General features: G+C 54.2%; 11 protein-coding genes and 3 long non-coding RNA genes across 26 annotated transcripts; 9 read left to right on the top strand and 5 right to left on the bottom strand.

The window, feature by feature from the left end:
* Positions 1-1,576: 1,576 nt before the first annotated feature.
* Positions 1,577-7,116, top strand: LOC148672050 (uncharacterized). The gene is made up of 5 exons (XM_088627369.1): positions 1,577-1,749; positions 3,157-3,349; positions 3,828-4,609; positions 4,861-5,047; positions 6,053-7,116. The coding sequence occupies exons 1-5, from the start codon at positions 1,670-1,672 to the stop codon at positions 6,197-6,199; spliced, it is 1,389 nt and encodes a 462-aa protein (XP_088483495.1). The 5' UTR covers positions 1,577-1,669; the 3' UTR covers positions 6,200-7,116.
* A 1,247-nt stretch (positions 7,117-8,363) lies between these two features.
* wdr62 (WD repeat domain 62) lies at positions 8,364-22,773 on the top strand. Of its 3 annotated transcripts, none has more exons than XM_088627355.1 (32): positions 8,364-8,908; positions 10,412-10,503; positions 10,594-10,656; positions 10,825-10,882; positions 11,268-11,438; positions 11,535-11,672; positions 11,941-12,123; positions 12,316-12,476; positions 12,608-12,797; positions 13,252-13,404; positions 13,751-13,914; positions 14,006-14,097; positions 14,185-14,310; positions 14,399-14,469; positions 14,803-14,924; positions 15,437-15,512; positions 15,979-16,090; positions 16,232-16,295; positions 16,484-16,609; positions 16,702-16,826; positions 17,176-17,237; positions 17,338-17,586; positions 17,784-17,941; positions 18,023-18,153; positions 18,237-18,392; positions 18,510-18,621; positions 18,715-18,817; positions 19,196-19,262; positions 20,480-20,569; positions 20,805-21,521; positions 21,603-21,697; positions 21,780-22,773. In XM_088627355.1, the coding sequence occupies exons 1-32, from the start codon at positions 8,780-8,782 to the stop codon at positions 22,008-22,010; spliced, it is 4,587 nt and encodes a 1,528-aa protein (XP_088483481.1). In that variant the 5' UTR covers positions 8,364-8,779; the 3' UTR covers positions 22,011-22,773. The 3 variants fall into 3 exon arrangements, with proteins under 3 accessions (XP_088483481.1, XP_088483482.1, XP_088483483.1); XM_088627356.1 differs by having other exon boundaries at positions 8,365-8,908; positions 21,801-22,773; XM_088627357.1 differs by lacking the exon at positions 20,480-20,569 and having other exon boundaries at positions 8,365-8,908.
* A 154-nt stretch (positions 22,774-22,927) lies between these two features.
* LOC148672048 (uncharacterized) lies at positions 22,928-25,417 on the bottom strand. The gene is made up of 4 exons (XM_088627362.1): positions 25,258-25,417; positions 23,895-24,001; positions 23,612-23,806; positions 22,928-23,072 (listed from the first exon to the last, which is right to left on the bottom strand). Exons 1-4 carry the CDS (start codon positions 25,277-25,279, stop codon positions 23,028-23,030), a joined length of 369 nt encoding a protein of 122 aa, XP_088483488.1. The 5' UTR covers positions 25,280-25,417; the 3' UTR covers positions 22,928-23,027.
* Positions 24,001-28,472, top strand: LOC148672047 (uncharacterized). 2 transcript variants are annotated; one of them, XR_015935639.1, is made up of 2 exons: positions 24,001-24,289; positions 27,413-28,472. It is a non-coding gene; the product is annotated as an uncharacterized LOC148672047 (long non-coding RNA). The 2 variants fall into 2 exon arrangements; XR_015935638.1 differs by lacking the exon at positions 24,001-24,289 and adding an exon at positions 25,281-25,398.
* Positions 28,473-29,695: 1,223 nt separating this feature from the next.
* meiosin (meiosis initiator) lies at positions 29,696-40,268 on the bottom strand. Of its 3 annotated transcripts, XM_088627360.1 has the most exons (13): positions 39,224-40,268; positions 36,643-36,743; positions 35,804-35,885; positions 35,604-35,703; positions 34,854-34,982; positions 33,584-33,823; positions 32,039-32,159; positions 31,818-31,921; positions 31,204-31,344; positions 30,662-30,729; positions 30,210-30,448; positions 29,919-30,008; positions 29,696-29,836 (listed from the first exon to the last, which is right to left on the bottom strand). In XM_088627360.1, exons 1-13 carry the CDS (start codon positions 39,425-39,427, stop codon positions 29,743-29,745), a joined length of 1,713 nt encoding a protein of 570 aa, XP_088483486.1. In that variant the 5' UTR covers positions 39,428-40,268; the 3' UTR covers positions 29,696-29,742. The 3 variants fall into 3 exon arrangements, with proteins under 3 accessions (XP_088483486.1, XP_088483484.1, XP_088483485.1); XM_088627358.1 differs by having other exon boundaries at positions 30,210-30,729; XM_088627359.1 differs by lacking the exon at positions 39,224-40,268 and adding an exon at positions 38,966-39,216 and having other exon boundaries at positions 30,210-30,729.
* On the top strand, positions 30,632-36,297 carry LOC148672046 (uncharacterized). Its single transcript, XR_015935640.1, has 2 exons — positions 30,632-30,761; positions 31,756-36,297. It is a non-coding gene; the product is annotated as an uncharacterized LOC148672046 (long non-coding RNA).
* A 7-nt stretch (positions 40,269-40,275) lies between the features above and the next one.
* LOC148672044 (zinc finger and BTB domain-containing protein 42-like) lies at positions 40,276-44,029 on the top strand. Its single transcript, XM_088627361.1, has 3 exons — positions 40,276-40,421; positions 41,781-42,468; positions 42,623-44,029. The coding sequence occupies exons 2-3, from the start codon at positions 41,793-41,795 to the stop codon at positions 43,429-43,431; spliced, it is 1,485 nt and encodes a 494-aa protein (XP_088483487.1). The 5' UTR covers positions 40,276-40,421; positions 41,781-41,792; the 3' UTR covers positions 43,432-44,029.
* A 962-nt stretch (positions 44,030-44,991) lies between these two features.
* Positions 44,992-49,748, top strand: LOC148672043 (glutaminyl-peptide cyclotransferase-like). Of its 5 annotated transcripts, none has more exons than XR_015935636.1 (8): positions 44,992-45,859; positions 46,144-46,290; positions 46,661-46,948; positions 47,256-47,417; positions 47,690-47,789; positions 47,936-48,052; positions 48,136-48,347; positions 49,431-49,748. XR_015935636.1 is itself a non-coding variant. In XM_088627347.1 (7 exons), exons 1-7 carry the CDS (start codon positions 45,653-45,655, stop codon positions 49,535-49,537), a joined length of 1,128 nt encoding a protein of 375 aa, XP_088483473.1. In that variant the 5' UTR covers positions 44,992-45,652; the 3' UTR covers positions 49,538-49,748. The 5 variants fall into 5 exon arrangements, 3 of the variants coding, with proteins under 3 accessions (XP_088483473.1, XP_088483474.1, XP_088483472.1); XR_015935635.1 differs by having other exon boundaries at positions 49,336-49,748; XM_088627347.1 differs by lacking the exon at positions 48,136-48,347.
* A 645-nt stretch (positions 49,749-50,393) lies between these two features.
* On the bottom strand, positions 50,394-54,986 carry LOC148672042 (homeobox protein SIX1-like). 3 transcript variants are annotated; one of them, XM_088627350.1, is made up of 4 exons: positions 54,649-54,975; positions 53,524-54,133; positions 51,435-51,598; positions 50,394-50,816 (listed from the first exon to the last, which is right to left on the bottom strand). In XM_088627350.1, exons 2-4 carry the CDS (start codon positions 53,905-53,907, stop codon positions 50,606-50,608), a joined length of 759 nt encoding a protein of 252 aa, XP_088483476.1. In that variant the 5' UTR covers positions 53,908-54,133; positions 54,649-54,975; the 3' UTR covers positions 50,394-50,605. The 3 variants fall into 3 exon arrangements, with proteins under 3 accessions (XP_088483476.1, XP_088483478.1, XP_088483475.1); XM_088627352.1 differs by having other exon boundaries at positions 50,394-50,713; positions 53,524-54,986; XM_088627349.1 differs by having other exon boundaries at positions 53,524-54,975.
* A 4,281-nt stretch (positions 54,987-59,267) lies between these two features.
* Positions 59,268-67,311, bottom strand: six5 (SIX homeobox 5). Of its 2 annotated transcripts, XR_015935634.1 has the most exons (4): positions 66,342-67,311; positions 62,974-64,346; positions 61,105-62,502; positions 59,268-60,538 (listed from the first exon to the last, which is right to left on the bottom strand). XR_015935634.1 is itself a non-coding variant. In XM_088627339.1 (3 exons), exons 1-3 carry the CDS (start codon positions 67,034-67,036, stop codon positions 61,802-61,804), a joined length of 2,769 nt encoding a protein of 922 aa, XP_088483465.1. In that variant the 5' UTR covers positions 67,037-67,311; the 3' UTR covers positions 59,268-61,801. The 2 variants fall into 2 exon arrangements, 1 of the variants encoding a protein (XP_088483465.1); XM_088627339.1 differs by having other exon boundaries at positions 59,268-62,502.
* Positions 67,312-72,366: 5,055 nt separating this feature from the next.
* Positions 72,367-81,098, bottom strand: LOC148672039 (uncharacterized). Its single transcript, XR_015935637.1, has 3 exons — positions 80,922-81,098; positions 75,773-77,556; positions 72,367-74,130 (listed from the first exon to the last, which is right to left on the bottom strand). It is a non-coding gene; the product is annotated as an uncharacterized LOC148672039 (long non-coding RNA).
* tbcb (tubulin folding cofactor B) lies at positions 73,901-79,567 on the top strand. The gene is made up of 6 exons (XM_088627353.1): positions 73,901-74,035; positions 75,805-75,948; positions 76,332-76,428; positions 76,913-77,104; positions 77,213-77,285; positions 77,911-79,567. Exons 1-6 carry the CDS (start codon positions 73,919-73,921, stop codon positions 78,026-78,028), a joined length of 741 nt encoding a protein of 246 aa, XP_088483479.1. The 5' UTR covers positions 73,901-73,918; the 3' UTR covers positions 78,029-79,567.
* Positions 81,099-81,123: 25 nt separating the features above from the next.
* On the top strand, positions 81,124-81,727 carry sdhaf1 (succinate dehydrogenase complex assembly factor 1). Its single transcript, XM_088627354.1, has one exon. The coding sequence runs from the start codon at positions 81,124-81,126 to the stop codon at positions 81,370-81,372; it is 249 nt and encodes an 82-aa protein (XP_088483480.1). The 3' UTR covers positions 81,373-81,727.
* A 2,348-nt stretch (positions 81,728-84,075) lies between these two features.
* On the top strand, positions 84,076-103,023 carry clptm1 (CLPTM1 regulator of GABA type A receptor forward trafficking). Its single transcript, XM_088627345.1, has 14 exons — positions 84,076-84,229; positions 88,655-88,791; positions 92,531-92,654; positions 94,224-94,382; positions 94,981-95,098; positions 96,393-96,478; positions 96,939-97,059; positions 97,674-97,918; positions 98,491-98,584; positions 98,941-99,131; positions 99,533-99,628; positions 99,914-100,049; positions 100,674-100,841; positions 101,380-103,023. The coding sequence occupies exons 1-14, from the start codon at positions 84,176-84,178 to the stop codon at positions 101,553-101,555; spliced, it is 1,905 nt and encodes a 634-aa protein (XP_088483471.1). The 5' UTR covers positions 84,076-84,175; the 3' UTR covers positions 101,556-103,023.
* Positions 103,024-103,466: the final 443 nt, after the last annotated feature.

The raw sequence follows: 103,466 nt of genomic DNA, 5'->3' as shown, positions 1-103,466 counted from the left end.
TAATAATAATAATAATAATAATAATAATAGTTCCTAATACTTGTATGGCGCTTGTGTGGTGGATTTAGGTGCTCTTGTGTTAATCGCATGAGCCCAGCGGCAGCAGTTGTCACAGACTGGGGTGACACCCTGGTGCTGAGGTCCTCCCAGTCTGGGTCACACCCTGGTGCTGAGGTCCCCCCAGTCTGTACAGTCAGGGCCGAGCACGGGGCTGGAGGAGCACGTCAGGAGGAGGACAGGCGAGTCGGGAAAGAGGAGATCTGATCCTGAAGCTCGCCAGCCAGCGATGCAGCCGCTCTCGTCGCAGTCCTGATCTCAGCGGTTTTCCTGTCCCTGTTTGATTGTTTGAGACTACGCTTTCTCATTTTACAGCAAATACATTGATAGACTTGTGCTTTCGACTTAATGGATTTTGTTTTGTTTTAGACGGCTAAGTTTTCCTTGACCGTCTTTATTTTAAAATCGCCACAGATATTATTCGCAACAACCCCTCTTAATGAAAATACATCTTTATCTTGAAATTCTTTGTCTTGCTTCTATTAGCTTGTATTATAGAAAACACTGGTGGTTTTAGGAATTGGCTTCTCTCGATAATCTGTGTGTGTTCTGTCTTAGGACAATTCATCTAATGCGCCGCCAAACGTGGGTCTCAGAATCACTCCGATTTCGGCGGATTCCCTCAGTTTCATGCTTGTCTGGGGGACAACTACTGGGGGATGTGTCGGCGAAATGTCTCTGTAGCACTGCGAGCTCAGGCTAATGCCTCTGTATCTTTAGAATTGATAATAATATTAATAATAATCATTAACACCTGGTTGATGTGACGGCAGCCCGAGTGTGCCAGTACGCTCCCCACACACCAGCTCTCAGTGGGAGAGCAGAGCGATGAAGCCAGTTCAGAGAGGGGGATTATTAGGAGGCCATGATTGGTAAAGGCCAGGGGGAAATGTGGCCAGGATGCTGAGGTGACACCCCTACTCTTTTCAAGAAACGCCCTGGTATTTTTAATGACCACAGAGGGTCAGGACCTCGGTTTTTATGTCTCATCTGAACGACGGCAGTCCCCGTCCCACTATACTGGGACGTTGGGACCCACATAGGCTGCAGGGTGAGCGCCCCCTACTGGCAACACTAACACTTCTTCCAGCAGCTACCTTACCTTTCCCAGGAGTCTCCCATCCGGGTCCCGCAAAAGAAGAGGTCTTATTCCGCGCTGAAAGGAAAAGCAAAGTGACAACAGCAGCTGCAACAGTTGTCACAGACTGAGGGTGACACACTGGTGCTGAGGTCTCAACAGTAAGTACAGTCAGGGCTGAGGAGTTCGGCAGGTGTAAAGGTGACACCATCAGGTGATTTGGATTTGCATTGTTCCATTCGCTAAAGAAGAAGGTAAAACGCGTGAAAGTGGGGATGCAGAAATCACGTCCGTCGGGTCGATGCAGAATGGAGCCGCTAGGTGGCAGCGGCGGGGAGAGCGGGGAAGTGTGTGCCACTCACAAAGATGGCGCCTCTGCACCAACCCGTGACCTTTAGCCTTTAACCCCCAGTGTACGGAAGCCACCGGGAAAAGCGGAGGGGCGTGTGACGTAGTGAGCATGTGCTGCGGATTTTATAAACATTTCTGGTTGTGTCCGGTCACTCTGAGCTCGTTCCTCTCTGTCTCAGCACGATGCCGAAGTATTGTACGGCCCCAAACTGCGGCAATAGCGCCGGACATCCAAATCCCGACAAGAAAATTAGTTTTTACAAGTAAGCGCTTTCATGTTGTTGTTATTATTTCTGTTAAAACCGCGGTCGTTGCACACTCCACCGTCGGAGTCGGTCTGTGCGCGCAGACTCGCGTGTGTTGCCCTTGTACCTGGAGTCGACCTGCAGCGAAACCCTCACTGCCCTCGAGTGGGGTCACCTCCGAGTGTCCCCCGATCTCACCGCCTCTCAGCCGGGTCCCTGCGGGGAGACCGGGGCTTTTTAAAGAGAGACTTCTAAAGCAGAACACGAGGACTTCGTGCGGTTAATCGATTTGCCCCCGTAAAACGCCGAAGTAGTATTGTATGTATGTGAAGATATCAGTGCCATGGGGTTATCGTTAGAGAGATATGTCTGTTAACAATGTCTGTGTGTGTTAAGTTATCGATGACTGCCGCCCCGTGTCGTGGTCAGAAGGGCATTTAGTAACTAACACCTGTCCAGCAGGACTTCGATCGACTTGTTTACGTTGCGTAAGAAAACGAACGGCCTTGTTTTCTGTTGTCGAGAATGTGTGAGAAACTTCATGCCGCGGTTGGGTTGCGTCAGCTACCGTCCTGGTTAGGAAAGCAATCGTTTCATATTCAACTTAAATGAATCGAAAATTAAATTTCACAGCCTTGAAAATAAGCGACGTGCTCTGAAATGCTGGGGTGCGGTTGTATTGGCCGTTCATGACGGACCATTTTTAAGGCTCTTCCTGGAGTTCGAGTCTGACAGGCTCTGTCCGTGAAGTCTGAAAATATTTCAGTTTTCTTCCGAGCAGTAAAAACGAGAACAGCAGCGCTTCGCGGAACATGGCCGGTTCATCTTCATGCGTTCTTGAGGGGAGTGTTGTCCTGAGGACATTGCAGGAGACGTGACAGCTTTGTAGCAGAGCAACAGTTGCTTGGCATTTGCACGGTACACTCTGTTCCTGCTTTTTTCCCCCAAATCAAATGTTTTTGCCTCTGTAAACGGGCTTCAGCCCCGGAGTGCAGTGTTGAATTATGCTTTTCGCCTGGCAAAGCCTTTATTGAACAGACCAGACCGAGTGCGCCGTTCTGCTCAGGAGTTCAGGACTCAAACCCAGGATCCTCTTCTTATCCAGAGACCCGAGTCCACGGGGACGGTGTTGATCTGTTTGGTCAGGGCAGGGTGGAGGCGGTCAGCTGGCCTGTAGACTTTAAGAGGTCAGCACTGATATAAAAGCAGATGACTCCCACCCGCCTCTCCCCGCTGCCATGGCAACAGCCTTCCCAGAACCCCCCAGCCCCGATGGCGTCACCCCGCCAGGCTCCGGCCTTGTGTACCATCTGCCAGCACAGTGCCGCTCGGTGAGCGAGGTGGTGTTGTGCCCCGATCTGTGCTTGGCGTCCGCGTGGCTCGGCGTCTCGGGGTGCGATGCTCTTGTCCGCTCGTCGCCCGCAGGTTCCCCCTGCACGACCCCCTGCGGCTGCGCCAGTGGCTGGCCAACATGCGCAGGGAGGAGTGGACGCCCTCGCGGTACCAGCACCTGTGCAGCGAGCATTTCACCCCCTCCTGCTTCCACCTGCGCTGGGGCATCCGCTACCTGGCCAGCGACGCCGTGCCCACCATCTTCCAGCACGGAGACAGCCCAGGGGTAAGCCAGGCCAGCGACTGGGGATTATTAGGAGGCCATGATTGGTAAGGGCCAATTGGAAATTTGGCCAGGACACCGGGGTAACACCCAACTCTTCTCTAAAAGCACTCTGGGGGTTTTTAATGACAGAGAATAGCACCCCACTCAGGCATGTCCAGCACCGAACAGAATACAAGAACAGCGTGGTGGTAGTCTCCAACACAGACAGGTGCTCCAGGGTCCGGATAAAAGCTTTTAAAATCCTCAAAGCCACTGAGCAAGTCAACCCCGCAAAAGACAAGCCCAAGGATACAAGCAGCGAAGTGCAGATCAGGAGGCACTTCTTTCCACAAATAGTTGTGGGAGCGTGGAGCAGCTGCCCAGCTGGGTTGTGATCATCTGGCCAGGCTCCTTGTGAGAAGCAGACACATGTGATCCCCCTCCTCTCAGTATCCGCTTCTCATTCTGATCTTCCTGCGTCTGTATTTTGTCCTGGCAGAAGCGGAAGGGCACGGAGAAATCGGAGAGGAAAGCCAAGCGGCCGCGGGTCGGGGCGCCCAAGGCGGCGGTGTCCGCGATGGCGGGCGAGGCGGCGTGCCAGCCGGACGGGGAGGCCGGTGGCGTCCAGCTTTACGCCATCGCCGTGGACCCCTCCCGGCCCCTGCTGCTGGACGCCGGGCAGCTCGGGCAGGTGGTGCAGACGGTGCTGCCCGTGCCCCTGCTGGAAGGCCAGGGCGACGCGGGTGGCAGCTTCCCCGTCACGCTTTTCCAGAGAGCTGGCGAGGGGCCGGGCGAGCGAGCCGAGGTCGCTGCGCCGTCCGAGGGAGAGGAGGAGGACCCGCGCTCGGCGATTCCGGGGGAGAGCCGGGACGCCAGCGCGGGCGACGCCCTCGGCCAAGCCGGGACGCCCCCGAGCTCGTGCCCGGGTCTGGTGGTGGAGAACGTGGCCTTCGAAACGCTTGTTGACGCCTCTCCCGTGCTGGAGGACGAGCCAGGCCTCCAGATAATTGCCTACTTCGAGACCATCCCCAACGCCACGGTGGTGCCAGCCCCCTCCCAGCCCAGCCCCCCGGCGCCCCCCGACACCGTGCTGTCCAGCGCGCTCTGCCCGCCCATCGTGTCCACGGTGCCCATCGTCTCCAAGCACACGCCCTCGCCCGGCTCCCTGGTGCTCACCCTGGAGAAGCTGGAGAGCGCGGCGCGAGAGGAGGAGGGGCCGGAGGAGGGGCCGCGGGCCGGAGACAGCGCGGACTCGCAGGGCAAGCAGCTGGAGGAGCACCGGTGAGGCCGCGCCCCGCTCTCGTCGGGTGGTCGACAGTGACCTGGGCTCAGACAGATTCGCTTCCAGGTCATTTGGGGCAAATCTTTTGAGGGCGAGAGCACCTTTAGCTGCAAGGCAATAAAGAGGTGCTCCTGCGTCTTGGACTGGGGCGATTTGGGGTGAACTGAAGTGGCAGGTGGACTGGTGCTCTCTGGGGGGGCGCTCCCATTGCCCCGCTCACCCTCTCCCTCTCTGCGCCCCCCCCCCCCAGGTACCACAGGAACGGCCTGAGCAAGGAGCAGCTGGAGGCCATCGTGGTGGAGCTGCAGAAGAAGGTGAAGGTGCTGCAGCAGAGGCACCGGCGGCACCTGGAGAAGCTGATGGGGCTGGAGAGCACGGTGGCCCAGCTGACGCACAGCAACCTGCTGAGCGAGGAGCGACTGCAGCTGCTGGAGAGGGTGAGCCCCCGCCCGGCCCGGCCGCCTGCTGCTCCTCTCTCTCTCGCAGGCGTACACGTGCTGCTCCTCTCGGCGCTGTGCCTCCTCTCTCTCGCAGGCGTACACGTGCTGCTCCTCTCTCTCAATTCAGTTCAATTCAAGGTGCTTTACTAGCATGACCGATGGGTACAATCAGTGTTGCCAAAGCAAATAAAATAATGAAATTCACATGAAACAAAACAAAAAATAAAAGTAAAATAAAATCTATAGACATATTACAGACATTTAAACAAAGACAAATTATAAAATATTGACATACTGTAGGCGGCTGGAGCATTATTGGGAGACAGACTCACTGTTCCTCAGGCTGGGACAGGAGAGCACATACTGGGCTGCCAGTTCCACTGAGTTCCCTCCTTCCTCTCCCAGTAGGATTGGGTCCCGTTGTGATTCTGGCAGGTGTGGGAACTCTGGGACTAGATTTCTGAATATAGGGAAGAATGCTTCTCTAATCCCAGAGTATCTGTCACAGTGCAGTAGGAAGTGCACCTCTGTCTCTACTTCTCCCCGCTGGCAGTGGGAGCACAGCCTGTCCTCTCTGGGCAGCCAGGTCTGCCTGTGTCGCCCAGTTTCTATGGACAGGCTGTGGTCACTGAGCCTGTACTTCGTCAGGGTCTGTCTCTGTGTCTCTGTCTCTGTGTCTCTGTCTCTGTGTCTCTGTCTCTGTGTCTCTGTCTCTGTGTCTCTGTCTCTGTGTCTCTGTGTCTCTGTCTCTGTCTCTGTCTCTGTCTCTGTCTCTCTGTCTCTGTCTCTCTGTCTCTCTGTCTCTCTGTCTCTCTGTCTCTCTGTCTCTCTGTCTCTCTGTCTCTGTGTCTCTGTGTCTCTGTGTCTCTGTGTCTCTGTGTCTCTGTGTCTCTGTGTCTCTGTCTCTGTCTCTGTGTCTCTGTCTCTCACAGGCGTACATGTCCTGCTCTTGCCCCGCCCGCCTCTCCTCTCAGCACTGTGCCTCCTCTCTCTCTCTTGCAGGCGTATCTGCAGACGAGCGCCGTGGTGTCGGAGGCCGGCGAGACCGTGGCCATCATCTGTGAGCAGGAGAACACGGCCTTCCTCTACGCCGTGCCGGGCGTGGAGGAAGAGGAGGAAGAGGAGGGGAAACCCAGAGGGCAGGAGTGAAGGTGGAGAGGAGTCTGGGACTGGGACCGAGCCCACCGGCCCCCTCTTCCTGGCGTGCGGGTGGGGGGGGGGTGGGGGATAGAGTCGACTCGGGCGGTCTCGCTCCTGGCTTGTCTTTAGAAGTGCAGCTGTACAGCAGGACCCGTTGAGGACCGGTGCGGTTCTGGCCCCTTGCCCTCGGCCCGCTGGCCTCTGCAGGTGTGAGCTGCTGCTGCTGGGGGTGTCTGTACCTCGCCTTGCTGCTGTGCTGAAGGACGCGCTTGTTCCCCTGCTGGAGGGAAGGCGTTTCCCAAGGCCCGCGGGAAGTGAGCGGAGGTGTCGGGTCGGGATTGCGATGTCTCCGTCTGTGTTCTGGGGGAGGTGCGAATTACTGTCTTTCTCTCCTGCTGCTCTACTGCTGGCTGCAAGTTTTCACAGGCTGCCATCGGCCCAGAGCAAACTCTACCCTGTTTTTCTTTAAGAGGGCTTCAAACTTTCACTGAACTTTGTTGCAGTGGCAAAAAAAAAAAAACATCCTTTTGATGTGTTTATTCCATTCCGTTGCTAGTTCTGAGCTTTAACTCTCCTTACAAGTACAAAAAGGATTTCCGATACTCTTTCAAAAATGTTTTAATTTCTGTTTAGGGTACTTCAGTGGTTACGGGGCAGCGTGAGATGACCGCGTAGTGCCCCGGTGGTGTAGTTTGGTGCACAGGGGGCATCTGGGAGTTGTTTTGTACCTCTGCTTGTCAGACAAGTACAACACTGGAAGACCCTCTGTCGCCACAGCCTCCCTCTGTGTGGCGCACTTCAAAGGGAAGTTTCTGAAGGAACAAGTGCTGTGTCACAAATGCAAGCGACTCGAATGTCCTGTGAATATTGTTCGAAGAGTCAGTTTGGTGTTTGAAAGAACATTAAAACGCTCTGATTTATTTGCACTCTTGTCTGTCTTAGTTAAAACCAGTGATAGCATGAAGCCCCAGGGCTGCGTTTCCCAATCCTAGCCTTCTGTGAGTTATCAATTAAGCTTATTGAACCGAGTGTTTAGCTTCTGGGCCCTCAAGATGTAGATTCAGAAATCCTTTCCCAGTGAAGAGAATTGTCTGGGAGAAGGTACAAGGTCCAGGTGGGGGTGACACTGGGTCAGATGTACAGGGTCCCCAGCCCTGGTCCTGGAGACCCCCACTGCAGCTGGTTTTGGACGAAGCTTGAAATCCACACACCTACCAGCACGGCTTTGGACTGTGGGAGGAAATGGACATGAACGTGAGGAAAACATGCAAATTTCACACAGACAGCACCCCAGGAATTGATCGCAGGGTCCCGGTACTGCAAGGCAGCAATACTAATCCCCCAACTGTTTTTTAAAGGCCTAAACAAGTTTTACTGTGATCAGTTAAATAAGTGTGTTCAATTAAGTCATTTAAAGATCATTTGCACCCAAATCAGAACATCGTTCTGTCCTCAAGGACCGGTTTTACTTCTGCTGGAGTATTACTTGTTCAGTTGATTCATGGTTTGAATTAAAGTGCTTCTTTAATATAAAAAGGTAACTCGAATTTTTCATATTCAGTCATGAAGGAGAAATTAGTGATGCCCAAGGCACTGAATCTGCCCACATGCTTTACTGTTCTGAAATCAAACGGACATAGCATATATATATATTCGTATGAGCTTAACATGCAGAAGTTACAGGGCATAGCATGATATATTATTGCAATTCTCCCTAATATCCCGCATATAACCACTGCGCGGCAAACTTTCAGAGTTCATTAATGTGATTTCAGCTTCAACACACACGTCAATGAACGCGCGCACACCCGTAATCTGACACGTGCGATAACCCCTGAATTCAGATGCGAGTCTGATCTGATTGTTTAACGTGGGTCTTTGTTTTGAGATGTTTTTTTTTCTTCGGTTGAACCTCCAACCAAAACGTCAGGGCCGGCCGGGGTTTCTCCTCTCCTCCCACCCGCCCCCACTCCCCTTTTCTACAACACCCATTGGATATCCCCGATGTCAGTTCGGGCCGCGACCCAATCACAAAGCCCGTGGGGGGGCGGGGGCAGGACAGATAGCGGGGCGGGGGGACTACTGGGGAGAGAGGTTCCTATTGGCTACGATCCCCGTCCATCGTTTGGGCGTGCTCCAATCACCGGAGACGCCGTCTGTTTGAAAATGTTTACCGCGCCGTCTCCCGGGGTAACTGGATCCGCGTCAGCGTGCCGTTAGCCTTCCTGGGCTGCGCGAACTCCGCCTGAGTGGCTGCGAAGTGATTTTCCGAGAGACGGCGGCCGGGAGAGACAGGTCCCCCCCGAAACCAGCCCCTCGACTGACGGGCAGGGCGGAAATACAGCCCGAGGCGTCTGCGGAGCGGGAAGGACCGACAGCGGAGAGCTGTGGACGCGGAGCTCAAGTTCGGCTTCACAAACTTTTGTCCCGTCGGCAGAGCTGACCTCCGCCAGGAAGCGCAGAGCGAACCGACAGACTCGTTTATTTATTTATTTTTGTTTTGTTTTAAAAAGTCCCGTTTCGAGAGTTTGGTTTCAGGTTTATTTATTTATCTTTTTTTTTTAAATAGCTTTTATTTTTTAAGAGACGATGGCGGAGGGGGCGGCTCGGGGCGGCGGCCTGGGCTCCCGGGTGAGGAAGCTGTTGGGATCCCCGCCGGCGCTCAGCCTGCGCCGCAGGAGCCGCCAGCCGCCGGCCCGGCGCAGCGTGCTCGGCCGGGTGAGTGAGGCCGAGTCCCCGGGGCGGCCGCTGGACACAGCAGCGTGCCCCGTTCCGTGCTTCGCGCTGTCTTGTCTTGTTAGTTTCTGAATCGCAGTGAGTGTGAGCCCAGCTCCTAGGGGTGGAGGGGCTGTCCCGGGGCGCGCAGCTCAAGAGCCCAAACTCCCGGTCACCCTGTCCGGCGGGGGTCGGGGGTCCGTCTCCCCCCCCGGGCCGCGTCCAGGGGTCCTGCCCAGTGCAGCCCCCGCGAGGTCTGTCTGGCCAGCAGGTACAGCCGGGGGGGGGAGGCCCGTGTAACCCGCCGGGAGCGAGTAGTGAACTCGGTCCAGCTGCTTCTTGGGAGAAGCCTGACTGCATGTCGGCTGGGCTGCTTGTTCCCGTCTCCCACAACCCTTCGGATGTAGTGCCTCCTGTTCTTGGTTTTAACTGCACTTTGACAGAGCAGCTGATGTGGGGAGCAGTGATTAGTCCCTCCTCTGGGGTCCTCGGGCTACTAATAACAACAACCTTACACCTATACAGTGCTTTTCTGGACACTCCACTCAGAGCACTTTAAATGCAGCAGGAACTCCCTGTGCAGCCCCCACCTGGATGATACCAGAGTGCACCAGTCCACTCCCCACACACCAGCTCTCAGTGGGGAGGAGAGCAGAGTGATGGAGTGGGGAGGAGAGCAGTTCAGAGATGGGGATTATTAGGAGGCCATGACTGGTAAAGGCCGGGGGGAATGTGACCAGGACACTGGGGTTACAAGTGTACTGGGGGACACTGGGGTCTCGAGAAATGCCCTGGGATTTTTAATGACCACCGAGAGTCAGGACCTCGGTTTTATGTCTCATCCGAAGGACATCGCCTTTTTACAGTCTAGTGTCTTTGTCACTATACTGGGACATTGGGATGCACACAGACTGCAGGATGAGCGCCCTCTGCTGGCCTCACTCACACCTATTCCAGCAGCAACCTTAGCTTTCCCAGGAGTCTGTCATCCAGGTACTGACCCGGCTCACACCTGCTGGGCTTCAGTGGGCTGCCAGCTGGGAGCTGCAGGGTGATATGGCTGCTGGCAACAAGAACCAACACTTATGTTTTTACTGTTTATAGATTGCTTGGTCTAATTGTAATGAAGAAAACAACTGTTACAAAGAAATTCTGCATAGGAATTATTAAATTAAAATTTAACCTTTCCTTTTAATAAAGGAAAAGAAAGATCTCCTTGCAGGAGTATATCAGTGAGGTTGCTCTGTGCTGTACGGTCATCCCTCTTGCTGGCGGCAGGGAGGGGGTTAACTAACACGCGTGTCTTTGGGATGCGAGAGGAAACCGTGTGAATGTTCGGAGAACATGCAAACTCCACACAGGTGTGTTCCGAGCGAGGATGCGAGCGTCCGTCTGGCGTCGGCTGCTTTGAAAGCCTGCAGCTTGCAGACCCTGTGCAGCTGGAGCCCTTTGCCTCGGTCTGGCAGGAGGAGCTCTTCCACTGACTGTGCTGTGTGTGTCTTCCAGGTGACCCTTGAGAAGGTGCTGGGTATCACCACCTCGGGCGCCAGCGGCTTGGCCTGCGACCCCTCGAGCGGGCTGGTGGCCTATCCTGCCGGGTAGGAGCCCCCTCCCCCCCACGTCTTCTGAGCGTGCTCGCAGTGGGCTTGCCCCTCGCTGACTGGCCTGCTTTTTCCCCTCTGTTCCAGCTGCGTTGTGGTGCTCTTACACCCCAAGAGGAACAAGCAGAGCCACATCCTGAACACATCCAGGTGAGGAGCAGAGCAGAGCTGGGGGCTGGATTTGTCTCTGCAAGCGTCCCCCTACCCCACCCCTCCAGACCCTGTCGCCCCTGGGCAGACAAATGTGTCTTTCCCTGCTGATGGGGACAGGCGTCCGTCTCTTCTGCTGCTGGTGTGAGTCTCCTGTCTGTCTTCCAGAAAAACCTTCACAGCCCTGGCCTTCTCGCGGGACGGGAAGTACTTGGTCACCGGTGAGGTAAGTGCCCGAAGTAGGAAAGAAAAAAACATTTTCAGCACTTTTGACCAGAATCGCGTAGAGCAGTTTAAATACCCCTTTGTAACTTAAGCTTGCTGCCTCACTACAAAGCGAATATACACGCCGAACACAGTCATACCTTTTCATAGGCAGCATCTTCCAGCTTCCTCTCTCGCCCCCCTGAGTCTTTGGGAGCCGTAGAGCTTCTTGTTGAGATTGGTTTGAAACTGGCACAGCAGTTTGTAGCCTGGGAGAGCGGGGGGGGGTCCTGTTTTTTGGGGAGACTTGCTTGAGCTGCAGCCGCTGAGAAACGGAGGATTGTCCTTATCTCCGGAGCTGCTGTTGCAGAGACCCACAGCGCTTTTCTCCCCCTCCTGCCCTCCAGTGTGGGCACGTGCCCTGCGTGCGAGTCTGGGACGTGGCGGAGAGGACTCAGGTGGCGGAGGTGCAGCACCACAAGTATGGTGTGGCCTGCGTGGCCTTCTCCACCAACGGCAGCTACATTGTGTCCGTGGGCTACGAGCACGACATGACCGTCAACGTGTGGGAGTGGAGGGTGAGTGTCCATGGGCATGGGGCCCGGGCTCCGAGCATCCGTGAGGTCTGGGTTCCTGGGAAGTGATCTCCTTCCCTCTTTGTCCCACGAGTGCAGAAAGGCAGCGTCATCGCCTCCAACAAGGTGTCCAGTCGGGTGACCTCGGTGTCCTTCTCGGAGGACAGCAGCTACTTCGTGACGGCAGGGAACCGACACGTCAAGTTCTGGTACCTGGACGCCTCCAAGGAGCGGCGGGTGAGAGGACCTGCGCTGACAGGGGGGCGATTGGCGGGCAGTACTTTGGCTTCGTACAGTGTGACGTTGTTCTTGTGTGTCCGGGCTTCAGGGAGTAAGGTGTGGTCTGTGTGTCGCCCAGTGTCTGTGGCTGGGCTGTGCCCCCTGAGGCTGTCCTTTGTCATCGCATGAGCTGCTGGTCCTCCAGCGCTCCTGGTCCAGCTGACGGCACCGCAGACACAGGGCGTGGCAGCTGAGCGATCTGATCCCGACTCGTGCCCCTCTGCAGGTGAACGGCACCGTGCCGCTGATCGGGCGCTCGGGGCTGCTGGGGGAGCAGCGCAACCGGCTGTTCTGCGACGTGGCGTGCGGCCGGGGCCAGATGGCGGCCAGCACCTTCTGCCTGACCAGCTCCGGCCTGCTCTGCCAGTTCAACGAGAAGAGGCTGCTGGACTCCTGGATCGACCTGAAGGTCAGAGTGGGCTCTCGCGTGCCTGTTCCCCTACTCTGCCTGCTGGAGGCGAAGCGCAGCCACTGCCCAGTGCGACTGTCACAATTTGCTCATCTTCGTCTTGTGTTAACTCTTGAGTGACGTTGTGCGGCACTTCACTGTAAGGGGTCCCGTTGCTGTGGCCTCTGACCCTTCCCCTCTCTCTCCTGCCAGACCTCCGCGGGCAGCTGCCTGGCGGTCAGCGAGCAGCTCGTGTTCTGCGGCTGCACGGACGGCACGGTACGCGTGTTCAACCCGTGCACGCTGGACTACATCACCACCCTGCCCCGGCCACACTGCCTGGGCGTGGACGTCGCCAAGGGCATCGCGCCAGGGTACGGCGGCCCCGCGCCAGTTCTTCCTCCCGGCTCCGTGGTCTGTCTTTCGGACTGAAGTGTTTGCTGTAGGCAGAGTGCGGTTTGGAGAGCTGCCCTGACTCCCCCTCCTCCTGCACTCCCTCCGCCAGACACCTGTTTTCCTGGCACCCCGAGGCTGTGTACCCGGACACCGTGGCTCTGACCTATGACCCCGTGACCTGCTGGCTGACCTGTGTGTACAGCGACCACAGCGTGTACGTCTGGGACGTGCGGGATGTGAGGAAGGTCGGCAAGGTCAGCTCCGCCCTCTACCACAGCGCCTGCGTCTGGAGCGTGGAGGTAACTGCACTTCGCCGGTTTCCCTTCGGCCCGTCTGCCCGTCTCGCGCCAGGGTCTTGAATGATCGCACAGCTCAGCACCCTTCCCGTCAAACAAGCGATTGTCCCGGGCTGTTATTGACCGCTTGCGGCGATGAAAGTGCATTCTGGAAGCTGGGAACGGGCGCTGCTGGGAGACAAGCGTGTCCAAGGAGGAGGAGCTGTGCGGTGCAGGAGGGGGTACCCTGACGAGTCTCGGACAGCTGCCTGCCCCGAGCTGGGTTCACACGCATGGACGCCGATATCCTCTTTTAATCAATCTGGTGTTTTCTGAACCACGTGGCTTTCTACAGTTGACTAAATTTAAAGGGTTCATGGACATTGACACACTAGAGTCTAGGCTCTGCAGTCTTTGCTCAGTGCTGTATTCCTGGAAGCTTTGAAATGCTGCTTGTTTTTCTCCCCACGCCCTGCAGACCTATCCCGAGCTGGAGGATTCCTCGTCGGGCTGCCTGCCGCCCGGCTCCTTCCTGACCTGCTCCTCGGACAACACCATCCGGCTGTGGCACTGCGACACCGGGCCGCCCCGGCCCCATCTCACCGGCTACCGCCGGAACCTGTACAGCCACGTAAGGCACTGGGGGGTCGCCGTGTGGGGGGCCGAGTTTCTCTCTGTGCCTCCGGGGTTCCCCCTTGTTGGGGGAGCAGTTTTATTCCCGACTGCGGCCTCGTGCATGTGCTCCCCCTCCCTCGGCGTCGGCTCTGCGGTTCAGACGGGTGGCAGTGCTGGGCAGTGCAAGGCTCTGCTTGTGAGCGGTCCCTGACGGCCGCCCTCCTCCGGCTGGTCGGGTGGCAAAGGTCGCAGACCGGCTGGGGCGCGCTGTTCGGACGAGACCGATCGTCCTCCTGCGGTGTTTGTGGCGTCTCCGGTCTCTTGTTCCCGCGTAATGCTGTCCGTGCGCGGCGGTCTCGCAGGACCTGCTGAAGATCGTGTACGCGGGGAACAGCGTCCAGCACTTGAAGGACGGGCCGGAGCGGGGGGAGGTCAACGGGGCCGACAGCAAGGCTGGCATTCGGGTTCTGGGCATCAGTCCTGACGGGCAGCACCTGGCGTCCGGGGACCGTGGCGGCAACCTGAGGTGAGACGGCACCGTGCCACGCTCCGCCGGACCGCACCTCGGCCGTCCACGCCTGCCTGAGCGCTCGTCTCTCTCGCTCTGTGCCCGGCAGCATCTACAGCCTGCAGTTCCTGGACGAGGTGGTGAAGGTGGAGGCCCACGACTCGGAGGTGCTGTGTCTGGAGTACTACAGCCCGGAGCCAGGTGAGGGGCCGGCCCCACTGCCCCACTCGCACGATAGGGGCCCCGCGAGGTGTTTTCGTATTCCCACTGCTCGCTGGTGTCCCTCAGGAACGACCCTGCTGGCGTCCGCGAGCCGGGACCGCCTCATTCACGTCCTGAGCGCGGAGAGCGACTACAGCCTGGAGCAGACCCTGGACGACCACTCCGCCTCCATCACCGCCGTCAAGTTCACAGGTAGCGGGGATGGGCGCTGGGCGCCGCGCTGTGCCGGGCGTCGTGGCGATCAGGTCGTGTAACAGGGTGCGTGCGGGTGTGTACGCAGGAGCCCTTCCGGAGCTGCGCGTGGTGAGCTGTGGTGCCGACAAGAGCATCTACTTCCGGACTGCGGAGAAGGTGGGCCGACATTACTCCCCCGAACCCACCGCAGCACCGAGGCGAACGCAGACGAGGGAAAGCTCCGATACACACTGCTGCGATCATGTTTATTCTCTTTCATCTGTCCGACAAGTATCTTCCGTCTGTGTAGTTGCAGAAGGGATTAGCTGCTTCCTGTGTTCCATTATCAGTGTTTGGTTCGCTAGGAAATCTCAGCTACCTTTGGCCAGGACTAAGTAGCTTTAAGATATTAAGAACCTTGGCTCGATTTGCTGTAACAGTGGAGCTGCATATCGTCCTCCGCTCGGGGTGGTTTTAAAGACGTTCTCCTGATTTCTCTCCCTCCTCCAGACGTCCGAAGGCCTCAGTTTCTCGCGCTCCCACCACGTGGTGGAGAAGGCCACGCTGTACGACATGGCCCTGGACGCCACGCGCACCCACGCCGCCATCGGCTGCCAGGACCGGAACGTCCGGTACGGTACCGAGCCGCTGCCAGTCGGAGAGGGATGTGCCGCCATGTAGTGCAAAGACGGTTTGAGGACTTGCACACCCTTCCTCTCTCGGCCTCTTGCCGAAAGGTGTTGGGAGGATGCGCTTGCTTTGTGGCGAGGTCCGGTGAAGCAGGGGTTCCCCACTCCTGAACTTGGGGACCCACGCACCTGTCCTGTCTTTGCGGTGAAGGGCTCAAGCTGCTTGCTTGGAAACCTTGCAAACTTTTTTTTGGCTCCTCAAAGGTTGGAGATCTTAAGCTGCTTATGAAACGCAAGCAGGCTGCATTGAAAGGCAGTTTGTCCTGTTTATGAAAGGACAAAAAGAGACCAAAGTAACTTGGTGTGTGAGCCTCTGGGCAGAGTGAGAGGTGAGTTGGGGTCCTGGGACCGGCCCGGGGTGCTCACAGCGGATCGACCGCGCGTCTCCTTCAGGTCAGCTGCACCTTCTCTTCCCGGCCTGCGTCGGCCTGCTCACGGCTGTCTGATCCCCGCAGGGTGTACGACGTGAGAAGTGGAAAGCTGAGCAGGTGCTTCAAGGGCTCCCTGAGCGACGAGGGGACAGTGCTCAAGGTGAGGGCAGGGGTGGGGCAGAGGAGGGGTGTGATTGGGTGGGTGGGGGCGGGGCCCAAGAGCAGCATGCCCATGGGTTTGCAGGTTCCACCTAGCTTCTCTGCAACAGTGCCGTCACAAGCCTCATTGGGGTCTTGTCACTGAGAGTTTGGAAAAGATGAAAACGTGATCCTCATCTGTTTGCGTAGGTAGAAATGTTTTGTTGTGTTGTCCTAGCACATTGTGTGCTACTGCAGAGTACATAGTTGTTGCCGGAGCCAATACAAGATCCCACATGCCCTCTGGCCTCTTATTTCAGTGCTGCTGGTCTGCGCAGAAACGTTCCCTGATCTCACCGTTCACCCTCCAGGCAGTAAATTCTAAACTCGGCAGCTTCTGATTCTTATTGGAGCTCCTCTTTCTGGAATCGAGGAATCGCTAAGCCTGTGTACGGTGCCTGAAGCGCCCCCCGGTCTTGTCTCTGCAGGTGCAGATGGACCCCTCAGGAATGTTCCTGGCCACCAGCTGCTCCGACAAGAACATCTGCATCTTTGACTTTTACTCCGGAGAGTGCGTGGCGACGGTGTTTGGACACTCAGGTACTGGCTCTCGGCCTTAACTCGCCCTCTCTTTCATTTTTGGATTTGTTTCCATTTTGTTTCGGATTTTTGTTGCTACCATGTATCTGCAAGGGTGAGAAGTCGAAATGATTTCTTTCCTCCGTTTCTCTGTCTCCTCAGAGATTGTGACAGGAATGAGGTTCAGCCAGGACTGCAGGCACCTGATCACTGTGGCGGGGGACAGGTGAGTGTCGTGCCGCTAGGTGAGGTATTATATTAAACGGAGAACACAGACCCCTCGATAGATAAAACGTCCCACACACGAGCCTCGGGGAGCTGTGTGAAACGCTAACAGTTTTAAGAAGAGGTGGGAGTTATTCTTTCAGGTCTGTTAACGCGTCTGTAACAATCTCCGTCTCCATGCGTCCCCAGCTGTGTGTTTGTGTGGAGGCTGGACTCCCAGATGACCAACTCCATGAGGAAGAGGCTGGCCGAGGTCAGGCGGGCCGGCCGCCGTGAGGGGGCGCCCAAGACTTCTGCCGAGGCCAACTTTATCAGGTAGCACTCGGGGCATCTGTGGGTGTGGCCTAGCCTGGGGAGCAGCCAGATCCACATGGGCCACCCTGACAGCTCTCTGGCGACACCCTCAGGCGACAGACCTACATCACCGTGCCCAGCAGCCAGCCCGCCCAGACAGGCGAGGAGGGGGAGACGGAGGAGGACGAGCAGGAGGAGGAGTGCCTCCAGACCCCGGCCCGGGACACCTCCGACCCTGGTGAGTGGGGGAGTGGGGGGGTGGGAGGGCAGGAGAGTGAGCAAGAGGGGTTTCACTTCAGTATCCGCAGAACAGAGTGACTGGGTCTCCTGCACCAGCTGAAAGGGTTGAGGATTATAGGGCACCGTTCTGCACGCTGCTAGGGTTCTAGTAAACTCTTCTCTAGTGTTAAGTGTAAAAGCTGAAGGCATCATGATGACAAAACAAAGGGTATAACTGATTTACCTCGGTTTTACTTTAAGGAGAAGCTGTTTGAAGTTTCAAAACAGGTTTGTCTGATCCGTCTGGCTGATTTCTGTCTTGTCTTTCTTTCTTTTATTTCCCTTCTTGCCTCGTTCTTCTCTCTCAGGCTTTGTGGACCCTGCGTTCCTGCAGACGAATGGGAGGTTGCCGCTGTGGGCCAAGCGACTGGTAGGTCTGGCCCTCTGCATGTGCGTCTGCGGTGCTCTCTGGCTCCGTTCCTGTACCGATATCCCTTTCTCCGTCTCTGTGCCTCCGCTGTTCCTGCCAGGGCGCCGCGGAGAGCTGTGCGGAGGAGCCCCCGGAGCGCCTCCCCGGAAGCCCCTACCAGCCGCGGGGCCGCTGGGCGGAGCAGTCGGACCCCCAGGCTCTCCGCAGTGTCCTGGCCACGCGGCTGCAGCTGCCCCTGTCGCCCAGCCCCCCGCGAGAGCAGGGCCCGGCCAGCGGCGGGCCCGACCCGGAGGACACCGACTTCCAGCCCCAGAGCTTGGACAGCCTGATCGGCGAGGAGGAGGAGGAGGTCGGTGCCGGCTGATTGGTTATCGTCTCTCTCTGGAGTTTGTTGTGCTCTCTCGCTCGCTGCGCCTCGCTCCTTTCGTGACCCGTCGGTGTGTTTCATTGCTGTCCGCTCGTGTTTTCACGCAAGTCGCGCGTTCGTTGCACTTGTGTGGACCGGAATAATTACGGGTAGTGGACCCTTCTCTTTCTGCTCTGCAGGTGTCGGAGGGCCAGTTTGTGGCCGGTTTCCGGCGCCCGGGATTCCCGCAGCTGTCGGAGAGCGAGGAGACGTTCCCCGCGGACCCCGACCTGCCGGAGACCAGCGACGACATCCTGTACCCGGCCAACAGCACGGCGCTCTCGACTGTCGCCGACGGGTAAGGCCCTTGCCCGGCCCGGGGGCTGGTTCCGTTGGGGAGATGAGACGACTCGCCGTGACGCGTCTCCTGTGTCCGCAGCGACTTCGACGTGAAGGAGCTGTGCAGGGGCGGAGGTGTGCGGCGCCGGCCCGTGGAGCACAGCCCGGACAGCGCCTGCTGCGTGGGCTCCGCCGAGAGCCAGGCCTCCAGCCAGGACCGGCCCGGGGACGGTGAGCCACGTGGATCACGCCGCCGCCGCCCGTGAGCACGCGCACCACTGTACCTCCCCTCTCACTGCCCCTCCTCCCCCCAGACGCCGACTCCCTCAGCCAGGCCAGCTCGACGGGCAGCTCCGGCGTGGACGAGGAAGAGGAGGAGGAAGAGACCAGCCCCTCTCTGGCCATGACCCCCGAACAGGAGACACTTCTGCACCGCCACTTCGGCACCCTGGCTGACGACCTGGCCAACGGTATGCTGGGCTCCCCGGGCACGGCTGTCTGCTCCCCAGGTGGCTTCACTGTGGCTCGAGTGGGACGCGTCCTACCCCTGCTCGGATTAACGCCCCGTCTGTCCTCCCTCTGCGCAGAGAAGTTTGACACGGACCTGCGGGACCTGAGGCCGTCGGCAGAAAGCATCTTCCTGAACCCTCGGCTCAGCATCTCGGCCCGGTTCCTGTCGCGCTGCCAGGCCCGCTCCAGGTCAGCCCGCGGGAGGGGTTTCACGCTAGCGGGGGCAGAGGGCAGGGCGCTCGTCTGTCGGGGTCCCTGCCGTGACGCCACGTGTCGTTTCAGGCTGGGAGCCACTCTCCCCCCTCGGCCCTTCGCACCCCACGCCGGGATCTCTGAAGAGGAGCCGAGCGACGGCACCCTCAGCCAGGAGAGGATCGCTCCGGAGGTTCGGCTCGTCTGTGCCTCTGCCCAGCGCTGAGAGTCCGCACGCTTGAAGATTTTAAAGAACGGTTGTGTGCCTTATGAGCACCCCGCCCCTGTGTGGGATTATTTTCTCTCAGAAGAGGTAGTGCCCAGGTGCCCCTCGAACCCGGTGCTCGGCCTGTGCTGCTCTGTGTCTGTGCCGTCCGGGAGAGAAGATGGTCACTGGCGTTTCTGAGCCGCCTTGGTCTTTGCAGCCCCATGCTTTGCTCTCGGTTCGGTTCTCTGACCAGGGTCAGAGTCTTCCAGGGGCCCGGAGGTCGTGATTCTGGGTCTCTCAAAATGGAGAGGAACACCCAGAAGCGCTGGACGAAGGGAAATAATTGTCTGCGTTTCCTTTCAGGTCGGTTGTGAGTGCCATCCGGACCAGTCCGAGGCCTCATCTCGGGGGGGAAGTTCTAGTCGCGCAGGTGAGCCCTGGTGTTTCTCTTTGTACATCAAGTGTAGGACTGGGCAGATACCTGGCAGAAAGCTTCTGGTAGGCAAGTGCAGTGTTTTGCATAGAGATTGCAAAAACAAACTATCGACGCCGAAAGGGAAGCGCTGAGCTTGTGGAGGATACATTTGGAAAAGATCTGAATGCTGAAACGTTTACATGTGTGTGTTTTTTTTTTAAAAGAAGGCACAAAAAAATCTAGGCGATTTTGTCAGAAATGGAGTAATCTTGTTAAAATTGTGAAATGGGGTACATAGTAATGTTGCATTTAAATTGTGTGCAGTTCTGGTCACCGTATCGCAGACTAGGTTCTGCTTTTCTGGAATCAGTGGAGACAAGCAACCAGACTCTTTTTAGGCTGTGAGGTTTATCCTACACGGACAGCTTAAAGGAAGTGGCTCTCTTTAGTCTTGATCAGCAAAGATGACAGAGACCTGATACTTTCACCCAGCAGATTTACACAGAAACAAAAGTACATCTAAAATGAAGATTCAGAGGCACTTCTTGACACAAAGGGTTGTGGGAGTGAGGACCGAACTGTCTAGCTGTGTCCTAGAGAAGGTCCTTGGCTTCTTTAAGGAAACGGGTGGAGGTGGATGAGATTATTTAATTACCCAGTAGCAAAAGGGCTGGACAATCAGTTGACTACTGATTAGTTTATCTCGTTTTGTAACCTTTGTTCCACGTTCTTATTTAGTCTCGGGGAGAACTGAGAAACTAACTGATGCAGCTCTTGAGTTTTGGCTGGTGTCTTTTTGGCCTCCCCCCGTCAAGATAGAAATGCGTTTTGTGGCTCTAGACCAGGGTCTGCAGAGCACAGACCCAACCAGCTCTGCGTAGACTGAACTGCAAGGGCCCCAAGTTGGGAGCCTGTCTGTACTATCACCCTGCCTTTTCAAGACCGATAAATGCAATCATGGTCACAGTTTTGAGGAATAATGTAGAAACTAAGTGTTTCCTCACGCCAAGGTGGTGGTTTTGTAAACTACCTAGTCTCCCCTCCTGCCTTTTTTATGGAAAGAAGGGGCCTGTGTTTTCACAGGAAAGTGACTTGCTGTTTAAATGTGAGGGTTAATATATCTGTAAAGCGCGTACGCGGGAGCCCTGATCCATGAGGGCAGCGATTGGCGCAGAGCTAGGCTTTGGCAAGGCTGACTCTTGCCGCGTGTCTGACGGGCCCCTTATCCTCAGTCCAAAGGAAAAGCTCCGACCGGAGACGACAGCGCCCCCCCCAGTGCCGACGGACGATCTCGGGGCCCCTGCTGGGAGTCGGGCCGGGAGGTGTGTGTGGCCTGCCCGAGTGGGACACTAGACACCTGTGGCTGTGCTGCCTGGGCACTGGGTTCTCTGCAGCGGGCTGCTGGGGGAGGAGCACCGGTCACACTTGGCCACTTTCCCCTCTTCCTCTCTGCGTCCTCTTGCTCTGCTCCTTGTGCGCTCCGGTTGATAGGGGGGTTACTTGGCCATTGAACTCAGTTGGTGTTTCACCTTCGACACCTCTTTGGATCTGTTCCAGATGACGGGCCGGCCCGCGGCCCCCAGGCCGGGGCACAGCCGTGCTCCCGCGAGGACGCCGAGCCTGGCGTGGCTACGGCGGCTCCCCGCCGACAGTCCCTGCCTGGGCCCTGCAAGGAGGCCGCGCCTGCCGTCGCCGCCAGGGCGCCCTGGCAGAGCTACATGGGCGCCACCGCCAGTTCTCGCGCCAAGATGTCGCGCTGCAGCTCCTTGGGAGAGAACCTCAACTTCAAAGCTGCGGAGGACCAGGGCGTCCCGTGCAAGGGCGCTGGCACGCGGGCCTCCTCTGCTCTGGACCTGGCCAAGGAGAACCTCCCGCCGGCAGGACTCCCCCCCGCGGGCGCCAGGCCGCCTCCGGGGAATCACCGCGCCAGGGCCGGCCTGCGCCTCGACCTGGCCCCGGCGGCCCCGGCCCCCCCGCCCCGGCGGCACTCCCTGGACACCCCTCGGCCCGCGGCGCTGGTCACGCCCACCGAGATGAGGTCGCTGGGCAAGGAAGGGAAGAGCTACCTGGACAGCGTGGAGGAGAGCCTGCAGTCGCAGGCCTGCAGCCCGGCCCGCTCCTGGGCGAGTCTCGGGCCCGTCGCCAGGCTCCAGAGCCACGCTGACCCGCACGCCGGCGGGTCGAGGGCTCCCACGCCGGTACCTGAGCCGCTGCGGACCGAGCCCGAGACGGAGACGCCCACCGAGGGCAGCCGGGCCCCCGACACCGACACCGGTAAGCCAGTCGCCCGACGGCGGTGCCCGGACGGCCCCCTGCGCCTCCCGCTGGCGCCGCTCTGACTCTGTCTGTGTCCAGGTGCGTGCCAGGAGCCCGTCAGCCTGCAGGCCTGCCAGCGCGTGGTGAAGGAGCTGCAGCAGGCGCTGAAGAAAGCCGTGTCTCTGTACTGCCAGGTGAGCGCGCGGGCTCAGTCCTGCCCCTCCATACGTTGATCACACAAGCACATCAAGGGCGTTGGCCTACAGCGCTCAGCAGCCCTCCCTCTCCCCTCCCCAGCTGGCGGCGGGCGGCGCGGAGCAGCAGATGAAGTCCGTCCTGGCCGACGCCTTCTCGGCGGTGCAGACGGAGCTGGAGGCCGTGCGCGGCCCCGCCCAGGCCACGCCCTCGCCCTCCCGTCAGCTGCAGGACGCGCGCACGCAGGCCCTGCTGGAGCGCTACTCCGAGCAGCTGCTGAGGATGACCGCCAGGAAGCTGGACTGCAGCTGAGGGCCGTCCGCGGCTCTAAACCAGTCATCCGCCCCAGGGCGGCCTTCTCGTACCCCTGTCCTCCAGCAGTGTCCCTGGGCTTTTGCCTGCAGAGCCTGCTTGTCAATGAGTTATTTTTGTCGGCGCTTTGCGTTTTAGATATTGCGGTAACTTTTTAAAAATCCCGCGGCGTGTGGCCAGAGCGCGTTCCGTCCTGATGAGACCGCCGCGGGTGCCGTCTCTCGCTCGTGATGGCGGCTGCCCTGGGAGTGGACTTCGAGTTCCACGCTGGCTGTCTGCGCCGGCACCTTCACCTGCAGCGCCTTTCTTTTGTTTCTTCGGTACCTGCTGCTTCTAAGGAACGACGATACATCATTTTTATTCATTATACAGTCTTATATCTATATATGCGGTTAGCGTTGACACCGGACAGTTTTCATGTGAATTGCGCCGTGCACTTTCCTCCCGGGTTCTTAAGGTCACAAGCGTGTGTGATATTGATATGTACAGCATTGTTATTTTATTGTTTTGCGTTTGAATGTGGGGTGGGGAGCAGTATTTATTACGAAACCAAAGAAAGGGAGCGAAGCAGATAGACTGCGGTGGTTATGGGAGATTGTGAAGCTGTGATGTAAATATTTTGCTGTTTTTATATTCATACCAGTCTGTGCCTTGAGGAACGCTGGTAAAGAGTGAAAATCTGTCTTTTTGTGTCCTTGTCCTTGTTTTATATTGCACCTTTTAATCGGTCTTTAAAGAAAATAAAAGTTTGTTTTATGCTTTCTTCCTTTGTTTGTGGTGGTATTTAATTCCCGCCCCCCAGAGTAGACGCTATGGAAAAACCGCCCCCACTTTCCAGAGCCCGTCACAGCCGCCACCTGTCAGGGCGAATTCCTGAGCAAACAGGCCCGTGGGCAGAAAAGAAACGGACCAAGAAGAAGGTGTAAAGTCACGTAGTTTTATTCATGCAGCTTTCGGAAGCGGCCATCACTGTAAGGATGCAGGTCGGAGAGACGCTGCGGGCTGGCCAGAGGGCCGTCAGTGCTTCTTGTCCTTGTGCTTCTTCTCCTTTTTGCCTTTCCCCTGGAAAACAGAGCGGAGACGGTGAGACCGGAGCAGCAGCCCGAGTGGCTCCTGCAGCCGCCTGGAGCTGCTCAGTCCCGGGTGGCTGAATCAGCCGAAACCCCCCCCCCTCCCCGTTACTCGAGGTCCCCGATGAACCGACGCGAGTAGTACGGGGGGGGGCACGCCGTCGGGCGGTCGAATCGCATCGTTTACCAACAGGGAGCCGGTGGGCACGGTCTTCCGCTCCGAGCGCTGCCTTCGTCCTACAGCGCTTTGCTGCGCCGGGTGCGAGCCTGGGGCTGTCGCTGGGCAGCGCCTCTGTGCGCAGCGGGCTGACCGGAAGCGAGCCGGACACGGAAGCGACCCCTGCTTTCCCGAGGACGCGAACATTCGCGAGACACCTGCTGGTCTTCAGAGCCGCAGGTCTAGACGGGTTGCGGTGCACTTTTCACTTTGTCACAGGAGTGCGCGCTTACGTTGGAGGCTTGGGGGGGGGGGCTACTGAAATGTCTTTTTCAGAGTGAAGGTGACGCGAGGGGTTCATCTCGGCGCCCTACCTTCCCGTCGTCCCCGCCGCTGGAGGAAGAGGAGCTGTCCGAATCGCCCCCCTCGCCGTGTTTGTGGTGCTTTTTCTCGCCGTGTTTGTGGTGCTTTTTCTCGCCCTCCTTGTGCTTTTTCTCGCCGTGTTTGTGGTGGTCCTTGTCGCCCTCCTTGTGCTTTTTCTCGCCGTGTTTGTGGTGGTCCTTCTTGTCCTGAAAGAGAGAGGAGCGGTGCGGTGGGTCGGCAGCGGTGCCGCTTGGTTCACCGAACCCGCCTTTCGTGCTCGGGCCGCCGGCTCACCTTCTCCTGGTGTTTGTCTTTGCTCCAGAAGGCGTTGACCTCCTGGCTGGACTTGCCCTCGATCTTGGGCTCCACGGCTCCCGCTGGTTTGTCGTGACATTCGGCCGCTGGAGAGAAGCAGAGGGTCGGGCTGGGTCAGGGTCACACCGGGAGCTCCCGGAGCAGGGGGTCAGGGTCACACCGGGAGCTCCCGGAGCAGGGGGTCAGGGTCACACCGGGAGCTCCCGGAGCCGGGGGTCAGGGTCACACCGGGAGCTCCCGGAGCAGGGGAGTCCGGGGCTGCCCGGGGGGCTGGAGTCCTGTGGCCAGCGAAGACTACCGTATCGCCATTCGCGCGGCCAGCCAGGGTGGACGACAGATCAGTCCACGGTTTTGTCAAGCGAGCGAATATTAAGGTGTGAACCGGAGTTACCCTCTCCCACTACCCTCAATCCCACCTTTCCTGGAAGGTTTGAGCGCCTCAGTCGAGAAAAATGAGGATTTTCCCATTTTCGGGGTCGACGCGGGGAGCACAATGAAGAACGTGCTGACGTGGGCTTGTGGGTGTGGGATTTTGGTTGTAGAAAACGATTGGCTGCTCAGGTTGAAGGAACTGAGTCTCTTTAGTCTGCAGCCGGGAAGGGGACCTGAGCTCAGTCAGCTAGACGACTGCACCTACAAGTGCAAACACCGTGTAAATTCTGTTCAGGGTCTTGGTCGCCTGCACAAGCGCGGTTTGAGGCAGAACCGAGCTCTCTGGCCCGAATGCCCCCCCCCGCGCCACACTGAGAAGCTCCAGTCAGGCCGGAAGCCACCTCGCGCGCGAGACGGGTCCCGTGCCCCCGCGCCGCGGCCAGGTGCCACGAGCGGCGCGCGCACGCCGCCGCCTGCGCGCTCAGCGCCGAGGTTGCTGTTGTTTTTGCCAAGAAAAGCCTGTCTGGCGAGAACGGGCTGGGCAGCGGGTGTCAGAACCGGTCCCAGGGGAGGTATGCGGAGGAGAAACGCCCTGCTAGCGCAACAGGCGACAGCGCCCTGCTGCAGGTTTCTCCCTGTGCCCGCAGCCCGAGCCACATTAAACAGACCGCGGAGGTTTACTGAGGATTAGAGGGATTACGAATCGCGTTTCTCTCCGCAATGCGAGGTGGCGACAGTTGTTCTGGAGGTCTGAGATGGAGACTCCTGCATCTCGCACGAGTTTCGCGGTCTGCTCGGACACGGAAGCTGGTGTCGCACGAGCAGTCGCTCCACTCCGGCTGCGGAGGCCGTGGCGACTCGTGGCGTGACCGTCCGGTGCCACGGGCTCGCGTACCCGCCGAGGAAGTCTGCGGTCCGGCACGGGTGGGGAAAAGACGCAGCGAGAAAAAGACGCAGCGACGCGCCGTACCTGCGGCCAAATCGAAGTCCATGTCTGGGCGGTTGTCTGTCCCTCTGGCGATGGAGACGCGTCCTGTGGCTCAGTCGGGCGGCAGCAGACTGTCGAGGCGTCTCTGCGACCTGCGTTTCCCCAGCTGTGGGCGGCGGTCAGGTAGAGATGTGATAAACACACCCACACACACGCGTGATACGTGTGGCGCACCCACGAAATTCTATTCACGAATGATCGTAGAATAATAATAAAATGATGATGATGATGATTAATACTATTACTACTACGACTTATAATAATATGATGATGATGATTACTAATAACAATAATAAAAAAATGTTTTGATTCTTGGTTGGAAAGAGCTCAGGGAAGGTGACTCTCTGATATCCTTAGGGATAGAGCTCCAGAGTTTTGGGGCGCAGCAGGAGAAGGCCCTGTCACCCCCAGAGTGTAGGCGGGCTTGGGGGACAGACAGGAGAGCAGGGTCAGACGAGCGAAGGCTGTGAGGGGGAGCAGGGCGGGAGCTGGGCAGACTGAGCCATGTGCAGCCTTATGGACGAGCAGGAGGGAGGCGCGTACGGGGCTCCTGCACCAGGAGGACCTTGGACGGGTCCGGCTGGCCGGTGTTTGCTGTGGAAATCGGACTCTGCTGACCTGTCGAGCCGTAGCTGAACTGCAGCCTTTCGTTGTAGGAATTTAAGCATCTCGCAGCCGCCTGCAGCTGCTCCCGTGGTAAAGGGACCATGCAGACCCCACACAGAAGGTGCCCCAGTCCAGAGTTGGCGAAACCGGGCCTCTGATGTCAGTTCGGCTCGGAGAGCCGTTGTCTGGGTTTCATACAGGCATGTGACACGATGACGATCGCCTGCCAGCTCTGCAGCGCGATACGGCGTAAACACGAGACTAGACTGAAGCAGGGAAATGAGGAGGGCCCCAGTAATTGCAGAACGTGTAGGGGTACGTCTGAAGGGCCGCAGCAGACGGTGGTTTCGGAAGAGGCGAGTCCTGAGCTCAGCGAGCGCGCAGTGTCCCTGCGGGCGTCAGGAGCCACCTGCGGCCGCGCCTCCACGCACAATTGTGTAAGAAGAGAGAGACAGAGACAACAGGCAGTGTGCAAAACAACATCCGATGTGCACAATCATACATCAACAGAATGAAATAAAGGATAGAAAATTATGGGGAGTGAACTTCTTGACATGAGGCAGGGGTAGATTTCAATGTGTTTGAGTTTTTGGTAAGAAAGAAGGCGCTGTGAGGTTCAGATCGTAGGTGAGAGAGACTGGGCGTTTGCTAGTGCGGGGGTAATCAATATTGTCAATCTTGGGAGCCGTAATATCCGGTGGAGGGTTTGTCTGCGATGCGGCAACGGCGATTCGGGATTGAAAGGACAGGACCTGCATGAGCGAACTTCACCAGCCCACAACAGCGCTTCAGACAACCCGAATCGCTGAAGAGTCACGGGGCGTCTAGAAGCGTTTGGGGTTCGGCTGTTTTTTTTTTTGGGGGGGGGGGGGGCTTGTCTGCGACAAGACTGAGCCTCTAGTGGCCGAAAGGGAGGAGCGTGAGGAAACTTCTCGCGCTTATCTTAGGCAAAGGGTAAAGATGGGATTTCTGGTTTAGCTCGTATTCAATTTGCCTCTTTTCTGGGGAGACCTCGTGGAAGTACTGTCCGTTTACCACTGGCAGCTGGTCGACTGTAACTACAGTTGTGCAGAGTGGAAGGTTGGTGTCTTATTGTATTTTGCACTAGCCTGTCACTATTAGAAATTGCTGTTGGTGAAAGGTGCAGTTCTTCGACTCGAGTCCCCCATTCCCTGCAGCGCCAGTGCTGGACCAGCAGGCGGCAGCAGAGAGACCCGGAGCCTCGCCTGGTCAGTACAGGGCCTGTTCCTCCCAGCACCTGCTTGGACAAGTAGTCGTAAATCCGAGCTTGAGAGCAGCTTGTACGCGTGAGGAGCAAGCTGTGCAGTCTGGCACAAAGGCCATACAGGCCTTCAGGGCTGAGAGGTGGTCTTCGAGGAAGTGATTCTTGTACACAGCAGTTTATTAAAAGCCTTGAAGTCTTGCTTTTTTGCAGCAGCCTGATTAGTAGGAGGAGTGAGGGCTTTAACAGTCTGGCAAAGAAGGTGACCTCTTTGTCCAGGTCAAAATGTTTAGGACTTTTTCCCCCCAGTCTTTGCTGCACACCAGTGACCTGGAGTGTGGGATCAATGGCCTGCAGTGCGGTGGTGCTGCTGAAGTGTGACGGTCCGGTTTTCTTAAGGCCCCCCCAGCCATCTACTTGACAGCGACGACTGGGACAGTTTATTGCAGAAATCATTAGGGAAACGTGACCCTAGCAGACGTGCCGCTGTGCTCAAGCGTGGGGTCTTTGTGGCGAGCCGGGCTCTGTGTGCTGTCCGCGCTGGAACATAAGAGCCCCCTTTTCCCGATAAAGGAAGGAAAGGATTTTTTTGGTCTTTCTGTTCTAGGCAGGAGGGGCCCCCCTGAACTACCATCAGTACCGAAATAGTTTCAAGAGGAATTGTTTGACAAAGAAGGACCTTAATTCCTGGCGGATCTTTTTCATGTCCGTAGAGTGATGGCAAACTCAAGGAGGCTCTGAATTTCCAGCAGCAGGTCGTACCTTGTGTGGGGGAGGAGACTGCCAATGTCTGCACCACTCGTTCATGAAGGAGACCCTGTCGTAGCAGTGAGAGGCCAGGTACTCCTGTGATTTGGGGGTCATTGTTCAAGTACATGCAGAGAATTTGTTCTTTGTCTCAAACCTCATCTTATCCCCTTTTAAAGAGGAATAACTTTCTAGCTGTTTGAGTCCTTATCAAGAGGAACATTTAACTGACTGTGGACTACCGGCCCGGGGCCTGACGTCTGTGACTCAGCTGGAGAGTCCAGAGGTGTGTGAGGGTGGAGTTGGGCGAGGAGGGGCAGGTCAATTTTTGTTGTGGGGTGGGTGGGTACGTGGTGTGGCTTTATTGATTTATAGCATGGTTTCCATGGAACGTTCCCCTCTGCTCAGCCTTCCTGATCTCAGCCCCTCCCGTTATGGTGCTCTTTTACTTCTTAATTTCATATTTATTTCTACAATTCCTTTCTCCAAAGGTTTCAGTGCAGTCATTTGTGACTTGTGGCTTGCTTACAGTTTGAACAGAGATTGTGTTTATTGTTATTCTGTTGTTATTAATGTTCCTATTACTTTCAATGTAAAATACATGTCATCTTTGTAAAAAGTGCGCTGCTTGTTCTTGTTTGTAAGGACTGTATGCATTATGAGTTCTTCGGAGGAGTTAATACGTTTTCTAGTTATTAATTTGTCATAAACAATACAATAAGGTTGGAGTGGGTACTGTACTGTGTGCTGTATGGGAGAACCACAAGTTTGGGGAGCCCCTTTCCAGGATCTTGCACTGGGACCCCACAACAGCACTGGGCGGCCCTGCTCCTCCCCCGTCTCACCAGATCACAGCTCTGTCCTGCCGGGACATATGAGCAACACAGGAAGCCCGCTCCTCCTGGGACGTCCCGGACCAGCGGGCCTGCAGGGGTCCCAGGCTGCTCGAAACCAGGCGACACCAAGATCCCTCTGCTGTCCTCTTCCTCCTCTAGTTGGGGACCCCTGGCGAAGGGAGCCCCATTCAGGACTCCTGCTGTGCCTCCCGGTGGACTTGACCCCGAGTTCCCCCCCTCCCCCCCAGGCCAGAGGTACTGAGGTGCTCCGGCCTCCAGTCACCACAACAGAGCACCCTGACAGCCCCCTGAGAGAGAACCTTTATTTCATCTCCTCTCCTGAACACTCGGCCTTAACGGGAACACAGAACTGTGAGCGACCCAGCCCCCCAACCCACACACACACACACACACACACACACACACACACACACACCCCTCTGAGCACAACAGCCCCACACACACCCCTCTGAGCACAACAGCCCCACACACACCCCCCTCTGAGCACAACAGCCCCACACACACCCCTCTGAGCACAACAGCCCCCCAACCCACACACACCCCCCTCTGAGCACAACAGCCCCACACACACACACACACCCACCCCTCTGAGCACAACAGCCCCACACACACACACCCACCCCTCTGAGCACAACAGCCCCACACACACACACACCCTCTGAGCACAACAGCCTCACACACACACCCCTCTGAGTGCAACAGCCCCACACACACCCCTCTGAGCACAACAGCCCCACACACACACACCCACCCCTCTGAGCACAACAGCCCCACACACACACACACCCTCTGAGCACAACAGCCCCACACACACACACACACCCCTCTGAGCACAACAGCCTCACACACACACACCCTCTGAGCACAACAGCCCCCCAACCCACACACACACACCCCTCTGAGCACAACAGCCTCACACACACCCCCCTCTGAGCACAACAGCCCCACACACACTCCCCTCTGAGCACAACAGCCCCACACACACTCGTGTGTCTGAGTGGGGGCACAGGAGGGGTCCAGTGGGCCGGACAGGGTCTAGGTCTCCTCCCTGTCCTCCTCCTCCTCCTCCTCCCCCCACTGGCTCCGCACGTTGCGGTTCTGCTGGCAGCTGAACTTCTGGGCCTTGCGGCTGTGGGGCGGAGAGAGAGCCGGGGTGAGCGAGGGGCCGGGCCGCCAGCACCGGCCCGCCGGACAGACGCGCGCAGACTGACCAGTAGAGGCGCCTCTCCGCCTTGGCCATGCCGTGCCACATGCGCGCCAGCTCCTTGGTGGCCACGGTGGAGGGGGTCCCGGGGTGAGCTCTGGGGGTACACACGCAGGCCGGGTCAGCAAGGCGGCAGGCGGGAAGGAGCCGGAGGGCTGGCCCACCTGCGCACACTCACGCACACCTGCGCACAATCACACACACACCCGTGCACACCCGCGCACACACTCACGTGCACAATCACATGCACAATCACGCACAATCACGCACACACCCTTGCACACCCGTGCACACTCACCGCATGTAGGACTTCCTGTTGAGGCGGCAGAACATGATAAAGCCGTTGACGCACTTCCTCTTCAGGTGGCGCAGCTCGCCCGGCGCCCCCCTGTGCCTGTGCTGGCCCCGGGCTCCGCGGCCGCCCTGCGCCGGGCCTCTCTGGGACGGGGTCCAGGTCAGATCTGCGCCTTCCTCCTCCTCCTCGCTCTGGGAGGACAGCCAGCCACCGGCCCCCGTCGCCTCGCCGCTGTCCTGCACCTGGGACACAGGGCCAGGGAGAAGGCCTGGAATCACACGGTAGCAGCTCGGGCTGGGCTTCCTGCTGCTGCCCCTGTCCGGAGTCCAGGGCGTCACGTCTGCAGCTCTCTGGACCCTGGACACTGTCCACGGCTCGAGCCCCAGACGCCCACCAGCCCTGTGCTCCTGCCCAGGGAACAGACTCCCCCTCCCCCCCAGACCGGGGGGCCGTACCAAGTCCCTGCTGGGGTCTCCAGTTCGCATGGGCGGCTCCGAGCTGATCCACACGTCTTCGAACAGAGCTGTGGACAAGATGAACACAGACAGGAGACGAGTGATTGAGCCTGTCTGTCCGTGTGTCTCTATGTGTGTCTGCATGTCAGTTTGTGTGCTTCTGTGCATCTGTGTGTGTCTGTCCGTGCGTGTCCATGTGTCTCTGCGTGTATCTGTGTATGTCCGTTTATGTCTCTGCGTTTGTGTGTGTCTATGTGTGTGTGTCTGCGTGTCTGTGCATGTCTGTTTGTGTGTCTCTGTCTATCTGCGTGTGTCCGTGTGTCTGTGTGTGTGTGTCTGTGTGTCTGTGTGTGTCTGCTTGTATCTGTCTCTCTGCGTGTGTCTGTGCGTCTGTGTGTGTCTGCTTGTATCTGTCTCTCTGCGTGTGTCCGTGTGTCTCTGTGTCTGTCTGTCCGTGTGTCTCTGTGTGTCTGCGTGTGTCTGTGTCAGTCACAGGTCAGTCACAGCTCAGCTGGGCAAGGGGATGGGCAGGGTGGACACACCTTCCAGCTCCTCGTGTCCCTTGTGCAGAAGGCTGGCCGGGACGTCCCGTGCCGGGGAGGTGAAGAGTGAGGGGCTGAGGTTGAGATCGTCCAGGACATCCAGAGCTCCCAGCTGGCTGCCGGGGGTGGACGGGGTGGGCGCTGTGGGGGCAGAGACAGACAGCGAGAGGCGTGACCTCACCCTCCTGAGGCTCAGGCACGAGGGTGCAGGCGCCAAAAACACCCACTCAGAACACAGAACGAGAGACGCTGAGCTTTACAGGGTCACAGGTGGAAACTATGGTGAAGTGCTTTCTACGCCAAGGGTTGTGGGAGTATGGAACAAGCTCCCCTCGTTGTGACCTGTCCTGTGACCTCTGTACCGAGGACGGGTCTCCTCCTGTTCTGCCTGTGCTGCAGACAAGGAGGCAAAAATGGGGTCGCAACACAAGTGCACTGCTGTTGAAAGAAGCCTTTCCAAGAGTCGAGACAGACGTCTGCCATCTGAGAAAGACCCGACAGCTCTGCTCCGTGCTGCCGTGTTTGCTGACTTCACTGTAACACACTTTCTAGAAACCCTCTGACACGCGACGAGCCCCCCTCAGACCGCCAGCCAGCGTCGGGGGACGGCGTACCTGGGGCCTGGCCAGCCGCCGATCCAGGGGTCAGCGGGAATTCACCGTCCTCGGAGGAGGGGTACCCCCCCAGCAAATGGTCTTTCGCAAGCAGGCCCCACGCCCTACAGACACGAGAGGGGACAGCAGATCTCAGACACGACGGAAGGCTTTCAGACTCCCCGGTTTCTGAGCCACTCCGGCGGCCTGCGCTCCTGAGCCCGGCGGACTCGTGTGCTCACTCGGGCTGCAGCACGTCCAGGACCCCGCAGGAGCCGTCCTCCTCGCTGCCTGTCCTCTCCCCGCAGGCGGAGCACCAGCTGCTGTCCCCAGGGGTCCTCGGCTCTTGCCCTCCTGGGGTCTCTGTAAGAGGGCAGCGCAGGACAGTGGTGACGGACGCCCCGCAGACACAGCCCAACGCAGGCGGCCGCACCAACTGCGCACTGGGAAGAGTGAACCAGCCCGGAGGACACAGGTGGACAGAACCTGGACGGGCACCCGGAACTGAGCACAGAGGTGTGGAGCGAGCTGCCCAGCCATGGAGCTGAAGCCCTCAGGAAAAGGCTGGACGAGACCCTGGACAAGATTAGCTACCAGACGGGCCAGTCGGACTGAACAGCTCCTCTCGTTTCGAATCTTCCGCAGGTTCTCACGTTCGTAAGAAGGGAGAATTTGCCTGGAACAGCTGGATCGGGACACCATGCCCTGGGCACAGCCAACACACTTGATACTATCAGCAGAACAAACTGCTCCAACAGCTGGACCAAGGGACAGATGACCACACTCCTTCCACGCTCAGGGTCCAGTCCCGAGCCCAGGGAACAGGGGTGATCCTGGACTAGCGCGGGGTGTGTCTGGTGAGGGCTCAGCCCTGCTTAACTGACTCCTGACGGGTTTGTGAACAAGGGAGAGCGGTAATGAATACAGACACTAATTGAATGAATAATTTAGATTATTCTAGCCTGTTGATCATGTTGCTCTTTGACAGATTCAGCCTCAGCGCAGGCTGTTGGCATCGAAGGTATATATTGTCTCTGATGTGAGAAGTGGAGAACAGCAGGAAACAGTACAGATTAGGCAGGGCTGTCATCAGTGAAGAATAACAGAGGTCAGCACTGGGATCTCCACTCTTCAAACCCGAGCTCCAGACTCTAGGATAGTCAGCCAGTCAGGTTTGCAGACAAACCCAAAAGAGGAAACACTACTGAGGCAAAAAACAAAATTTAAATCCCCTTACATTACATTCGGGATTGTGTTCCATGCATGGAGCAAAAACGCAGAGCTGGAGGAGGCTGCCCAGGCCTTACTAACTTAAAACAAGGGGTGATTTGTTACAATTGCATGAGGCATGAGGCACAAGTAGAGCCTCATTCAGAAAATGTTGTACAGTACTGGCTTTTAACTCACAATAAAGATACTGCTGCTCTGGAACCAGGACAGAGAGAGGCCCCCAGATGCAGCAAGGGGCTCAAGAGAATGTGCTCCACTGACAGACTGGGCAATTGTTTTCTTTCCTAAACCAGAGGACACAAGTTCAAATCATGCAAAAGTGCATTTCTAACTGAGAATAGGAGGCACTTCTTTACACAGAGGGATGTGGGTGTGTGGAACAAGTCATGACACTTGTTGTCATCCTGGCCTCTATCAAGGAAATTGATGGACAGTTTGGTCCTGAGATTTTAGCAAAGTGCTGAGACCCCTCTTTCACCTTTGACTAAGACCCAGTGAAGACACTGGACGTAGTGGTTAGAAACAAACAGTATGAGCACTTTCATCAGGCGTCCTACCAGCAGAGGGAGCTGTCCTCCAGGAAGGCAGACTGAGGCTCAGCTCTGAGTCCAGGGAGCTGCTGCTGTCCTGTGCTGTCCTGTCCTGTGCCTTGATTGTCCCTGACTGGAACGCCGGCCACTCCGGGCGCTCATCCCACAGGGCCAGTGACCCCAATCGGGTGTTGGGGTGTCCGTCTCTGAGGTCACTCTGCGCCCCATACAGCCTGCGCCTCTTCTCCGGCACGTCCTCACACAGCTCTGTCAGAGCAGCACAGAGCATAGCACAGTGTTGCTTTGAGCGCATGAGCAGCTCTCCCACACTGACTGATCTAGACACAGCACAGCTCCTCACACTGCCTGGTCTAGACACAGCACAGCTCCTCACACTGCCTGATCTAGACACAGCACAGCTCCTCACTGCCTGATCTAGACACAGCACAGCTCCTCACACTGCCTGATCTAGACACAGCACAGCTCCTCACTGCCTGATCTAGACACAGCACAGCTCCTCACTGACTGATCTAGACACAGCACAGCTCCTCACTGACTGATCTAGACACAGCACAGCTCCTCACACTGCCTGGTCTAGACACAGCACAGCTCCTCACACTGCCTGATCTAGACACAGCACAGCTCCTCACTGCCTGATCTAGACACAGCACAGCTCCTCACTGCCTGATCTAGACACAGCACAGCTCCTCACTGACTGATCTAGACACAGCACAGCTCCTCACTGCCTGATCTAGACACAGCACAGCTCCTCACTGCCTGATCTAGACACAGCACAGCTCCTCACTGACTGATCTAGACACAGCACAGCTCCTCACTGATCTAGACACAGCACAGCAGCAACAAAAAGATTGACAACAGAAGTTTTAAGCCCTGTTACAAGTGTAGAATTGCAATCAGATGAGTTGTGTCTAAGTCATACCTGACACCGTCAGACCTCAGCTCCATCTTGTTTACTACGCTAAAGGGAAGACAGTGCAGCTCTGGAGGTGGCAGAAAAGGAGGGGAGGTCACGCCCTCTTTAGCCTGGGGCAGAGCCTCTACTCTGCTTGGGGACTTGTGGCAGAAATGCCACGATCCTGGCGGGCACAAGCTTAGGGGACTTTTCTTCAGGATAAGCAGCAACACAAGGGCTGGGACAGCAGGGGATATCAGCTTGAGCGCCATTCCAGACTGAGAGCAGGAGATGTTTCTCAGAGGACTGTGGTGGTCTGGAACAGCCGACGCTGTGGGACGGTTTCAGCCCAGTGGAACGACCCGCCCGCTCGTACCCGCGCACCTCTGTCGGGGGCCGGCCTCTTGCGGGGCCGGCCGCAGACGCTCTTGCGTTTGGCCTTCAGGCAGCGGGGGGGCGTCCTGGGCTCCGCCAGAGGCTCCGGGGGGGGGTCCTCTTCATGGCTGCAGAACCCTGGGGTGCACGAGCAGGAGACAGGCTGTGGGAACACTGCGGGAGGCTGGTGATGACGAGGGCGACCGGATCGGCCCGAGCGAGGTGCAGCGTGAGATGTACTACACACACCAGCATTCTCTTGTGCCTCCTCTCTAAGGCTCGGGCACGTCTGAGCGCTTAGACCACAGACACCCGCCATCCCAGAAAGGTGGTGTTGGTGAGAGGACACTCTTGGCATGGATGGATAATTAATCACTTACACTGAACGCCAACTCCACATGACCGTCCGCCTGTCAGGGGCCCTGCTCAGTGTCACAAGGACACAGACTTACTGCAGGCAGACAACCTGTCTTTTACACAGGACACGACTAAGCCAGACCTGGTCCTGCACAGCTGAGATAGCCGAGTCCGAGGAACAGGCCTCCACCACAGGTCGTAGCCTGTCAGCGCTGCAGGGAGCCCTGGTACAGGAGGGGTTTCTCTGACTTGAGGCTCGGTATCACTGTATCCGACTGAGCCCAGCCACACACCCGGCTCCACAGCTCAGAGCCCGCGTGCCGGCCGCCCTCTGACCTCTTGCCTGCTGTCAGCATCCCGTGCGGCAGAGGCGGGTGTCTGGAGGCGCAGAGGGGTCCTCACCTCTCTCGAGGACGCAGGTCTCCGGCAGCTTGCTCTGCGCGTCGTCGATGTGCCTCCTCAGCAGCTGCAGGTACCGCAGCAGGTGGAGCAGAATCTCCTTCTGTGGAGCAGAAAGAGCGCAGTGAGGCGCAGCAGGAGGCAGGGGCTCCCCTCCCGGGGCTGAGGGGGCGCGCGGGGCGCAGGGCCGCGGTGGGGGGTACCTGAGACAGGCAGCGGCTGCCGGCCGGCGCTGGGAGGGGCAGCAGGGCGGCGATGTCTCTCAGGACGTCCCGAAACTCCTTCCTGCAAAGAGCGCAGCACGGTGCCAGGGTCCCTCCAACAGACACGGCAGCGCCGGGCTGACGGGCCTGGAGGAACCCTGGCTATCGGGTCTCCGCCCTGGGGACGAGCTCCGGAGGCAGGGCAGGGGCGCCTCTGCTGCCCCAGGCCACAGCCCTCAGAGCTGCCGATGTCCAGAGTCACAAACAGCAGCTTTACTCACCTCACACTGCGGCCTTCTGCCCAGCCACTGTCCCAGCCCTCATATTCCCAGTCACCGCAGAGCCTGGCTGATCCAGGGCTCCTCACCCACTCTGAGACTGTGTGTTGCTCTCCTCTGTGCCCACATGCTTGCTTGTGGACATATTGTTAACTGCTACAGAAATCTGTGAAGCATTCGGCAGCAAACTGTATTAAAGGATACTATTGTACAAGATGGATTGATTGACTGTTTTCTGAATATAGCAGTAGTGCAGCAGCACTGAAAGACTACTACTGGCACTGCTCCAACACTACTACTGGCACTGCTCCAATACTGCTGTCACTACTCCAACACTACTACTGGCACTGCTCCAACACTACTACTGGCACTGCTCCAATACGGCTGTCACTACTCCAACACTACTACTGGCACTGCTCCAACACTACTAAAAGCACTGCTGGCACCAGTATGCTCCTCAGCAGATGAGAATAGACGTAGGTGACCCAGGCTCTAACCCTGAACACACAGCTGTCCCAGCTGGTCTGAGGAGGCCAGGAGCTCCACCTCCGGCTACTGTACCTCTTCCTCTGGGAAAGAGCCTTGGCCATCTCCGCGTGCAGGCTGGGCGATCCCGAGGCTCCAGCGGGAGATACTGGACATCGCCAGGAGCTGTCGGGATACTGGAGAGGAGAAATCGTTCCATTGGTCACTGCAGACCTCTCCCTTCACCTCCCACTGTAGGACCATTGAGACACACACACACATACAGTATATACACACAAACACACATACAGTATATACACACATACAGTATATTCACACAAACATACACACATCCAGTATATACACACATACAGTATATACACATAAACATAACATACAAACACACACGCTGTATATACACACATAAAAAAATACACACACTGTATATTCAAAAACATACATACACACAGAAACACACTCACATATGAAGAGTGCTAAATACCTCCTATCCTTATGTTACTTTCACACAATCTCTAAATTGTTTTGTAAATTGCAATTGTGTAATTTATTGTATCCTATTTTTTTCGTTAATCTAATCCCTATAAATTCCTGTCCTTCCACTCTTCTATCCCTCTTAACGAGCTCGCGGATAAAGCATTTAATTGTTGACAACACTGCTGTCCGCTGCACTGTTCGCGCATTGATCAATAAATAAACCTTGAGCTGTATATACACATAAACATGCACACCCATACACACACTGCACTCCATACACACACAGTGCCAGAGCCCAGTCCTGTAGGGACCACGCGGCACCGGATTCCTCTGCAGGAATGAGCTGACCAGGTGGCCAGGCAAGTGGCCAGGCAAGTGCTTAAAAGGCTGGAGCCAGGCAAGTGGCTCCAGCCACTGCCGCCCTGTCGGCTGTCTGCAGGGCAGGGAGTCGGGTGCAGAACCCCTGTGTGCCCTTCACAGGGGAGAGAAGGGCTGACTGTGCACCAGGCAATGTGAGTGTGGGCACAGTCTGAGTGAGACTGTTTCAAAGACTTTGTGAGAAACTCCATTTTCTTGGAGGCTGGTGAGCAGTTTAGCTGCTCGGCTACCCTAGTTAGGGACTTTCAAGAAGACGTTTACTCAGCAGTTCCAAAAAGAGCTTAGAGAATAAAGAGCACGTGAGAAAGTGAAACAGGAAACCCTGTAGAACCTCAGTAAGGCCTACCGTGGCGGTATATACTCTTCCAGAACATCCTTTCACCTTCTAGGCACTGCAGGCAAACAGTCACAGAATACGTCATGAAAAATGATAAATTAAAATCAAGAGATGTTCTGTTAAGATTGTATAAGAAGCACGTACTGTATCACGTAAAACTCTGCACACAGTTTGGATCACAAACAGGCTGAAGCAACCGAGTCTCTTCACTCTGAAGGGAGGGGACTGTGAGGGAAAGCTCACTCTGTGCACGACTCACCATCAGGCATGTCCCAAGACCCTAACTCGAGATTCCTGAAGTCCAGACTGACTCCCCTGGCACCCAACTCCATTTCAAAGGTCAGGGGGTTGGCGGCCTAGTTTATTTAGGATCAGATCCATCTTTGTCATCTTTCAAGTCAGTGCAGTTTATTTGTCATACAGTGTGCACAAGTGCAAGGAAATGCTTACTTGTACGTGGGCTCCGATAACAGAATCGCCAAAAACACAAACGCACAACAGCAGCAGCCACAAAGTTAAAATACCACACAACTAAAACATAATCAGTGCGAGTCAGTGGTGGGATTGGGGTTTAGTCATCGGACAGCTTGTGGGAAGAAACTCTGAATCTGGAGGTTCTGGCCTTTCTGCTCCTATAGCGCTGACCAGAGGGAGGGGGAGAACAGGGAGAATCCAGGACGACTGGTGTGCTCAGCGATGCTCCCAGCCTCCCTGAGGCAGCGGGTTGTAAACTGTCCACAGGAGAGGGGGGCTGTAGCCCAGTGACGGACTGGGCTGAGCTGACCACCCCCTGTAACACCTCCCGGTCAGACAGCGGGCTGCTGCCAAACCACACTGTAGCCCCACTGTTAGTGAAAATCGGGGCGACAGCGGGGCAGTTGTCGTGGGAACCAGCTCGCCACTCCAGGGCCCAGTATGGTCAAAGACACACGGAGCGCACACGGACCCCCCGCGAGAAGAGCATGGTCACGGGAGGCGCTTCTTTACACAGAGGGTGGTGGGAGAGTGGAACAGCCGGCCCCGGGCATGCGCGGGCCGGTCTCCGAGCTGACAACTGCGCCTCGAGACAACCGGTACGGCCGAGGCAATCTCACCCTTTTCCCGCATTATTATTATTATTATTATTATTATATTATTATTAATGCCACTTTCATAGACCGTATCAGTATTCCGACTCCGCACACGCGAAAGGCAATACAAATGACGCACCAGCCTGCAGGACTCGATCATGGGCTCAAGACCAGCTCTGTCATCGCGCTGCTCACCCACTGACATCCTCCCCCACGGAAGGCCCACGGAGCGGTGTCAGCTGCGGCTCACCGGGATACAGGCGAAGCCGGCGGGTCGGTCCCGCTTATCGCCCAGCGACAAGTCTGACTTCTCCCCGGCGCCGAGGCGCGAAGGCACCGCTTGCCGAGAGCAGGAAGGGGCGGCGCAGACACGCCGACGCTGCAGGTGGGCTCTTACCTGTGTCCCGCGCGGCGTGGAGTGGACACGCCTCGGCCGCGCCCCTGCCGCGTTCGCGCACCCCAACCGCCGCGCGCGCACTCCCATTGGCCGAGCCGCACCGCCCTCCAGCCAATCCCCTGCAAGGCCCCGCCGGCCCCCCGCTCCCATTGGCCGAGCCGTCAAGGCGGCTGCGCTCTGATTGGCCGGGCGCCCGTCGTTCATTCTCGGCCGCGACTGGCAACAGCGCCGTTGCTGGGTCAGGACTGAGCTGCTGAGGCTCTTTAATGAAGTCACTGCAGGGGCTCCGTCCCCTCCTGCTCGGCTCCGTGCCCGAAAACACCCGGGCAAGCTGCTCCGCTCTGGGGCCTCGGGCGCCCCCAGTAACAGAAATGCTGTCACAGTTCACTGCGGTGCTATTCTTTACACAGAGGGTGGTGGGAGTGGGGAACAAGCTAAAAAAAACCGGCCGGATGAGACCCTGGGATCAGTGGTAGTTCAGGTGGGGAGCTGCGTCAGCACGCGTAGGCTGCCGAGGAACAAGTAAAGGTTCATTCCTGCTGGAAAGAGAGGAAAAGAAATACAACGTTTCGGCTGTGGAGCCTTCTTGGGGTGTGAGCTTGTAGCTCCCAACTGACCGCCAGGCCGCAGTCTCGTTTATGTCCACCAGCTGCTGGGCTCCCACGCGGGTTTCTCCTGGAATGTCACAGTTCTCTGTGAAAACCTCCAGGGTCTTTTCCCAAAGCACGTGACAGGACACTCGCAGGTCTTCAACAGTTCCGTTCCAGCCTCGCTGCCCCCCCACCCCCACCCGGGGACTGTCCTGGGGCAGCGAGCTCAAGGCCCACGATCCTGAGTGACCGTGCAGCCTGCGCGTTCGCACAACGCGTGCTCCGGTCGTCTCCGTGGTCGACGGTCCAGAACCTCACCCCAGTTATTAACACGCGTGTGCTGTTCCGAGATGCGCCCCCGGGCAGCAGGCACCAGTGGGCGGGGCCGAGTGCACTTTTGCTCGGACGCCGTGGGTCCCCCTCCCCCTCGTCCCCTCGAGGCGGACTCGCGCGATTTCGCAGCCCCCTTCCCCTGCGCGTGCCTCACTGGACGAGCAGTCGCGTCGCTGGGTGGCTGCGTGCAGCGCTTGCACTCGCGAAGTGGAAAGGACACGGCTCCCAGCCCTCTACTCTCCCCGCGCGTCGCTCCACGGACCTGCAGCCTCGCGGTACACTTTCCGCCCATGACTCCCACGCACAGCTCCTCGGAGGCACTGGGATCACTGGGATCACCGGTCCGGCCGGGGGGATACCTTGCTGCTGGCGCGCGCGCGTTACTGCGTGGCCACTTCTCGGCTCCGTGTCGACACTGGCGGAGTTCTGCGGGTCGCACAGCCCCGGGGTCCGGATCCCTCCCGCCCGCTCGGGTTTAGGCTGCGGACCCGGGCGGCGTTGTTGCAATCTCAGTGAAGCTCGCGCGTGTGGGGGGTTGCTGCGCGAGAGCCGCTGGGTGGCCGGGATTCCGCGTGTTTTGCTCGTGTGATTCGCGACCCTCGGGTTGTAGAGGCTGAAAGTTGTACCGACTTGCGTGCATCTTTTTCAGAGCTAGCCTTTCCTCTCGTTGTCGGAGACTTCTTCAGCGGCGCTAGACCAGTTTGGGTTCGGATTCCAGTGCACTGGGTCCACTGTAACCCGCACCCGGGCTGTCCCGAGCGCCAGGCAGACCTGGTTGTTATGGACACTGAGGCCACCGCCGCGGACTGTGTCCGTTTCTCTGTTTGCTGGGAGGTTTAAAAGCGTCCGGAGTGATCCTCGGTTCGGTCCGGTCCGGTTACAGAGCTGTGGGCGGTGTCAGGGACATCTGTCTTGTGTCTAGACCCAGTATAGTTCAGTGAAGCCTCTGGAAACGATCATGTACTCTCATGCTCTAGTGTTGTTCTGAATGAGCAGTGTAAGGAGTCCAGGAGGCCTGCTGGAACATCACTGTGTTAGATCTCTCACAGGGGGGTTCGTAAACAACACACTGCTCTCACACACACACACACACACACACACACACACACACACACACACACACACACACACTGCTCTCTCACAGACACACACACACACTGCTCTCTCACAGACACACACACACACTGCTCTCTCTCACACACACACACACACACACTGCTCTCTCACACACACACACTGCTCTCACACACACACACACACACACACACACACACTGCTCTCACACACACACACACACACACACTGCTCTCACACACACACACACTGCTCTAACACACACACACACTGCTCTCACACACACACACACACTGCTCTCACACACACACACACACTGCTCTCACACACACACACTGCTCTCACACACACTCCACACACACACACACTGCTCTCATACACACTCCACACACACACTGCTCTCATACACACTCCACACACACTCCACACACACACACACTATATGCTACACACGCATACACTCCACACACGGCTGGACGGCTCGCCCTGCCCAGGGGCCTGGCCTCAGCGCCGAGGCCTGCGCTCCGCCGGTCGAGCTCTGACAGCTGCTGTCTCCGCAGGTGGCTGCTGCCATGGCGACGAGCGCCCACTGCCAGCACGTGCTGCAGCAGCTGGCCGCCCAGCTGGACTTCGGCTTCCTGTGCGACGCCATCGTGACCGTCGGGGACGCGCACTTCCGCGCGCACCGCGCCGTGCTGGCGGCCTGCAGCGCCCACTTCCGCAAGCTCTTCGCCAGCCAGCCCGCGCTGGCGGGCGGCCCGTACGCCCGCTGCGCCCTGAGCCCGGCGCTGGTGTGGCCCGGGCACTTCGACCTCATCCTGCGCATGATGTACCGCGGCCAGCCGCCGCCCGCGCTGCCGCCGGCCGAGCTGGCCGAGCTGCGGGCCTCCCTGGCGCGCCTGGAGTTCTACTCGCTGCCGGGCGGCGCCGGCCTGCGGTACGGCGTGGAGGCCTGCCCGCAGCCCGCGCCGGCGGAGGGGCCCGACCCGGGCCTGCTGGTGGGCCGGCGCCGCAGCCCGACGCCATCGCCGCCGAGCCCTGAGCCCGCGCTGCCAGGACCTGCCCACACGGAGGACTCCCGGCCGCGCCCTTGCTCCTCCTCTTCCTCGCCGTCCTCCTCGCCCCGCTCCCCCGGCACGCTCCTGGTGAAGCCCGAGCCCCCCGACAGCCCCGGCCTGCCGCAGCTCCACGGGATCCGCGTGGTCCGGCTGGCCCCGCCGGCACAGCGCGGCACCGCTGCCAGCGCAGGTGAGCCCAGGCCCGCCGAGACACAGCACCCAGCACCAAACGGAGACCCCCGAACACTGCGGCGCCGGCTGTAGGACCCTGGAGAGAGACGGGCCCGCTCCAGCGCGTGGGGGGGAGACTCTCCTCACCTCTCTGTCTCCCGCTCTCTGCGCAGGAATCCCGGAGGCCCGGCCGGCGCTGGTCAAGCCGGACCCGGAATCGCCGGGCGGAGGAGCGGACGGGGAGGCCCGGCCCATCCAGTGGGCCTGGTCCGGCAACGGCGTCCTGCTGGCCGCCGACCTCCGCGCCAGCCCCCCGGGGCCGCCGCCCGTCTTCCCCTGCAGCTGCTGCGAGCTCAGCTTCGGCACGGCGGCGGACCTGCGCGGCCACCTGCGGGGCTGCGGGCCGGGCCGCCCGGCGGAGCCCTGCTCCGTGGAGGTGGAGCTGGAGGGGCCCAGCGGGCCGGCCAGCTGCCCGACCTGCGGCAAGTCCTTCAAGCGGCCCAAGATGCTGCAGCTGCACCACGCCCGCTGCCCGGGGGGCGCCGCGGCCGGCCGCGGGCGCGCCGAGGTCCGCAAGCACGTGTGCAGGGTCTGCGGCAAGGCCTTCCTGCAGCGCGGCCACCTGTCGGAGCACGAGGCCACGCACAACCGCGTCAAGCGCTTCGCCTGCCAGGCCTGCGGCAAGCAGTTCGCGCGGCGGCGGGAGCTGCGCGTGCACGAGGCGCGGCACCGCGGCCAGGCCGCCTACCGCTGCCAGTTCTGCGGCCACGCCAGCTACCGCAAGAACAGCCACTACCACCACCTGGCCACCCACCTGGCCGGGCCGCGCGCGCTCTGCCAGAGCTGCTTCCAGATCTGCGAGAGCCCGGCGCAGCTGCGCGAGCACCAGCTGGAGCACCGGCACGCCTGCGAGCGCTGCGGCGCCAGCTTCCGCCTCAAGAGGGACCTGGCCCGCCACCTGGCCTCCTGCGCCTCTGGGTAAGGAGAGTGCGTTGGTTTCACTCGTCTCGCGCCTGCCTGGTTCCCTGGGGTACGTGCGCGCCGGTGCAGCTGCCGAGCCGATGGGGGCACTGTCCCCCAGCCAGCCTGCAGAGAAGCGCGCGTGCCGGGGGCCCCTGACTCCGGAGCCTGGCCTGCAGGGGGCTGTGCTGGAGGAGCTGTGGCCCCGGGGCCCCGTCCCGCGCTGTGTGTAAGCAGCAGGCTTGAGGTCCTGGTAACTCTGCCCCAGCTGAGCAGCTCCACTGGAGTGCTGCCCCCCCCCGCGAGCTCCCCCTCCAATGTGCTGCCCCCCCCCGTGCTGCAGGAAGCAAGCAGCTCTGCACATCCTGTGGCAGTGAGCAGTGGACAGGGGACAGTGGGCAGTGAGCAGTGGACAGGGGACAGGGGACAGTGGGCAGTGAGCAGTGGACAGGGGACAGTGGGCAGTGAGCAGTGGGCAGGGGACAGGGGACAGGGGACAGTGGGCAGTGAGCAGTGGACAGTGAGCCAGGGACATCAAATAAACTAGGAGCTGCATTCCTAATGTGGAAATGGTGTTTCTGTACAGTAAAACATTCTGTGAATAAATCACTTTAAACATCTGTTGTGTGGCCGATTGTGTTGTGTTGTAGAACGATACTTCCCAGCGTGCGGGTGAGCCACAGGAGCTGCAGTGCTGCAGGCAGGCGCTGCCTGGGTTCGGTCTGTCAGACTTGCTGCGTCTCAGTCTCCCGCTTGCCGTTTGTCCAGAACCCACGACCACAGGCTCACCAGAGCCCAGTATTCCTGGTACACCCTGGACAGGACGCAGGTCCATCGCAGGGCCACAGTCACACACACTCGCACCAGGGCCAGTGTTCATAGAAGACACTTAACCCCCCAGCACGTCTTTGGACTGCGGGAGGAAACCCACTACAGCGAGTGGAGAGCATGCAGACTCCACACAGACAGGAGCGCAGGACTTCAGCGCTGTGAGGCAGCAATGCAAACTGCTGCCCAGCATCACATCTTTCTATCAGAGGCTGCAGAAATGATAATCGAATCAAGAGCCTGAAAGAAAAGTGACTTTTACACCACTAAAGGGTTCAGAAAAGAGCAACCACTGAACGAAAAAAGATAATTTTGTCATAAACGGAGCAGTTCGTTAACGAATGAGTGAAGACGGTTGATACTATCCTTTAACGTAAAGAACGCTGAATAACACAAGTCTGTTCACAGCTGCCCCTTCCAGTGTGTCAAACTTCAGCTCCGTGCGCCTTCTACAGCAAGACGAGTCTCGCTGATGTCTCGTTAATGACTGACGCGATTCATCAAACTCCTTTACAAGTAGCGGTGCGTCCCGGGTCGGAATCCCTCAGGATCGCGAGTGGGTTGTGTGAGTGTGTTAACAAGCACATCCGCAATGCTGAGCGCGGGGACGGCGTTAAACGGACCGTGGACACCTCTGTGGGTGCAGAAAGATCGTGGGGTCTCGTCTCAGAGCCCGTGCACGCCAGGGTAACGCGCTCTCGGAGCCTAGCGGCGAGTCTGCAGCTCCGAGCGGAAGCGGCTGTCCCGTGACAGGAAGCCGGAAGTCGCGGCGAGCGCTGCGTGTATGGAGACCGGACCGGCGACCTGCGCAGGATGGGTACAGCGGTTGCAGCCGGCGTGGCTCTGGGGTCTGGTATCGGAACCCAGAACGCTTCCTCGGCACCGGCCGGCACCGTCCAGGGCCGTGACTGACCCGAGTGGACGGTACCGGTCCGGTAAAGTAGCTGAGCCGGTTTGAGACCGGCGCTGATGAACGAGCGGTGAAACGCGAGGCGCCGTGTGAGGATCTCGGCTAATTCTTATCTAAATCTCTAAATATATCTCTAAATAATATCTAAAACCGGCCCAGCTGTGGATCACTGCCGCAGCCAGGCCTGTCCCGGCAGCGTGAGGCGCCTTGAGTCATTTCAGTACAGAAACTCATCTTGCTTCAGTACAGAAACTTCACGGGGGTGCGTGTATCCAGATGCTCTCTGGTCCTGGAAATTCGCACCTGCTCGAACATCGACGTTTTAGTTCTGAAACATCCGAAGCGAAACCGTGAAGCGCAAAGCAGCCCCCAGTGGGAGCGCCGTGCGCTCTGCTGGTATTGATTAACTAGACCCGGCGGCGCTGTGGGTCGTGTCGCTCGGACACAGGGCAGCTCGCCAGAGCGACGTGGCGCTGCGGACGCAGGCGGACGGGCTCGGTGGGAGATGTCGAGGGGTGGCCGGAGGTACAGAGCCGCGCCGGTGAGCGGCGGCTCGCTGTCACGCTGGGAGCCGGGGAGGCTGCCCCGGGCCCGGGCGCTGCTTTGCGGGCTGTGCGGGCTGCTAGCCGTAGCCGGGCTCCTCGGGGTGTACCTGTCCAGCGACACGCCCGGAGACCTGCGGGTCGGCTCCGCGGACTGGACCACAGACCGAGTAAGTGCCAACGGCGGCTCTGAGCTCGGAGCACGCGTTGACTGTCTTGCAGGCGCCTCGGTCCGGGTGAAGTGCAGAAGACAGCCGTGTGAGCTGCGTCAGGTGGATCCAGATGAGTAAGCAAACGCGTTGTGGTCTTCGCGAGTGGAGGTGAAGGAGGCAGTATCCGCGTTCATGCTGTGTCGCCGGCGTTAGCTCTGAGCGCACCCTGTCTCTGCTGATCTCCCGGGCTTGTCCCGGCGCTGCTGGCCCGGTGCTCACTGGTCTCTCTCTGCCTGTCCCAGCTGGCACACAAGCCCCGCAAGCTGACAGCCGGACAGCTGCGCAGCCTGACGGCCCGGGTGGACCGCCGGCGGCAGTGGGACGCGCTCCTCCGCCCGATCCTGACCGAGAGGCGCCCGGGCACCGCCGGAAGCCAGGCTGTGCGCCAGGTGAGAGGCTGTGAAAGGGTAGAGAGAATTGTGAGCAGACAGCTGCTGCTGAACAGACACAGCTGGAAGGTGGAAGATCGTCAGGAAAAGCCCCTGGACCATGAGAAGTTTCCAGACTCTGAAACCCCCCTTCAGGCTAATAAGACAGCTGGGCTCAGACTGTAAAACCCTCTGTGACACTGGAGCAGTTCGGGGCTCTGTGGGAAGTATGCCTTGTATTTCTGGCCATCTTCAGCGCAGTGAAACTCGTCTCCGAGCTCCCCTGCACTGCGTGTCCTCAGCCCCAGGTCACAGCGTCCTGAGCGGTTTGTCAGACCCGTCTCTGAGCCCCTCGAGCAGCGGGACCTTGACGCCTGTCTCTCTCTCCCAGCACATCTCCTCCGTGCTGGGCTCTCTGTCCGCAGGCTGGACAGTGGAGGTGGACTCGTTCACTGCGCCCACCCCCCTGGGCCAGCTCCCCTTCTCCAACGTCCTGGCGGTGCTGGACCCAGCAGCTCCACGGCGCCTCCTGCTGGCCTGCCACTACGACTCCAAGCTGCTGCCCGCGGACTCGCGGGGCCGGGTGTTCGTGGGGGCCAGCGACTCGGCCGTGCCCTGCGCCATGCTGCTGGAGCTGGCCAGTGCGCTGGACGCCCAGCTCCGGGCCCTCCGACAGCAGGTATCCCGTGTGCGGCTGCTCTCCTGGGCCTGAGGCTCTGCTGCTTGCGGATAGACCTCCTGCAGGGATAGCAACATTGGTACCCAGGAGCCGGGGAGCGGATGGCGGTGGGTGGGAATTCCCTGGGAATCTTGAGCTGTGGAACCGATTGCATCACTTGAGCCCTGGGAGCAGGTGCAGATGGTTGAGCTGTTACTGTTTTTCTCGGTCAGTGATAGAGGTCTTGTTTGCAGAGCAATTTGATATAAAGTGACCCTCGGATGGTTCGCTGGGAGAGAGGTCACGACCCTGTGCTCTCTCTGCCCAGAGGCCTGCGCTCACCCTGCAGCTCGTCTTCTTCGACGGCGAGGAGGCCTTCCAGGAGTGGACCCCCACCGACTCCCTGTACGGCTCGCGGCACCTGGCGGAGCGCATGGCCGCGACGGCCCACCCCCCTGGCTCTGCTGGCACCAGCCAGCTGGACGCCATCGTGAGTCTGCCCCGTCTGCCCAGTGTGCTGGCACACAGGGCCTCGGCCAGCACGGTCTTCATCAAGCTCTACACTTCCCCAAAAGCTGTCTCGCAGGGAGTGTTGCACGTCCTGGGAGACGGACAGCTGTTAGCCTGGTTAGAGCCAGAGTAAATATTCCCCGTCTGGTCCACAGACTGTTACTAACCGCAGTGGTTGGGTGTGACTGGGGGGGAAAGGGGGCAAGTAGGCTGGACCTGAGGGCCTGTGAACAACCCTGTCTCCCCCTGCAGGACCTGTTTGTCCTCCTGGACCTGATCGGTGCCCCCGATCCCCTGTTCGTCAACCACTTCGACAACACGGCCCGCTGGTTCGACCGCCTCATCGCTGCCGGTGAGCTGCTGTCCCGTCCCGCGTGCCGGCACGCCACCGCATCGGAACAGGCCTCGCGGAGCTGCTGGGTGCGGGGCAGGCCTGGGCGCTGCTGCTCCTCTGGGGCCCCCTGACCTGCAGCCCTCTGCTCCCTCTCTCTCCTGCAGAGAAGCGCCTGCACAAGCTGGGCCTGCTGGCGTCCCACCCCTTGGAGCAGAGCTACTTCAGGAAGGACGTGTACCTGGGGCCGGTAGAGGACGACCACGTGCCCTTCCTCAGGAGAGGTGAGTGCTCACGCCCCCTGCTGGCTGGCCGCCCCCTCGCTGCACCCCGCGCCCTCATGAGCGCTCTCCCCCCCCACCCACAGGCGTGCCCGTCCTCCACATGGTGGCCACACCCTTCCCCTCCTTCTGGCACACCCTGGAGGACAGCGAGGAGCAGATGCACCCCCCTACAGTGGACAACCTCACCAAGATCCTGGCCGTCTTCCTGGCCGAGTACCTGGGCCTGTGACCCTGGACCGACCCGACAGAGCTCCACCCTTACCACCGCTGTGGAGAATCGTGCCCGGCCAGCCTGGTCAGTGGAAGATCTCGGGTGCCCACGCTGGCAGCAGGCCTTGTGCTCGGCACCCTTGTCGGTCCAACTGCTGTATCGTGCCAATGAGGGAGTCTCTTCCTCCTGCACGCTGAGCCCATTTAAAATGCACCCAAATGCTTGAATTCCTTCTTTAATAGTGATTTTTTTTCTATGCTAGAAATGCAAAAGGCTACGACTTATTTAAGACTTGTGGGAAGAGCCTGAACAATCTTGTTACTGTTGAACAGTGGGGATCTAAACAGTACTGAGCGCATGCATACACACCTCAGTGAGGTAAAGGAACGGCTTTCCTTCGAAGCTCTACAATTGAAATGTGGAGGTAATGATTAACTGTTTAAAGATTAAATGCTGCTCTGCTTGCTAGGGTTAGCTGTTAGACGGGAAAGTGTCTGAATTTCCAGCGGCTGCCTGGTGTGGTTGGCAGTCAGGATTCTGGCGAAGAAGGAGGTAGAGAGGCCGTCTGCAGGGCTCTCTGCTTCCTCCAGGCTGGTCTTGACTGCTGGGCCAGCGGCACGTCTGAGACCTGCTGTCTGACAAACGGCTCGAGATTCTGCAGAAGGCATTAAAGCACAATATGCCGGTGAGGCAAAAATATACTGTATGTAGTGAATTGCGATTGCATATTTAACAGTCAAGGCTAAATAAATTTGCACTTGTGTTCAACGCTTGTGGGGTGTCCACTGTCCCTTGGGCCTGGCTGTCTGTAGCGACGCTGGACAGGCTGGTGTCTCTTCCATCCTCCTGATCTTCACATTCCCCCCCCACTCTTCCCAGTCCGTTCCTATTCCTGCTGCTGCCAGCAGGGGGAGGCACCGCAGGATCAAAACATTCTGTCAGAACCACGGAAGTGTGAACTAAAGGTTTATTCCACGCTGAGAAGAAACCCGACGTTTCGGCTGGGCCGCCTTCCTCGCACCTGAGGCTCCCCAGTCCAAACGCTGTGTTTCCCTGCTTCTCTTTTCCGCAGGAATAAGCCTTTACGTGTTCCTCTGCAGCCTGCGCCTGCTGACGCAGCTCCCTGCTTGAACTACGTGTAAACCAGTTGTGATTTGCCCTTGACAGAAGAAATGCGTCTAACACCCTCTTCAGCCTGGAAGCGCTGTCGAGCTGCTGCAGCTCTCTGGAGGGGCCCAGGGCTGCAGGCAGGAAGACTCAGCCGGCGTGGATGAACAAGAGTGATCGCACCCTGCTTTACTGTTAGCTTCGTGTCGCCCTGCTGGTGCTGGGCAGCTCACTTCAGTGTTTTGCCCAGGGCTGTTATTTGTACAGTTCTGGTCCCAGTGTGTTTTCAGCACTGTTTTTTTTTGGGGTGGGAAATGACCCTCCATGTGGCAAAAGATTAAAACACCAGTTCCTTCTCCTGGTTTCCCTTCACGTTAAGCAGGTGGTCCTTTGGGTGTTTTTTTCCTTGTTTAAAATGTGGAGTATCTGCAGCCCTGTGTGACTTCTGTAGTCCAGGGAGGCTGACAGTGCAGCACGTTCTGGAAGGAATGTGAATGGGAAGAGAAACTCGGGCTTTCTTCCTGCTGCTCTGAAGGGCCGGGCAGCCCTGATGCTATATCAGCCTTTCTGCAGTGGAAAGCCTGGGGGAGAGGAGAGATTCCTGCATGTCTGCATTTACGCCCCCTCAGCCCGGCAAGGGGGAGTCTGTTCAAGCCCACTGCTGATAGCGACGGCGGCAAGACCTTCGATTACTACCTTGGTGTGCACAGAAACAAGTCTGAGCAAACTGTTGGGTCACATCACAGGAAGGACTTTAAAATGCGCAATAGTGCAAGTCCTGTAAGGATAGGATAAGTGGAGCTGCGTTGGCAAGCGTAGGCTGCAAAGGATCAATAGGTTTATTCCCTGCTGGAAAGAGAAGGAAGAAAATGGAACGTTTCGGCGGTGGAGCCTTCATCAGGTGTCAACCGAAGAGTGCTGAAGAAGGCTCCACCGGCGAAACGTTCCGTTTTCTTCCTTCTCTTTCCAGCAGGGAATCTTTACTTGCTCCTAAGTATAGGATATAAGTATAAGGATACTAGATAAAGATGACAAAGGTGTTTTACTGTGGGGTAAGACAGTAGAGTGAATCTCTGAGTGACCGCTGGGTACAGGACTCCAGGGCCCTGAATACAGAGGGGTGCTGGGCTGTTGCCAGTGAGGTTTCCACAGAGCCGCCGATGAGACTGTGCTCGAGTTTCACTGCGGGGGGGAGGGAGGCCCCCCCACACCTGTGCCCCAGCGTCTCCCCTGGCTCAGGGGTCCCCCAGGTCTCCAAGATCCACTCCCAGCAGGGGCGCGGGTGGGAGGTGCTGCCGGTGTGGGGGTGGGGGCCCCAGGCTGGGATACAGGAGTCGGGGGCTCTGTGGAGGTGAAAGGTCGTCATCAGAGCTGGGGTACCCTGGCCCCAGGTCAGCGGGGGACCGCTGCTGAGAGCCGCAGGGCTGGCCGGAGCTCTCCCTCTCCCTGAGGGCAGACAGAGAGGCACAGCGTCAGTGGCTTCAGCTGACGAGACCCTCGCAGCTGGAAGGAGGGTAGGTGACACACCCCGCTAGACCCACAGAACCCTGCTGCTGGCTGTTACTGTTACTATTTCATATAGCGCCTTTAAAAGTAGCATCTCGAAGTGCTTTACAGGAGTGTAAAAAAGTTCAAACAAAAGAAAATGGTTATAAGTACAGCCAATTGCAGAATAAGCACATATAAGAAACACAAAAGGTTAGAACTGCAGCAGGGACATAAAATTCCAGAGTTTTGGGACGCTAATAATATTATTATTATTATTATTATTATTATTATTATTATTATTATTAGAGTTCGTACTAAACTACATCATGAAAGAGGATATTGCCAGGTGTTTTGGCTGGGTGGTCAGTCTATCTCAGATTTTGGGTCCTGGGTTCAAGATCAGTCTGGAACACCTTCTGCATGGAGTCTGCACGTTCACCCCTGCTCTCTGTGGTGATAGACCTGCACGCTGTCCAGTTCCACTGCCCTCTAGTCCCAGCTTGGTCAGCTCAACCCCCGATCTGATTGCCCCCCCGCAAGACTGCGCCTGTGAAGGGAGGTGGAGAGAGGGGTCACCTGTCCCTGGAGCTCGAGGCCCGGTCCCTCTGCCTGCGGTTCTTGAACCAGTTGCTGACCTGTGTGGTGGTCAGCCCTGTGGCCTCGGCCAGCTCGCGCTTCTCCCGTGGGGAGGGGTACGGCTTGTGGAGGTACCACTGCCTCAGGACGCCGCGGGACTTCTCCTGGGGACGGCACAGAAACACACCGGCGGTCAGCACCCTGAGGCCTGGGCCCTGAGGCGAGACCCTGAGGCCTGGGCCCTGAGACAGGAGGGACCCCTCAGTGTCTTTCGGCAGGGAGACGCCCCGACAGCGCTTGCGCCCCTGAGCCAGACAGCAGCTCTCACAGTAACGGCAGGGATGTGCTGTAGGGATACTTTAGGGATGTAGGGATACTGTAGCTCAGAAAAAACATCACACGACACTCTGGAAGCCACACCAATACACTAAAGAAGCAGCAAGCCTATAACCGGTCCACCTGCACTGTAGTTTAACAATGAAGCAAACACAAGTGTGGTAAACCACAGGGAAGTCATCGCTGCACCAGCGTGCAGTGGAGGACAGTGGTGGTGAGAAAGCAGTTGTACAGTCATGGTGAAGCAAAGTAAACTTGTGGATTGAGCACGGGCACGGCACAAGAGCACTGAGGGATTAATGGAGAGATTCCTAAGCACTTGACGCAGCACACGATGAGGGGTTGCCAGATCATGCAGCAGTGTGAGCAGGCACGGGCGCGCCTGAATATCTCCCTCACTGGGCCGTGGAGGCTCGCTGACAGCTGCTGAGCGGGGTGCCCTCTCTCTCACCCTGGCACCCTCATGAGCCGTCAAAGCGCAGTGCCTCCATCGGCACAGCTTCGCCCTCAGCCCCACTCACCCACGGCCTCCTCACAAACCAGCTCTGGCTCTACAGTGTGACTGCAGCCTGGAGCACTGCACAGAGCACAGCGCAGAGCACACAGCACAGCACAGCCACAGCAAGCTGACACCTGGACACTACAGGCTTTCACCTGCAGAAATGTGATGGTGATAGCACATATCTTTAAACCCAAGGAAGGCAAATACTGGAATGCAACAGGTTCTTGCTGTTGCTGCTGCAAGGGAAAGCCCAATACTAAGGACAAGAACAGGATAAATACTCCTTCATAGATTTTAAACTTTTTTAATTCCTATGGTTGATGCAGGGAGGGAAGGGTTAGAAATAGCAGAAAAAAAGAACATGAGAAAGTTGACAGAAGAGAGGAGACCAGCTGGCCCATCAAGCCTGTGAAGAAGACGCCTTCAACAGCACGGAAAGCTCGTTCCACACTCCCACTGCCCTTTATGTAAGCTGCTCTCACGTCAAGCAGCTTTTAAGAAAGAAAACAAAACCAGATGTGTCAGCTCCCTCACAGCCGTGTCAGGCAACATGCAGAGGTTCTGCCAGAAACACGTTCTAACTCCCCAAAACCAGTCTGACCGGTCTGGATCTGTCGACACAAGCCTTCGAGCAGGAGACGGCAGCCCAAACACACTTGCCTTTCATCTCGGCCGGAAAGTCCTTTCAACGCCCGGCAGTATCTATTTAAACCTTTCCAGGTGTGTTTGATGAGCTCAGTTGTCGTGAGGTGAGACAGTAAACCTCAGATAACTGCAGCAAGATGCAGCACAAGAAAAGAGCAGGAGAAAGTCCAAACGGCAGCATCTTCACTCGCAAGAAAGTCAGCATGGAGAAAGAGAGGAGTGTTCACTGTGTGTCAGCAAAAACGAACAACTGGGGACAGGATTGCTGCACAGGACAGGTTACTGAAGACTATGACTGTAGATGGTCCTGTACTCTAAAGACTAGGCAGCTGCTTTAATGTTCCTTTACAATTTCAGTTCTGTAGGTGATCTGGATGTTGAGCACATATATGTGAGTTGCTTCTAAACAGACTAAAAATAACACAAGGTGGGCTACATGAACTCTGCCTTTGTTGTCTGATTAAGAAGACCCGCGAAGTGGTAGTAACCTGTTACGCCGTCCCAGTGTCAGGCTGACAGACGGACACAGGGATGGAGGGAGGAGAAATGGCCACCTGGAGTCTCTCACTCCCAGGAGTGGGACTATGGCAGGAAGCTCAGCGGTACCTTGAAGCAGTAGCTGGTCTCTTCCCCGTCCCAGATGGTGCGCGGCAGGGGGAACTTGCGCCGGACGCGGTACTTGCCCACAGCCCCCAGGGGGCGCCCCCTCAGCCTCTCGGCCTCCAGGTAGTGCGCCCTGAGCCACAGCTGCTGCAGGTAGCCGTGGTTGTGCGGGGAGAAGGGCTGGCTCTCCAGCAGCTGGTAGAGCTCTCGGAAGCTGCCGTGGTGAAAGGCCACCAGGGCCTTGGCCTTGAGCACGCTCTCGTTCCTGTGCAGGAGGTCGCAGGGCGGCAGCGACCACAGGAAGCGGCCCAGGCGCTCCACGCTGCCCCGCTGCAGCAGGACCTCGCAGACGCACGCCACCTGGTCCTGGGAGAAGCCGAACGCCATGCCGGACCCTGGGAAACCCCGGCGAACACTCCTTTAGAACCGGATCCTGACGCAGATCTTTTTCCAGGTTGCGTTTACTGTTGACAGTACTGTCACAGAAGTACGGGTCTGATTAAAGAGCAAACTCCGAAGGCTTGGAAACGGTCTTTCAGGATCCCGCTGGGCGACACATCCTTCTGACTGAAGCAGGACCGCCCAAGACAGCTGTCTGATGTCCCTGCCTTGACTGATTTCAGCACAAAAGAAAAATGGATCAGAGAGGGGAAATAATTTTACAATAACACCAACAAATACTTGTTTTGCCTTTTTTCTTGCAAGAGAGACACTGAGAAGGAGAAAAATCCTCAATACCAAACCTCTAGAAGATGTATAGAGTGTCTTACTGAGTCAAAGACAGTCGTTTTTTAAAAAAAGTCCCACTGCACTTGAAGGTGGCCAAGAGTTCATGTAAAAGTGTCTTTAGCACAAATAAATCCTAAAAAGAAAGTGTTCAGTCAATGATCAGACCCCTAAAATTACCAAGCAAAGCTGAAGAACAAGGTGCTTTCAAGATAAAAATAAAAAGTGTGAACATGAGGGATTAACTTCTCCACTTCCAAATCCCTCAGAAGAGGCAGCTGTGTTGTTCTGTGCGTTGTGCCCACTCCAGCTGGAGGACAGCGGGCTCTATATCCCAGGCACCGGGACTCCACTGTCGCTGATCCGGGCCCTTCCTTGCAAACAAGACTATTGAGAACCAACCTCCGCTGAGAGACGCTGCAGACCAGGCGCTATGGAAAACACAGCTGGTCTGAATCCAGGCTCAATCTTGGCTTCTTTTCCAAATGAAAACTGAGACACCAGAAGTTTCCCAGCCGCATGCAGCAGCAGACGTGCTTGCAGATCTGCTGCAGTGTCTTTGTGTCTGCTGCCAGGAGAGGCTCCCTTGCTGAGCGGGCGAGCCGACCGGTCGCTCTGGAGCAGCCCGAGCCCAGCCAGCCTGCAAGGCGTCGCTTTCACCCCGGCAGCGCGGGGCAGCCCAGCCCAGGCAGCTGATTGGCTCCCCGCAGAGCCAGTAGGAAATCCCACAGATCTCCCCTCAAACCCCGTGACCGTAGTAGGAGCCACTGCGTTAGACACAGGTAACCTGAGCCCATAGGGGTTAGAAAAACAAACCCTGAATCCTGAAGAAAACTGGCAGCATCACACTGAACCTGACACACTTCCACACACACACACACTCGGGCTGAGTTATGCAAAACAGGCCAGATTTGAATGAGTTTTCTTTTTCAAATCAAATCATTTCACTACTGACAAGGCTGCTCTTTCATGCTCTTCAGGTGCCAGGACTGGAGACGCCCAGCAGGCTGATTCCCTGGAAGACCGATCCAGACGCCCTGGATGGGCGACAGCACCCTGAAGCTTGTGTACCTGGATCAGAGGAGCCCCTACCGGAGCCAAGAGAAGCCTGTTCGGCGCTGTGTCTGACTACGGCCAGCAGGAGGCGATGTTCATCCCCTTCCCCTCACTGGTAACACACTAGTCACAGCAAAGCACAAGCAAGCAGGATTGTCCTCTCTCTGGACTCCTGTATGCAGCAGGGTATTACAGCACTTCAACATGTTCCAAGTGCTGAGCCTTTCACACACAAAACACAGTATTCTTCCAGAAAATAAAGTGCATTGCTTTTGCAAATTCATCTTAAATGTGTTCAAAAGGCTATAAAGCACAGCTCTGTCCTGAAGTCTGAAGGCTCATGTTGGCTTTGTCTAGTTTGAGTATGTCAGAGAAGCGGTGAGATCTGTCACCTAACTCTCACCCCAGCAATCAGTTCAGTGTTATTTCCCCTGTTAGGTGCAGGACCACCCCCCCCCCCTTCAACTTCATCTAACAGAATTGCACCTCTCCAGCCTGGCTCAATATGTCCAGGAATCACGGCAGTATGAAAACACACTCGTGACAAGCTCAGGTATGACTCCAGTAGGTTGAGAACAGTGCTCAGGCCGAACCTCTTAACGGCACTGTGTATAAACACTGGTCCCAGGAACCACCCTGTAACCCGTCACCTGGGCTCTTTAGTACAGTAATCAGATGAACTTTCAGGTCCAGCATTTTGCAACAGCAGCCTGTCAGCAGTCCCAGCGGTAGCTCTGCCTTTGCCCGGAACATCAGAGTGCTCCTGTCTGTACTCAGTCTCTCACGGCCAGGCCTGTTTGAATACTGCTGCCAGGGCAACCGTCTGGGGCGTGGCCAGGCGATCCAGGTCACGCACAGGAGCAGGGGGGGAGGTGATCAAGGTCATGTGCTTCACCGGTACGACAGAGGTGGAAAGCAAGAAGGATGCTTGCAGCCTCCCACTGCTGTGGACCGAGAACAGCAGCGAATTAAACAGGAACACAAGGGGGAGTGTTTCAGCTGATATTTCAAACTAAACAATAAATACTTGCAGGGGCATTTTCAGGACTCTTAGTATCAAAGCAAAATGTGATGCCCATATGGGACTGCAATGGGAACTTTAAAAATCAGCTGCAGAATATCACGATAACTGCTCTACACAATATCACAAGACCAAAGAGCAGATTCATTCCTGCTGTGGAGCATGGAGGGAAACACGGAGTGAACAGGTTTAAAAAACGACACTGCGCCGCCGATCCCCTACTGTGGACCAACAGCCCATCAGATTCATGTACCTCTCAGACCAGTGTGGAAACGAAGCGGAGGAGGATCGCACCAGAAAGGGGAAGGTCACACAAAGAAAGATTTTTTTTTGCTTTCATATGTTTATTATAATATCACAGTAACATAGTTTAGAAAAATAAAACACTTTGGAGTACAAAACATGATAAAAAAAAGAAATGGAAGATGTATTCACATTGAACCCTTTTGGATCCCTTTGATATAGAAACGGTTCTCGAAACTCTTTGGTGTAGCGAAGCTGAGAGAGGAGAGCTGAGAGAGGGCCGAGTGGAGGGGACTGCAGACACAGGACGGGGTGCGTTTCCAATGAGCCACTGTAAGGGGACGCAGGCGCGTGCAGAGCCGGCCCCTCTTCTGCGGCAGCTCCCAGCGGGAGCGGGACTCCTACTCGCGCGCCGCGGAGCGCTCTGGCTCGGCTGCAGGCACTCGGGCTATTTCTGAAAGTGTGTTGCACAAGCCACCTCGCCCACTGAAAAAAAGCTAAATACACAATTCACTGGACACTGCAAACATGGGGTTTGCAGATTCAGACCGTCTCTCGCTGGGCCGCTAGCGACTCGCTGATCTGAGGATCTCAGCCAGCTGCTGCCCGAAACAAGCCAGAGGGTCAGATTCCACCTCACAGCTGGGCAGCTCGTTACCAACCCCGCCAACCCTTGGTGTAAAGACATGCCTCCTGTGCTGTCTTCAATGCGCTTCCCCATTGTTTCGGGTCCCCTCATGTTCTTCTCTGTTCCGATGAAAGGAGGCGTGTTCTCCTAGCCTGTCAGTTTAGGACACTCGCTTGAGCCAAGAAATGTACTTAACTGCTCTTCTTTGGACTGATTCCAGAGTGGCGTGATGTTTTTTGTAGTGTAGTAACTACAACTGTGATTATCTTCTATAAAAGTATACAATACGTGCTTACAAGGTATATATAGGTACAGATACAGAAAGAGTGAGTTTCTATAGCTCCATGTACTATGTAGTGATCCCTTAGGGATCAATCTGTTTCTAAGAGGAATTAAACCCAAAGAGTTTTTCCTATCATGCAGAGTTTTGCCATAGTCACGTCTGCACTCGTGGTGCTTGGTTTGTAAATATCACACTCTAAATTCCAAAAGGAAACGCACACAGCCCACACCTACTGAAAACAAAAGGAAAAGAAAATTCAGACCAGCATAAACATTCCCTAGAGCAGCGTTTCCCAACCCTGGTCCTGGAGAATCACGGGCTCTTCTGCTTATTGTTCCAGTTGAGTTCCTGCTCACAAGCTCATCAATGTCAGTTTTCTATTAGGGCCATATTTGTCAGGCTGATTTAATCACTTAGAAAAACCTTCTAGCCTTTTAATTGGCATCGGCCCTGTACCAAGCTGAGTGTTTCAGAAATGCCCTCGTACGGATGTGGTTCCTGAAATGTAACTAATAGGACCTCCACAGAAATAAAACTCACTGTCTGATACAGTGTTATTCCCAGCTGAGTCTGTTCATCACTTTCTCAGCTAGTAAGAGCTGTTCTGTCTGAAATAACATTGAGGACAGCCTGCGTTCAGCCCAGCGTGCTGCTGCAAGTTACTTGTGTACTTGTGTCAGGTAGTCAAGTGATTTTAACACAAGTACAGACTGAAGAAACAAGTTAAGGAAAAGTCTCACTGGGCAAGCAGATGGATAAAGTCGTCCATCCGCACTGGAGGAGTCGAGCTCAGCTGGAAGGGAAACCAGCAGAGAGTGGGACTCCAGGTCCGGGGCGGGACTACTGTGCTGGAGACCGGGAGTGAAGTCACTCTGGACGTTTCTGTTGGAGTCAAGCAGGTAAAGGCAATGGCATGGTGCTGTGTGGACAGCAAATAGCGAAATACAGCTAACGAACCTACACCCATCTCATACACACTTAATCGTGTAACGTTATCTTCCCCATACGACATGCATACTGATCTGTGAAGTACCCATTACTAATACAATAGTTAACAAACAACAATTACCAACCAACAGAGGAGGGATGTTTCTAAGGGCCCTCCATCGCTTCCTGCTGTGAACTTGCCCACTCCCTCTCAGCCTCCACCAGCGGGTGGCAGCAGAGTGCCGCCCTGGCCAAGACGCGTGGCTGTTGGGGGCAGGGGCTGTCCAAGGCCCAGGCTACAGGCCTATGATGCAGAGTTGCATGAAAGTGTCAGATGCATAGAAGGAGCTCTAAATTAATAAGCCATAGGGAAACTGTAACCATCCTTACGGAATATAACACTTCCCCAGTTAATATGATACTTGAACGTGTGCAAAACCTTCAACCTTAGGAAATGGCAGAGTGCTTCGAGCTCCTTGTAAGACCTGACCCACCCACAGTCACTCATGTATCAGTATTCAGACTTAGTGAACAGACGTGGTCCCTTGTGTCAGGAGCCAATTAGAAGGCCTGAAGAACAGGAATTTGAACAGGACATTTTGTGATTAAGAAGAAAACAGATTAGCGTTGCTTTACCAAACAGTTCTCTAGAATCACCACTTATTTTAGAGGGCGTGGGCAAATGTGCAAGAGAGGTGTTGACTGGAACTACATCTCTAAAGAGACATCATCCCGTTTTAGAGCTTAATTATGTCATCATTCCCTTCGTGGAGACAGGAGGAGTGTTTCTCAACAACAAGAAGTTTACTGAGTCTCCAGGCAGACATTCAGGTTTCCTAATCGGTTTCGGTTTCTTCTTTTCATTTGGAAGTGTCAGTTATTTATCACCCACCTCCCCCGTCTGGAGTCACTGACTGAGAGAGTGCAGACACGAAGACATGCCTGCCCTTTACAGCCGTCTCTCCTTGCAGGACGGGTAGAGCCAGCTGCAGGAACAGCACCAGGCTCGTGCCAGGGTGCAGGAAGTGTGGATTTTCACCCCTGCCTGCCTATTGTCCACTCTGCGAGCCAGGGGCACAGAACACCCCTCACTCTGAGCAGGCAGCCCCTGATCCTCTGATCTACACAGGGGCCCCACAGAGCACAGCTCTGATCTTGTCCTGCAGCCAGAAGAGCTGAACCACAGCTGCCAGCAGTAACAGTGGAAGCCCATCAGTTACAACAATCCAGCTCCTTACAATTAGGCTAGTACACAAGCTGTACACAACACTTCGCTGCCATCTCACACACCTCCAGTTACAGTATCAGTCCAGACGTTTAAGGCACTTAGATTTTCAAAGTAATCTCACTCACAAGAGCAAGCAACAACAACAAACTACACAACATAACGTAAAAACATATTGCTATTTCATTTCATAAAAAACCCAAAGTGGAAGTGTTTGCATAGAAAAAGGTTTCTATTTACATGTAGTGTTGCATCTCAGATCATCTGCAGCAGGGCGCAGGCTGACGAAGCAGTGAGCTCACATCAGAGGACGTGCACATCTGCTGCAGCTCCAGCACTTCCCTAGTTCTGCTGGTGACGTAGATTCAAGATTTCTATCCCTTAGTGACACGTTTAGCCACACTCAAGAAAGCCATAAAGAGTGTTAGAGCAGGAGTGAGCTTTTGGACGAAAAAGCAGCAATTCAGAATTAGAGTCCTCTGGAACTGACACAGTTCAAACAAGGGAAAGTGAAGTGTGTTTTCCGCGGGAGAGGAGGACGTTTCTCACACACAGTCAGGGCCTGGATCCTGCAGGGCCACGGCGGTCCTGCCGGGGTAGGGGAGGGCTGTGCAGGGGGAAAACTGGAGACCAGTGTGACCGGCCCTCGCAGAACTGGACTGCGAGAACGACAAACGCTTGGATAAGGCTCCTTTACAACAAGTCCTTCAGAGCCTGACAGTACAATTCATCTCAGACGTCAAACTCAAAGAGCCACATCTCCACAGGGGAAGGTTACCTACTCAAACAAGTCTATAAAATGAACAAGGAAGTGGATGCTTTCACACATTATTTCTGTGCACAACTGCTTTTTTCAAGAGCCAAAGAGAGATTTTGATGCGACTAACCACTCATCTTAGGCGTTTCATTCTCTTTGGCCTCACACTGATACTAACACTCTCTTTAATTGACAAGTGTACTGAAGGAGCACCAAGCTTCTTTGTGCAACAGAAGGCTGAAGGTGCTCCCAGGAGCCTGTCCTGGAGACAAGAGCACTCACCGCTACAGAACAGAGCACCGCCGCCGCTCTGCGGGCGAGGCCACACCCCCCCAGGGACCGCCAGCCAGCAGGGCAGCGCGCGAAGCACCAAGAGCGGAGACTAGAACTACCGCGTAGGAAAGAAGTGAGAATCAAACTTGTGCAAGAGCAGACTTGTCCTTTTCTCACACCACCGTCAAAAGTTGTTGAATAACAGAAGAAACTGTTAATCATTTTCTATGTAAGTATGATGATGGTTGTTCTTTCCTGACTGCACTACCTTCACTGAAAGGCCTGGCTTTTGCAGCAGTTGTCCCTGGTGGAAGGAGCTGTTTTGGGTGCGATTCTCGGGTCAGACGTGAGAAACAGCGCTGCCAGTCGCGTAGTGATGTGATCTCCGCCTGCATTTCTGACACGGCAACAGGCGCCAGCTGCTGAGCACCCTGCAGCCTCAGACAGGCTGAGGCATCATTCCCCAGCTACCTCAACCGCAAGGAAAGGGGAAAACTAGCTTTAGGTCATGCTGCAAAGAACACCTGAAATATAGCTCACAAAATGAAAATCTCTATTCTCCCAATGAACAACTTGATGTTGTACGGACACTACAGACTCACAGAAGCTGACCGTGCCGGCTGTGGGCATGGGGGAGGAGGCCCAGGGCTCCGCAGGTGGATGCAGAGCATCGCCAAAGCTGCATCTTCAAATCATGGCGACACTGCCCTCCTCCTGCTGGCCTGCTGAATCCTCACCCTTATCACAGCAGCTGCAGATCAGTCCAATCCTGCTCCTCAACTGCATGCAGCTCACAGCAGGAGGAGTGCTGGAACACAGGCGGAGGTGCTCCAGGGAGAAAGACCAGCCTCCCAGGGAGCCCTGCTGCCCCTGTGACCCGGCCTGGCCAACAGCAAGCCTGCCTCAGCAGCTACCGGCAAACGAAGGTGTTGCGTCCTTGATGCAATGAACCGGGGGGCCCTTTACAAACGCTTGCGTTCCCAGGTGTGCGACTGCAGGAGTGCTCTCTGGTGTAAGTGACAGTGAGGGGCCTGTCCCTCCTGGAGCCCTGCAGTGCTGCACTGAGTGGGGGACGCTGGGGCGAGCCAGGGTGAGGGCTGTGCTGGGTGGATGGTGTTGCGGGCGACGGGCCGCCCCCGCGTTCAGAGTCCCAGGTCCTCGTCCACGGGGACGGACTGCAGTTGGGTGAGGACTTTGGGGTCCCCGTCCATGTCCTCGGGATCCTCAAGCTGGGCCTGCTCCCCGTGCGGTCCTGGCGAGGGCGCCCCCAGCAGGAGCCCGTCGCCGCCAGTCAGGCCCAGCAGCCCCTGGTGAGCCTCCTCCTCTGGCAGGTCCCCTTTCCTCACGTCAAACAGCCCCGGGCTCCACTCCGCCGCCTGGCCTGACACGGGGGTGCTCATGGCCAGGGAGAGATGGGCGTCCCCCAGCTTGGACACCTGGGGGCTGAGGCCGCCCACCGCGCTGGGGGGGGCCGCATGCAGCATGGCCGTGGAGCTCACAGCCTCAGGGGCGGGGGCCGGATATAGACCCGCTGGACTCACAAAGCTCAGAGAGGAGTCGCTCTGGAAGGAGGAAGAGGAGGTGGTCGGAGAGGCCATGGCGAGGGCGGCGGGGCCCCCCGTGCCCTGCGGAGCCCCCCCTCCCCCAGCGCTGCCCACGGAGATGACGGGCGTCAGGACGATGCCCCCGTTGGCCGGGGCGCTCTCGGCGTCGGGCTTGAGAGGCAGGCTGGCCAGCTGCATGCTGGCGGGGAAGGTGGCCGTCAGGATCAGTTTGCCCTGCTGGAAAGTCACCCCAGTTAAGATGGTGCTGCCCCCTGCTGGATTGGTCAGAAGGATGTTCCCTAAAAGCGAAAGGAAAAGAGGACGGGGTGGTGATTCAATTCAGCTCTGCAGTGCAGGAGCTGATCCTGTCAGAACTAAAAAAAATCACAAACTGTCAGCCTGGCTGAAAATCTGCATATATCTGTTGTTCCTTTTTACACGTTTTTTATTTACAAGAGCCCTAAATAAATTAATGTATTCAAGCAAAAAGGAAATGCAGGCAAATACCATTCTCTATATGAAATTAATCTGCACATTTATCTAGTAGGTTTCAATTGGCTAGTACTAAAATGTAAAAATTTTGTTTGAAAAGGATAACAAGGATTTCAAGATTTACAAGCGGCACATAGTGTCCCTGCAGCCTGTAAGCCTACCATGGGTCCGATCTGCACATCTTTCCCTCAGTTCATCAAGCACAGCGAGCAGGACGGTTCACACACTGCGCTTGTCAAAGGAGCTAAAGACTGTGGAGGAATATCCTTGAAACAAACCTGGTGAGGCAGAAGGAAGCTGGAAGATGCTGGAGTTCAGGATCTGTACGCCTGTGGAGCTGCTGCCAGCTGTGCCAACACCCTGGGTGCCAGAGATCTGCAGAGCACCGAGCTGGTTTAGTCTGAAGGAGCCTGGAGCACTGCTGATGTTGCTGGTGGTGGTGAGGATCTGAAATGAGCCGGAGGAGAGGGGGAGCGCTGTGGAGCCGGGCACGACCTGAGGCAGCGAGAGAGAGCTCTGCGAGGCCACGGCAGGGGACATGGGCACCAGCTGGGGCAAGGACAGGGGCACAATTTGCGGCGCGGGGGCAACTGGAGAGACCTGACCTGGCTGGGAGAGGGGCACCACCTGGGTGGGGGGGGAGATGGGGATGATCTGAGTGCCGGACACCTGCAGCGTCTGCGCCGGGGGCAGAGTCTGGAGTGTGGGCGCTGGGGAAAGGGGCTCCCCCAGCTGAAGGGACAGTCCTTGCTGTGGCTGGGGCATTCGGGGGGCTACCTGGAAGCTTTGAGCTGGCAAATGAGAGATGGAGGTCTGGGGAAGCTGGGAGATGGGAACGATCTGAGGACAGGCGGACACCTGGGAGGCATGGGCTTGGACAATCTGGGAGACGGGAATATTCTGGAGCGAAGGCACCACCTGTGGGAGGGACAGGACTTGAGGGCTGCTGGAGACCTGGGCATCCTGGGACAGCTGGCGAGCTGCCTGCTGCTGCAGGGTGGGCTCAGCCTCGGACACGGGCGCGAGGGGCAGCTGGGTGTCAGCCGTGCAGCTGGGGGCGGGCTGTGCGAGCACCAGGGAGGGCGCCGTGCTGGGGGAGGAGGTGCCCGGCTCGGAGATCGCGGTCTTGAGGTTCCCAGACTCCTGGACGGCAAGCGAGCCCACATACTCGACCGAGGGCAGGTCCGCGCCGGCTGACTCCCCGGCTTCGGAGCTGGGGAGGGAGAGCGCGGCGCCCGCGGCGTTGAGCACGATGGTGGGCACGCCTGCGGCCGCCTGCTCCTTCAGGCCCACGTCGGCAGAGCCGCTGGGCTGCTTGGAGACGACCGGCGCCCCGTTGAGCAGCAGCGGGGTGCCGCCGGCGACGGGGCTGAGCGTGATGGTCTGACCGTCGCCGAGCGCCAGCCCGTTGATGATGACCCCGCCGGCCGGCCCCGGCAGCAGGGAGCCCCCGTTGAGCAGCAGGGGCGTCTGGGCGCTGGTGGTGAGGAAGCTGCCGTTCAGCAGGATGGGGCTGCCCGAGCTGCAGGGCGGCCCGGGAGACAGCAGCACCGGGGCGGCGCCGGGCTCCTCCTGCGGCGCCGGCGCCATCCCAGCGTCCTCCAGCCCCCGGCTGGCCTCGTCCTCCGTGCTGTGATTCCCATCCGATTCGCTGTGGAGGGGAGAGACGCACAGGTCTGAGGAGCAGGCCAGGCTCGGGTACCTGCCGCTCCCACAGGGATGTGCTTTCCTGCTCCTGGCTTAGATTCAGAAACCAACAGCAAACCGCCTCAGGGGCCTTCATCTTTCAGCCTCTTCATCCAATCAGGGCTGCAGGGGAGCCGGAGTCTAGCCTGCCAAGCGACGGGCGCAAGGTGGGGTACACCCTGGAAGGGACCCCTATTTACCAGACCATCACAGACACACACGCTCACTGCAAAGCCGACTTTCCCAGAAGCGAGTTAACCTGCATGTCCTGGGACTGTGGGAGGAAACCGGAGCACCCAGAGGAACCCCACGCAAACACGGGGGAACATACAGACTCCACACAGACAGCGCCCAGCAGCTGAACCTGAGCCATGCTGACCACTGCCCCCCCGTGCCACCCCTGCCTCTTCCACCCGTCAAACAAATAAGGGGGCAAAATGATTTAGTCGAAATAACGGAAGTGTGAACAAACCTTTTGGGTGTCATTTAAATACCCAGGACAATTCTATGCAAAACGGTGTTACAGAACTGGAAAACATCCCCTGCTGGCGCCGGGGGTGACGTGCAGGTGGAGTGAGGTGTCTGTGTGCGGGCCCGCGGGCCGGCGCCCCGTGACTGCAGGGCACTGGTGACCATGTGCCCTGGCCATACCCCACAGCTGCTGATGGGTTGTCTGGGCCAGTCTTGTTTTTGGTGAATATAGCTCATGAATTTTTTTAAAATAAACTATACTTTATCTCCTTTTATTTTTAAAATTAATCTCCTTTTAAAACATTGGCTGCAGAAACGTGAATACATTCATTTTAAACTGCTATAGTAGCTGAGTTCTGCAATGAAGAAACCTGCTTCACAGGCTTTTCAGTGGGGATTAGCATCCAATATGACCTTATCTGCTCACGCCCCTCGCCTGGCGTGTTTCAGCCCAGAAGGGTTTCGAATTTACTGTAGGAATTCCCTGTTACTGTAATCCGAAACCTGTCCGCTGTGTGCTTCACGGTCAATTACTTAATAACGAAGGGAGATGCGGCTAACTAAATCTTTTTGCCCCAATCAGGGCTGAAGTGCCCGGAAAGCCAGTTAACCAGGTGTGCAGAATTGCAAAATTCCGCTACCTTAGCAGTTTAAAAATTGATGTATTCATCACCTGACTGGGGTAAAAAAAAGTAAATTTAGTTCGCTGGCAACGGTAACCGCACTGCAAGGACGCGAACAAGCCCGATGAAGCGCATCTCGCAGGGAATCCGCAGCACCGGCAGAGCAGCGGGGAAACCAGCCTCCCCCCCCCACCCGGCGACCCCTCCCCCGGGTCCCGCCGCCACCCTGCCGGAAGGGCGGCGCTGGTGCGACAGGGCTGCCCCGCCAGGAGCCGCTGCGCTCTGTGGCAGGAAACCTGAGCCGGGCCGCGGCTCGGAGCTCACATTTCACAACACAAAGACACGCCAGCCGCGGCCGGACTGCAGACGCGCTATCACTGAGCGACAGGGGAACGAGCAGGCGAGGACGACCGCACCGCACGCCGCGTTTCTGTCATCGATGTTGCTCTCCAGTGAACTGGCTCCTCCAGGAACAGACGAGCACAGTCGGAAATCATCCCGAACGCCACGAAGATGCGGAAAACACGCAAACACTCATCCAGCCGCCTCTCGGCGCCCTTACGGTGGCTCTCCGCCGCGGAGACACGGGGTGTTGTTTCTGTCTATCGTTATAAACACCGAGGTGCACACCGCTCGATCTGTCTTCTCAACACGCACCGACAGAGCCTTTACCGACGTTCTGACTGCTTAAGTTCCAGCTTGGCCGTGCTCGGTGTTTTAACGCGTCCGGACACACTGAGATGCACTCACCGGCCGTCTAGGTGCGAACGGCTGGCGTTACTCGCCCGAGCCGCTCGCTGGCAGTGGGGTTTAATATTACTCGTGATTTTCAGATTCTGAAAAAAGAACGAGAGCAGAGCTCCTACCTCTTGCTGTTGGTCCCAGAAGGAGTTCGGTCCCGCTGCCGGCGGTTCTTGAACCAGTTGCTAACCTGGGTCAGAGAGAGCCCGGTGATTTTCGCCAGGTGTCGCTTCTCGTCCAGGGTGGGATACCTGTTGCTCCGGTAGCACTCCTTCAGCGCGTTCCTGGACTTCTCCTTGAAGCAGTACACCGTCTCCTCGCCGTCCCAGATGGTCTTCGGCAGGGGAAACTTTTTCCGCAGACGGTACTTATCCACAGCCCCCAAGGAGCGACCCCGGGACATCTCCGCCTCCTTGTAGCGGGCTTGCAGATAGAGGTTCTGCAGGAAAGCGTGGTTGGCCGGGTGAAAGTCATGGCTTTCCAGAATCGCGTAGAGCTCCTTGAACTCCTCCTGGTGAAAAGCAACGAGTGCCTTGGCCTTCAGCAGGGTCTCGTTGCCACGTAGCAGCTCCGCCGACGGAGGGATGGTGGAGAGGAATCTGCCCAGTCTCTCCACATTGCCTGCCTGCAGGAGCGCCTCGCACAGACACGCCACCTGATCCGCCGAGAAACTCAGGACGGAGCTCTGGAAAGTTTGCAGCAGCTCCTCGGAGACCTCATCCAGCGCCGCCGTCTCCTCCTTCAGGCTCCCGGAGTCCTGAACGGAGACTTCAGAAGGACTCTCCGCCTGGACTCCAGCCTCCAAAGAGAAGGAAGCCATTTTCAGCCGAACTTTTTTTTGTAGGTCCTCCCCTTTCTGCCTGTGTGCGGAGCCGACTGAAACGTCACGCCCGTCACTTCCAGACTCCCAAACTTCCAGGAGAGAGAGGTCTGCGCCGAGCGCTGCAGACTCTCGGTCCCTTTCTCTTTCTGCAGGCTCATTTCATGCAACATTTTAACACGTTATGTCACCCGTCTAAGTAACGAAATAATAATGACATGTTTCGAGACGTTATTCTGAGTTTCACCACACTTTCAGTTAACGAAAAGTATAAACCTAAGCGTGACATTTTATGAAGCGTAATAATTTCAAACGTATGGCGACCACTCATCACGCTCATTTCTAACCTGAAAGCTCCAGTGTTTCAAGGTGTTCCCGTGCGACAGCCGAGCGGGGCCGCGCTGCTCCTGAGCTCTTCCTCTGACCGGGAATCGCGTGTGCAGCGAGGTGAGAGCCGTGTCTCTCCCCAGCCCGGTAACCCCTCGGCAGGCTTGTCAGCTCCTATTCCAGAAGCCGCCAGAAGACACTGCAGAAAACAGCCTGCAAACGGGATTCTCTTGAAAGTGTTGCTGCAGCTGAGCAGGGCCTCTGTGGGAGGTAAACAGCTCCGGCACCTCATGGGAAAACAGCCCAGAGGAAAACCCTGCTGTGGAGCTGCACAGGCCTCACTGCTGCTTCTAGAACAACCCCAAACACCAAATGCCAAAGGGCGAAGCGGGATTTGGGTTTCCCCCTGGGCGCGATGAGGCAGGGTGCTGGCGGGGGGCTGCGTGAGTGCGGTGCAGGCCGGTCCCGTCGGCAGGAAGACAGAGGGCGAGCCAGCGCACCCAGACTGGTCACAGACCTGACGCGCAGGAGTGCTTGGACAGCGCAGCCAAGCCTCACCACAGCCAAGCTCAAGGCCTACAGCAGGAGGTGTGGGGCCAGTCAGGGCTGAAAGACATCTAATAATAATAATAATAATAATAATTGCTAACACTTATATAGCGCTTTTCTGGACACTCCACTCAAAGCGCTTTACAGGTAATGGGGATCCCCTCCACCACCACCACCAGTGTGCAGCCCCACCTGGATGATGCGACGGCAGGCATAGTGCGCCAGAACACTCATCAGCTATCAGAACATCAGCTATCAGTGGGGAGGAGAGCAGAGTAATGTAGCCAATTCAGAGAGGGGGATTATTAGGAGGCCATGATTGGTAAGGGCCGATGGGAAATTTGGCCAGGACACCAGGGTTACACCCCTACTCTTTTCGGGAAACACTCTGGGATTTTTAATGACTAGGTTTTTCTTCTCATCCAAAGGAAGGTCCCTGTTTACAGTATAGTGTCCCCATCACTATACTGGGGCATTAGGACCCACATGGACCACAGGGTGAGCGCCCCCTGCTGGCCCCACTAAAACCTCTTCCAGCAGCAGCCTTAGTTTTTTCCCAGGAGGTCTCCCATCCAGGTTCTGACCAGGCTCACACCTGCTGAGCTTCAGTGGGCTGCCAGCTGGGAGCTGCAGGGTGAGATGGCTGCTGGCTGCTTTACTTTCACACAGCAGGAGACAGAAGTGTTGGACAAAAGTGCATATCGTCAAGGTAACTGAGTCAAGGTAAGGTGTGGCGTTGTGATATTGTCCTGTGGAAAACTATCGCCTGCGGTCTGTCCAGTCCCTGTGACTTACAGCCCTTCCTGAGCCCCACACGCGCAGGCAGCGCAGACCCCGCGGGTGGTGTCAGCTTCGGCACTCATCACACACCAAGACATTAACAATCGTATTGAGCTAATTATTCGTTCAAACTGGACCTTTTTAACACATTCCACCAGTCTTCAGCTGCTTGGAACTGCTAACGGCTTTGGCGCCTGCTGGGTTTTCAGGGCTGGCGTTGCTGGCCAGCGGCCTGTCTGGAGAGAAAGGCCGAGCGCTGTGTGTCGCACCAGGGTGCTCTGTACGTGTGCCGAGCTGCCAGCGGCCTGAAGGCAGCACGGGCCTCGGTGTGGGCTGTTCCTGGCTGGGAGAGAACTGTCTGGGAGTTCACCTATTTCTCGACGCCCCGTTACTTTGAAGAACGGGGGGCTTTGATGAGCTCCCCGCGTTGCCAGCGGTGACAGGGAGGTGTGCCAGTCACAGCCAATCGTCGCTGTGATTGAAAATGTTTTCTTCAAAACGGAGAAGTCCCTGTGCTATGTCTTTATAGGTGCACACATCTCTCCTGCATCCTTACAGTTTCATTCACAGCAAGAACAGGCCTGTCTGTTTCTATACCATGCAACTACCGAATTCCAACACTGCTGTCACCTGGGCTGCACCTCAAATCAACCCCCCCCCCCCCCCCCCCGAATCCTCCCAGCTCTGTCCATCGCAGAGGGCGGAAGATATGGGCTTAATTTCCACACTTTCCACAATCAGGGAGGAGATCCATGCGTACTCATTCAGAAACCTGGCTAACATTTCACTCTGACAAAAGCAAGGCCAGCAAACACAGTGAACTCATGGTGAGGATGGCAGAGGGTGATGCAAGTGCAGAACGCCAAAGCAATCTCCATGGCTGAGACAGGGCAGCTGCTGGTTGTTTGCCTTGTACAGCAGCGATTATAGTGCAGAGAGACTGAGAAGTTTGCACTGACCCCTTTCTCTTGAAATATGTTATGGCATATCAACAGAAGAATAAAATCATCGTGTGCATCTTATTCTGGTTGAATTTCATTAATAACTATTTGCAATTTCCACAGCCGTGGAAGGAAATTCAGCAGTTTAGCCCAGTGGTTCACAGTATTTTTGGAACAGTACGATAAAACCATGGGAAGTCTACGGTGCACATATTTCATAAGAGACTTTTGCCCAATGTTTGGGGTCTTAGTGCAGACGTGTGTCACAGCAGGCAAGTCCTGGGACGAGAGAAGTATGGAGGAGGTGTGGAGCTGGACTGGAGATGCATGCCTTCTATTAAACTATTTCCTCAGTTCCACTGCTCTGACAGTGAGTGTGGATATCCCCTATTCAGAGCAGTCGAATTGATACAGTCATGAGCCCAGTGCCATAACACGACATTTTCTGGATGTTTGTTCCCAAACACCTGAGTCATGAGAAATTAAACCCTTATTTCTCACCTCCTCAAGAACCAAGTGGATACACACCTTTCCAGGTACTTGACCAGTGGGGGGCACTCACGGATGAGCTCCCTTCCCAGCTCTCCCAGTCTCTTGTCTGCTCTCCCAGCACCTCTCAGCCCCACGCCGCCCCACACACTCTGGAATTCCAGCTTGTTTTCTACATGGCTCAGTTTTCCAGCAAAACTGAGTTGGTGCAGAGTAACACCTGGCCTGGCTTCTCCATGCAAATGTGCAGACTGGTAGAAAACTGGGGGCCAGGTGTCAACAGAAGCAAGAGTCAACACTGTCTGTACACTTTGCATAATGGCAGCCAGTGCACAAGTAGAGAACAGAGGCCCCTCCTAATATCGCTGTCTGACACAAAAGCCTCAGACGTTTCTGGCTTTACAGTGTCGTCAAGATATGCATGTCCCGAAGACAGCCATGCTCTGATTTTGAATGCACTTGCATCCAGAATACGTTTTGCACAACATTTCAAGAGGCAGAAACCTTCCTTAAGTGAACTAAGAAGAAAACTACCAACAGTTACTGTTGGTCTCCTAATACCAAAACACAAACAGGAGCCACAGGGCTAGAAGAGCCTGGAGAAAAGGGTGCAGGGAACTGGCCTAGAAACTGAGCCCACTGGCTGCAGAGGAATCAGCGCTGTGTTCAGCCCCTGACTCAGATTCCATTTCGTGTGTCTAAGTTCAGATTTCTGGATGAATGTGAGAGGCAGATGTGGGTAAACTGTTGATTTATCTCCAATCATACAGCTCAGCATGCCGCTCGAAACAGCTCGGCACAGCTGCTGCCCTGGAAGAGCCCCCTGCTCCGCATGCGGAGGAGCCGGCCGAGACCAGAGAACGAGACTCTGGGCTCCCTTCGCCTCCCTGCTGAGCCAGCACCAAGAGAAACCAGCTGTGGTCTGAGCTGAGCGACAGAGAAACCCATTCATCACAGCACGACTTGACAGCTCAGCAATTTCCTCTATAATTCCTAACCTGCTGCACATGGTAGCTGCTGGACATGTATAGCACTGGGTTCCTGTTGATTTTATTTCTGATCAAGTTGTTATTTTCTAGGTGCACTGACTAAACTACTCTAAATATCCAACATCCAAGTGGATCGTCTACAGCAACAGCTGTGCCCGACAGCGACCTGCATGTCTTCTGGAAATGCATTCTGAGCCGCCGTCTCCAACAGCTTCACTTATCTGAAATTGTTTGCCAAACAAGCATCTATAGAAAAATGTGTCAAACAAATTGCACAGAACCAACAAATGAGTTTGGGGGAGCCCCGTGTCCTCCAGTCCTCTCAGCGTATGTTCAGACTTCAGTGCTCAGCTGAAAACTGGAAGGATCTGTGAAGTGCTCTGCTCCCACCCAAAAACTGCACAAGAGGAAAAGGCTCTGAATGCCTCTGGAATGTAATTTTGAACTGAAAGCAAACAGACGTTTTTGCAGTGTAGACTGACTACGTTGCTCCTGCTGTGGGACGCCCTGCTCAGGCCTGGCGCAGGGACGCGTGCGGCACCCGGGCTGCAGTCAGAAACTGCTGTGGCGGAGTTGCGCCGCTGGGGTGGGGGCTGGGGGCCCCCGATGTTCAGAGCAGCACGTAGGCCGGCAGGACGCGGTCAGACCCCCATCTGCCAGCTCCGCAGAATGTAAACTCTTCCAGGGAAACCGCCGGATCGCAGCTGCAGATCAGGGCTCTTCAACACTCAGCCCTTTGTTGAAATGCAGACACCTAAATCAAACGCTGGCATGGTTACTTATCTTTTACGTGGTGTTGTTCTTGGAAGAGAGGGAGGTGAGGAGCTGCTGTGATATGAACTAACATGCCATTCGGCCCCCCCAGTGACTCAGCCAGGCACTGCTGGCATCTTAGAGCCTTGTGACGACAGGGCAGCCCCGAAGGGAACGCACACACCTGCATGATTGGACATCTGTAAGTTATCCACTCTCTGTCCTCTGACTTGGCTCTTCAAAGTCTCTAACAGAAAGCCTTAAATGAGACATTCCAGAATTATCCTCTAGTCATCTTCAGACGTGATCCTGCACAGTTACCGCATTGGCAAAAGACATTTTTAAGGAGCCTGGTACAGACACGTATTTTCCCCCTGAATCTCATGTTGGGGGAATTAATACATTTGCAAACTGCTCCCTCTTGTGGTGATAATTTCTAACAACAGTAATAGAAATCTCACCTGAACCATACCAAACTCGTGTGCAGTATTTTCACTCCGGCTTTAGAGATAGATAGATACTTTATTGATCCCGTGAGGGAAATTGCAGCTGCCCCTGAATCAGATCTGAAACTGATATGGTTTAACATGCACTCTGATTCCTTAAATTATACATCTTATCAACAAGGAAGGACAATGATTTATTACAAAATCTTTTTTTGTTGAAAAAATACACTTTCATTATTCACGCAGGAGGAAGAAAAGGCAGATCTAACTGCGCATTTTCATTAATGGGGCGCTGTTGAAATAAAGGGGACACCGAACCCTTTTATTAACTCGTCTTAGGTGTCCAATAAGTGGAAACACTTCGGGGGGCAATTTGGAGGAGGCACTGATTGGTCTGACTGGTTTACTTTTACCTGCCGATTCTTACTAGTTCAGTCCAGTTTATTTGTCACATGCACACGTGCAGTGAAATGGTTATTTGCATGTGTTCTCCAATAAAAAGACATTAAGGAATCACCAAAACACAAACACAGAACAGCACCAGCAACAACAACAATGACGAGGCTTCACAGCCAAAATATTGTGTTTCTTTTCTTCTCTTTTCAGCATGGAATAAACCTTCACTCGTTCCTTCAAAGTCAAATAACACTCAACTTAAAACTAAACTTACAAATCGTGCAGGATTGCCCCTGGACCGAAGACTCCTTGATAGATTAGACATTACTCACAATCAAGTAAATACTTGTTGTAAGGGCACTACCGTGGGCTCACATGTGGACAGTCATACATAGCATTTCTGCTTCACGGTAGAAAACCCCACGATTGCTGTACCCTGCCCGCTCAGGTATGCAGCGTGCATGTGTGGCCGTGGAGCCAGCAGTGGGTCACCCTTTCTTATTTTTAATCTTTGAAGGGAACAGATGGCTCTGCTGAGATCTCGCTCAAGGGTCAACGGCACCGTGGGGTGCACTGAACACAGCCCCCACAATAAAGAGCGCAGGCAACCATTCACTAGATAGCAGTGCTGCCTGTTTTCACACATAGTTGAACTCAAATCAACAATGCACCACATTGTGCGCATCAGATGGAAATGGAGTACGTCTTTGTCCTACTGCTAGCACGCAGACTTCGGAACTAAATTGTACAAAGCCCCTTCTTCCGGTCTACAAAGAAATTTATAATAGCTTCGGGCAGCGGCGCTTTCAGTAGTCTCCCCTTCACAGACATCAGCCTTACTGGTCAGCCGCACTGCACAGTCTGGCTGCCTCAGCGCCGGGCACAGGACCCACTTCCTGGAGCGGTCTCGTGTCGCCCGGCAATCGGAAGAGCGGATTGGCTCCGTCCTGGGCCCCGCCCCCCCCGCGCTCGCTTCCATTGGTTGCTATGGGGAGTGGGCGGGTGGAAGGTTCGAGAAGCGGCTGTCTGGAAACGCAAGGGATTTCAGTGTGGGATCAGGCCGACGTAAACACGGGCTTTGGGCAGACCAGCTGCAGGAGGCTCTGTTTTTGTGCGGGGATAATAACCTGCAGGAGCTAACAGAACACTAGCGAGGGTCGCCGACAGCGAACTCCGTCTTGCCTTGCAGGTCCCAGCGCGCTCGGCCCCGAGATGGAAGGCGTGACCGTGGTCACCAGCCCCACGGTGTCCGTGAGGATGACCAGCTCGCTGAGCTCCTTCGAGGTGAATCGCAGGTTCAACCGCGGCATCACGATCGCCGAGTTTAAGGTGAGCGCCGGGGTGTCCGCGCTTCGCAGCGCTAGGCCGCAGGCGGGACCGTCCGAGCCGGGCCGGGCCGAGCCGAGCCGGGTCAGCCGGTACAGCTGCAGGGAGGAGAGCTGTTACAAGGCGGCGAACGGATCACAGGCGCGCTTGCTGCGAGTGAAGAGGGAGAGGGGTTTAGCGTGTGGCCGTTGGGGATCCACGCCGGCCTGCCGTGTCTCCCCGCGGGCACAGTCATCCGCTTGGTCGTTTAGCTGGTGCATAAGCTGTAGACACGTTTTGATAACTAGTAAAACTAATTTTTGTATTAATAATTAAAGGTGAAAGATGCATCTTGCAGTAAAAAAGGGCATTGCTTTAGCATTTTCATATGTGTGGATGAGTAGGCTGATACACCAGAAGGCGTGGAATGGTCTGTGACAAGTGCGAGGTGCAGACAGTGCAGGGGGCAGTGACACTGCAGCAGCAGCAGGGGGCGGTGTTCAGGAGGTGCCCTGTGCTGCAGGTCATGTGCTACTTTGCCTTGTCATACAGGCGGTATAACGGAGCGAGAGCCGTCTCACAGTTTAGAGGCCGGTGCATGAAGAGCACAGCCTCAGACAGGCTGACTCAGGAGGGGATGTGGGGAGGGTCCGTGAGGCTGTGTGTCTCTGACTGAGGAGGGTCAGTGAGGCTGTGTGTCTCTGACTGAGGAGGGTCAGTGAGGCTGTGTGTCTCTGACTGGGGAGGGTCAGTGAGGCTGTGTGTCTCTGACTGAGGAGGGTCAGTGAGGCTGTGTGTCTCTGACTGGGGAGGGTCAGTGAGGCTCTGTGTCTCTGACTGAGGAGGGTCAGTGAGGCTGTGTGTCTCTGACTGGGGAGGGTCAGTGAGGCTGTGTGTCTCTGACTGGGGAGGGTCAGTGAGGCTGTGTGTCTCTGACTGGGGAGGGTCAGTGAGGCTGTGTGTCTCTGACTGGGGAGGGTCAGTGAGGCTGTGTGTCTCTGACTGAGGAGGGTCAGTGAGGCTGTGTGTCTCTGACTGAGGAGGGTCAGTGAGGCTGTGTGTCTCTGACTGAGGAGGGTCAGTGAGGCTGTGTGTCTCTGACTGAGGAGGGTCAGTGAGGCTGTGTGTCTCTGACTGAGGAGGGTCAGTGAGGCTGTGTGTCTCTGACTGGGGAGGGTCAGTGAGGCTGTGTGTCTCTGACTGGGGAGGGTCAGTGAGGCTGTGTGTCTCTGACTGGGGAGGGTCAGTGAGGCTGTGTGTCTCTGACTGGGGAGGGTCAGTGAGGCTGTGTGTCTCTGACTGAGGAGGGTCAGTGAGGCTGTGTGTCTCTGACTGGGGAGGGTCAGTGAGGCTGTGTGTCTCTGACTGGGGAGGGTCAGTGAGGCTGTGTGTCTCTGACTGGGGAGGGTCAGTGAGGCTGTGTGTCTCTGACTGGGGAGGGTCAGTGAGGCTGTGTGTCTCTGACTGAGGAGGGTCAGTGAGGCTGTCTGTCTCTGACTGAGGAGGGTCAGTGAGGCTGTGTGTCTCTGACTGAGGAGGGTCAGTGAGGCTGTGTGTCTCTGACTGGGGAGGGTCAGTGAGGCTGAGTGTCTCTGACTGGGGAGGGTCAGTGAGGCTGTGTGTCTCTGACTGAGGAGGGTCAGTGAGGCTGTGTGTCTCTGACTGAGGAGGGCCTTAAATCTGAACTGCCCGGCGACGTGTTGGGCAGCCGATGCGCAGCCCCTGTGCAGTGAGCTCCCCTCGCTAAGCGGCTGTACCCACTCCTGCTGAGTGATGTCCTCTGTGTGCCGCAGACCAAGCTGGAGATGATCGTGGGATCTCCTGCGTCCCGCATGGAGCTGCAGCTCTTCAGTACGACCGACAAGTTCCTGCAGAACCTCGACGACAACGAGGCGCTGCTGGGCTCCTACCCTGTGGACGACGACTGCAGGATACACGTAGGGCATCATCGCTGGTCTCTCCGCTGTCGTGTCAGCTGGGCCTCGCGGCTCTCGCAGGGCGAAGTCCGGGGCCCTCCTCTTGTGTGGCAGTGCAATGCAGGACCGTGTTGTGGTGCACAATACTAAACTGTATTGTGAGGATTCGATAGTCATGCACTCTAAAACCAGCATGTACTTTTTATGACAGTAGTTATTCAGGGATGTCGGTGAAATGTCTTGGCTTAAGTTGCATATCAAAGCACCTGAAGTGTATTTACCAGTACCACTTTGTATACAATACTAGTACGATTTTTAAGAACTGCTGTTTGCATTCATGATTTCTTTGTGTTAAGAAGGCTCTGGCCAGGATCTGACTCTCCAAACCTTGTGTGTGTGTGAAGGTGATTGACCGGAGTGGGGCGCAGAGCGGGGAGTTCACCGACCTGTCCAGAGTGGAGAAGTTCGAGATCTCCGATGAAGCCTATGAGAAGAGATCAGGTGTGTCACTCTGGCCGCCGGCCTGCGCTGCTCTGGGATGGGACAGAGTCAGATGAAGACACTCTAATTCTAAAGAGAAAACAATACGTGTTTCATTTGGCCAACATGTTATATAACTTACAAAACAATGCATTCACTTGTCACAGCCTGGCTTTCACAAATACTGTTCTGATCTCCTTACTGGCTTGGTGAAAAAGGACAGCTGTTTGTGTTTTCCTGCAGAGGTTACATTCTTTGATGACATCTTTGTGCAGCTCCTCTGGGCAGATGGGCCCGGCCACTGATTTAATTTTCTGTCCGATGGCCGGGACGGTGAGGTTTTATTATGATGGCTGCTTGCACTCAGCCTGTAGACGGCAGTGCACTCAATCATGAAGAGGGCTGTGATCAAAGCTGACGTCCCACCAGGAGCCTTTCGGCCAGAATCCCCAGGCAGGAGCTGGTGTGTTGGGTTAATCCTGTGGCGTTGTGCCCCTGCCACCAGACTCCGTGCGCTCCTTCATGAAGAAGAAGAAGGTGGGCCGCTTCAATGAGGAGGATGTGGAGCGCCAGAAGGCAGAGCAGGAGCAGAAGGAGAACGAGGAGAAAGCCCTGACCGAGGCCATCGCGGTGGGCGCCCGCTGCGAGGTGCGCGTCCTGGGGCAGCCCCCCAAGAGAGGGACCGTCATGTATGTGGGTGAGTGCGTCACCGGCGGGCCTGAGCCCCTTGCGAGGGCCGGTGAGCTCGCGTCTGTCTGCCTCAGGGCTGGTCCGTTCAGTGAGTCTCTTGCTGTTCCAATGGCAGGTCTGACGGACTTCAAACCAGGTCACTGGGTAGGAGTGAAATACGATGAGCCCCTTGGGAAGCATGATGGCAGGTAAGGAGAGTTTTATAAATTGGATGGAGGTGGAGTACCTGTATTTAAAAGACTTGAACATTGCAAATTAATTGTAGTAGTGTGTAGTTACCATGTGGTTGGGATAGTTACCTTTATTCTCAAATAGAATAGAATGGTATTCCTTCTGATTTTTTCATTTGATTTGTGAGGATGCACAACGCAGCACATGTTTAGAAAAGACTCTTGCTGTGACCGGGGATCTGTATTCCTCTCCTCTTCTCTTAAATTGACCGCATGTTTGACATTTTGCCTGTGGAGTTAGGAAGTCAACCATTTTACTCTATAATTTCTAACAAAATTTTAATTTAAAACGATTTCACATGCACAAGAGTTACAACCGCAGAAGTGTTCTAGATTTTGTTTTTCACGCTTTATTTATCTTAGGTTTATTTTTCTAGATTTATTTTTTTAGTTTGAAAGAATTGTTTTTCATGTACTAACAGCTCACAGAGCTGTGTATCTAGCAGTTTGGGTTAAAAAGCAGGAGAAGATGGAGCTCCTGCAGGCTGCAGCCTCTGCCCATTATCCTGCTGCGTCAGATGAGTGACAGTTCAGTGGGTGAAGCCCGTGCATTCGGACAATGTTGTTGTTGTTGTTGTTTCAGCGTCAACGGGAAGCAGTATTTTGAGTGCCAGGTCAAATACGGAGCCTTCGTCAAGCCACAGGTGGTGGTGGTGGGGGATTTCCCCGAGGAAGACTATGGCTTGGATGATGAGATGTAGTGGTGAGGAGGGAGCAGGGAGGCCCGGAGACCGCTGCTGTGCTCTGCGTGTGCTGCCGCTCCTGGTGCGCACTGGAGTGTCTTCTCACGTTGTTAAAATACTGTATATATTTTGAAATGTGCAACAACTTTTTTTCAATTAATGGAGGAGTTGATTTCAAGACTTGTCTGTCAGATTAACTGCGAGGTCATCAATGCCTTATTTAAATTTATACTTTGAAAGTGTTTTTTTAGTATATTGTCTACTTATTAATGCTAAAGCTTGTAGAATTCAACTATCACTCTGTGTGCAAGTGGATGCAGTTTTCCCTGTGATCTCTCTGCTAAATTTATGTATTTAAATAGGTGTAATGTTGTTAACATAGGTGGGGACTGTGATCATATCTAGGATGTGTCCCTTTTTATGTATAGATAGGCTCATTTAAGTGGCATCATTGTACAGTATGTTGTTCTGAGCGATTGAGCTTGGATATTAGTCTGCATGTCTGAGTTAAACTGTACAAGTCTCATTCACGCCATCACACACTTTGAACTCAAGGTCTGTTCTATCAAGTGGCAAAATGCTCCTAACAAGGTTCACCTCTGAAAGAAGTAGGCCTTCTTTATTTTTGTAATTCAAGGATGAGATTGTTTTGCTTACCAGTAGTGGTCTGGTATGTTCTCCATTTTTATTGAAGTGAACCTTTGCAGCAGATGAAGTGTGATAAGGCCTCCTGCGTTGTGAGATCCAGGCACTTCTGACAAAGCTGTGCTGATAGTTATTCTAAAGATTGCATGTTCTAGGGGACTTTTCCTTCATGTTTAGCACAGGCTGATGTGAGAACTTAAACCAAAGGGTCTTTTAGAAGTTGCCAGTTTGCGAGGTGGAAACAGGAGTCCCATCAGTGGGAGACCTTTCCTCTCGTGTTAAAGAGGAGGCCAGTGGAAGCTGTCCTAGGCTGCGGTGTGGTGCCACTCACAGCTCTGTCTGAGCTTGCCATTTCCAGTTCAGAGCAACTGAGAAACTGACAAGGTCTAATTTTCAAAGAGCTTGAATTGACTGAAATAATTCCTTTTACTATGCACATGAGTTACTGAGGAGTTTTGTGCCAAAGTGTCATGATATATTTGTACAGTATAAATAGAAAACTATTACTAATCCGGATCCCAGACAAGGCACATGTAGTGAGTTGCACTTTTGTTTTGAACACTACTGGTCCAATGTTTTCTCCACAAAGGCAGTGTTGCGCAGACTGCTGCAGTACTGAGCCGAGAAGGCAGAACTGCCCTCTTTATTATGGCACGCATTTCATTTCTATGGAAAAGGTCCCAAATCAACCAACTATTGAAGGATAACTCTTGAGTTGAAAGCACTGTTTTCTTTGCTGGCTATGTCAAGTATTGGTCATCAAAATGAAGCATCAGATTTCATGCGCAATTTACTGTATGCATCCTGAACCTGAATTTACACCATGTTGACTCTGTGATGGGGGAAAAAAACTACTAAGTTGTTAAAAAAATGTCTTAATTTGTCATTAAAAAGCACTAATGAAGTTCCAAATACCATGTCTGTGGTGGCTTTATTCCTGTGTTGTAAATGATATGGTTTGGGAAACTAGTTTGATGGTGGCTGTTCTAACTTGTAATAACCTCTGGTGTCGATCGTGCCTCCATGGCTGTCCTGTCTGGGCGCTGTGTTGAACTGGAGGGGTTGTGCAGCAGCTGTTGGGCTGTCCTGGAGGGGTGTTGGACACTTGTACAGCACCTCCACACAGGGGTCTGGTCACAGAATCTGAGTGTGCCGTACCAGATTCTACCAGGAAAACTTAAAGTGCCCGTCATGAGCAAAAGCACAAGGACTGTGAAATGAGCTCTGCCAAGGATGCGCTACGCAGTAGAGGCCATGATGGACGAGGTTTCGTTTTCCAGAAGCACTGAATGGTGAAAAGGCTTTGTACAGAACAGTGAAGGGCTGACAGAATCTCCCTGCAGTGCAAGATGCTTGCAGCTCCCAAGTAAACTGAAGGTAACCTCTCAAAACCCGTTTAAAAAAAATCCGTTTTCCCTTTCCGTGCCTGGCCTGCGCTCCTGGGGGTTCGGAGAGAGGCGAGGTGCGTGCGCAGCGGGTGTTCGCTCTGTCCAGCAGAGGGCGCTGCAGGGGGGTCGAGCTGCTCTGCAGACGGAGGCCTGTCTTGCCAGCGGGCCGGACTCGGTGTCATAACAACAAGGGTATGTCTGCTGCGCTGGAGGGCGAAGCGAGGTGCACAGGTTGCACACGACGAGCTGGAAAGTCAGTGTATCTCTCAGCAGCTGTACGCAGGTGACGTTGGCTGACAGATATTACCTATTGTCACGGTAATTGTTTTTAAAATACCTACAGGAAAGTATAAATGTGCTAACCAGTGCTAATATCTCATCGTTATTTGGTCATTTTTGTTTTATGATGTCTGTATCTGTCGTTGGGAGTTCTGTGGAGATCAGATAATGGCTTGTCAGTGTTTTTTTTTTTAAGACAAAGTGAAGGTGGCAGGAGGAATATGATTCTGTTAAATGTATTCATTAGAAACATTGCCGTTTGCAAGAACGATTAATATTTTGGGAATGACTGTGTAGAGACTCGACCGACACCTCCTGTCATCCCTGTCGCATTTTAGGGGTATTTTATCCATCGGTAAGATTCAGATGACTTCGGGTCACACTAAAACACTCCTAGCACCGCTGATTTGTGACCTTATAAGAATGTTCCCTGTTATTCTTAATAAAGCGTCATCAAACGTTTTGTGGATCATTTGCGTTGTGCTGTCTGGGAAGTGCCCGAGGGACTCGGGAGTGTTTTTAGTGGAAGGGAAGGGACACGGGAAGACTGTTGATCAGCCACACTGCTCTGGGAGAAGACGTCAATTAAACTAACTCACCTCGGGAGAAAATAAAGCTTTCGTTGGTTACAAACAACACTTTGTCTTGTACGGAGTAGTTTTCACTTGGTTGCAGAGCTGAAACTCGGATTTCTAACGCGCAGATCGAAGCAGACGACGCGTCCCGGTCAGGCATGCCTGAGTGACCCCTCTGAGCTGCTGTCCTGTGGTTTCAGGTCCACCCAGGCGGCCCCTCCTCGCCATGCTGCGCCACAGCAGGCTGCAGAAGCAGGTCCTGGCTCTGTACCGGCAGCTCCTGAGGGCCGCGGCGCACAAGCCGGGCTTCCTGCCCCGGATCCGGGACGAGTTCCGCCAGAACGCCAGCATTCCCAGGACTGACGTCATGCACATCGAGTACCTGTGTCGGCGCGGGTGGCGGCAGCTGGAGCAGCTCGGTCACGCCACCACCCGGCAGCTGGGCGCCTTCTCCAGGCCCGGGGGGCGCGGCTGACCCCCGGCTGGCCCTGCGCTCGGGGGCGGAGAACGGGACCTGCCGGGTCCATTTCAGGTGCCAGCGGCTCCTATCCGTCCGCCTCTTCATCCCCCTGACTGCTCTGGCAGGAGAGGCAGCTGGTCAGTCACGCTCCGGCCGTCGGTCCGAGGCGGCTGGTCAGTCTACCGCAGGGTCACTGGACTGCAGAGCCTTCAGCCCGCAGCACAGCTCGGGAACGAGACTCATCGGGCTCAAACCCGTCGAGAGGCCGCTGTCACATCTCCATATTGGAAGGATTTGTAATGCCGATATTGTAGTTTGCGTTATTTCTCACAGACTGTTTTAATAAAATAAGTTTAATTGAACAAGAGAATGTAACATTGGTCTCACTGTTTCTTAAATCTTCCATAGTGGTTCCTGAGTTGAACTTCTGTTATTTCGCTGTTCATTGGGTATTGCTGTAGACTTTCTGTAATCAGATACACATCAGGCTACAACTCAGTTGGTTGGCATATTGCCTTCTGCTACAGGTCAGTTCCTCTCACATGCTTGTAACGGAAATAAATTGATTTATTTTCATTGATTCCATCCCATCGTTCAGAATTTCTCAGTTTCACGCGTAAACACTGGCTGGGTGCGTGAAAATCAGGAGCTTTTGAAGATATATGTTTATTTTCTTGCACTGCATTCGTTTCTTTTATGCTATAATAACAATAAATGTGCTATGTAATAACAATACATTACACTTCTACAGCGCTTCTCTGGACTCTGCACGCAGAGCGCCTCACAGGGAATCACAGAGCCACTGCTGTCGGAGTTCCTGGCCGCTGATCCGGCAGTCTGTCACGGAGGGTTACAACACGCACAGCAGGCAACCAGTCCGGACAGCCTTCCTGGACCTGAGCCCTATGCAGACCAGTTGGCCACGGTTTTTAGGGAGTTTTTGTCTACTTGGTTCTTAGTCTTTCACTTTTACAATCTTCTGTTCCCTTGTGTTCCACTAAATCATACCTTCATACCAGTGCCGAAGAAAAATACTGCAACCAGTTTTAAAGATTACAGGCCGGTTGCGCTCATGTCCACCATAATGAAATGCTTTGAAAGGCTGGTCATGAGGTACATTAACACAATGGTGCCTGAGGTCTTAGGGCCCCTGCAGTTTGCATACCTGTGTAACAGGTCCACTGACAATACTAGTTCCCTGGTTTGCTTTCGTTGGCCCTGGCTCATTTGGATGATGACGACACGTCATAATGCTATTCATTGATTACAACTCTGCATTTAACACAGTAGTTCCTTCCAGACTAGTTAGGAAGCTTAATGACCTGGGCATCAACACCTCTCTCTGCAGCTGGATTCTGGATTTCCTGACTGGCCGACCACAGACTGTTAGGGATAATGGAGAACTTTCTTCCACGCTGACCATCAATATAGGTGACCCTCGGGACTGTGTGCTTAGTTTTCCTTGTTTACCCACAACTGTGTGGCCAGACAGCTCCAAGTCCATCTACAAATATACTGATGACACCACCATCATTGGCCGAATCACTGGTAATGATGAGACAGACCACAGGGATGAGGTCGGGACCCTGGTGGAGTGGTGCACTGACAATAATCTCTCCCTCAACGTCAGCAAAACCAAACTGCTGGTCATCGATTTCAGAGAGCAGGGTGGGACCCCACCCCTATTCACAGCAATGGTGGCTGCTGAGATGGTCAGCAGCTTCAAGTTCCTGGGTACCTTCATCGCTAATGATTTAACATGGTCCCAGCATGTACCTGGAGCTACACAGAAGGCACAACAGCGCCTTTACTCCCTCAGACAGCTGAAAAACTCTTGTCTACAACTGTCCTGACCACATTCTACAGGTGCGCTATTAAAAGTGTGCTCATACAGCATGTGGGGCTACAGTGTGGTTGGGCAGCAGCCCGCTGTCTGTCCCTCTCCTGTGGACAGTTTACAACCCGCTGCCTCAGGGAGGCTGGGAGCATCGCTGAGCACACCAGTCGTCCTGGATTCTCCCTGTTCTCCCCCTCCCTCTGGTCAGCGTTATAGGAGCAGAAAGGCCAGAACCTCCAGAGTCAGAGTTTCTTCCTGCATCACTGTCAGATTAGTGAACTCTACCCCTGCCACTGAGTAAACTCATCTACATTACTACACCTATAGTATAGTACTACTCACACTGATGTTTTTTTCTCTTTTCACACTGCTTGTCTGATGTGTTTTTTAAAGTTGTTATTTAACTTCTTGTTGTTGCTGCTGCTGTTCTGTGTTCATGTTTGGGTCTTTTCTTAATGTCTTTGTATCGTAGCATACAAGCAGAGAAGCATTTCACCGCACTTGTGGCTATGACAAATAAACTGAACTGAACTGGACCAGTGGTCTCCCCTCCATCACCATTGTGTAGCCCCCAGCTGGATGATGCCTTTTCCCTCTTACCTATATCCCTGCCTCTGACCCCAGCTCTGAGAGCGGTCACACACCTATACGGAGGAAAAAATGCAGGCTGCAGTTGATTGTCTTAAAATCTAAAAAGCTAACAAGTCAACAAAGGAAAGCATATCCGTCCATGCCTCCACGTAAACATACTGCCAATGTTGCTACCACGTAAGACACAACAAGAAAAATGTCTCTTCTATGTTTGTGCGACTGTGTGTGACATGACAACGCATTCTCTACATTGACCAAGTCGGGCCAGCCCGTCCTGGCGAGCGGCGCTTCCGGGAGCTCCGGGCCGCCATGTGACCGCGTCACGCGAGCGGAGAAAGCGCGTGCGATCTCGCGACGCGCGAGCTCCAGTCCAGCAGCGACAGAGGCAAGATGGCGGCGCAGGAGAGCCAGTCCACTCAGCAAGCCGCCCTCAGCAACGGCGAGGTAAAAAAACTGCCTTCAGAAAATACCCCCGTAGAAAAATCGCGAACAGTTGATCATGGAAACAGTCGGGCCAAAGCTTAAGGACGCTGTCTTTCCCTGCTTTGGAAGTATTCTCGGAGCTTATCTCGAGCAGACCTCTCTTTAGATGATGCGGTCTGGGGGAAATGAATATAAATGATAACTACATGAATTAATGATCTGTATAGTTTGATGTGCATTGTGGACGTGCTTTGCTTAGTTCCTTTAATTAAATCAACCGAGCATTAACAGTCGTGTTTTAAGCGTCAGCTCACCAGCTGTCTATAGGGAACAGAAACACTCGCTGTGGGTAGTCATTGAAAGATTAAGAAACAAATGTACGACAGTGTTGCTTATAAATGGCGTTTTTCATCGTGACTGGGTCGGATGAGAGGCGATGACAAATAGTCGCCCTATTTTTTGTCTCAGCCGGCCTGACGGGTTAATTTTCACGAGCAGCAGGCTGGCTCGCGTTCGTTCTGACGCTGACATATTGACAGATCCACGCAAGCCCCCGACACGCAAAGGTTCAGATGGATCTCGCCCTTTGGCGTCCGTGTCGGGTCAGTGGAGCTGCGCTCCGGCCTGGCGGGGCTGCCGAGCCGGGCAGGGGGTGTCTGCGCAGCCGGGCTGCCCCCTGCTCGCACTGACTAATGGAAACGTGGCGCGTTGGACATCGTCTGAGCGTGGAAAGGTACACGCGAACAGTCTGGCCGCTAGAAACCTGCTTCTGTGACCGGCTTGGGGGCCCGAGATGGAAGGGCTTTAACGTGTTGTCGCACGGTGTGGCCGGCGAGAGGCCGGGCTGTGGTGTGGAGGACCGGGGGGAGGTGAGGGGTGCTGTTGACACACCGAGAGCGCATCGCTACTCCAGCGACCGGCAGCGGAATGACAGTGTCGGAAACACTGCGCGTCAGCCTGGCTTGTGTGGCCCGAGACGGCACGAGGTGTCTGGAGAGACGCTGCACGTCGTTCTGAAGCGCCCAGTACAGACCGCACTGAGCACTGTGTCCACCGACAGCCCGACTGTGACCCCTGCTGCTGCTTCAGCTCCTACTGGCTGCCCTGTACGATTGCCGGTGTCACTCGCCTTTCCTGTCTCTGAGAATAGCATTGCTCTGCCCCCTAAGCTTTCAGCATGATCCACAATACTCCATCTGACAACATGCAGAACTGCTCTAATTAATTAAAATGTATGTGAGTGGACATTGCAGTGATTAAATTGCTCTGATTTGCAGCTGCCTTTGTGAGTCCTAGTTTAGGGTGCCATGTAGGTTACCTCAATCATGAATAGACCTGAAGTCATCGTGCCTTTTAAATATGTCTCAGCCCAGTAGAGGGTGATGGGACATTGCTAAATTCAGTCACTGCCCCCAGCCCAGGGATGTACGTGATCGGTCTGCTAGTTTTCCAGTGTGCATACTGTGCCACTGCTGTGCTTCAGATGCAAACTTCAGCTCACTCCAGGCCTCTCTCACTGGACACCCCAGATTGTGGTCACTCCAGGCCTCTCTCACTGGACACCCCAGATTGTGGTCACTCCAGGCCTCTCTCACTGGACACCCCAGATTGTGGTCACTCCAGGCCTCTCTCACTGGACACCCCAGATTGTGGTCACTCCAGGCCTCTCTCACTGGACACCCCAGATTGTGGTCACTCCAGGCCTCTCACACAGGATGCCCCAGATTGTGGTCACTCCAGGCCTCTCGCACTGGACACCCCAGATTGTGGTCACTCCAGGCCTCTCTCACTGGACACCCCAGATTGTGGTCACTCCAGGCCTCTCTCACTGGACACCCCAGATTGTGGTCACTCCAGGCCTCTCTCACTGGACACCCCAGATTGTGGTCACTCCAGGCCTCTCGCACTGGACACCCCAGATTGTGGTCACTCCAGGCCTCTCTCACTGGACACCCCAGATTGTGGTCACTCCAGGCCTCTCTCACTGGACACCCCAGATTGTGGTCACTCCAGGCCTCTCTCACTGGACACCCCAGATTGTGGTCACTCCAGGCCTCTCTCACTGGACACCCCAGATTGTGGTCACTCCAGGCCTCTCACACAGGATGCCCCAGATTGTGGTCACTCCAGGCCTCTCGCACTGGACACCCCAGATTGTGGTCACTCCAGGCCTCTCGCACTGGACACCCCAGATTGTGGTCACTCCAGGCCTCTCTCACTGGACGCCCCAGGCCTCTCTCACTGGACACCCCAGATTGTGGTCACTCCAGGCCTCTCACACTGGACGCCCCAGATTGTGGTCACTCCAGGCCTCTCGCACTGGACGCCCCAGATTGTGGTCACTCCAGGCCTCTCGCACTGGACGCCCCAGATTGTGGTCACTCCAGGCCTCTCGCACTGGACGCCCCAGATTGTGGTCACTCCAGGCCTCTCGCACTGGACGCCCCAGATTGTGGTCACTCCAGGCCTCTCGCACTGGACGCCCCAGATTGTGGTCACTCCAGGCCTCTCGCACTGGACGCCCCAGATTGTGGTCACTCCAGGCCTCTCGCACTGGACGCCCCAGATTGTGGTCACTCCAGGCCTCTCGCACTGGACGCCCCAGATTGTGGTCACTCCAGGCCTCTCGCACTGGACGCCCCAGATTGTGCTGAGTCCTCCTTTCCGGGGAACAGTGATCCCAAGGTCGGGGAGCGACCCACCCGAGTCTGTGCGCTGCGCTGGGGCTGAGACAGCAAGGGGAGGAGGGGTCCTGCTGGTCATCCTGGGACAGGCTCGGCTTTGTGAAGTGCTGCAGTTCCCTCTGTTTGAACCCTAAACACCTGTCCTTCTCTTCTAGGGTTACAGGTAGTGCTGTTGTCACAATGGCAAGATAAGTGTTAAGATCTGTTAAAAATTAACTCGTAATGTACTGATGTGAAATCTAGTTTTAATTATCAAGCCTGGGAAAGCTAAAGTTTCTGCATGGTAATAATTACCTTGTGCTGTCCAAATCTCAGTTTAATGTCTAATCTCTTTATTTGTACACAAAACACATGGTTTACCAATTGGGGGAGAGCTACTGCTGTCTCATTCATTTCATTTGTAGTGACTTGATCTGTGTTTTATCTATGTGTATATTTTTACAGATCTGAGGTCAGAGTTCTATCATATCATTCGTGTTTTCCTCACCGTTTCACTCTTGCACGCTTGTTGACACCCAGGTCACAAAGCCGTGTGGTGCCTTTGCCATGAGTCAGACACTTGTCATTCCAGTGACCTTGTGAGGAGAGGAGCAGGGAGACAGGTTGGAGCACTAACTGAAAATCAGGACTGCCATCTAGCTTAAGTGTGCTGCTGTGCTTTAGAAAGCAGGAGGTTTTTGTCAGAAGTGCTACTAAAATGCTAAGCAGGAAGATCACTAACTCTGAAGTGAGTGGTGCTCTTTATCCAAACACAGTGAGCAAGGATAGAGTCCGGCTGCTGATTTCAGTGTGGACCTGTGACAGTAAGCTGGTGAATGTCTGTTGTGCAGTATTTATTGTTTAGTCTAAAACCCCGTTTTTATGACTCTGGTGCTTGATGTGTGACTGTATAAGCTCCCAGCAGCAGATTTTTATCCCACCTGTGATTCTGATATAAATATTCAGTTGATTTTGCTGTAGAGGTTTTAGGTTTGTAGCAAAAATCAGCTCAAAGGAAACTCCTGCTGGATAGCTCACAGTAGGAAGGGACAATCTAGTAAGCTGATCAATGAAGATACGGCTGATGCTTTTTAAGAGAAGACCCAGGAATGTTCATGCTCAACCGGACGCTTTACTGCCGATTCCTCTCCAGACGGCTCAAGCCAGCTGTGCCCTTTGTTGTGTTCCAGGGACAGAACGATCTGTAACTCGGTAATTGCACAAGACATATTCTTCTTTTTTACAAGCTGTTCGGTTTTTGGTGTAAACATTCTCTAAAGTTGAAATGACATTTCAGCAGCTTGGAGACAAAGGCATACAAGCCACAAGAGGCTTTACATCATCGGAGAAACGGTAGCCAGATTATCTTCCTAAAGGGCTTGACTAGCCTAATGCAGGTGTTTAATGTTTGGGGCTGCAGCAGCCTGGTAGGTGTGGCTCAGCATACAGAGTGCATAAGCTTTGAAACCTGACTGTCATGTACCTGCTAGTAGGGAAATGCAAGCAAGGTAACTCATGACTCTTAGCTTTGGGAGAGTAATAGTGAGATTAATGTAGCCTTTATTACTTAGGTTACAAATGAGAGGAGGGCTTGTGGCCCATCTTTCTCATTTAGTTATTACTGACATCAACAACGTGCCTGGGTGGTTAGTTTTAGACCCCCCAGTAGCCCTTCTATAAAAGTGTGCCTGGTTTCTGCCGTCTGAAATAGTTTCCACCTATTGGGTCTGCTGGTTGATGTTTCGTTCCCTGAGGGGCCTGAACACGCTTTCTGTCTGTGCAGGTGAGCAGCAATGGGGCTGCAGGAGGGGACCAGACAGTCCAGACGGCACAGAACCCACAGAACCCACAGCAGCAGCAGCAGCCGCCACCACAGCCGCCTCCCAACGCCTGGCAGGTCATCAAGGGAGTCCTGTTCAGGTGTGTGCCGTCTCCCCTGCACTGGGCCGACATGACTAGAGGCCACAGGGTCGATGTTGTGCGGCTGGGTCTCCGGAGTGCATTGGGTGTTCTTGCTAAGGGCCTGTCAATATGCAAAGCCATCCTCTAGAAGGAAGTTGAAGTAATTCAGGTGGGGAGCTGTGTCAGCAGGCGTAGGCTGCAAAGGAACAAGCAATAGGTTTATTCCATGCTGAAAAGAGAAGAAAGAAAACACATTTCGGCTGTGGAGCCTTCTTCAGGTGTTCGCATCGGGTGCTCCACAGCCGAAACATTGTTTTCTTTCTTCTCTTTTCAGCGTGGAATAGACCTATTTATTACTTGTTCATTGACATATTGGACAGTGTGACGTGTACAGCTGACTAGATTACAAGCAAATTACTTCATCAGTGATGATCGGAGAGAAAACTACAGCATCCAGAATGCAGCAGTTTAGGGCCCTAAAATGTGTCGGACTAGAGAGTTAAGTGTACCGAGCACAAGCAGTGCAGGAGTTCTGAGAAATAAATGATAGCAGTGAGAAACAGACAGAAACGTGGCGGGGTATGAAGACGAAAGGTGAAGGAACAAATAATGCTTTTAGTGTCTCTTATTCATGATAACCCAACTCCAGCCTAGGATATGAATCCACACCTGAAGGGTTAGATGCTGGTTAGACTATAAAAGTGGGTCTTAGCAGCCCTACAGGGCCAGTTGTGAGATCCTGTGCTGACACAACCCTTGTGCATTGGAAGAAATGTGCTCCAGTACTCTACAGCAGCCAGACTGTCATGTGTTTTTTGTAAACCACCAGACTGCTCAGAGTGAAAAGTTATAGATCTCAGTGCTGCTTTTGACACTGGTGACCATGGCGTCTTCCTTTCTCGCCTTGAAACTGGTTGGAGTTTCTGACACTGCTCTCAAATGGTTCAAATCTTACCTCACTGATCGCTGTCACTTTGTCTCTCTTAATGGGTACAGGTCTGAAATCGGTCTTTTTAAGTCTGGTGTTCCTCAGGGCTCAAAACTGGGCCCCTTGCTTTTCAACATTTACATGATGTGGCTGTCTCTATTCTATCTAATTGCATCTCTGACATAAAAACTTGGATGACTCAAAATGTTCTTAATCTAAACTGTGATAAGACTGAAGTCATGCTTATTGGCACCCCCCATCTACTTTGTAAAGCCAATCCTGTAACCCTGTCTATAGATGGTTCTGTACTTGAACTTCAGTTTAAATTGAAAAACCTTAGGTTAAATTTGATTCTGGCTTGACATTCGACCCACGTGCAGCATATTGTCAAAAATATTTTTTCACCTCAGAAATATCGTTAGACTACGCCCTATGCTATCACTAACTGTGGCTGAAAAGCTGATGAACACATTAGTGTTCTCCCGAATTGACTACTGTAATGCTCTTCTCGCTGGGGTATCTAAATCTACTTTGAACAAACTGCAGTATGTCCAAAATTCGACAGCCAGAATCCTGACCAGGTCTAGTGCAAATGATCACATTACTCCTATCCTGGAGTCCTTTCAGTGGCTTCCTGTCAAATTTTATGTGGACTTCAAATTCCTCACGCTCACCTATAAGGCTCTGCATGGCTTGGCACCTCAGTACCTGTCTGAGCTATTATCGCCCTACTCCCCACCTCACAACCTTCGCTCTTCTAATTCTGGTCTCCTATATGTCCCTCAAGCCCGTTTACACTCTAGGGGTGACAGGACCTTCTCCTGCTGCGCCCCAAAACTCTGGAACTCTCTCCCCAAAGATATCCGAGAGTCACCTTCTCTAAACTCCATCAAATCCATGCTTAAAACCTTCTTCTTTAGAAGAGCCTTTACTTAACTGGTTCCCTTATTTAGCCCTCTACTCCTACTATGCCTAGTATCACCATCCACGGTCTCCTCTGTGTATTGTAATTGTGTTTTACCTTGTGTATTCTTCTTATTTATTGCTGTTGTCATTTGGTAACATGCTTTAAAGGTGCTATATAAAATAAAGTTTATTATTATTATAGAATATGTTCTGATATTCATGGATGTGATCCCATTTAAAATGAAATAAAGTGCCTTCTATGTACATAAATCTCAGGGTGTATTAATCAGTCGCGCCCTACACACGAGCACCTGATGACCTGCTTGCTGCTGGAGAGGCCTGGCAGTGGCTGGTCTGGCGTGTCCCCAGGTCAGAGCCAGCCACCTCACCCCCAGCCGTACCCATGCAGGAGGGAAAACTAGCAGGGCACCTTCTTTAAGCTCTGGATTCTTCCTTCATTTCGGCAAAGAACTTACAGAGGCGAATTATGTGCGGAAAGGTCTTCATCCACCGGAAAGGGCCCTGTTGATTCGGACATCCGTACATGCAGATGCTATCAGTGAGTGCACGTTCGAACTGGCCAAGACCAGAGCTGTGGACGGGCAGCAGACCTGGACAGAGCTCTGTAGAAAGGGCTGTTGCGAGAGTGCATGTGAGCATCATGCTGCTCTATTCCATTCAGAATAGTCATTTGCACTGTGGTGGACATTATTCCCTTGGGAATGGACAGGAATAAAGGGAGTGTGCCACAGATTTCAAACAGAAAAAAATCCGGAGTCATGCAGATTAAGCCCGGTAAGTTGTTTTCCAGCAGGAAAGCAAACTGAAAACCTGACATTTCTGAAATTAAAATGTCAATCAAAATACAACCAAAGGCTTAAAGGGTTTTGAAATTTTATTTCACACATTTTCGACTTGCGCATCACACAGTTAGTAGAGCACCCGAAAAGTGTGCAGATATAAGACTTTTCAGTCTGAAACTCTCCTACTTGGACAGATGCCTATTAAATATGTGAGCAGTGAAGCACCTGTGTGTTGCAGGGGTGTTTGTTTATTTTTGGAAACTGTAATTGGTGTCAGTGGACTCCATCATTACAGGTAATTGAAGGGATAATTGCAGGTGTTGTAACATGGTGGTATTTATAGAGCTGCTCTGCCTGAGCCCTACAGAGGTTTGACAGACGTCCCCAGACAGGATGTTTTGAGAAAATGGTGAAATCTCACATGGAGTGTTGCTGCACCAGATCTAGAGCTGCTATAGATGATTAAACAGTTACCAGTGTTTGTCTCTGCTTGTACCACTCGTAAGCTGTAAAGAATGAAGATCGTGCTGTTCATTTCAGATTGTTCCATAATTATTAGATTTTTTACAAGCATTGGTAATACATGCATAGAGAAGTTGCAGTGATTATTTTGTTCCTCATAACTACGCCCTGGTGATCAGATAATACTTATCATTTCTCAGGGCACGATTGATATTTTTTGCATATCACATCGACCCATTTCCTTTTCCTGTACAATTTCATAACGGTTTCGAATTTTTCAAAAAACACTCACAGGTCTTTTAAAAAGTTTGAATTTTTAAAAAGTCTGATTTTTTGCCGCACAGTAGTGTACCATGTGTCTCTGCTTATACCTTAAAAAATCTAGCGAACCTTGTGGGCTTCTGATTTCTGAAGTGCTTTATTAATATTGCTTGTTAGCTGTGCACTGTTTGCGCCATTGTGTGCTGAAAGAGGCCGCAATTTGTCCAGTTACACTGACCAGGTCTGGTCGGGAGGGCCAAGAGTCCAGTCCACACGCTGACCAGTGTTTGGAGCCCCAAGGTGCCGAGTGAGGCCCCCTGTGAAAAAACACTTGTTTCTTTTCCCCACAGTGCCGTCAGGAGTCGTTGTCTGTGAACTTTCCCGTTGTTTCCTATAGGATTTTCATCATCTGGGCGATCAGCAGCTGGTTTCGCCGAGGGCCCTCCACGCCGGACCAGAGCTCTCCGCCGGGAGCCCCGAGGGTGCCCAGCAGGAACCTCTTCCCCAAGGACACGCTCATGGTACGGCCCCCCGTCCCTGGTGACGAACCAGCTGTCTCGTGCGCTTGGACAGTGCACACGGCATACAGTCTGCATGACCCCTGCGTGACCTTGGCACTGCCAGTGCTCTTATTTTGTCTCTAGGCCAGGTCTAAACACAGTGCAAAATCTGGGGTGTCCAGGATTATCGCCTCAGTTCAAACATGTTTGTGCTGCCTGTCTGCGGCATTCTGATTTCATGGAATTTTTCACCTTTACAGTGACACTTTAAAAGTTTCCTTATGGTGCAGAGGATCAGAACTGAATTAAATCCCTGTGATTTAAGGCAGGTTTCTGTTTTTGGACACCTCTGAGACTGATGAAATGTAAGTGCTAGGATTGCATGGGCCTTTCTTTCAAGGTGTATCTCCAAGATATTTCATTAGCAGATATGCACATCTTTTCTGGGCTAGGGCTGATAATTCATAACTGCATTTTTTTTATGTGTTAGTCAGCACAGAAGTCGCGCAGTATCAAAGACCAAAAGGGAAAGGAAAGCCCTGAAAGGATCTGTGTTTCAGGTTCCAGCATGTAGTGGCTTCCCTGTGATGTCCAGTCCAACAGGCCTTTACTGCTGTGCTCATTGCAGATGTCTGATTCCCCTGGCTTAAATGTGAATCGCCTGAATAAAACAACTGTTTATAATAAAATGTCATCCATGTTTCGTTTCGGATGAAAAAAGCAGCTTTAGAGGAACAGGACCCTCCTTTAGTAAGGAAAGAGTCAAGGTCCCTTAAGCTGCTGAATTAATTAGTGGGACACTGTGAGCAGCTGTGACCCGGAAGAGGGTCAGTAGGAACACTGTTTGCTGCTGCAGGTGTCTTTCCTTAAGGAGGGTCCTGTTCCTTTAAAGCTGTTTTCTCTTTTGTAATGAAACATGGATGACAATTTCTTAAAAACAGTTGCATTTATTTTATTCAGGCGATCTGTGACAGGGCAGTGGCTCTGTGGCTCAGGATCTGCACCTGTGGCTGGTAGGTTGCCGGGTTCAAATCCCGCTGCCAGCAGAGGAATCCTACTTCGCTGGGCCCCTGTGCAAGGCCCTTAACCCCAACTGCTCCAGGGGCATCCTATGAATGGCTGACCCTGCGCTCTGACCCCAAGCTTCTCTCCCTGTCTGTGTGTCTCATGGAGAGCAAGCTGGGGTTTGTGAAAAGACAATTTCCTAATGCAAGAAATTGTATATGGCCATTAAAGTGATCTTAGCTTGCTCCTCAGTTGCAGTAATACAGGCAGTGTGGCGTAAGTTAAAATTCAGGTGGGTAGCTGCGTCAGCATGCGTAGGCTACAAAGGAACAAGTAATAGGTTTATTCCATGCTGAAAAAAAAGAAGAAAGAAAACACAACATTTCGGCTGTGGAGCCTTCTTCAGGTGTGAGCAACCTGATGCTTCTTCAGTCCTCACACCTGAAGAAAGCTCCACGGCCAAAACTTTTTCTTCCTTCTTTTTTTCAGCATGGACTAAATCTATTACTTGTAAATTAAAGTTGCCTTTCAGCTGTTTAGTTTGAGAAGGATTAAGGCCTCGTGTGTTTCCCTCGTGGTTTCCAGGATCTCCACGTGTATATCTCGGAGGATGAGCACTTCTCCGACTTCAACAGCACGGAGGCCCTGTACTGGAGCCAGAGAGACCTGGTGTATGGGGACTGGACCAGTGGGGAGGTCGGGGACGGCTGCTACGAACACTACCAGGAGCTGGAGGTGCCCGAGGTGGGTGGAGCTGCTCTGTCCTGCAGTAGCTGGGATAGGGGGGTTACCTGTTTCAGGGCTCACCTAGGACACATTTGAAGAATAATAGTGAAACTGCAGTCTGGAGGACCCGTCTTGGAAAGGAGTCCTCAGCCTCGTAAGCTACTAGTAGGCAGATCCCATTTTTCCTGTTTCGTCTTGCTTGAAACGGGAGCACATGCAGAAACCTTTAGTCTAGTATTACGGTGCATATTTTCAAGCCAGACGTCTCTGCCCTGCTGTGCAGTGTTGTTTTGAAGGAGTGCACTGAGGAGGCTTCAGGGATTTTCTGTGTCTGAAAATTGAAATGAGAGCCGGAAAATAAATCCAGGCATGGCAGAGATTCAGGGGGAGATCGGAGGCTAGGAACTTCTACACATCTCGTGTTAACCCATCAACACGGGGCATGTGCCAGCAGTCCCCAGCTGTATCCAGTTTAGAAAATAAAGATCTCGGGGTGAGAAAAGCGTTGCGGCCCCTGAGGATCGTACTCTGGGTGACAAACCTTTAAGTCTGTGTTCAGGGCCGTGACGTGCCTGTGACTGACCAGTGTGTGACTTGTTTTGTGTCGTTTCTGCAGAAGGTGAAGCAGAATGGATCCCTGTACATCCACGTTTATTTCACCAAGAGCGGGTTCCACCCGGACCCCAAGCGCAAGGGCCAGTACCGCCGCCTGGCCACAGTCCACGTGTCGCGGAGTAAGAGTCCCGCGCTGAGCGGGGGGCGGGGGCCACGTGCACGCGCCACACGCGCCACACACGCACCACACGCCTGTGAAGGCATGACCTGCACTTCTCCAGCCAGAGGAGATTGAGTGCTGTTTCAAGAGACACTCCACCTTTTGTCTATCGAAAGAAAATATATGTAATAATCACAATAATGATAATTGCTTACACTTATATAGCGCTTTTCTGGACACTCCACACAGAGCGCTTTACAGGTAATGGGGATCCCCTCCACCCCCGCCATAGTGTGCCAGTATATGGTCCCCGTCACTATACTGGGGCATTGGGACCCACACAGACAGCAGGAAGAGCGCTCCCTGCTGGCCTAACACCTCTTCCAGCAGCAGCCTTAGTTTTTCCCAGGAGTCTCCCCTCCAGGTACTGACCAGGCTCACACTGCTGGGCTTCAGTGGGCTGCCAGCTGGGAGCTGCAGGGTGATATGGCTGCTGACATAAATATATACATATGGAGACGCATTAGAAAAAATGTTTGCACACCCTTAAAATTAAATTTCATATTCATCAAGCACATGATTCCAATAATGAGTAGAATTAAAAAGGCACAATAAATGAAAAGTGCTCATGCTTAAAGACTGATACTTTTTTATCTTGAAGGTTTTTATCTGGGTTTTGTTCCAGCTGAACGTTAATTAAACCATTAATTGGACGTGTAATTTGTGTAGTAAAATTTAAGTTATTTCTCGAAAATAGTGCTTAACTCAAAATTTGTAAACATTTCAGAGCTAAAAACTCAATAAATAATTTGAATTATTTTATTTATAAACATGACAAATGTGTCGGTTAAGACCTCAGCTGAGGAGAATAATAGTGAGACTGCAGTCTGGAGGACCTTCCTGGGACAGACCTGGGGTTAGACCATTACTGTGGCTCCTTACTCTTCACTCTTATTGGGAAACAGTCTTTTTAATTCCTAATGTCCCGAGTATCCCTGAAATATCTATTTTACAGTTCTACCTTATACATAAATCGACAGTATCCTATGTCTGTGATGCCTTGGTGGCCTAAGAGAAGTCTAAGGGCAGCAGTCTGTGATTTCTGCCAGATATGTTGGTGAACGTCCTCAGTCACTGCTTCTGACGCTAGACTAACAGAGCTGTGTCTGAAAAGCATTAAATTAATTCATTCAGTTCATTAAGTTTATTAAATGTCAATCAGTCAGGTTTTGCTCGCACTATACAAAATAAGGTACTTTTGTACACTTTTACAGAAACAGAAGACAAATTAATCATGTATATTTTTTTCTCAGTGCTAAACAAGTACAAACGCAGAAGGTTTCTAAAGACGAAGAACCTGTTAACTGGAGAGACGGAGGCAGACCCAGAGATGATTAAGGTATAAATGCCCAAATACTAAATGACACTTCCAATACTGTTATATTGCCTTAGTGAATTTTGTAACTGCATGAATGTCAAACTAACTTGTAAACGACAGTCTTTTGTCTTCATGATTAAAATGACAACCTTTGTTGTTTCGGGTGAAGGTGGTCTTATTTGCATTGAGCTTATTATTGATCAGCTATGATTATAAATGATTAGTAAATCATGAATAAATGTTTTTGTACATTAAGCTTTGTTCCTACCTTATGCAGTTCAGTAAGCTCAAAGCAATATGTGAGCCAAATGTATCTCCTGCTCCCCTCAAACGATGCAAACCTGCTTTCTATTCTAGTCTCACTGTTGGATTTTTGTGCCTCTCTGACAGGCTCTGAAAGCTGCAGTGGAGGCTTGTTTTTTGCATACATACAGACTTTTAATGTCATGTAAACTCTAGATTGTTTTCTTGCTCCTTGCAGCGGGCAGAGGACTTCGGCCCTGTGGAGGTGATCTCACACTGGCACCCCAACCTAACCATCAACATGGTTGACGATCACACAGCCTGGGTGAAGGGGGCAGTCCCGCCGCCCCTGGATCAGTGTGAGTGACCCTGCTGCTGTGTGTTTCAGCCGGCCATACTCTGCTGCAGCCCAAGACGAGCTCTTAGTGAGAAAAGGCCACCAGGCTTCAGCCAGCTACATCTTTTGGGGGGGGGAGCGGTGTCTCTGTGGCTCAGGATCTGCGCCTGTGGCTGGAAGGTTGCCGGTTCATATCCCGCAGCCAGCAGAGGAATCCTACGCGTTGGGCCCCTGAGCAAGGCCCTTAACCCCAGCTGCTCCAGGGGTGCTGTATAAATGGCTGACCCTGTGCTCTGACCCCAAGCTTCTCTCTCCCTGTCTGTGTGTCTCATGGGGTCTGCGAAAAGACAAATTCCTAATGCAAGAAATTGTATATGGCCAATAAAGTGATCTCATCTTTTGTTTCTCAGAGACAGGTCAGCGCAGTCTGCTCTTTTCAAGCTGTTGAAAAGATAACGTGAATCCCTCTAATCTCTACTGCCCTTTTAAGTGTTCACCAACACAGAGATGGTTGAATAACGGGTGAAATACACGTGCTTTTGGTAGCATCCTTATAAAGCGAAAAGCCCTGGGTCCTGTTGTATGAATACCAACTGCTCAGCTGTGGCTCATTCTACTCATGTTCCCTCTCTGTAGATGTGAAGTTCGACGCCGTGAGCGGGGACTACTACCCCATTGTGTATTTCAATGACTACTGGAACCTGCAGAAGGATTACTTCCCTGTTAATGAGTCCCTGGACCTCCTGCCTCTGCGCCTGTCCTACTGCCCTCTGTCGCTGTGGCGCTGGCAGCTCTACGCTGCACAGAACACCAAGTCCCCCTGGAACTTCCTGGGAGAGGACATGTATGAGCAGTCGGATGAAGACCAGGACTCTGTGAAGGTCAGAATGGGGCAGAACTACTGCTGAAGTCCAGAGTGGGCTCATAGAGTGACCAACACAGGCCAGCACAGTATGACTTCCCCAAGACTGCTGATCTTTAGCAGCAGCATGGTTAGTGAGTGAGTGAGGCCTCAGGCCTCAGTGTGGGGAGGATAGCAGGATCTTATCAAGTCTTTCAAAAAGTAGCTCTACAAATTTAGTGTAAGGAGTATTGCACATTTTCACCACAAAGGATGTTTTAAGAACTACTGATCTCAGTGCTGGTTGCCATGACTGTTCCCAGTAGATTTAATAGGACTTACTGACAGAGGTAGTAGATAAACTATGCATTTCGGAAGCAACATTACAAGTGTTGATCTAGTTTAACAGTAGTTTGTGTTAAGGCTGATTATTTGAATAAAAAGAATGTGAGAGATCTTGGAGCCATTGGGCACTGTTTGCATGAGAGATCAGTAGAATATTTCTCCCTGCAGGCTAATAATGACTCCAGCGTGGTAGTAGTCAGTCATTAACAGTACTGTGGAACTGCAGGTCACTGGTCAGTGCTGAGCCCACTTCTCTCCATGTTGCAGGTGGCCCTGCTGGAGACCAACCCCTATCTCCTGGGGTTGACCATCGTGGTGTCCATTGTACACAGCATCTTCGAGTTCCTGGCCTTCAAGAACGGTAAACGGGCTGTTCTGATCATGCTAGTCCGCTGGCATTAAGTGGTATTCATACCAGAATAACGAGCTTTTACAGTGAGGAGTGCTTCATTAAGAGGAAAGTTAATGTAGTAGTAACTGGTTACAAATGAGATGAAGAGCATTTAGCCTGTTAGAACCTGCTGGTTTGGGTCATAACATTGTATTGATCCGGGACGTCATGAGTACATTTTCTGAAGTTACTTTCCAAACACCCACACAAAAGGAGTGTATGGAAGTGGGCGGGAGACACCTGCTCCTGGCAGACGTGCTAGCGATGGTGTGTGCTGAGCAGGCTGGTGTCGGGTCTGTGCTGAAGGTGCCTTCTCCCCCCCCCAGATATTCAGTTCTGGAACAGCCGGCAGTCTCTGGAGGGGCTCTCCGTGCGCTCCGTCTTCTTCGGGGTGTTCCAGTCCCTTGTAGTGCTGCTCTACATCCTGGATAACGAAACCAACTTCGTGGTGCAGGTCAGCGTGTTCATTGGGCTGCTCATCGACTTCTGGAAGATCACCAAAGTCATGGACGTCAGGGTGAGCTGGCAGGGGAGTCGGGGGCTGGGGAGCGGGGTTGGACTTTAACTCCTTTATTCTTTCTGTTGAATTTTCTCTCTCTGAAGGGAGATGGCAATTGTGATTAAATACATAAAGCTGCATTTTTAAATTAATGTTTCTTTAAAGCTATGCCTACTTAAGGTCATCTGAGTATGGCTTGTTTTTGGATTTCAGCTTAAATGAACTTTATTAGACAAATTCGGAAGAAGTGTTGCACTAAAAGCTCCTCTTGCTATTAAGTTTTAAGGAGCATCAGAGAAATTCTCAAATTTCACTCTGGTCTTGAATTGAGTCTCAGTTTCCCAGAGATGTGGTTTGGTGACAGCTTGTTTATTTGTAGTAGAGAATTGCTGTAATGTTTGTCCATCCTCTTCCTTCAGCTGGACAGAGAAAACCGAGTGGCAGGAGTGTTCCCACGCTTAACATTCAAAGACAAGTCCACATATGTGCAGTCCTCCACCAAAATCTATGACGATGTGAGTAAGGACTCCTTCTCAGCATAATCTTGTCTGCTCAGTAGTGCCATGTGATTTTATATTGCTATTACATTGTTGCTATTGTAATACTAGAAACATGATTTTCCTTATAATGCAGTATGGGGATGTGTTTCAAGGACAGCACTGTTGGTACCTTGAAACAATGAAGGGATATTATAAAGCACTTCATGACAGGCACATTCTGCACAGTATAATGCTGTTGCAGACATTGTGGCGACGATGTAACTGGCTCTGTTTTGTGTTTTCTCCTGTGTGTGTTTTTAGATGGCGTTTCGGTATCTGTCCTGGCTCCTCTTCCCATTACTGGGCTGCTATGCTATTTATAGCTTGTTATACGTAGAGCACAAAGGATGGTATTCTTGGGTTCTAAGCATGCTCTATGGCTTTTTGTTAACCTTTGGTAAGTACCTTCATTAATCTGCTGTCTGAAACCATGAGTGAGGTCTCCTAGTGCGCTAGATGTTTACAGTACTGAAATCTACAGGTCTTTAATGGAGTGGGGATATATCCCATAATATTATGGGATATATTATGGGATAATCCCATAATATATACCTGTAAAGCGCTTTGAGTGGAGTGTCCAGAAAAAGCGCTATATAAGTGTAAGCAATTATTATTATTATTATTATTATTATTATTATTATTATTATTATTATTATTATTATTATAATGCACACTTTCCACAGTGCTTTTCCAATGTGTGGTACTCCTGTTTATGGATTTCACAAATTGATAGTTTCAACTTTTAATATGAACAGAAAACATAGTCACGGTCGTTTTCTTTTTTTATACTCTTGAGAAATAGTCAATACAAATGTATGTGACATATTTTACTGGCTGTCGTGGAAATATTAAGTGGCGCTTTAGAATTCTTTAGCCTTTCTGCTTGAGCCTTTTTTGCGGGTGGGTCCGGGGCAGCCGCAGGGAGGGGCGCCCCCGAGGCTCGTGTGTTTACGGGGCGCTGGGAACAGGGAGCAGAAGGAAGAAGCAGGCCTGATCGTTCTCTCCCTCCTCCTGTCCCCAGGGTTCATCACAATGACTCCTCAGCTCTTCATTAACTACAAGCTGAAGTCAGTCGCTCACCTCCCATGGAGGATGCTCACCTACAAAGCTCTGAACACCTTCATCGACGACCTGTTCGCCTTTGTCATTAAGATGCCCATGATGTACAGAATAGGCTGCCTCAGAGACGGTAAGAATCGTGCTGCTGTGTGTATTCATAATGTTTGTGTGCAGGAGCGAAAACCCCACGGCGTAAAAAAATCTGCCCAATAAGGTGACCAACGTAAGCTGGGAACCGAGAGTGGCCTGTGTAGCACATCTCCTTCGCTTGCTTGCTAGTAGCTGATGGCATCCAGCTTCGTCTGAAAGCCTCAACAGAGTGGCTGGGCAGCTTTTGTTAAAATCGTCACTTTGTTTCCCAGAACATAAATACCTTACTGACACGGAGGGCTCGATTCCGGAAAATGACATTTTCTGCCTTCTTATTAGGCATTACTGACTGAGAATATTCTGAGAAATATACAGGTATCCTTTAAAGAGACAGATGTCTGTGGTTCTCTGCTCGTGTCCTGGGAAGCCGACCTGTGATTCAGGAGGCGCGGGGCTCGAGCGGCGGTGCAGTCAGTCTGGAGCTGCAGCGCGCCGGGCGACCCTGCTGTGTGGGCTTGCGGCACCTGGGAGTGTACGCGTCTCTTCGCCTTTCTCACTGTGCCGTCCCCCTTCTGCAGATGTGGTGTTCTTCATCTACCTGTACCAGCGATGGATCTACCGCGTGGATCCCAACCGCGTGAACGAGTTTGGGACAAGTGGGGTGGATCACACGACGGGAAAGCCCGAGCAGGTGGCCGGGACGGAGGGCGTGGCCATCACAGACAAACCAGAGGGAGAGAAGAAGAACGATTAACTAACCTCATCTTTATAACGAGAGATTTAAGAATAATTAATGCAGAAATTAATGTTTCATTTGACGGGGCATCGGGGACAGGAGATAATGGACACTAAACAAATTGGTAAACTATCCTTTGGATATGACAGATAAAGTATATATAAACTTTTTCCAGATTTTTTTTATATTTTTTTGGAAGATTCAGTGAAGTATAACGTGACGTACTGTATTTGTTTTTTGATATGGGATGGGGGCAGGGTGGGGGGGGCAACACATATCTCCATATTTAAAACTACAGAGCCACTGCTGTCTGTTCCGTTGTGAATTCCATTCCATTGTGAGAGCGTCGGGTATGATCTACTGCTGACCAGTATGGCTGAGATTTCAGTGTCTGCCGAGTACAACCGTTTAGGAAGATTGTGTGTAAAACAGCCAGGGAGGGAGAGGAGGGGCACTGGTTTCTAAAATCCTTGATGTTTCAGAATTTTAACAAAAAGCCTTGTAGGTAAAAAAACATTCTAATGATTATTTGATTTTCAGTCACTGGATTTTTGTTGTATATGTATGTCCTAAACTGTACAGACTCTAGGCTTGTACCTTAATTACACTGATGTCAGTTGTTTAGCAGTAGCTGATGTGCAAAAAGTAATTCTGAGCAAGACTGATGTTTTTAATTATTTCAAAGTGACACCCATATCGCGTTGTGTTAGAAGGCCAGGCCAGGCTCGTTTGTATAAACTCCACAACACTTCCTGGTGTTTGGCTGACTTCTTGTGCCATACATCACAACAGTGTTTGACTTGGCACATACTCTTTATAGAGTAATTTGAAATTTTTAATTATCTGTACAAGTCTAAAAAGTGATCATAAAATCAGTTTTTAAAAACCAATTACTATGAAATTTAATTGACGTCGTTAAAGACATGCCTACTACTGTATATCGCATTCAGTGAAATTAACATTTTAAATGGCACCAGATTTGGGTCCAAATTCACACCCCACTATGGAGAAGGGATGTCTGTTGGTACTAGACAGTCAAGGTCCTGCTGCTCAGCCTGGCTCAGTGAAACACTACTCCATCAGAGACCTCATTCTTGGGTCTTTATAGTTACAAGCCAATAAAATGAAAGAATCTGTATAAGTCCATTACTGGTGGGTATTGTGGCTGAGTTTTTATTAGGCTAAATCCTCTCTCTGGGGACTGTCAGTTTCTGGAGCCTGAGCTGCAGCTGGAGTTCAAGGTGTATGTGCTGGTGTCCTGTTCTCTTCCTGGTGGTGGAGGCTTCCAGAGAGGAACTGGGAAAAGTCCATCGCAGAGGGCGCGATGGTGAGCAGACGCTTCACTTGTACCAACTCACAAGCTCTCAAACGCTGCCTGGATTGGAGATATTGCGTCGTGCTGTGCAATGAAGCCTGGGAGGCCGTTTTAAAAGTTATATTGAATCCACAGCTATTTTAATCGTGAAAATATATCGATGCAGACATATTCCTTTGTCTCCCTGTGTTTGAGTTGAGCAAATCTACAGTTCCCGATTCAGATATTTGGAATATCATTGAATTCCTTTTAGGGAGGAAAAAAAACACGATCCTGACAACGGTCAGCGGTTGTTTTTATAGTTTCGAGGTTTTTACAAAGACGTGAGCATTTAATAAAATTATTGCAGTGTCTGCCATTTCTGCTGTCTAAAACTCTGAACTGACAAAACCATTTCCCTGGCCACAGCGTGTCACACTCGGGTGCACGGCAGAGAGGTGGTGGCGGCGACCACAGTGCGTACATTTTAAATCAAGGGGTGCGAGGTAGGGGGAGCGTGTCTCTTCAGTCTTTCAGGAATATTACTGCCACTCATTTGTCAATGCACAACTCGGACAGAAAGCTTTATACAGGGCACTCCTGCTGCCGTTTAAGTCTCTTAAAACAGTTGCTGT

This window comes from Lepisosteus platostomus, chromosome 4, assembly GCF_059453375.1.
Source record: "Lepisosteus platostomus isolate fLepPlt1 chromosome 4, fLepPlt1.hap1, whole genome shotgun sequence".
Taxonomy (NCBI): Eukaryota; Metazoa; Chordata; class Actinopteri; order Semionotiformes; family Lepisosteidae; genus Lepisosteus; species Lepisosteus platostomus.
Note: the sequence above shows the minus strand (reverse complement) of the source record. Positions and strands in the feature narration are given on the sequence as shown.

What these genes read in the sequence shown, in the direction of transcription:
- six5 (XM_088627339.1), bottom strand. Translation starts at nt 67,036, where the DNA reads ATGGCTTCCTTCTCTTTGGAGGCTGGAGTCCAGGCGGAGAGTCCTTCT. An exon ending in TCTGGGACCAACAGCAAGAG is followed by an intron (nt 64,347 to 66,341) that starts GTAGGAGCTCTG and finishes TCCCCTCCACAG; the next exon opens with CGAATCGGATGGGAATCACA. An exon ending in GCTTCCTTCTGCCTCACCAG is followed by an intron (nt 62,503 to 62,973) that starts GTTTGTTTCAAG and finishes TTTCGCTTTTAG; the next exon opens with GGAACATCCTTCTGACCAAT.
- LOC148672043 (XM_088627346.1), top strand. Translation starts at nt 45,653, where the DNA reads ATGTCGAGGGGTGGCCGGAGGTACAGAGCCGCGCCGGTGAGCGGCGGC. An exon ending in CGACCGCCTCATCGCTGCCG is followed by an intron (nt 47,790 to 47,935) that starts GTGAGCTGCTGT and finishes TCTCTCCTGCAG; the next exon opens with AGAAGCGCCTGCACAAGCTG. An exon ending in CGTGCCCTTCCTCAGGAGAG is followed by an intron (nt 48,053 to 48,135) that starts GTGAGTGCTCAC and finishes CCCCACCCACAG; the next exon opens with GCGTGCCCGTCCTCCACATG.
- wdr62 (XM_088627355.1), top strand. Translation starts at nt 8,780, where the DNA reads ATGGCGGAGGGGGCGGCTCGGGGCGGCGGCCTGGGCTCCCGGGTGAGG. An exon ending in CGCTGTGGGCCAAGCGACTG is followed by an intron (nt 17,238 to 17,337) that starts GTAGGTCTGGCC and finishes TGTTCCTGCCAG; the next exon opens with GGCGCCGCGGAGAGCTGTGC. An exon ending in GGGAAGTTCTAGTCGCGCAG is followed by an intron (nt 19,263 to 20,479) that starts GTGAGCCCTGGT and finishes CCTTATCCTCAG; the next exon opens with TCCAAAGGAAAAGCTCCGAC.
- tbcb (XM_088627353.1), top strand. Translation starts at nt 73,919, where the DNA reads ATGGAAGGCGTGACCGTGGTCACCAGCCCCACGGTGTCCGTGAGGATG. An exon ending in ACGACGACTGCAGGATACAC is followed by an intron (nt 75,949 to 76,331) that starts GTAGGGCATCAT and finishes GTGTGTGTGAAG; the next exon opens with GTGATTGACCGGAGTGGGGC. An exon ending in CTTGGGAAGCATGATGGCAG is followed by an intron (nt 77,286 to 77,910) that starts GTAAGGAGAGTT and finishes TTGTTGTTTCAG; the next exon opens with CGTCAACGGGAAGCAGTATT.
- LOC148672042 (XM_088627352.1), bottom strand. Translation starts at nt 53,907, where the DNA reads ATGGCGTTCGGCTTCTCCCAGGACCAGGTGGCGTGCGTCTGCGAGGTC. An exon ending in AGACCAGCTACTGCTTCAAG is followed by an intron (nt 51,599 to 53,523) that starts GTACCGCTGAGC and finishes TGCCGTCCCCAG; the next exon opens with GAGAAGTCCCGCGGCGTCCT. An exon ending in GCCTCGAGCTCCAGGGACAG is followed by an intron (nt 50,714 to 51,434) that starts GTGACCCCTCTC and finishes TCACCTCCACAG; the next exon opens with AGCCCCCGACTCCTGTATCC.
- clptm1 (XM_088627345.1), top strand. Translation starts at nt 84,176, where the DNA reads ATGGCGGCGCAGGAGAGCCAGTCCACTCAGCAAGCCGCCCTCAGCAAC. An exon ending in TCCCCAAGGACACGCTCATG is followed by an intron (nt 92,655 to 94,223) that starts GTACGGCCCCCC and finishes CGTGGTTTCCAG; the next exon opens with GATCTCCACGTGTATATCTC. An exon ending in CCCGCCGCCCCTGGATCAGT is followed by an intron (nt 97,060 to 97,673) that starts GTGAGTGACCCT and finishes CCCTCTCTGTAG; the next exon opens with ATGTGAAGTTCGACGCCGTG.
- LOC148672044 (XM_088627361.1), top strand. Translation starts at nt 41,793, where the DNA reads ATGGCGACGAGCGCCCACTGCCAGCACGTGCTGCAGCAGCTGGCCGCC. An exon ending in CGGCACCGCTGCCAGCGCAG is followed by an intron (nt 42,469 to 42,622) that starts GTGAGCCCAGGC and finishes CTCTCTGCGCAG; the next exon opens with GAATCCCGGAGGCCCGGCCG.
- sdhaf1 (XM_088627354.1), top strand. Translation starts at nt 81,124, where the DNA reads ATGCTGCGCCACAGCAGGCTGCAGAAGCAGGTCCTGGCTCTGTACCGG.
- LOC148672048 (XM_088627362.1), bottom strand. Translation starts at nt 25,279, where the DNA reads ATGGACTTCGATTTGGCCGCAG. An exon ending in GGACTTCGATTTGGCCGCAG is followed by an intron (nt 24,002 to 25,257) that starts GTACGGCGCGTC and finishes GCTTCTCTCCAG; the next exon opens with CGGCCGAATGTCACGACAAA. An exon ending in AAGACAAACACCAGGAGAAG is followed by an intron (nt 23,807 to 23,894) that starts GTGAGCCGGCGG and finishes TCTCTCTTTCAG; the next exon opens with GACAAGAAGGACCACCACAA.
- meiosin (XM_088627358.1), bottom strand. Translation starts at nt 39,427, where the DNA reads ATGAACGACGGGCGCCCGGCCAATCAGAGCGCAGCCGCCTTGACGGCT. An exon ending in GCTCTTTCCCAGAGGAAGAG is followed by an intron (nt 35,886 to 36,642) that starts GTACAGTAGCCG and finishes CGCTCTTTGCAG; the next exon opens with GAAGGAGTTTCGGGACGTCC. An exon ending in GAGGCCGGCCCCCGACAGAG is followed by an intron (nt 33,824 to 34,853) that starts GTGCGCGGGTAC and finishes CTGCTCTGACAG; the next exon opens with AGCTGTGTGAGGACGTGCCG.
- LOC148672050 (XM_088627369.1), top strand. Translation starts at nt 1,670, where the DNA reads ATGCCGAAGTATTGTACGGCCCCAAACTGCGGCAATAGCGCCGGACAT. An exon ending in AAGAAAATTAGTTTTTACAA is followed by an intron (nt 1,750 to 3,156) that starts GTAAGCGCTTTC and finishes CGTCGCCCGCAG; the next exon opens with GTTCCCCCTGCACGACCCCC. An exon ending in AAGCAGCTGGAGGAGCACCG is followed by an intron (nt 4,610 to 4,860) that starts GTGAGGCCGCGC and finishes CCCCCCCCCCAG; the next exon opens with GTACCACAGGAACGGCCTGA.